The 144,179-nt window shown below is 34.5% G+C and overlaps 1 protein-coding gene and 1 long non-coding RNA gene across 3 annotated transcripts; one reads left to right on the top strand and one right to left on the bottom strand.

Moving 5' to 3' along the window:
* Positions 1 to 17,161: 17,161 nt before the first annotated feature.
* Positions 17,162 to 71,290, top strand: LOC149574963 (uncharacterized). Its single transcript, XR_016360114.1, has 3 exons — positions 17,162 to 17,317; positions 17,498 to 17,559; positions 70,633 to 71,290. It is a non-coding gene; the product is annotated as an uncharacterized LOC149574963 (long non-coding RNA).
* Positions 17,988 to 115,112, bottom strand: LOC149574964 (RNA demethylase ALKBH10B-like). 2 transcript variants are annotated; one of them, XM_089814812.1, is made up of 7 exons: positions 113,971 to 115,112; positions 112,907 to 113,031; positions 112,644 to 112,761; positions 68,959 to 69,078; positions 20,543 to 20,655; positions 20,110 to 20,267; positions 17,988 to 19,276 (listed from the first exon to the last, which is right to left on the bottom strand). In XM_089814812.1, the coding sequence occupies exons 1-7, from the start codon at positions 114,632 to 114,634 to the stop codon at positions 18,556 to 18,558; spliced, it is 2,019 nt and encodes a 672-aa protein (XP_089670938.1). In that variant the 5' UTR covers positions 114,635 to 115,112; the 3' UTR covers positions 17,988 to 18,555. The 2 variants fall into 2 exon arrangements, with proteins under 2 accessions (XP_089670938.1, XP_089670937.1); XM_089814811.1 differs by having other exon boundaries at positions 112,907 to 113,052; positions 113,971 to 115,111.
* Positions 115,113 to 144,179: the final 29,067 nt, after the last annotated feature.

Genomic DNA, 144,179 nt, shown 5'->3' on the forward strand with positions numbered 1-144,179 from the left:
AAATATATGAATCTACTCTTAATTTTGGAATGTAAACAAGTATGTGAATGCAATAGCCTTGACTCAACTTCAAAACCCTAGGAAGGAAAATCCAAGTAAATCAAAATCTTCATGAATGAATGTGGTTTAAATCCACCTTCGAAATGAATATAGGTCTTGAAGAGATGGATGTAGAAGAGGTAACAAAGGATTGTGAATGTATAAAGGGGGATATTGAGTGTTGAAAATGCTAGATCTTGCATAAACTCCTTCAATGGCTTCAATGCATGAATCCTCAATCTTTAATGGAGAGATTGCTTGATGCCTTGAACGTTTGACGAATGCTTGAGATATTGAGTGCACACTTGATCTTGTGAGTACATGATATGCAAAATGTAAAAATGGATGGGTTTATTAAAGGCTCCAAATTAACTTTCTCCTATAGGTCAACCCAACTAGAATTTAATACCCCAAAATAATCTAGAAATAGGACTTGGGAAGTGGACCCAAAATAGGGCCTAGGAAGGGGCACACTACATCCTTGACAGGCCAATTAGGGATACACTATGTCCCTACTAAATAGGGCCTAGAATCCTCAGGATTCCTTCAGGGTCTTGAAATAGATCCCAAAAATGAGGTACAAAAATTGAGATGTATATGTTATAATGCAGAAAATAGATTTTGAGTGATTGGATGAAAGAAAGGGAGGACCTACATGGTTAGATCCTTCCTCGAGCTTTACACCATACAAATCAGAGCTTTAGAGAGGATCAATTAGGTCCTGCCCTAACTCTTCCTAGGAGAAAAGAGGAGAAAGGGGATCATAAATACAAATGAATGATGAAATCACATTAAATGGGTCTCGAACCATCATTAAATTCAAGTGCTTCCAATTTAAAATGATACAGATGTCAACAAGGATGAATTTCCTAAGAAAATAGATGAATAACGTGGTGATTCCTCTTTCAATAAGTGGTGACATAAATAACCCATCAAACTATTAGATTATTATGATTAACCCCCTCCCAAAAAAGCTCTTTGGTAGTATGGGTGAATGCAAGATTAGCAAATAGGTTGAAACAAAACCTGTAAAAGAGCTAAAGAGAAAGCTAGTTTTAGAACAAAGCTTTCCACTATTGATCTTGATTTTGAACTTAGATTCTTGGTTGAAAAAATATGGAACACATAGGTGAGGATGCCTTTTGCTACGTTGTTGACTTTAAATAGGCTTTTGACATAGTCCCATGAGACAAGCTTTGGAATAAAATGGAAGAACTTAAAATTCCTATTGAACTCAAGGTTTTAGTACATACGCTATATGAGAAGGCATGGCTAAAATCAAAACTATGGATGAGATGTCAAAGCGCTTTAGCAGAAATATATATAACAAACAAGGATGATCCCTTTCTCCTACCCAGTTTGGGTTACATTTTGATAAGCTAGAAGAATCATTAAACAAGATTAATGGTAATGGGATCAAAATGATAAGTATGTGATTAGGCTGCTCCTATATGTAGATGATCTCATTTTAATTGCTAAAATGGTTGATGGTCTAAGGAAACACTTGAAGCCATTTGACTTTTTTTGTCATGAGGTTGAATGTAAATGAACACTAGTAAAACCAAAGTGATGACCTTCTCTTTTTGCAAAGAAATAGGAGGACAAAAAATAATTTTATTTTCAAATAAAATTCTCTTGAGATTGTGATGAGTACAAGTATCTTGTGATTGATGTCCACAAAAAACACAATTTGGAAACATGCAAAGAAAATTTAATTTGGGAGGATGCAAATAGATGTAGAAATGAAAATTTATGGGATTGGAAAATTAAGAAGGTGTTCTTTGGTTTATTGGTTACCTGATGATCCTTTATAAATGTGAGATTTGGGGCAACAACTATCACATAAAAAATGGAGGCAAGTAAACATAATCCAAAATGATTTAATCTTGAGCTGCCTAAAAATTAAAATAATAGCTCCCTATGAAATCATATTGATAGAAATATGCATATTGCCTTTAGAGGCCTCAAAAAATAGTTTGGTTAATAATCTATCTAAAGAAAATCCAAGATATGGAAAAATATCACTGGCCTAAATTGATCATAGAGGAAAGACTTTATAGAAGAAAGAATGCATTGATAAAACAAAATGTCAAATGGATGAAAAAATGGAATGTTAATATGTTAGGAATACAATTTTTTTGTTGGAATTTGGATATGTTGGTTATGTGTTGTATCAATGGCATATTTTTCAATTGATGACAACATATGTTTGTAATTTCATGACAAACACAGATTTTGTACATTGCATGGGATTATTAGAATAACAAAGTTGGCAGAAAATAGGTTAAGTTACGTGAGCTTAGGATTATATTCACATATTAGTGTAGGTGTCATATCTATGTTTTCTAATGTTTATGATAAGTAGTGGTTGAGTTAAAATTCATTTGGTGAAGACTAGTAGCAGACCCATTTGCAAGAAATATTGATAGAGGCAAGTAATGATAAATTGGCTATATCTTATGAACAAGATGGAATTAACTTTAGAAATATTGGATCATGGTTTAAGACATGTTCACAATATCAAGTGGTAGAGATCATTCCAAGAAAGGTCCCTAAAGTAGTGAAATGTGTAATATGTTTTACTATCAGTTGATTGTGTTGGTATAACATGTTGATCCTTATTGAAAATTATGTTAATTGTATTGTAACTTGTGGAAAAATTATTGTAATAATTGTAATGATTCTTAAGAAGGTATGTATCTCTCAGGGAGTTCCTATGTACTTAACTATAGATTGGGGAATCTTTAACATGCCAACCTAATTAACTAATTAACAAGGGTATAAAGGAAAGATGTTTTCCTTGGATAGGATAGTGATGATCCATGTATTGTGTGTATAGTGATATAATGAAAGATTGAAGAATATATAATCAAGTGGAGAATATATTGGTTTTGGTAAATGGTGTTGAGGTTCAAACAAATTTTATTGGCAATGTAGTTGAATTATTGGTCAATTCAATATATTGGACTTGTTATCTTGAAGAATTACTCGTCACAGTAGCTGAAGAAATTTAGACAGTGGGTCTATTTGTCTTCCTATTAACCTTTAACATGGTTAGAATCTTCTAACAAGGGTTCAAGGTCTCCTATTAGTAATATTTCCTTTAACAGGGATTGTTGGACTGACTATACTATAATATCCATGACATACAGGAAGGAGAGTCCAAAATTTGATATAGCGAACTATGACAACTGGAAGGATAAGACATGAACTCAAATCTCCATGGGATTGACTATTGGTTAATAAAAAAGATACAAGTTATTATACAGGAAGAAAATGATATACTTACATGTACAAATGAGAAGGAATTGTTTCTTTATGAAATTATTTCTAGAAAAGAATTGATCATTGCAATTCCAGAATCAAATTTTTTTGAGGTAAAAGGTCTTGATTTCGCTCATGAAATTTGGACTAGATTAGAAGTATTATATGAAGGAGATAAAAATACAAAGAATGCAAGATTCTATAATTGGAAATCTAAGATAGAAAGTGTTAAAATGAAAGAAGGTGAATCTATTAGGTCATATGTTCAAAGGATCACTGATATTTTTATAGGTATAAAAAGTTGTAGAGGAATAATATCAAAAGATGAGGTATGTTACAAGATTTTGAGATCTTTGACTCCTTTTTATGATACTAAGGTAAACACAATAGGAAAAGTTATCTCTTTTATACAAGAATTTAATAGAGAAACTTTGATTGGAAAATTGCAAGCATTTGAATCGAGTAGACTAAGAGATAATTTGCCTAGAGTTTTAAACTACTTTCAGAGCTAGTATGCATAATGATAAAATGATACTAACAAAAATTCAAGCACTAGTGGAGACTATGCTTCAAATTGGGCACAACTTCAAAAAAAAAAAAAGAAGGAAAATTGATGATTTTATTTCATTGATTGTGAAGAGAGAACCCAAAGGTAATGTAATGAACCCAAATTGGGGGTCCATCATTTATCTACGACTTCCCTTTTGATATAAATTCTTTTGCCATATTTTTCTCCGGATGGCTTTGATAATTTCTATCTGATTCCGTATGATACCCTTTCAAAGTTAATATTCCACATATATACATTTTAATAGTAAAAGACACATCTTTTCATAATAATAATTATATTATATTAATAATATATTTATATTAATAAGCTTTAGTTAATATATTATATTAATAATTATATTGTAATATATATTAATTTAATAATATATCAACTATACATTATTATAATTCATTATTAATATAGTATTGTTATATTGAAATATATCTTAGTAATCATAATATCATTATATTATATTATTATTATTTCATTGATTATATTATAATACGTTATACATAATATGACACTATTGTATGATTATAATATAATATTGAATTTATAAGTCTAATATGATTATAAAGTAGTATAGGATTATAATAGTATTACTTATAATATTATTATAATACTTTTACTAATATAGTATTGCTATATTAAAGCGTGTCTTTATCATTATTTATTATTTCATTCATATTACTATTATAATACAACATAATATAATTATTATAATATTAATTATAGCATAATATTATTATTTTAATATTACTTTATATAAAATATTTATTATTATTATTTAAATTACTTGCCAAAATGGGGACATCACAGTCCTCCCCTCTCGAATTTGCTTGTCCTCAAGCAAAATCAATCATAGATACAAACATATTTGCATATAAAGCCTAACATATTTATAAAATATACATTTTAATAAATGAAAACACGAAGCAAACATAGTGTAGACAGATGAAGACACGAAGCATACACAATGTAGACACATCATACATAATCTTGATTAGATCCTAATTTTAACAATGCACAATGACTATACTTCTTCATTAGGTTTATGAACCCTGCAACCACAAAATAAGCATTAGTACATGTATATAAATATATATAAGCTTCAAAAGAAATTTGAATAATAATAAGTTAATCCAAACCAATTCCATACTAAGTCCAAGAGCGAAACTTTGGCCCCCTTGGCCTTGGTGGCAGGTGTTAGGCATCCACACGAGGTGGTCTACTTAGTGGATTGCTTGTTTGGCTAGAAAGATTCTTGTGAAAAGGAGCCATTACTATCTTTCCCTTAACTAGCACTACAATAGGGTGTTCTCTCCCAATTACAGACTCGATAGGAAAGTGGTAGGGTTCCCTTTTTTTTTTTTTTTTAACATAATCCTTTCGAATGAATCTTTCTCTCTCCTTATTATGATCATCATAAGATGGTAGATTTACGGTGCAGAGGGCGCATGAAACAAGCTCCAAGTGGTTCCGACAAGTGCTCAAAATTACTCCGCCTTTCCTTCCACCAACTCCCTACCTTAGGATATCATAATGTGGATGAGAAGATGAGTATTAAATTTAATTTACTTAGTTTATTTGAAAGATTTCTTCTTATAGTACACAACCAAATTTCTCTCTCCTTATTACGATCATCTTGATGGTAGAATGACAGTGCAGAGGGCGCGTGAAACAAGGTCCAAGCGTATTCGACAAGTGCTCGAAATTACTCCGCCTTTCCCCCCCACCAACTCCCTATCTAAGATTACATAATTTGGACAAGAGATAGACTCTTTGTACTATAATTGAAATGTATTCTAATTACTATGTTTTCCTTGCAAAGAAATAGAACATAGTTGTAATGTGAATATGTATTTATACTCAATTATATTCTCAGTATATTTCATAACAATATTATAAATTATCATAATATTTGAAATCATTTATTTCACTCTTGAGTGACCACATTGGTCTCCATGAATATAGTATCATTCATGTAATAACCCTTTCTTTAGAACATATATGTAATGTTTGAAATTTTCATTACACCTATGATAAATTTATAATATCTATTGCTATATATATAAATGAAAAAAAAAATAAAAATGATGAAACATGCCTTTTATGTTGTTCTTCAACATACCTTTTACACACTCTCATCAATGATGAGATATGTTTATACACCATTCATATGGCTCTGTGTTGTGGTGTTGTGGTAAAATACTTGTCTTTGTCCAATGTAAATCATATTTTCCCTTTATAATCCATGTTTGCTAATTTTTATTACTTATGTTCCTCCTCTTTTAGTATTAATATATTTTCAATTAGGAGTGGTGAGCTCGACACACCATATGCTTGCTCTATTCTAAAAATTTACGAGAAAAAGCCAAGAGTATTCAATCTGAAAATCTCTCTTTTCAAAATACAAATCGAATGTTGAATATCATAATAGCGAGAAAAGTGACTGCAGACTCTTCTAACGAATCAAGAAACAACCAATCTTGCTATGGTGAACCTTCGAGTTGCCAATACAGTTGCTGAAAATGACTCCCCAAGCTTTTCAGCTCATTAATCACACACCTTGTGAAAAACACCTTGGTATGGCCACCTTCAGGGCAGACAAAGCTTCATTGGCAACACCCAAACGAGATTCCAACATCTTGTGAATAAATGTGCCATCTTACAAAATTTTGAAGGGCTCTCAAAATGCAAAGCACGCCTTGTAAAACCTCACAGTTTTTCGGTTTTGCTTCTACTTCTTCACTTTCATCATTAAAATTATAACTAGGTCACAAACAAAGGGTCCCTTGAAAAACAATCTCATGTCCTCAAAACAAATGCAACTTTTCTGATTGGAATCGTAGCTTCAAGCTTGAGAAGTCTTCTTAGGTTTACCAATTATTATCATTACACGCCTTTAGTCGTACAACTAAGGAATCCAGTGCTTTACCAGCATACATTTACTTGAGGTAATGTCTCAAATATCAATGCTTAGTTTTCATGCTATAACAGTAATACCTCCATGTTGCCTTATTGAAGGAGCTTTGGGTACCAAATGTGTGTAACTAGGAAATTTGTTTGATAAGTAGATTTCATTTCTCAATCAAATGTGTTCACTTTTCACTGAAAGTGACATAATACATTGATCATAATATTCACAACCTAAGCTATGATCCCTTCGGAAGAACTTGCACCATCCTCGACTCTAAGATGAACTTCGATATGGGGATATATATATGATACAAAGACTTGACACACATTTCAAAGTACTGTTGTCAATAAGCAATAGAGTCAAATTGTACTAATGGCTCTGAATTATTCCCGAGAATGTCTTGCATTGCGCTTGAATGTTAAATACCACCATTCAAAATTTTGTATAAGATCCAGGTATATAATCTATCTAGATATTTAAATTATAAGTGGATATCTTCAGGGGCATTGATGCAAATATTTCATCATCCCGGTATAGTCTTCCGCGCAACTCAATAATTTTGGAACCAAGTGAACAATGTATGCCCATATTCATCCATTTTGTTTCTGAAGTTTCTTAATAAATTCTAATTAGATCTCTTCAATCTGTTGAAATTCTGATTATTTACAAAAAAAATTGTTTGTATATTCTTCCTATATTCGATTGGTTTAAAGATCATCTTTTCTCAATGCATCACCACATACACCTAAATATTGATTTCTTGCAAATTTTTGTTTATCTTCATAAGATGGCAAGATCGAATGCTCTGATACCATTTGTAATGAACTCAAATTGGGGGTCCATCATTATCTATGACTTCCCTTTTGATATAAATTCTTTTGCCATATTTTTCTCCGAATGGCTTTGATAATTTCTATCTGATTTCTTATGATACCCTTTCAAAGTTACTATTCCACATATATACATTTTAATAGTAAAAGACACATCTTTTCATAATAATAATTATATTATATTAATAAGCTTTAGTTAATATATTATATTAATAATTATATTGTAATATATATTAATTTAATAATATATCAACTATACATTATTATAATTCATTATTAATATAGTATTGTTACATTGAAATATATCTTAGTAATCATAATATCATTATATTATATTATTATTATTTCATTGATTATATTGTAATACGTTATACATAATATGACACTATTGTATGATTATAATATAATATTGAATTTATAAGTGTAATATGATTATAAATTATTATAGGATTATAATAGTATTACTTATAATATTATTATGATACTTTTACTAATATAGTATTGCTATATTAAAGCGTGTCTTTATCATTATTTATTATTTCATTCATATTACTATTATAATACGACATAATATAATATTATAATATTACTTATAGCATAATATTATTATTTTAATATTATTTATTAATATTACTCTATATAAAATATTTATTATTATTATTTAAATTACTTGCCAAAATGAGGACATCACAAGTAAGAAGGCTTTTTGTTGTTGGCATTGTAATGGATTTGGTCCCTTTTCTTTTAGATATCCAAAGAAAGAACATAAAGTCAAACCTAGGAAGCCTTACAAGTCAAAGATTCTGAAGGATTGTTTGTATGCAAGTGAGGATGAAACTGAACTTAAGGAAATAAAATTCTTAGGCAATGATGATGAAGATGAGATATCATTTGTTACTATTAAGGGAGAAAGTCTTAGAGAAGAGAAAGAACTTGTATCACATGTTGGGAAAAATAAATCTGATTTGATAATAGACAATGGATGTTCACATCATATGATTGGTGATAGAGATAAATTTATTGTGTTTATTAGTTATCATGGTGGTATAGTTAGAGTTGGTAACAATGCTCCTTATCTTATTAAGGGAAAGAGATCTATTACACTTGATGGTAAAACTAACACATGTTGAGTGTTTAACAACTTGTTGAAAAGGATATCATTTGCAATTCACTAAAATAACATGTACAATCAAGAATAGGCATGGAATTATAATTGGTACAAGTACAAGAAACAAAGGTAATGTGTTTTAGTTGAATTCTACTGAGGTAAGTTGTATAGTTACAACAGTGGATGATAGTTGGTTATATTATAGGATATTTTGTCATATAAAATTTGATAACATTGTGAAGTTGAGTAACTTCAATGGTGCAAGTGATCTTCCAAAGATTGTGAAACCCTCTAACATGATGTGCGAGGAATGTGTGATGGTTAAACAATAGAAGATTTCATTTCCTAGTTGTACTATCTGAAAATAGATGCACTTGCATTTTAAGACCGTTGAGCTCCCTCTCCATGAATTCCCTCTTTGGACCATGGGTATGCCTATGCTCAACCTCCTTTTCTCTTGTTTTCTTCCATCTTTCCACCCTGTCTCTCTAGTATATATCCCTTTTTTCTGTGGCACCCGAGACATGATCTCTAGGACTAGGTCAACCCAAGTTGACCTATTCTGGACTAGGTCGACCTAGGTTGACTTAGTCCTCCCAGGTCTACCTAGTCATGTACTAGGCTAACCTAGGTTGACCTAGTCCCTGAAATTTTTGGAGCTTGAGGCCCAAAAGGCCTCGGGGGTTAAATTAGTTTTTTATCGTTATCTAGTCAATCAATATTGTTTACTCACTTGAAAACTCATACATAAGGAGACTTGGAGGCTTCATTTTCATATCCCATCTTAATCACACAGTCAAGTAATTCAAGCTCTTGCTCTCTAGTGAAGATTTCAACCTTTTTCATTCAAGGAGTTAAATTATTCAAGTCCTTCAAGGATTCAAGAAAGGATATTTTTGTTGAAGGGTCCTTAGTGAGAATTTTCTCTTCAAGATATAGCTTATTATTCACCATCAAGGGAGGAGATCTACATTGTAGCATTCACCTTCTTCATTGATGCACTTCTATATCCATGGCATCATGATGGAATCACAGTAGATCCGTTGCAAAGAGTGGAAATAACCTACATTACTAATTCAAGATCTACAATATATTTACATATAAAATCCTTACAAACAAGGGTTTCAAGCAAGGGGAATCCTAACATTTATCTTATTTTAGAACTCCGTTTACATTTATATTTCTCAATTACAGTTATTTCCTTAACCTAGGGCTTGACCAAGGAAAGTCCTCATCAAACCCCAACCACAAAATATTTCCTTTCAGTGTTGATTTGCAGGGTGGCAGCAAAAAGAATTTTAAATCTGGAATCTACAGTTCATGAGCTTTTTGGAGTCATCTGTTGTAGATCATCAGACTAAGTCAACTTGGTTGTAAGATGTCTTCCCAAGTTGACCTAGTCTTTTAGTTTCATATTCTGGGGAGATTTATGGGTTTTTTTCATTTCATTGTTTCATTTTGAGATCCACTTATGGATATTCAAATACAGTTCAGATCTATGAGTTTTGGAGCAAAAATACATTTTCCTATATGCATTTCAAGGTTAGTTCTTTATATTTTATTTTATTTCATATCTTTACCCTAGACTTACATCTTAATTGGGCTAATTATACTCACATAACATCTAGATTTACATTATTAGTACAATATCACATTGGCATTATCCTATCAAGGGCCTAAGAGAGTAAATTTCCTTATATTGCATCCCTCTTTATAATTCAGATTTAGTATTAGCACCCTTCATCTTTGGGTCCTAGCTAATTTAATTTGGGTTAGAGGTGTAATCATATTTGGAAATTCCCATCTTTCCCTTACATATACATATTTGAATGGCTCGGTGCCTCATAAAGTGAAGGCCTACATCCTATTGGAGTCCTTCCATTTTACCCCTAAACACTAGTGAAACATTTACTACTTCTTAAAAGTCGGAGACTGTTCATACATATTTGTGTGGACCTTTCAAATACTAGAACTTTCTATGGTGAAAGTTACTCTATTCTTTTCATTGATGATTATACAAGAATGATGTGGATTTCTTTTTTGAAGAGAGAAATCAAAATATTTTGGCAAGTTTGATATATTCAAGGATAAATATTAAAATGAATATGGTATGAAAAAAATGATTAAGGGCTGATAAAGGAGAAGAATTTGTGTCAAATCAGTTTAATACCTCTTGTTAAGACAATGGAATTCATAAACAAGTTTCATCTCCTAAGACTCCTTAGCAAATTGGAATTGTAGAATGAAGGAATAGAATGGTAAGTGAGATAGCTGGAGCTATGATGCTAGAAGACCAGGTAGCACATGTCTATTAGAGAGAAGTGGTTACCACTATAGTATACACTATGAACAAAGTTGAAATCAGGCAAGGAATGAGTAAGATACCTTATGAGTTATGGTTTGGTCATACACCTATTGTGAAAAACATCAAAAGTTTTGGGAGTAAGTATTACATTAAGAGAGAAGATGATATACAAAAATTTGACACTAGGAGTGATGAATGTATATTTATTGGTTATTCTATGAAGAGAAAAGCATATAAGTGTTATAACCAAAGACTAAAGAAGAGTGTTAAGAGTGCAAATGTAAGAGTTGATGAAAGATTTTAGGTGTAAGAAAGGATAATTGATTATGATTTAAATGATAATTCTAATCAGGCTAGTACAAGTCAAAGACCAATGATAAATAAGAATATAGATCATGAACAATTCTTTGAATTGGATAATGAAATACAGGTACATATTGAAGAAAAGTCTAGAGAAGCAAAAATAGCACCAAGATATGTTGCAAGGAATAATCTTGAAGATCATATCATTGGCAGTGCACATAGAGGAGTAATGACAAGGTGCAAGGTAAGAGAAGAAATTTGCTTGATTTCATAAGTTGAACCTAAAACTACTGATGAGGCATATAAAGATAGATTTTGGGTAAATGCAATGAAAGAAGAACTTGATTAGATAGAGAAGAATAAGACATGAGAATTGGTTCATAGACCTAAAGTTAAAAATGTCATTGGTATAAAATGGGTATTCAAGAACAAGATGAAGTTGTGGGAAACAAAGCAAGGTCAGTATACAAAGGATATTCACAACAAGAAGACATATAGATTTTGACAAAACTTTTTCTCCTGTTGCAAGATTGAAAGTTCTAAGGATTTTTCCAGCTTATGCAGTGAACAAAAACTTCAAGGTATATTAGATGGATGTCAAGTCAACATTTTTGAATGCTAAACTTGAGGAAGAGATATATATTAAGCAACCTGATGGTTTCATCTCATTGAATAGAGATAAAGACTTGGTATATAAACTTAAGAAAATACTTTATGGTCCAAAGAAATCACCTAGAGCTTTGTATGCAAGGTTAGAAAAATATTTACTACGCTTTGGATTCAAGAAAGGTAATGCAGAATGTAATTTATACTTGAGAACTAATTCAGATGGTTTGTTCATCATTGTTGTATTTGTTGATCGTATTATATTTGGAGGTAATGATGAAGTGAGAAGTTTTTTGATGGAATAAATAATGAATTTGAGATGTCCATGATTGGTGAAATAAAGTATTTTCTAGGATTGAAAATAACATAGAACAAAGTTGGTATTTCCATATCTCTAGCTAAGTATCTAAAGGATCTATTATCAAGATTTGGTATGGAAAATTATAAACTTGTTGGAACACCTATGGTGATTGATTGCAAATTTTCAAGTAAAGATGAGTCACTTAGTATTATACAAACTAGATATAGATCTATGATTAGAGGATTGCAATACTTGAGACATACAAGGCTATTCATAGAAAATGCAGTTGGGATATTTGCAAGATTTCAAGAAGATCCTAAAGAGACACATCTAGCAGTAGTAAAGAGAATATTTAGATATTTGAAGGGAACAACACATTTTGGCTTATGGAAGGGTAGATCTAATGATTTCATATTATGTGCACATATTGATGTTGATTGGGCAAGTAATGTTGATGATAGAAAGAGCACAAGTGGTGGTGCATTCTTTCTTGGTGGTAGATTGGTTTCTTGGATAGGTAAGAAACAATATTGTATTTCACAATCGACAAAAAAATCATGTATGATGTAGGAGCAGACAATTGTAATAAGATAATGAGGATGAAATAAATGTTGAAGGGCATTGGTATTGAATTTTCAGTACATACAATTATACATTGTGATACAAGTACTGTGAGTATGTCAAAGAGTCATATTTTACACTCAAAGACTAAATACATTGCTATTAAATATCATTTTTTGAGAGAAAAAGTTGTTGAGAAAGAGATCATATTAGACTATATGAGTACTAAGGAACAAATTGTAGATATATTTACTAAACCATTAGCTAAGGACACCTTTGAGTATCTCATAGGTATTCTTGGGATAATGTCCCCACCTGATATAGAGTAAATGATGCAGCATTGCATTAGTCCAATACAATTAGAGCACTATTCTTACACTTGGACATGATGTTTGGTATTGCTTCTTTAGGGGAATGCTCACATTGGGTAGAACTAATCAAGAGTTCTTATGATTGACTTCTAACATAACAATGTTTGTTGGCACTTGGTATATTATATTCATTTTTTGGTTGCAGATTGTTGATACAATGTAGATACTTTAATGAGGATGTTCATCAAAGGGGGAGTACTACATATTGATATTTTCCATAATGAAACCTTTTCCATTGATGTCAAAGGGAGATAAGTTTAGTGAAAAACTAAAGGATATATCTTTTGATGTCAAAGGAGAGTTTTCAAAGGTTTGACAAGTTGTATTTGTTGAGGATATTCAAAAAATTGTACTCAAAGATCGATTGATGGGGAGATTGTTAGGAATACAGATTTGGTTAGCACTTGGATATATTGATTATGTGTTATATTGACAACATGTTTGTCATTGATGACAACATATGTTTGTAAGTTCATGGCATACATAGATTTTGTACATCACAATGGATTATTGGAATAGAAAGGTTGACACACAATAGGTTAAGTCTTGTGAGCTTAGGATCGTGTTCACAAATGAGTATAGATGTTACATCTATATTTGCTAATATTTATGATGAGTATTGGTTGAGTCATAATTCATTTGGTGAAGACTAGTAGCAGGTCAATGTGCATGAAATAATAATAGATAGTTATTGGTAAATTGGCTATATCTTATGAGAAAGATGGAATCAAGGATAGTGAGTTTGGATCATGGTTTACATGTTTGTGTTGCTCTGTTCGTGATAGCAAGTGGTAAAGATCATTCTGAAAAGGACATTGAAGTGAAACATGTGATATGTTTTACTGGCAATTGATTGTGTTAGTGTAATGTGTTGATCCTTATTGAAGATTGTGTTAATTATATTCTAATGTGTGTAAACCTTATTGTAATGATTCTTAAGAAGGTATATATGCCTTGAGAGGTCTTATATTATTAATTATACATTGGGGAAGCTTTAGCAGGCCAAGATAATTAACTAATTAAGAAAGGTATAAAGGAAAGATGTTTTCCTTGGTTGGATAGGATAGTGATAATCCATGTATTGTGATATAATGTGAGCATGAAGGCTAGACAATCATAGCAGAACAAAGATTGGGTTTGGTACATGGTGTTGAGCTTCAAAAGAATTGTATTGGAAATTGAGTTACAATATTGGTCTTGTATGTTGAATTTGTTGTCCTGAAGAATTTATCTTCATAGTTGTTGAAGCAATTTGGATAGTGGGTTTGGTTGTCTTCATATTAACCTTTAACAAGGTTAGAACCTTCTAACAAGGGTTCACAGTCTCCTAACAAGGATATGTCCTTTGATAGGGACTACTGTATTGATTGTATTGCAATTGTATCCTAACAAAGTTATGCCCCTTCACAAGGAATTCACATGTTAGTACACTATCTTGTGGGTGTCATCCCCATCTGGGTTTTCCCTTTGATCAAGGGTTTCCCCAGTCAACAACAAAACATTGTGTCACTATGCATGGTTTATCTATTATTATGTTTCATTGCTTTGGTTATTGAAGTTGGATTTAAGTTTAATTTGGTCACAATATCCTCCCCCCGCACTCCCCCTACCCTATTGTGTGTGGACTTTACTTTCTACATAATATGCATGAATGTCTGCATAACAATGATGGAATAAAAAAGTTTGTAAGGGAAAATTTCAAGATTCTCATATGGGCAAAACAAAATGGGTTTAAAAGAGATTATTATTTAAAAGACTTTAACCCTATGGGAGATCATGAGAAGGAATACATAGGAGAAAAATCAAATGGAGAGTTCAAATGCTCATTGTGCAAATTAGGACATGTTCTCATCATTTATGGTGTGAAACAGGTAGATGGATGATACCTAAGGAAGAATGGGAGGAGATAATATGTTTATTTTGCAATATGGGAGTGGTAGAGACAAAGTGACATTTATCATGGAATAACCAACATACAATAAAATTTGATCTAGATATGAGGATATTCTAGGAGATGACAATTTAGGTACTCTTTTTGAAGAAACACAACTATATAGGACAACAAACCTAGTGATCAAAATTCATTGTCGAAGAGCTAACTTGAAGAAGCAATTTTAAAAGGCCTAAGGTTTTGGCACCCTATATTTGGGTATTTGTTATTTTTTAGGGGGTCCCATAGGTTACTTTTGCCTTGTAGACGTCATTCATTTAGTGGTGAAGGCTAAGAAGGTACATGGACAATAGTGCAAAGTAAAAGGAAGAAATACAAGGCAATTTTCAACATGCAAATATCTAAATAATTTCTTTGGGGATTGAAGTATTTTGGTTCACAACTTATAGAGTCATTGAGAGTTAGTATGGGGGTATATTGTTTAGTGATACAAGAGGTGATACTATATTAGTTTATTTGTTGTATTATTAGAGCTTGTTAATGGGTTCTAATGGTTATTAACCACAAGTTTCTTGATGTAATTGGTGTGGACCTTTTGATGCTACTTATTGATAAAAAATAGTCAACTCATCTGTGATATTTATATCCTACTAAAAATATACTAGAGATATAGATAAGAATTTTTTTTTTTAAATCACATTAGTAATGAAAATTGGACTCAAATTATCAACTAAATGCACTATCATTTATTTGATTAGTCTCTATAGGTAGTAACAAATCCTAATACAAATATAAGATTCTTAGTTATTGAAAGCAATTTATGCTGCCAAAATCTCCTTATGCTCCTATATTCTAGGTTTTTAACTTTTTTTTGTTCAATCCTTCTATTTGAAGTTATTTAAACCTCATTCTACTCTTGACTTTGTGCTAACTTTCCTTGGGTTGCTTCCTCACTCCAAGTTACTTCTTCTTGGTTAAGTCTCTTGTTTTGTACTATCCAATCCATTGACAATCATTAACATCCTTAATAATAGGCTCAAGTTTTCTATCTATAAGACAATAAAAGTTGATTTTTTTAATTATTAAGAACACTCTTGTAAATGGATATTTCCTTTCAATAAATCAAAAGATCACAAATTGTGTTAAGTGGTCAACATAACAAGAATTTATCTTTCCAACTCAACTTGTTTAGTATTAGTAGTTGATTTTTTTGGGAACCAGACATAAAACCAAAGGTGGTCAATGCTACAACTGAAGTTGTTTTTTGCATAGTTGCACGAATCTCGTACCCATACCCCTAGGACATGTACTGGGTACTACTACATATACCTAGGTATCAGATACTCAGTGGAGAATATCATAGTTAAGGACCTTGATTAAGATTTTTTATTTTTGTTTCAGTATTTTGTTTGCATTTCAACTTGTCATTTATCAAACTTAATTCAATATGTAGTCAATTTGAAACTTTGATTCAATATTGATTAACAATTAACAATTAATGTTATCTTTGTTCGAGCCAAAAGTTTATGGTTTGCAATATGTCGTCGTTATATGATTTATGATCTTCTTATTCATGTTTGAAGTTTACCTTCTCTATTATGCATCTAAACATTTAGCATATATTATTATTATAAACATATTGCAAATTTGAAATTGAAAACAACACATTACATCTGCAAACTTTATCATTATTCCTATTTTAAAAATTCATTGTTTTAACTCATATTTTCAAATTTTCTTCAAAACATTAAATTACTAATTTATGAAAAATTAACATACCCAAGTACCCCGTCCCTTAATTTGAAAAATAGTCGTACCTTAGTGTACTTCCATCCCCATGTAACCTTGTTTTTTCAATCTTAACAAATTAGAGTTACTACTAAAAAGTAGTTTTGCACTATAACAGATTATGATGTTCTCCATAATTCAACTACATAATTTTTAAGAGTCAAATTTATTAATCTATATTTCATGAATAGTAATTTACCCAAATCCATCACAAAGCTGATTGCATCAAAATGAAGTCATTTAATCTTCTAAGTCAGCCTAGGAAGGTCATTTGATCTTGTGAAAGTCAAATAATAAAACCGGGTTCAAATGTCACAAAATAGTTCTCAATAAGGACGAAGCTAAAAATTATTAAGATTAATAAGACCGCTGAAACCTGTACAACACCAAGTGAAGCAAGCTAAGGGGGAAATGGTTTTTAATAGAAAGAATTGAGAAATACTGGGAATGAAAATATCACTGGAACTTGTGCTATACCAGGTAGGGCGACCTAAAAGATGGGAAAATTCTGTGTTATAGCAGTCCACAATCTAGCACTATAATGAATATTATGCATGCCCCCCTCACAATGAGCAGAAGCATCAAAATTGAATGTCATCACATGATAAAAAAACAATGTCTATCTGTGCTCTTACGTATTGCATAATTTTGTGTTTACAGCTAAAATTATTCAGTATCCATGAGGAAAGGCAGTTTTTGTTTCTAGCAGGGCTATTCTCCAGGTAAATTCTGCAAACTCCTTTTACGGAAAGAGTTTTGAGTAACATGGGTCAAACGTTCTCTATATGATTGATTTTGTATACCTGAACTTGCCTCAAAATTTCATGCTTCAGTGTCTATTATAAAAAGAATTTCAACTGGATGACTTTCATAGAACTTTCTAAGCAGTAGAAACATTAATATGGCTTCATATGCGATAAGCAAGAATATCGTAAAAGTGAACAACTTTTAAAAGTGCAGCAATCTCGTAGTAGATTAACATGTAATTGTATTTATCGAATTTAAAACCATCTCCTGATTCTAGACAAGGACAATAATGCAACTATGATAATTAGGAATGTCCAAATTAAGAGTTTCAGCTAGTAAAATGCTAGTTATTGACTTAAGAAAGAACTGTATGATGAGCATCTAGATTTCTACCTGCAAGAAATTGGTACATCCAAAGTTTCCAATTGCAATTGATTATGTTCGCTTAGTTTTGTGGGTAAAAATAATTGCATGAAAGGAAAGAGTAAACAAATGATCATTGTTGTTTTCGGCAAATTTTGCCTTGGACAGTTCCAAGTAAGAATTATAAAGAATTGAGGATACAAGCAGGACTTTCACTGCCTCAAATGTCTATTGTCTTCATTTTACTATAGGTTTATCTTTTTCCTGAAGATGAATCCAACTTCTCTTTACCAAAAAGCCATCTCACAAAGAGGAATTTAGCAATTCATCTTCTAAATGAGGAAAAAGATCTCAATAAATACAACTCGACTCAGAAATTAATTAGAATGAGTCTCTCGTGGGACCTGACTGCCATCTTGCTGCTTCTCCCTGGAGGACCATTCGTATTTACTCTGTTTGCAGTTATCCTTGGCAGACTAGATGTCCTATTCGACTGGTCACTCTTAAGAATCGTGATTCCTTTATAATTCATTTTTGGAGCTTTCTAACAAATGTTGTTCCTCAAAGCACTCTTCGGAACTGTTGGATCAAATTTACAGGACCTATTGTTACAATGCACTCGATTTCTCTGTGTCACCATCAAAATTGTCAAATGCTAGGTGGTTTGGCTTGGTTGGGCTTGATGGTCTCAAAGTAGAAGATGAAGCAATTTGAGGCTCTGTAGAAGTAGCACCATTAAAGGAAGGTTCAGTTCTAAGTAGCCCAGAGGAAAGACCAAGTACTTGCTGTTGCTTGGGCAAGGTTACACATTGGCAAGGATCACTTCCTGAACCATTGCCTGGAAAAAATACTCCTGTTCCGGAAGTAGCCATCCTTGGTGGATGCCTAGGAACTGCCATCCAGGCGGTAGGAACAACGGCCATAGACGCGTAACCACCAACTGGTCCAGGTGGGCCTGCAAACAAAGGCTGAATTCTTGGAGCTGGAAGGCTTGGATTAACTGGAGATACATGGATGGAAGGCACAGGCAGCACTCCAGATGTCTGGATGGAAGGCATGTTAAAATTCTTCGGAGCAGTTTGATTCACGCCTCTTCCTTCCCTGGGCACTGTGTCAAGTGCACTTGTACGTGATCGTTGATCCACTGGCTGTGGGGAATTTGATTTAGATTGGGGTAATGAGATTGGTATGCTCATGGGTTGGGTGGAAAGAGTAGCAGCCTTCTTCGGTTGTACTTTAACAAAAGTAATAGTTGCCCTCGGCAGTGGAGAAGAACAGATTGCATACCTTGCTACATTTGCACCATTTCCTTGCATAACCATTAGTGACCTGCTCCAAAGGTAAAATCAATCAAATTAGTCGCCAGCACTCTTTAATGCATAAGCTAATCAGCACAATTTTAATGCATCAGTTGCAGACAAAGAAGTAGATCACGTAGCATAGATTTGCCATAAAAGGACAACATTGTTGCCATACAAAAACTATTTTTTTGCAAGTTCTAACTAATAAAACCATAGAGCATACTCTTATGTGGTACAAATATCATTTACCAATCACACCCAGCAAATTTTGAAATTCAGAAAAGCAAAAGCTACCAGTTGAAATGATCTCTCCAGTAGAAACGAATCAGAAAATCATTCCATCCAATTGTATGGGTAAGGAACCAAACAAGTGACTCAAGTATTGCTGTATTTGCCCCATAAAACTAATGGGATCACATTGATACATCCTGTTAATTATATATTAAAGAAAGAGGGAAAAGAAAGCAAATACACATGGGCATTGTGATCCCAGCCTAGGTGACTACTGAAAATATGCAAGCGTTTAAATCTCGCACAGGATGCATGCAAGCCTCCAGTATTTGTGAAAAGTCCTTAACTCAATTCTTCTACATCACTATTTAGTATTTTACAATTATCCATATAAACTTGCATAGAATAATTTAATCTTATTGCAAAAGAAATCAATTTGCATTGGTTATATTTCATGTTTATTGTCATAAGCAGTTATCAGTAAAGTAGCAAGTTGCGACTCCTCTCAAACAAAAGTTTTTATTCTGCAAACCTGGGTATACGTGAACTCAGAGTGGGATGCTACCCAATGACAATCCACATGTCATAAAATGAGTATAGTTATTGAAACAAGAGGCTACAAGTACTAACCCTGCATGCAGAGAAACTTTGAGAGGTCCTTTATAATCACCAGGATGGTTTGTTGCTATTGAACGTCCAAACACCATGCCACATTCTGTTAGCAATGTCAACATATAAAATGGGCGCTCATAATAAGATGGGCAGATGTGCGGCTGCGAGTGATCACCCTGCACATAAATTTATCCCAATATAAAGAGTCAAGCAATTTTACATCCAGAAAATGAGTGAGCACAAATCAGAATCAATAATAAAGTATGTTGAGTGTTATTTTGAAAACCTTAAATCTTAGAAATTAATGAGCTTAATTGCCCGGGTGACAACTGAGCAATTAATCTTAAATATGTGAATCACCATCATTTAGCAATTTTTAATTATGATCATCCTTTTTGTGTAATCTAGTAATCACAATAAGCGAGCACTCCATGAAAATAGAAATATTTACCTCATTAAAGAAATTGATAATGCAAGAATCTGGCCTTCTCTCACGAATAAATTGCCATTGAAATAAAAGATTCATAACATCCTCCATAACTGTTGGAATGGGCTCCACCAAGTCTGCAAATATTACAATCATTATCAGGTACCCCTTTTTCACTCAAAGAGAGACTTGAAATCTTCTATAAAGGAATAGAAGCACAAACAAAATGTATCAGACATTTATGATATATATTTTATTGTGCCTTATGTTTTTGAATAAAAAGCAGCAAGAGGGTTCTGGCCCATGCAACAATAGAGAACAAGACCAAAGGGCTAATACTAGACACCATTGCCATATGTTAGAAATTGGAAATGTTTTATTTATTGCTAAAACCATCTGGATCATGAGAAGGTACATAATGCAAAGTAATATTTAAAACTTCTACAGAAATTGAACGCAAATTATTGAAAGAATGGAAGATTTGTTTTTCCAGTCGAGCACATTTTGAGTCATCCACAGAGATTCTCAGTTCCAGAGGAGGTTGAGTCAACTTGCCAAATCCTAATCTGGTTATTTCAATAGCATTCAGAGTCAACTTGCCAAATGCTTAGCACCATATTGGTATTACAAAATCCCTAGCTCACGGTATCTAGATGCTGTCTCTCATGTTGACAAAGATATTTCGGACTTTTTTTACTGTATTTTTAAAATTAAGCATGTAAACCAAAATATCAATTACTTTTTAAGAAATAAATAAAAATATAGGACAAAAACTTAAGCATACTTAAATTTAAAAGGCATTTCCTAAAGCAGAGAACATAATATAAAACTCCATGTACATAACTGGTATACATGAAAATATAGCATACAACTTCAGGTGGGGCATAAAATGTCCTGGGTACAGTTGATTGGTTTAATGCTATCAATACATATTACAGCCTGATAAACTAATAGTATGGAAGTACTTAGTATCTAGAATCTAAAGAAAAAAATAAAATTGGACTTGCTATATCAGATTCAGAATTACATCCTTCGAACAAAAAGTTCAAAAGAAACTTGAGATAAACCAAGCGAATAATTTGGATAACAAGCGCAAGATTACACTTTTTTAAGTTTTTAAGGCTGATCCCTACTAACGGGATAAGTTCTAAGTGGTTAAGATAAGGGAATGTGAAGAGGAAAGTACCAGTGTAATAAAATATAATATTTTTTAACAAGCATGCAAAAATAATCCTACGCAGCAGACATATTTTACCGGTCATGATGACAAACTCGCATGGCCTATATGGAGGTCTAGCAAATGGAAGAAACAAGAATGTCAAAGCTTGGTTCATTGTACTATGAATGCAAGGAGCTCTCACAGGAACCTATGCGATACTAACTGATGGGAGATTACATAATAATGATAGAATACATGAAAAGAATCCTCGGATATTGGAACCTAAACTTGCTTCAGCATACAATGGACACATAGACAATATCAAGGTAAATCTTTTGTTGGAGATGGCATGTTGGTTTTAGAATTGAATTTTCTTCTCAACAAAATAAATTCAAAGTTATTATTTTCTTCATTTTGATTTAGGGTAAAAGAGGGAATTGAAAGTGTCTCAAAACCCTCTACATAAACCTTAAAAGATGAAGCACGACAGCCCAAAACTCAAATGGCAGACCACAACAAGGATCTAATAGTCTGAGGCTAAACATGATTATCATCACCCATAGAATCTCCCAATAAAGACTAAAAAATAACTAGAGCCATGAATGTTGCCACCGGGCCTTACCACCAAATCATTAACCATAGGTTCCTCACTGATAGCATTCCCTTTTTAGATTTCCGACCTTAAATCATAAGAATTCTTTGGACTTCATGCTAATCTCTCAACTAAAGGCATCTTCCTTTTATCCTTGCAATTGGTGAGTCACCTGTGAGTGTAAAGCACCAACCGTATCTACATTAATGAAAATTCTGCACCCAATGAGCCTTCTCCAAACCCCTCCCAACAAAATTGAGAGATGGAACACAATTGTTTCTAGGGACATCCAAAGAAGGGTAACCATCAGCAACACCACTCACCATAGGCTCCAAAGGCTGAGCAAGGTGATTCATCTTTTCTTTTTTCATCCAGAATCATGGCATCCTCCTAAAGTTTGGGCAACCAGTTGCAGAATGGCTGACCTTGTGGCATTTTGGGCACATAATCAAGGAATTTCATAGACGGTCTTGAGCATCCTTTAAGTTGTAGCAGACAAGAGTACTGAACCTATCTTAGCATTTACACAGAATCTAGCTAACAGAAGTTGTTTCTTGGATTTGGTCACTGCATTGATAAAGATGAGCTAACCAATAGAACTAGCAATACCCTCCAATGTTCTTAGCGATTAAATAATAGAATAGTGCTTGGCCCTTCTAGGGTTTGGTTAAGTTTTTTCTCTTTCACTGCCCCTAGCTTTTTTCCCTTCTTTGGACCCCATTGCCTTCTTTTTCATCACATTGCACTCCTACAGACATTTGGTTGCACCCAGATCTGATGAAGAGAAATATTCCATGCTGGATAAGATTTCTTCCAAAGCAGTTGCTTTAAAAAAACTAACTTATGACAGGGTGAATCTCTACATTGTCGAGTGTTCAGAATCTTCAGATGAAGTTCCAACAGTCGATATTTCCCATGAACATATTTCAGATCTTTTGGAGCTTGTGGTACTTTACAGTGCCTGACGATCTCCTAAATAATTGTAACATTGGATTGACAAGGAATGGAAATCTAATTTTCAAGATAATATTGATGTGGCAATGTGCAGGACAGGTTTCTTTGTGGTGAATTCTACATACAGTGATAATGAAGATTAAATCCTAAGAAGTGGTCTCTAGTTTCTGGGTCCTTGAGGACTCTCTGTCAACCATTATAATGCAAATATGATCCCCTTGAAGAGGCTTCTTCTAGAGTTCATGTCTAGGTAGGACTTACTCTTCTACATGTTGGAGTAAGTTAATATTTACTCGTGCTTAAGTTTACATAGGCAGTTTCATGTTGGTTATTACCTGCTCATCATCCTTCTCTTTATTAGAAAGGTTCTATGCGTATATATCTATCTGAATTCATTTTCCTTTTGACGATTTATTTGTCTTTGGTGAAGGTTGATAGTTGTGTGCGCTCTAAAGAGTTTGAAAACTCCTACATGGTATCAGAGCCTCCATCCAACAACTCCTATGTTTGAAATTTTTTTCATCAGTCAATTTGAGATAATTATTTTTAACTGTAGGTGCTGATCCTTCATTGGCATCGACCCTATCATATTTTGTTGTTTAATAAGGCTTCAAAATTAATGTACAAACATTTTGAATCTTGATGATATCGGCTATTAGAAGCTCAACTTGTAGTGGTAATGCATTGGCATTGTATCTGCATTTTGACAGCTTGTAAGGAGATTTGATCATGGTTGTAGACATTTGTCAGTTTTTATCCCAAACAGGAGTGCTATTGGGAGAGTCCATAATTCGCGCTAGGTTGGCAGTCCATCAATTGACTGCCTTCAGATTTTTACAAATTGGCATTTTATTGGGTTGACAAACAATGACTTCCCATCACCATTGTTTTTTGGTGTTTTTTTGCAAGGTTCATCATTATTTTCTCATAGGCAAGTTTTGGCTTTATATATTAGAAAGTAAAGTCCACCAATACAACTGAGAGGGGGGGTGGGGGTGTGAATCAGTTGTATGCTTAATCAAACTTAACTTATCAAATCCAACTTCAATAATCAATAATGTGAACAATGCCAAGAGATAAAACATACATAATGACACAATGATTTATTAACTAGGGAAACCCTTGATTAGAGAGAAAACCCTGGTGTGGATGGTACCCACAAAATGATGTACTAATATGACAGTTCCTTGTAAGAGGATATGGCCCTATTAGGAGACAATTACATACAATTAGTACATGTGAATCCCTATTAGGAGACTTTGAATCCCCGTCAAAAGATTCTAGTCCTGTTAGGAGCAATAAGGAAGACAATTGAACAACAAATCTCTAGAATAACATATCCCAAATAGTGAACTGACCAATACAACAACCTTTTTTCAATACAGTTCATTTGAAGTTCTTAAATCAATCTCAACATCATCTGCAGCTCTACTATGATCAAATTCGCATCTCTAGCATCCGAACATCAATTACACAATGCACACAACCACATAACCACACTTACAACCAAGGAAACAACCTTTCCTTTATACCTTGTCCTAATAACTAATTGAGTTGGTCTATGAGGGATTTCCCAATGTACAATGAGTAATATAGACCTTAATAAGATATTACAATTAGGTTCCACACGCTACAACACACTTTACATCTTCCAAAATAAATCTCATTACTAGAGTCGGTTGCCAATGAACATATCACACGTTACACTTCAGCAACCTTCACAGAATGATCTCCAACATCTGCTATCACGAACATAGCATCACAAACATAGCATCACGAATATGTCTTCAACCATGAACTAAGCTTGCTTACCTTCATTCCATCTACTTAATAGATACAACTTAATTTCCAACAAAATATTTTGTGCACACTGGCCTGCAACCACTCTTCACTAAATCAACTACAACTAATGAAATCATCCAAACAAACTTGCGCAAAAACATATTTAGCATTTGAACACATTCATGAACATGAATCTAAGCCTGCATAGCTTAACTTGCTATACCCAAACCTCATTGATTAAGTTTGCTTCTGCAATGTACTACAACTTTGTCTATCGCATACCAGAATACATATATGTTGACATCAATGACAAACCAAGTCATGAATGTAACACATAAGGAATCAATCTAAGTGCCAACCACTCAACAATCTCCTCCTTTGGCATACACTCATCAATATGCTAACAATCTCCCCCTTTGACATTGATGGAAACATATGATGAAAAACCATCAACCCAAGACAAGAACTGTATGAATGCTTCCCATTGACGTCAATCTTCTGAATATTCTCTCCCGTATACTATTACTCTCCCTTCATACATACATGTCCACTCTGTCCCATTCATCTAAGAGTTTTTTATGTGTTACTCTCCTCCATTGACATCAATGACAAAGTTGTCATTGTGCCAATCTAAGAATCTAAAGTGCTCTCATTATTTATCTACTCAAACCAATCTGTAAATACCAAGTGCCAACAGGCATTGTTGGACTAAATACCATAGTTGGAAAATTCACTCGGCAACAACTCACCAAGGCCCAAAAAGTTCATTTTGGAAAAACTCGGCCATTTTTTCAAAAAAACTTAGGAAAAACTCGAGAACCTAAAAAACCACTTAAATTTAATTAAAAATACATTTTTTTGCAAAATTCAATGAGAAGATGTCTCTAATGAGTTAATTAAAGATTACACAAAATAAACAATCAGAGTTTAGATATATAAATGCATAGTGGGTACAAAATTCCATTCTCATGCGGAATGCTGATGGTAGGAAGCAAATTAGTAGATAGTTTGTGTCAAACTAGAAGTAAATACATCACTACAATTACATCTTCCTTTTCCCAGCTCTACTAGCATACTACAATTCTCTATTTTATATAAATATATATAGGCTTATTGCCTTTTGTTTTTAACAATTTTTTTTAAAAAGCTTTAAAAATTACAATATTTTTTTTAAAAAGAGTTTATCTAAAAAACATGCCAAGTTTTTTTGCAAAACATTGGCAATTATTCACTAAAAAATCGACGATTTTTTAGGCAGTCGAGTCGTGATTTTTTTCGGCAAAAACTTGGCAATTAGTAGGAACTCGTCGAATACTCGGAAATTATGCCAACTATGCTAAATACATTACATAAGAGTTCTTAAATAACTCTGCACAAAACAACTACTACTCCCCCATCATCAAGCATCCAATCCAAAATGAATAGTGCTCTGATTATACAGGATTGATGCAATCCTTGCATCAATTACTCTGAAATAGGTTGGGGCATTACCCCAAGCATACTTCTAAGGAACTCAAAAGCAGCCTTAGCCATAGGTTTAATAAATATATCTGCTATCTGTTCCTTTGTACGGACATACTCCAATCATATTTCCTTTTCAACAACTCTCTTTCTCAGAAATTGATACATTATAGCAATGCGTTTAGTCTTTGAATGTAAAACTGAATTCTTTGACATGCTTACTATATTGATGTTGTCACAATGAATGATAATAGGTTCTAGAAACCCAATACCTATGTCCTTCAACATATGCTTCATTTGTATGATCTGATTACAATTGAGATCTAGTAGATTTCCACAATCCATGCTAATGTTTTCAAATTTCTGGATTTGATTGTGTATAGTTTTTTTACATCAACGTTTCGGATCATACTACATGATCCATCATCAGGATGCTAGAGAGAAAAGATCCATCATCATATTACAACTGTTTTCTGCTGCTACATGCTCTTCTTTTGCTGTAGATTGTGAAATGTAATCCTATTTTTTGCTTAGCCAAGAAACCAATCTTCCTCCCAAGAAGAATACACAACTGGTACTCTTCTTGTAACCCACATTACTTGCCCAATTTGCATTAGTGTATGCACATAGAGTGAAATCATGTGATTTGTCATACCATCATCCATAATCTAATGCACCCTTCAAATATCTAAGTATTCTCTTTACTGCCACTAAGTGTGTTTCTTTAGGGTCTACTTGAAATCTTGCAACAATTCCAAATGCATTTCTTATATCTGGTATTGTATGAGTTAGATATTGCAATCCTCCTATAATTGATATGTACCTTGTTTGCATTGCACTAGGAGACTTGTCCTTGACAATTTGCAACCTATAACCATAGGTGTATCAACTGGTTTATAGTTCTCCAATCCAAATCTTGTCAATAGATCCTAAAGATACTTGGTCTATGATATAAAAATTCCATCCTTACTCTAATTTATTTGCAATCCCAAGAAATATTTCATTTCACCAATCATACTCATATGAAATTCATTCTTCATTTCTTTAGAGAATTTCTCACTAGCCTCATCACTACGTCCAAAAATGATATCATCTACAAATACTACAATAATTAACAAACCATCTGAATTCTTCCTTAAATACATGTTACTGTTTGCATTATCTTCCTTGAATCCCAAGCTTATCAAACGCTTGTCCGATCTTGCATACCATGCTCTAGGAGCCTGTTTTAGTCCATATAATGTCTTCTTTAGTTTAAAAACCATGTTTGTTTCTTTAGTAAGGGGAAAACTATTATGTTGTTCAATGTAGATCTCTTCCTCAAGTTCACCATTCAAAAACGCTGACTTAACATCCATTTGATATACCTTGAAGTTTTTGTTAGATATGTAAGACAAAAACATTCTTATTGCTTCGAGTCTTGCAAAAGGGAAAAATGTCTCTTCAAAGTAAATTTCTTCCTATTGTGAGCATCCTTTACATACCAACCTTGTTTTGTTTCTTACCACTTCTCCTTGTTCATTCATTTTATTCCTAAATACCCATTTTGTGCCAACAACACTCTTATCTATAGGTATGCGGACCAGTTCCCAAGTCTTATTCTTTTCAATCTAATCAAGTTCTTCTCTCATAGCCTTCATGCAACATTCAACTCTGCATGTCTCATCTACTGTCTTAGGTTCAACTTGTGAAATCAAACATATCTCTTCATTTACCTTGTTCCTTGCCATTACTCCTCTGTGCTTTCAATGATATGTTCCACAGGATGATTTCTTGCAACATATTTAGTTGTCCTCTGTTTTGATGTCCTTTGCACTTGTTTGTCACTAGATTCCTCAATTTGTACCTACAAATCATTGTTAGTTTCATAGAATAGTTTGTGTTCTGTATTCTAATTGTTAGGACTTTGACTAGTGCTAGCTTCGTTATCAAAATCATAATCAAGTATTATGTTTGCTATTTTGAATTTCTCATCAACTCTTACATTTGCACTCTTAACTCTTGCTCGTAATCTCTTACTATAACATTCGTATACCTTGCTTTTCAATGAATAACTAAGGAATAAACCTTCATCACTTTTAGGATCAAAATTTCCTATATCATCCTCTCTCTTGATATAATATTTGCTTCTAAAGATGATGCAACACCCATTAGGTTGGAGGGTTTGAAAACAAACTATCCAACCAAGCTGCTAAACAATCTCAATGGAAGCACAACACAACACAAGATCTAACAAAAATTCAATCTTTATTCCTTCAATAACCAAGTATATGCAATATGTCGAGCTGTAAGGCCTTCCCGGTTACAACCAATACACCAACAATTGCAACAATAGTTTCAACAAAATCTCACAAGATCCAAACGCTCCTAGTTAGCCCAATTCTGTAACACCACAGAAACCTATTAGAAACCTCAAGAAGAACCTAAACTTGTGCTTGCAAACCACCAAGCAACCTTCTTGTTTCCTAAGCCCACACTCAACTACTAGCTCTACCAACTACTAACGTCGCAGCTCTTCCCCTAACTAGCTTCTTTCTGCAAATCTCTCCACCCTACAATGCTACCCAAACCCTCCTTTTTATACATCACGGCCATAAGTCAACATTTACAAATAGAACCCTCTAGAACTCACGAAAAACACATTATGCCTCAAGTTGGCTTGCAACAACTATTAAATGGACATAGGAGAAAGGACCAAGACCAAAAATAGGTCCTCATGCATCACTACAATCAATCCACATCACAAGCAATGCATCAAATTAAATGCACAAGTCGGACACCCAAAATGACCAAGAATGCACCCATCTATGAACATAGCAACCGTACACACCCATATGCACCAAACGTTATCAAGCATAAACATCTACTGAGTAGAGGTTCATCCACCGAGCACATTCGGTAAAGAAACACCTTCTATTAGTCATTGAGTCCGTTGGCGAAGGCACATCCTCCAATTGAGAACCACCACTAGATGACTGAGAAGCACCAACTCCCATCATCGAGAGCCAAAACTATTCTCAAACATACTGAATTGCTAACTACCCTAGGATGCTCCTGTATCAAACAACACAAGTGCAAAAAAATGTTCTCAGTACCTAGAGGAAAATCTTTTGGGATTCAACACACAAACCCTAAACATGTCCTCCGAGTCCTCAACCGATACACTCTTGCCTCAATTCCACTTCTGCAAACCCTTTCCTAGAACCGAAAACTAGTTGTCATGCCTTCTCACATCATTCCTTGGTGAACTACTGGTCTATTTTCCATGCTGATGTCTAACCCTCTGAAAATCCTTTAACTCAACAAAGCTATCGAAGCTCAGATTCCTCCTACTAAGCTTTGCCTCCTGCAAAGGAATTAGGGAAAACTTCCTACCACCCTTCTCAACTATAAATATGTTCTTTACACAATCATGTAGAGCCTTACAATCATACTGCCAAGGTCTTCCAAATAAAATGTGACAACTAGTCATGTCCACAATATCACACAACACGTGATCCTATACTGTCCAATCTGAAAATCAACAAGAAACTACTTCCTTACCTCTAAAGCATGTTCATCTTGCAACCAACTGATCTTATAAGGATAAGGATGTCGCACCCTCCTCAAACCAAGTTTTTGAACCATCTCCTCAACAACGAGGTTATCAATACTACCACTACCCACAATTACATTCCAACATCTACCTTCAATCCTACATCAGGTTCTAAACAAATTCCTTCTCTGACAAGGTTCCAACATGTACTTACTGAGCAATACTCGTTGAACCAACAAGTTCTCCAACTCCGGTTCATTCTCCAAAGTTTCATTCACCACAACATTCCTTCTATCACTGACCTTCCTATCTACATGGGGACATTCAAATGACCTATGTTTTTCTTTACCACATCTACAACAAATACCTTTAAATCCACCTCTACTTGTTCTCCTCCTCGGTTCAATAGGTTTCGGTCCATCCTCAACTATCAACTTGTCTTTTACCAACTGCTCTTGCTTCTCCTTCCCTCGGGAGTTAACTTGATGTCTCCTCTTCAACTTATCTTCCACCTTCAGGGCATTACTGATAAGTATCTTCAACCGAATCAATCTACAATAGACCAATCTCATCCCAAATACTGAATCTCAGACCATGAATATACCGAGCTACCTTTTCCTTAGAAAGTTCTCTATGTCCAAACCAAATAGTCAGCTTGTAGAACTCCTCGGTATAGTCTTTCATAATCATCTCCTTCTGCTTCAAGTTTTGTAACTTCTTGAATAACTCAAGTTCATAGTCGGCAGGAATGAACTTAGCCTTCAATTTCACCACCATCAACCTCTACAGAGTGATCTTCATCTTACCTTCTTCTCTATCTCGCTACAATTCTTTCCACCATTAAGCAACATGTCCTTTTAACTTAGTTTGTGCTAACCTCACTCTAAGAGGATCTCAAATATCTTCCAACTCAAAGTAATCTTCTAACTCACTCATCCAATCAATTAGGTCCTCAAGATTCTAAGTACCTGAGAAATTAGAAACCTCCATTCGATGCCTTCTACTCAACCAAGCTATAGATCTCTCTAACCGATCAGCCCTATCTTCCACATATCTATCCAACTAATCAACTTTGTCTTCTCCACTAGATCCAACAGCCTCAAAATCTTCAACAACTTCTTTATAGCCATCTTTTGTCCCAAGTTTCCTCGAAAGACCAATTATAGACCTCATGATCTCTGTGACCATCTCATTCTTCATTGCTGCCATCTCAAATTTGATATCTGATCTAACCTTCTTAGCTATCTTCGTCTCTACCGCATCATAGAGATCTATGATTTTCCTAGGGTCCAATCTTCTCGGAGCCATCTTCCAAGATCTTCGAAAAAACCCTCTATAACAAATCCCAATCGGCCACATTGTGACAAACCACCAAGTTGTCTGCAAGTCATATAACAACCTACTACCCTTGCATGAACAACCAAGAAGAGTTTCACAAGTCCAAGAACATGGATTTGCAATATGAACTGCACAGTATCTCCAAATTCTCCCAACTAGATCAACGTTTTCTCTGATACCACTTGACGCAACACCCATTAGGTTGGAGGGATTGAAAACAGACTATCTAGCCAAGTTGCTAAACAATCTCAGTGGAAGCACAACACAACACAAGATCTAACAACTCAATCTTTTATTCCTTCAATAACTGAGTACATGCAACATGTCGAGTTGTAAGGCCTTCCTGGTTACAGCCAATACACCAACATTAACAACAGTTTTAGCAAGATCTCGCAAGATCCAAACACTCCTAGCTAGCCCAGTTCTGTAACATCACAACAATTTGGTAGAAACCCCAAGAAGAATCTAAACTTGTGCTCGCAAGCCACCAAGCAACCTTTGTTTTTCCTAAGCCCACACTCAGCTACTAGTTCTTCCAACTACTAACTTCACAACTCTTCCCCAAATCTCTTTGCCCTACAATGCTACCCAAACCCTCCTGTTTATACATCACGACCATAAGTCGGCCTTTACAAATAGAACCCTCTAGAACTCACAAAAAAACACATTATGGCTTAAGTTGACTTACAACAACTATTAAATGCACATAGGAGAAAGGATCAAGACCAGAAATAGGTCCTCATGTATTCCAATGATCAATCCATGTCACGAGCAATGCATCAAATTAAATGCACAGTTCAACCAACCTATACTACCAAAAATGCACCCGTCGGTGAACACACCAACCGAGCTCATCAACAAAGCAATCGATCACACCCATATCCAGCAAGCACTATTGAGCACAAACATCAACCGAATAGGAAACATCTACCAAGTACGAGCTCATTCAACGAGCGCATTTAGTAAAGAAACACCTTCAACTAGTCACTACGTCCATAAGTGAAGCCACATCCTTGAACCAAGAACCACCACCAAATAACCTTGCAACACCCACTCCTATCACTAAGAGTCAAAACCATACTCAAATATACAGGATTGCAAACTACACCAGGATGATCCTGTATCAAAAGACTCTAAAGTATTTCACAGTAGGTGTATGTCCAAACCAAAGATCATAGGGTCTCTTACCAGTACCTTGTCTGATATGTACTCTATCCATAGTATATACTACTAACATAACTGCTTCTCTCCAATAGATATGTGCCACATTTCCTTCAATTACCATCGCTCTAGTTGCTTCACTTATTGACATGTTCCTTCTTTCTGCTATCCTATTCTATTGTGGTGTCTTAGGAGCTGAAAGTTGTCTCTTGATTCCATTATCCTCATAAAAATGTTAACTTGATTTGATGTAAATTCTCCTCCTCTACCAAATCTTAAACATTTAATTCTCAATCCCAATTCATTCTCAACTTTAGCTTTGAAAATCTTAAACTTCTCAAATGCTTCAAATTTCTCTAAAAAATTGCTACCCACGTCATTCCTGTAAAGTCATCAATGAAAAAAATGAAATACCTTTCACCATAGAATGTTCTAGTTCTTGTAGGACCACATAGATCTGTATGTACTATGAACAATCTCCAATTTCCCTGATGTAGTGAATAACTTTCTTGGAGATGAATTCTTCTTCTACTTGGCCATCACAAATTCCTTGCAAATCATGTTAGAAGGTTTTATAATCTTTGGTAAGCCTCTTACTACATTACTATTATTGATCTTCACAATGTTATCAAGATTTATATGACAAAATCTCTTGTACCACAACCAACTGTCATCAATGTTAGCAACCAAAAAATTTATCCTGGTAGCATTCAATTGAAATGCATTACCTCTGGTTCTTATAACTATACCAATCAGTTTGCCATTTTTATCTTTGATAACACGTCTTCTCAGTGAATTGGAAAAGATATCCCTTGTCTACAAGTTGTCCAACATTGAAAAGGTTTTGTTTCAATCCATCAACAAAATAGACATCCTCAGTGTTAGTTTTACCATCAAGTGTAATAGGTCATTTTCCTTTAATAGGACATGGAGCATATTTCCAACTCTGACTACTCCGCCATCATAGATTTTGAAATCAATTAACTTTTCTCTATCATCTGTCATATGATGTGAGCATCCACTATTTATTATCCAATTGGACTTCTTCTTTCCTAGATGAGACACAGGGGCTTTCTCTTCTTCTACATGACTTTCTTCCTTTAGAACAAAAAATCCTATTTCATCTTCATCATCACTGTCTAGAAATTTTATTTCTTTGAAATCAAATTCATCATCTTCATCAAAAAAGAAGCAATCTTTTATAATCTTTGACTTGTAAGGCTTTTTAGGTTTCACCTTTCTTTCTCTCTTAGGACATTGATATGAAAAATGACCAAATTCTTTACAGCACCAACAAGCAAGATCTTTCTTACCTCCAGGTTCCCTCTTTGCAATTAGTGAAAGAGCTTCATCAATCTTTTTATCTTCATCACTTACATTTGTTCTTTCTCTAGCAAAATCACCACTAGTGCTTGCCCTTTTGTTTAGTACTCTTCTATCATTTTGCACACTAGCTCTAAAAGAAATCTCAGATCTAAGTAAACTCAATTTTAGTCTTGATTCATATACTTGCAACTTTCCAATTAGTGTTTCTCTATTGAAATTTGGGTTGACTGGTATAATCTCTTCAATAGCTAATATTTTGTTCTCATAAGCGCAAGTTACAGATTTCAAAATTTTGTACAATATACCTCAGTTTCAGTTATAGTTTCTCCACAACTCTTAATGTCTACAACAATCTCAGTGATCCTTTTTGTAAATGCTCTAACTAATTCTTCTTCCTACATTCTTGCATTTTCAAGAATAGCTTTCCAATTCCACAATCTAAAGTTCTTTGCATGTTCATCTCCTTCATAAAGTGCTTCTAACCTTGTCCAAATATCATGAGGAAGATGTAGACCTTTTACCTCAACAAATTTTGATTCTGGAAATGCAGTGATCAATGCTTCTCTAGCATACATATTGTACATGAATAATTCCCTTTCCTCGGGTGAGCAAGAAGATAGATCTTTCTCTTCCTTTACTGTCTTTTTCTCCTTTGTAATGATCCAGTAGTCAATTCACATGCATAGCAAATGAGTCTTTACTTTTTCCTTCCAACTGTCATAGTTCTCTCCATCAAACCTTGGTGTTACATCCCAATTTTGGAGCCATTTGAAATGTTCATATAGCCATTGAGATTTCATGTGAAGTCAGTTGACAGGTAAAATTAGTTACAATCATGTGAAATGGTAAGATGGTTAATCATTATAATTTCATATAAAGTTGGCATGCTAGTTAACTGTATGATGATATTGTAATGCTATTTTGAAAACTTGGTTATTCATCATGAATTCATGGGAAGTGAAAAGGCAGTTAGCCGTTATGATAGTTTATGATTAATAACTTGTTATTGTAATTGTTATTATATTCAGGAATTTGATATAATTGTGGAGAAATTCCTTGCTGGAGTGCATTCGGGGGTGGAAGTATTGTCAGAAAAGAATTGGGCATAGGGGCACCACCATCATTGGGCAAATAGGTACGAGCCTTGAACCACCATGGCTAAGGGTAAATGACTAGGCAAGCAAGAGTGTATGTTGGACAATACCATGAGCTACTTGGTCAATTTTTATAACAAGAGAAATATTTAAAATGTAATATCATAGGAAGAACTATTACCTCTCTCTTATTTTGAGACCATGGAAGTGATCAACATTATAAACTTCACACACACACACACACACACACACACGATGCCACCATGATACTCTGATGATATCTATGAATTGTACTTATATGTATAACTATATATGTGTGTGTGTATCTAGAGAGAATAAAATGATAGAAATAAATTATACATACTCTCAAAATTATACACGTGTATAGATATATGTATATATAGATACAATTAAAGGTAGAATTAAATAGCCTGATAACATAATATGTGTATATATATATATATATATATATATATATATATATATATATATATATATATATATATATATATATATATTTGTTTTGAACCATGGAATAATATAATCTTTATGTTTAATTATAACTCCATATCGATGAGCACTGGCTACCTTCATATTGGCATCCATCTTTTAATTTTGAAATTATGAAGTTATTCTTGTAACTGATGTCTTCCTTTATAACTGAGCACGAGAGGCCATATATTCCCCCGCAGCTGTAGGAGGAATGAAAACACCACTCACCTTGAAGATATGCGATAGCACAATCACCTTGGTAATGACCATTATCTCTGAAACAAGAGTTTAGTAATTTCCTTTCTATCTTTTTCTTTATCAGTGTCTTGGACTGAGTGTTGAGCTACACGGGTGAAGGTGTCCCTCAAGGAACTATTTCCGCAAGCAGATTGATATTGTCTATATGTCATGGATCACTCACGTTCATTTCTTTTTCCACACCATGTTTCTTTTCAATGCAAATAAGTATCTATCACTATCGGGTAGAGGATAGTCATGTTGTAGTCTACAACACAAATAAACCGCAACCATGATTCAGCATAGTAATGACTCCGATAAGTACCAAGCTCTGTTGCTTTGATTATATCCAGTTCTCGGCTCTTTGCATACTGATTTCATAGCCATAGGGACTAAACATAGTCCTCTTAAACATGTTCATTGATGTATTATGCATGAAATATTCTATGTATAAAAACTGATTCCATTTTTATGATATTCTGACTTGCTCACTGGTATTTTTTATATACTAGTTGTGGTAAGAATCAGTAAGGTATTCAAGGAAATTATATGTTAAAGATCTCATTATTAACAATAGTCTCCTAGGATTCACCCAAGGCTAGTGAAGCCGTTTGAATGGGTGAAGAGAGGATCTTGCAAGGGAAAAACAAACTATGATCAGATTCTCAACTGCATGAACATCTTAAAAAGAAATTGTTAAAGTCCAAGTCTGCTCATGATTGTCCAAGTATACTCATATGTCAAGTTGAGAGGTGGAATTAAGTACTAGGATGCTTAGCGGCTGGACAACGTGTTCCATGTTTATTCAGGGCAAGGAGGGCCTCTCTCGGATGAGATTATGTGGGGATATTTTAAGGGTCTACGGTTGGGAGGTTAAGCCCCTGACAATGTTTCTCATCTCCACAAGATGCCAGGACCTGCACTAGACAAAGATAAATTATGCATTCAAACATTTGTTGGTAACAAGTATTTTACTTTTATGATGTTTTTACAAGTAGAAGATATGATGGATTGATTTATATCATTGATTTAGTTATTCCCTTCAATGAAATCAGCTTTCCTCGTCAATGGAAATGGTAACCAGTTAGATCAGTTGATCTTCCATTTGAACATGAAATGTATCTGTATGAATGAGATAGGATTATCTTATGGTTGTTACTTCTGTCTTTCATTTATGTGAATAATGATTATGAACATATCTTCTAACTATATGTTATTGCCATAGTTAGCAACAAAAGGAAAATAGATGATATAATGGTATTTGATGCCCTAAATGGTATGATACAGTGGTATTTGATGCCCTAAATAGTATTTGTCATTATGATATAGTGGTATAACTATTTGTGCTCTAAGTGGTATATGTGGATTAACCTAGGTTTTGCAAATGTTGCCCTAGGTGGACTCTGGTTTTAGAATTTAGGGTATATAAAACTCAAATTCTTTATTTAGATTTAATGATGATGCTATCAATTGTTAGTTATTCTGTTTAATTGTTTGCAACCATTAATCTCATTCATATGAACATAATTGTTATAAGTGTCTTCTCATGGATATGGACTAGTAACTGTATTATTATGATATGCTAGTTGTTAGTTAAGACCCAGAAAAATTGGATGTTACATATGGTATCAGAGCTCTGGGTTCGACACTAAATCCTAGACCAAACACTGTTTCAGAGGAACTAATAATGTAATGTTGGATGAGATTTATTTTGCATAACTAAATATTTTACAATGTAACCTGAGAAAATCACATTGAGGAATATCCAGAATAGCCGAGAAGTGCTGAGATGATGGTGTGATCCATATGAAATGGACAGATGGATAAATTTGCAAAATCACAAAGATGAATTTGAACTAAGAAAAATAACATGATTGGCAAGTTGAGCGATGGTGATCGGGTATAAAAACTCATATAAATCCTTGGCCAAGGTTGATTAGAGGCATGCTTGCCTAATTTGATCACAAGATGTTAGTGGTGCCAGTTAATCATACTGAGCGGACATTCTAAACACCAATATGCTCGAATAACAGGACTAGAATGGTACACGTGTCTTATTCCAAGAGGGAGGGCCATTCTCAGTAGAGAATGAGAAGATTAAACTAGGTCCAAATGTTGAGGCTTGCACAATACAAACCAATTTCTATAACCCTTGATGCGGTGTTATCTAAACCTTGATGGTGACTAGATATTTCTTTTCAGTTATATGTTTTCAGCATTATACTTAATGCAATTACATTCTTGTTCATATGAAATGGTAGTAATATTTTGTTATCCATTTTTGGACTTGAACTGAAGGAAAAATAAAATTATGAACCATGATTTTGAGAATTCTTCTAACTTGAATATGATAATCCTTTTTAATGTTGATTAAATAACAAGAAGGCCATTTTGTGCTACAATATAGAGTAAGCACACTTGCATAACTAAAACTATCAATGCTCATATATAGATGTAACTTTTGTTTGACTTGAGTTTTTCCTTGAAACTTTACAGTGACAAGATTGGCATGAAAGCCTAGGTCACACAAATGGGAAAGATTAATTTCCAAATATTTACAAGTGACTGGTGAGCACGCACTGATGAGCTACTCGATAAGAACCCTATGTAAATTTGTTTCAAATGCCTATGCTCAATTTATGACCCAAGGATGGGTTGAGCTAAGAAATTTCAGCATGAAAGGTGGAGTTTCATGGAAATGTAAGAGTTTAGTGGAGAGACCAGACTCAGGGTCTAAGCCACAATCAGAATATGGTGGACAGAACATACAAGCACCAAGGCCACATCCCTGTGTCAGGAATTGCATGCGGGCATGTAGTCCAAGTACTAGGAGATTGGGATACAAATAGTGTGTTACTATGTCTATGCTAACCTCTATGAATTGGAGTGGATGTATGGTGATCTTTCATAGTATAACATGTTTTAACCTTTTGACACATTGTTATACATACACATGCAATATTGATATTATATGGTAATATCACGACATACTAAGCTATTTTATATTGTTTTAGAGATGAAGTATATTCTATCATGAAATGATCATTCTAATGGAATGTTATTGTGATAAGATGGGCATGAAGGTCAAGGTTACATAAATGGAAACATGGATCCACTAACCATTTCAGGTGTTCTGTGAGCTTCCGAGGATGAATTGCTCATTTAATGAGTACCATATGCCAGATGGTATGTATGAGTGATTTAAATTATGTGATCGAGCTATGATCTAGAACATGTTAGTTACAAAATTACAAATTTTGAATGCTTATCTTACTCTCAATTATTGAACACTAAAAATTCTCTTATACGAGATATCAATATGAGAATTGACCTAAAGATATTGTGTCTACATGAGTATGACAGGAATATGAAATAGAATATCCTAAAACACAACCAACTCAAGCGATGCTAATATGACAAGTACAGTAAAGTAAACTCAGGTGAGTGTATGTTTCATTTTTTCTTTTATGATATCATGCAATCATTTCTATGGAAGCATTGAGGTAAAGGAATAATAGACCATGATTTTTGATCATGACTTAGATTTTGATTCAATTTTGAAATGAAATGATTTCATGGTGCTATATAAACATCTTGTATTTGGAATATTCTTTTAGTATTTAAAATTGTAGAGATCATTGAGGGCAATGAAACACAAGGGAGAGGGTATGTTACATTTCAATTTTAAATGCTCCTTTATAGTGTTTGTTAAAATTTCAAAAAAATCATCAAGGACGATGAGTCGCAAAGGGGAGGGTATGTTACATCCAAATTTTGGAGTCATTTGAAATATTCATATAGCTGTTGAAGTTTCATGTGAAGTCAATTGACAGCTAAAATTAGTTACAATCATATGAAATGATATGATGGTTAATTGTTATAATTTCATATAAAGTTGGCATGCTAGTTAACCATTATAATGATATTTTAATGATATTTTGGAAAGTTGGTTATTCATAATGAATCCAGGGGAAGTGAAAAGGCGGTTAGTCATTATGATAGTTTATGATTAATAACTTGTTATAGTAACTATTATCATATTGAGGAATATGATATAATTGTGGAGAAATTCTTTGTTGGAGCACGTCAGGGGGTGGAAGCATTGTCAAAAAAGAATTGGGCACAGGGGCACCACCATCATTAGAAAAATAGGTACAAGTCTTGAACCACCATGGCTAAGGGTAAACAACTAGGCAAGCAAGAGTGTACGTTGGACAATGCCATGAGCTACTTGGTCAATTTTTATAACAAGAGAAAAATTAAACATTTAATATGATAGGAACAACTATTACCTCTCTCTTATTTTGAGACCATGGAAGTGATCAACATTATAAACTTCACACACACACACACATGATGCCACCATGATACTCTGATGATATCTATGAATTGTACTTATATGTATGTGTATATATATATATATATATATGCGTGCATATCTAGAGAGAATATAATGATAGAAATAAATTATACGTACTCTCAAAATTACACACGTATAGATATATGTATATATAGGTACAATTATAGGTAAAATTAAATAGCATGATGACATAATATGTATATATATATATATATATGCATTTGTTTTGAGCCATGGAATAATATAATCTTTATGTTTAATTATAACTCCATATCGATGAGTAGTGGCTACCTCCGTATCGGCATTCATCTTTTAATTTTGAAATTATGAAGCTATTCTTGTAACTGATGTCTTCCTTTTTAGCTGAGCATGAGAGGCCATATATTCCCCCGCGGCTGTAGGAGGAATGCAAACACCACTCACCTTGAAGATATGTGATAGCACAATCACCTTGGTAATGAAGGCGTACCTCAAGGAACTATTTCTGCAAGCAGATTGATATTAATTGCAACAGATTTCCACAATCCATGATGTTCTGTATTCGAGATTGATATTGTCTTCAGGTCATGGATTATTCACGTTCATTTCTTTTTCCACACCATGTTTCTTTTCAATGCAAATAAGTATCTATCACTATCGGGTAGAGGATAGTCATGTTGTAGTCTATAACACAAATAAACTGCAACCATGGTTCAGCATAATAATGACCCTGATAAGTACCAGGCTCTATTGCTTTGATTATATCCAGTCCTCGGCTCTCTCCATACCGATTTCATAGCCATAGGGACAGAACATAGTCCTCTTAAATAGGTTCATTGATGTATTATGCATGAAATATTCTATGTATAAAAACTGATTCCATTTTTATGATATTTTGACTTACTCACTGGTATTTTTTGTATACCAGCTGTGGTAAGAATCAATAAGAAATTCAAGGAAACCATATGTTAAAGATCTCATTATTAACAATAATCTCCTGGGATGCACTCAAGGCTAGTGAAGTTGTGTGAATGGGTGAAGAGGAGAGGATCTTGCAAGGGAAAAACAAACTATGATCAGATTCTCAATTGCATGAACATCCTAAAAAGAAAGTGTTAAAATCCAAGTCAGCTCATGATTGTCTAAGTATACTCAGATGTCAAGTCGAGAGGTGGAATTAAGTACCAAGATGCTCAGTGGTTGAACAACGTGTTCCATGTTTATTTTGGGTAGGGAGGGCCTTTCTCGGATGAGATTATGTGGGGATATTTTAAGGGTCCACGGTTGGGAGGTTAAGCCCCTGACAATGTTTCTCGTCTCCACAAGATGCTAGGACATGCACTAGACAAAGATAAGTTATGCATACAAACACTTGTTGGTAACAAGTATTTTTCTTTTATGATGTTTTTACAAGTAGAAGATATGATGGATTGATTTATATCATTGATTTAGTTATTCCCTTCAATGAATCAGCTTTCCTCGTCAATGTAAATGGTAACCAGTTAGATCAGTTGATCTTCCATTTGAACATGAAATGTATCTGTATGCACGAGATAGGCTTATCTTATGGTTGTTACTTTTGTCTTTCATTTATGTGAATAATTATTATGAACATATTTTCTAACTATATGTTATTTTAATAGTTAGCAATAGAACTAAAATGGATGATATAGTGGTATTTGATGCCCTAATGGGTATTTGTCATTATGATATAGTGGTATAACTATTTGTGCCCTAAGTGGTATATGTGGATTAACCTAAGTTTTGCAGATTTTGTCTTAGGTGGATTTCAGTTTCGAAATTTAGGGTAAGTAAAACTCAAAATCTTTATTTAGATTTAATGATGATGCTATCAATTGTTAGTTATGAAATTTCTATTTAACTGATTGCAACCATTAATCTCATTCACATAAACATAGCTATTATAACTGCCTTCTCATGGATATGGACTAGTAACTGTATAAATATGATATGCTAGTTGTTAGTTAAGACTTGGAAAAATTGGACGTTACAGTCGGACTTTCTTTCCTAAATGCTATGGATCTGCTTAAAATGTTAAACTTTATGATCAAGGACCTGACACTTTTATACCAATTATTAGAAAGTAAAGTCCACCAATACAACTAAGAGGGGGAGAGGGGGGGTGGGGTGAATCAATTTATGCTTAGTCAAACTTAAACTTAACTTATCAAATCCAAATTCAATAATGAATACTATGAACAATTTCAGGAGATAGAACATACATAATGACACAATGATTTGTTAACTAGGGAAACCCTTGATTAGAGGGAAAACCCTGGTGGGGATGGTACCCACAAAATGATGTACTAATATAAGTTCCTTGTAAAAGGATATGACCCTATTAAGAGCCAATTACATACAATTAGTACATATGAGTTCTTGTTAGGAGACTTTGAATCCCTGTCAAAAGATTCTATCCCTATTAGGAGCAATAAGGAAGACAATGAACTCATTGTCCAAATTGCTTCAGAACTGTTACACTAAACAGATCTCTAGTATAACATATCCCAAATAATGAACTAACCAATAAAATAACTGTTTTTCCAATACAATTCCTTTGAAGTTCTCAAATCAATCTCAACATCATTTGCTGCTCTGCTCTGATCGAATCGGCATCCTCAACATTTCAACATCAATTAACAATGCACACAACCACATAACCACACTTACAACCAAGGAAACAACCTTTCATTTATACCTTGTCCTAGTACCTAATTGAGTCGCCCTGTGAGGGCTTTCCGGATGTACAATGAGTAATATAGGACTTCAATAAGATATTACAATTAGGTTCCACATGCTACAACATACTTTACAACCCCATCACAAGAGTCAGTTGCCAGTGAACATATCACACATTACACTTCACTAACCTCCACAAAATGATCTCTAGCATCAGCTGTCAGAAACATAGCATTGTGGACATGTCTTCAACCACGATCTAAGCTTACTTACCTTCATTCCATCACTTAATAGATACAACTAAATTACTAGTAAATTGTTTTTTTGCACACTGGCCTACAACTAGTCTTCACTAAATCAACTGCAACTGATGAAATCCTCCAAACAAACTTGCGAGTACATAGATCTAGCATGTAAACACATCCATGAACATGAATATACGCCCGCATAGCTTAACTCACTATACCCAAATCTCAATGATCAAATATGCTTCTAGGATGTACTGCAACTCTATCTATCACATACCAAAATACATAAATGTTGAGATCAATGACAAACCAAGTCATGAAAGCAACATGTAAGAAATCAATCCAAGTGCCAACCACTCAACAATCTCCTCCTTTGGTATACACTAATTAATATGCTAACATTATATTCTTGCCCATATTCTCCACTAATCTAATCGATATTTTTGGTTGCACAACACACATATTGGGCTTTGGTTGTCACATAATTTGTTATTACAAAAGTACTTTTATAGACAACATATCCTCCAGTCAACTTTATGTTTTACTCATCCTATGTGATTTCATTGATAATTCATTGGATGACACTTAATATCGGTGCATGCCAACGACTTGTTTAATGGGTTCTACCATTCTATTATGGTTCCTCTTTATTTAAATTAATTAGTATATACAAGGATTCAATGGGTTTCATGCTTCAGTGTAGGGCACATAAGAGAAGCCAATGGGCTCAGCCACCTTGGTTATTGGAGTTTATATGGACAAGTTGTCCCACATTTGTGCCAGTGAAGAGATTTTTGGCTTTACAACCCTCTCTATATACTCATTTTGTTGTGATTTAAGACTCACGTGGTGTATTCATCTCCTCACGTGTTTTGTATTGTCCCTTGTCACCTTGTGGATCCACTAAATAACTCCAATAGTTGGACATATTTTTTGTTGTAATTACTGGGGATTGACTATTAATGCAGCTTGAGGGCTTTGGCCACTAAGTTTCCTAACTAACGTGGCATGAACTTTATACTTAGATTGGAAATTGGAGGTGGAGCTCATTGGCACATGTAATGTCAAATCTTCTATCCTCATCTAGGCCCCACCAAATGGGAATTGAGTTCTTCTAGCCTTATAGGCTATTATTTTTAATATTTTGAAGACTTTCTACAGTCTAAATGGTTTTTTTTATGTTCTAAAGAGGGAAAATCATAGGAAGTCAAGAAAATTTATTATCACTTATTTGAGTGAGCTTCAATTATTGCCTTATTTATACAATGAAGTTCCTATTCTTGACACACCTTGGGAGCATAATATTTGGAAAAAATAGAGGGTTAAAACCTTTAGGGTCATTTTTGAGAATGTTGATCATGAAACTTCAACATTCCTTGATGCTCCTGTTTTCATTTTGATGCGTCTCTTCATTCTTCATAGCAGATAATCCATGTTTGTCATCCTTTGGAGGTTGTAGATGTTTCAGAGATTCTTGATTATTAGTTAGGTAGTTGATCTACCGTTACTAGAGACATATCATTCTCAATCGACAAGTTTATCATTGACTTCTTGATTGGGATTCCTATTTACTATACATTGGTTCTTTGTTTGTGGAATCTCACGCTTCATATTTGGGAGACACATTTGAGGGTTTAACTCTCCTCTTTATAATTGTGATACAACAATTGTCACTTCATCTTTTTCTTTGGAGATTGTTCAAGATTATTTTCCAGTGGTTCCTTGCTTTTCATCTTTTGTTACAATTAGGTATGTACCCGACAGGTTCATGGAATCATCTTCCAAGGACTTGGGGACACATGTGCATATTCAAAGACGCCATCTTCCTATATTTGGAGTTTGCTTCCTAGCAATTCCTATCCAAAATGGAAAGCATTCCTACATGTGTACTTGGCTCATCATCTTTCTCTAGGAAGAAATGTTGTTTGTAGGCATTGAACTATGTTTTTCCTTCATAAAGTTGCTGTTTTTGGAGGACATTATTCATTATGGGGGGCTGTGGGGAATATGTTATCTCCTTTCTTTCTTCATATAGGGGGATATTTGATTGTTTACACATGATGTATGTAGTCTTTCAAGGGTGTGATTGATTCCTCCATCCATACATCGTGTTCGTTTCTCTCTTTTGGAGAGGAGTTTGCTTCCATGCGGTTTTTTCCCTTTCTCTTCTTTGTGACAGATTTCTATTTTCATTGCATTTGCATTATACATGGGTACCTAAAATGGTTTAGTTCTTGAGAGCCGTCTTGAACCTAGCTCATTTTGCACAATAATCTTCTCCTTAAGTTGCACTTAAGGGGGATTGTTGGAGTAAATTAATATTTACTCATGCTTAAGTTTACTTAGGTAGTTTATTCAGTTTTGGTAGTTTCATTGTCAGTTATTACCGATTAATCATCCTTGTCTTTATAATCAAGGTTTTGTATGATATCCATCTGAATTCATTCATCTTTTGATGATTTATTTGTCTCTGGTTAAGGGTGATGGTTGTGTGCATTGAAGATTGATCACTCCTACACTACCTTTGCACCTTTAGCATTTAGAAAATCTAAAAGTAATAGATAACACCAAAGGGTCTTTTAAGACATGGGTTGAACCAACAAATAAAAATTATTCAGCACCAATTTTATACATTGCAATGGATCTGTTATAACTTAAAACATTCTTCTAGAGGCTGGCAACTGAAATGAAAAGAAATGGTTTACATTTGAAAGCTTAACTACAAACAGATTTTGTTCAAATGCAAACTCTAACATTAGTGTGGGAATTTCACACACAACCATCCAAAGAGGTGGCAACTGCCAATAAAGAGGCAGAAACTATTCTTACGGAAAGGGGAAAAGGAGAGCTATACTCTAAAGAAGAAAAAAAATTAGATCCATGAAGAGGAAATAGAACAAGGAGACAATACTTACTACCAGCTCCCCAATAACTACCCAAATGTCAAAAGGAAGAATGAAACCTCAGATTGGAGCTGAAGAATAGAAAACATAGAAAGAGGTAAGCAAGCAACCTTGAATTCCTCCATCAAAATAAAATCAATGACCAAAACAACGTGGCAATGAAGCTCTTCTCTTGGAATATAGGAGGCTTAGTAGAATGCGAAAAAAATGTGTTAATTTTTAATCTTCTGAAAAGCCCGATATCTTGTTAATCCAACAAACTAAATTAGATATTAAGGAGGATTTCATTAGGTTTTAGTGGTCCATCTGTATAACTGGTTTTTTGCCAATGTGTTCAATTTTTCTGATTAATATTTTTGGTACAGTTGCCATTGTCAACAAACCTTAAAAGATAATTTAATTGTATTGGGTTCTTTCAAATTTGGCATTGTTGAAGTTTGAAAGTTTGAGTTTTCTTGATGGTCTTTAACGGTCGAATTGTGTTTGGACTAGTTTTAGGCTCTTTCCATGATTTGTTAAAATATGGATATGTGCGGATTTTATGAGAAGATATTAAGTGGAATGATGGATTTGATATATGGAATTTTGACTGTGGATCAAACCAGGTTTGTCCTTATATGGATTGCTTAATTGGATTTTTTTTGTGAATGGTGTAAATGGGATAAATAGTAATATAGGATCATAGTAGACCCAGAACCTTTGACATGTTGTCTTTTAAGCCCACCTTGTATGATAGGTCTTGTTGGAAACATGCCCATACTTGTAGCATACGGTCTTACTATGTAGTTTAAGTGTCTTAGTCCGCACATTTAGCAATTGTTCATTCCTCACACATGTACCGATTTGGTCTTAAAAATTGATTATCTTTCTTTCTTTCCAACCATGGAGTGATTGGTCTTGCTAGTAGGGCATGCCCGCCCATGTATTGATAGGACTGGTAAGAATGAAGGTATTGTGGTGGCCTTTCTAGTTTTCCTTCTTGTATCGCATTGGTTTTGAGTGATTAAGACATTGACGTTTCAGTAATTGTTGATTATAAATGATATCTTCCCTATGGTTGTGTCTTTGACCTTACCCTTTCTTGATTGATGCATGAGTTCTATCTCATCACATCCCTTATGTTTTAGTCATGCATGTCTTGGTTGGATTGAGTGAGATTGTGGTTATGCTTGTGCATGTGAGATTGCATTGTTGCTTGGGTCATTTGATTCCCTTTGCGAGCACAGTGGGGTAGGCCTTGTTGGAATCACCGTTGCCGTTACACCAAAAGCTCGAGCTGTCAATAAACGTCACAATAGCTAGAGACAAGGATCCACAGGAGGCAGTGAAGCACATGTCACAAATCCATTAGTCTATCATGAATGGTACCTTCACCTAGAGGGGACAGAGGCACCAACCTCCCAACAATCCCCCCTCAGCATGACCCGAGGGATTTGAACCCGTAACCCAATGCTCTTATACCATTTGTTGGAATCACCATTGTCGTTACACTAAAAGCTCAAGCTGTCAATGAATGTCACAATAGCTAGAGACAAGGATCCACAGGAGGCGGTTAAGCACATGTCACAAATCCATCGGTCTATGTTGAATGGTACCTTCACCTAGAGGGGATGGAGGCACCAACCTCCCAACAGGCCTAAGGGTGCCACATGGTTGGGTGACTTGTCAAGCCATTGTTCGGGACCGTAGAACAAGTCTTCGAGTAGTCCAAGATTAGTTTTCACCTCCTTCATGAAACTATGGCTCCTTGTGGATATATTCTCACACTTATATGCTCTTGTATGTATTTTTATTGTGTAAATGTTTACTATGTGATGTTATTGTTATTATATTGAGTGAATATTGCCTCGATGTGTGTATTTGGTGCTACCCGGTGTGAAGCCAGCCTTGTATTCGAGCTGTACATTAATACTGGCAAATCTTCACGGCTGTTGATTTGAGAGAACTCCTTTTAGAATAACTTTTAATTCATTTTGTGTAATCTGGCGACATTGTAGTGCATATGTAGAACAAAAAGTAGCACATGCGCTCTCTGTAATGGCACATTTGTTAGTTCTTTTAGCACATATGCAACAAAGTCAAGTGAATATGTTAACCAGATTAATGCATCTATTCATGTTTCAATGCATGCACTTTAGTGCATCTATGATACTGAGCACTTCTCGATGTCTGTTCAAAAGGCAATTTTATTTTTGGATACCACCTAGGAATTATGCTCGAGGCTTCAAAATGAATACCAATTCGAATTGCAGCATAATAGTCGAGATGGATCTTGCATGTTAATGACGTAGGTGGAACTGAAATGTATGATTGTAATTGAGGGCTTGGGAAGCTTTGGTTAGTTGTTTTATTCCTCCTCTTGCGATGCCTAATGCATGTTGTATGTGTTGTGTTATACCTTTTTTTAACCAAAAAATATGTTAGCTTATGATTGATCCTTGTGTCCAAGGATTCCCAAGCAGGGCATTACACAAAGGGCACTAGATCTGAATTATAGAGGTTTATGACAATTGGCCCTAGCTAAGCACCATGTTGGAGAGGGAAATTCAATCATTCTAGATATTTGACCAATGTTACTAGATGCTAATTACTTTAGTTCAATGATCCATTATAGGTGACTACCATATTGGAGTGAAGCGTCATTATTTCTAAGAGGATATCAATGAGATTTTAAGTATTTTGCATGTGTTTCCAGACCTATTCTAATCTGCAATCCACATCTATAGCCATATAAGTTAGGGCGGCATGATTTAGAAGGTGGTTCTAGCAACATTGATTGTTGTTTCATACTTGTCACCAGCAAATCTACATGTTTCCATCCTACTGCAATCCATTGGAATAGTTAAGCTGACAATTCCTAGCACTGCCATTGGGTGGATACATTTGGCAATATTTGCTGTTCCAACCAAATCTTTAGCAAATATGCATAATTTCCAGCTGATTACAGCCTTGTCTAGCATTGTACAGCTCACCATACATCTCCAAACAACAACCATACCAGTCACCAACCTCTATGTGTTGTTGACAAAGTTTGTTGGGTCCAATCTAAATCTGACTTGCATATTTTCAGCAGGGTACAATATTCCATTGATGCAAAAATATCTAATAAATTCTGATTTGTACTTTCCAGCATCTTCGTTTATCATTTTTGGTGGTCATGTTGTTCAAATAAATCTTATTGCAAGATTATTTGGCTACCCTGATTCAGAATTAGCTTCATCTAACATTCTAAGGTTTTCATGACATAAATCAGCAAAGTTTGATGGTGTTTATTGCAATTGTGAATTGATATCAGTAAATTAAAGGTCTTGAAAAGTGTGATCAGAATTTGTAATTTCTGTTTGGATTCATTTCATTTCAAAATATCAGAAAATAAATAAAATACAAAAGGGTACATTACAGATTCTGTATAAACTGATTAGTTAACATGGAAAACGAATATTTCCTCTTCCATTCTCTATGCTTATGGCAGCAAATCAATATCTTCAATTTCTTTTTCGTAAAATAAAATCTCTCCTTGGTTAATGACCTTTAGAAGACATATATTGACATCAAATTATGGCTACATCTTTTAGTGAATATGCATTTATTTGAAGAGATGCTCCATTTTACTATCTTTACAATAATAAATTATTCAATGGAAGATATCTATTAAGAGGTTTGTTTTTTCCGAGTAAAGATTTTAAAAGTGACAGATTCTTATTACCTCATTAAATAACGTCTATGTTATAAATTATATCATTCCATTAAAGGACACATTCTTAATTGTAGAAGAAATTTATAATTTGTGGTTTTCATTGATATAAACTTGAAAGCAATAAAATGTTTTTAAAATTCAGTAATACTATGTTTTGAAGAATACTTTTACAAATATTTATATTTTTTATGTTTGGATAAATTTAAAAAGTAATTGTCAAGTCCAACGTAATGTGAATCGCCGCGATTCAGGTGATTTGGCGATTAGACTAAGCCCAGGCGATTTTTGGTGAGTTAGTGAATCGGCTCACTGATTTTTTGGGCAAATATCGCATGAATCACCAAAATCATGATTCATGCAAAAATTGCTAGAAATCGCCTGTTGTGAGATTTTCACACCACCGCCTCAAAAATTTGGGGACCCCCTTTTTTGATTGCCTTAGCAATATTTCGGTCTAGAGGTTTCAAATTTGAAGATTTCACGCCTTGGACACCTTCAAGGCCAGTGGGGAGAGGGTTAGATTTATTTCCACCTGGTTTCAACTTGATTTTCCAAAGCCACCAATTTCATCCTTAGGCTGAACAAATTTTAAAGAACAACTCTTGGCAGGATAAAGTTGTGAATTTTGTACTTAGACGTTTTCCTTTGAAAATCCAGATATAATTGTGTAAATTTGAATAATCTTTCAAAAGAGAAAAAATTTGTTAGACTTAAGTTTTGGAAAATCTCAAATTTTTTCTTTGGTGAAAATTTTAATTTTGGTGAAATAAACTTGCAAAAATCGATTTTTGGCTCTAGAAGAAACTTTATTTTATTTTTGTCAAAAAAAATTTTATTGGCATAGCAAAATCGATTTGGGTAAAAATTGTAAAAAATTGGCTTTAATATATTAAAATTGCCTTAAAAACTTTTTGCCTTCAATGAAATTGGTAATTTAATATTGAAAAATGGCTTTTGGTTAGCCAAAATCCAATTTTAATGACGTATTAATTACTAAATCCTCATTAAATGGAAATATTTAACTTCTCCAAGACACCATTTAATTTCCTTTTGCAATTTAGAACTAACTGGCAATTTTATAAGGCAATTTTCATTTTGGCAAAATTAATATTTAGCTAAGTATTTAATTGTGGGCCATAATTTTGCATTAATTATTTGCTTTTCTTTCTCCCAGGGTCCAAGTCGGCTGACTTGGAGAGAGTAAGAAAGTTGGGTATAAGAGGAGGCCTCTCTCCCATTTCTTCCTCACTTCTCACTTCTCCTTCTCAAAGCATTGGTGATTTTGCAAGAGCAGATCTGCACTCTTCTTGCTTGGCGAATTTTGTGGAGGGCGAAATTTGTGGGAGCTGAATTTTGTGGGAGTCGAAATTTGTGAGAGCCGAAATTTGTGGAGGGCGAAATTTGTGGGAGCCGAAATTTGTGAGAGATAAAATTTTGATTTTTGCAAGAGGCTGCAATTTTTGCCCTAGGTTGGGGATAATTTTATTTAGAGTTGAATTGCATGATAAATTTCTGATTTGCAAGGAATTTGAAGTTCTTAAGGTCAAGTCCTAATTTCGAAAAGTCGTTGTAAGATTATTGGTTAAGGCGAATTTTCATCATCTAGAGTTGCAAGGGGTCCTTAAGCTGACATCCTTCTTTCGTTCTAGTCTTAAGATTGCTTCCTTTGGTTCTACTTGCCTTCTGGTCCACCACTCTACCATCTCATAATAGGACAATGAGTATGGAGGATGTTAGTACAAGTAAGAATCCCAAGCGGACAACACTAAGAAAGACAAAGAGGATACGATGCTCAAAACACCCTTCTTCTCGAAAATGAAGAGAATAACCAACACCAATATCGGTATAGTGGACATGATACAGACGAAGGACAGACTAAGGGAAGGACAATCCCCCTTGGCAAAGAGGATGTCAACGAGATAGATTTTGGATCAAAGTTGGATGAGTTAAGAAAGGTTGCTATCAAGAAAAAGCATTTGGGCACCCTTTCCTCTCTCAGTGCTTTTATTGGATTTGTGAAGGAATATGAGAAGGATCATGAAAAGGTACTACAAGCAGCAAGTAGTGTGGTGAAGTCAGCGGAACTTGGGGCGAAGCACACACCTTGTCCTCCTATAGAAGAAGTTAATGAAGGGCTAGCTAAGTTCATTGCCTTAGCTAAAAAAATAAAGAAAAGGGAAGATTTATATTAGAAGATCATTTGATGTAAGCCCAAGTGGCAATTTCCCTTTCTTCTAGAATAGGACAAGTGTCTATTTCTGATTGGCCACCATTTTGGTGCCTTCTCATTGGTTGCCACTTTTTGCATTTTTTTCATTGGTCCATTGATGAGGTGGCAGCTTCTCATTAACCGATGGGGTGGCAACCCTAATTAGGGTTTTGTAGGATCCAATCTAGATCGTTGATCTTGTTTTGATCTCCACCGTCCGTTGTATTTTTGGCCCTTATATAAGACCATTTGCTCTCATTTGTTAAGTGTTGGAAAAATTGTTGTGAAGATAATACCAAAATTGCTCTCTTTTTCATTGCTGCTATTTGCATGTTGATTAAGAACATTGGGTATTATTGCATGTTTTCTACTTCCACTTAGTTAGATTTCCTTTCAAGTTGTTAAAGTTGGTTTCATTTCAAGTTGCTAAGTAGGAGTGAAGTAGATGGATAGTTGTATGGTAGCATTGGTAAATGTTTGATAGGGGTAAATATTAGACCACTAGCATCCTAGCAACTGGTTGGGAAGCTTTGTGTGTTAAACTAGTTTATTATTACTTTGAATCATTGCACCTGTGGAAGTGAGGCTGCTGGTCAGCTCTCATTAGGTTCGATCCCCGTCCATTTGCTAACCTTCCATTCATAGGAGTAGGAGTAGAATAGTGAGTAGCTGGGTAGTCGAAGCTTAGAGAGGGAAGTTAGAAGGAGTAGGTCAAGCATTAGAACACATCCATTCACCTTCCACCACCATCACTTTCCCATCAACATCATCATCGGTAGACACACCCTCCATTATCACTACTATCAACATTATCTACCACCCGCACATTTCACAAACCGAGCCACCATCACCTTCATCCCACCAAAGTCCAAGTCATCCTTGAATGAATAGCGTAAGGCCGCCTATGTGATTACCAACAAATCACATCGATAAAACTGAACGAGTATCCACAAAAGTAAGGAACATTGGAGTTATTTTCATATCCCATGAGCAATAACTTTTCAAGAGAGGAATTGTATGTTTGATACTCCGTATCAAATGTTCAATTGCTAATATGTTATGTAAGTGATACAAAACTCGCATCAACATCGCCATGAATCGGTGCATGAAATCGGCCACGGCTAGCATGAATTTACAACTTAAAAACATTAAAATTAAAACACTTTTTCTATGTTTTATTGTGCCTTTCCTTTTTCTTATAACCCTAAAGGGCCTTCTAATTGTTTAATATGAGAAGAAGAGAGGAAAATTGAGAGAGAAGAAGAGAAAAGAGAAACCATAGGGTTGCAAACAACAAGAAAGAAGAGCATCAAGGAGATCAAGAATTAGTTTGGGGAGGCCATAAGATTGCATTGGGAGCTTTAAGCAGTCAATAGCAACACTCCTCAACTCATTTGCAAGAGGTAGGTGTTGATTGTTTTTTGTACGTTAGTTTATTTTTCATTCTTTTGTCAATCTTTTTAAGTTTTCATTTATAAATCTTGAATATCTTTTAGTTTCTACATGTTTTTTACTAAATTGCAAGATGCAATCACCCTACAAATGGTTTTTATAACAAATTGCAAACATCTATTTGATTTTACATTGTACAATTTGCTCAAAAATAATGTAGGGTTCGCGTTTTTTTTAAGTTTAAGTTTGTAATGGATTTTTCTTATTGCAATAGCCTTAGCTTTCATTTTCCATAATGCTTAAAAAGGATGAGGCTTGGATCTATACTGAAGAATTTTCTGGAAGAACAAAATATCAAACAAAATGTTTCTTTTGTAAAAAAATAAACTCAGGTGGCATCTATAGATTCAAATATCATATTGCAGGCATACCTGGACATGATATTACCCCGTGCACTAAACAAACTGCTGAGGCAAAAAGAAAATGTTATATGGCATTAGAAGCTTTGGAATAAGAGAAGTTAAATAAGAAAAGACAACTTGAACAGTTAGGTGCTATTGGCTCCCATGCACTCACCTGCATCCGCATCCGCATCCATAGGTTGCGTTGGAGAGGGTTCTTCTAGGCCTCCCTTTCGTCTTAGTGCTAGTGCTAGTGCTAGTGCTATTGCTAGTCTAGTGCTAGTCATTCTTATACTGAGCCTTGGCCTATTATATTTCAAACTAGAGTGTAGAAATTCAGATTGGATGGTTACTTTGTACCACGCACTACTCCTGGCTCACAACCCTTGCTTGAGAGCATAGGTAGTTTGAACAAAGAGATTCATGATGCTGCCAGAAAACAAATTTGTAAGTTTTGGTACTTTTGCAACATTCCATTTATTGCAGTGAAGTAATTATTTCTTTTTTATTTGCTCTTTTTTTAAATTATTTAATATTTATACTTGTGTAATCGTAGATTCATATTTGATAGTACTTAATGATTTGTTATCTAAAGACTAAATTTCTAATTATAATCTATTTGTGACAGGACTCTTTATTGACAAAGCATGATAGATGCCTTTACTATTTTTGGTCCGAGCTTTAAACCCCCTACTTATGCTGAGTTGAGTGGCTATCTCTTAGAGGAAATGGTAGAGGACATGAAGTTTGAGCTAGCCGACCACCGAAAGGAATGGACTATAAAGGGTTGCACCATCATGACTGATGGTTGGACAGATAGGAGGGGAAGAACACTCCTCAATTTTCTTGTTTCCCGTGGAGGTGATTGATCATTCTACTTTCCTACATTCTAATTTTAATTTTAATTTGTTGATTGTTAATTTGTTGATGCTCTATGAATCATAATCATGATAATTAAATGTTTTGCTCTAGTTCAATTTTGTAGGATCCACCGTGTTCATCAAATCTATTGATGCTTCTTCTCAAGTCAAAAACACCACATACTTGTGTGAGGATATTGAGGAAGTCATAGCAGAGGTGGGGGAAGAACATGTGATGTAGGTGGTGACGGATAATGCAACAAGTTATATTGCTGCAGGTAAACATTTAAGTTTAATAGTTTAAGTTTTTAATTTTAACTTATCAAATTTTGAACTTTTCTAATTCCAAGTTTCTTAACATGTGTAAATACTAAAATTCTAATTAATTTTAAAATTACTATAGGCAAACTATTAATGAAGAGGCACTCCACTATAGTGTGGACTCCTTGTGTCGCACATTGCCTTGACCTCATGTTGGAGGACATTGATAAGATTGAGTGGGTTAAATCATGCGTCGAAAAAGCAAAAAGTATATGCAAGTTTATATACAACCATGCATTTGTCCTCGCCACAATGAGGAAATACACGAAAGATAGGGAACTAGCTCATTCGGGCATCACGAGGTTTGCCTCGAATTTCATCACACTGAAGTCCTTGTTGACATCAAGGGAAGAGTTGAGGTGCATGATTGTTGGGGAAAAGTTTGTTTCTTCTTCCTATGCTAAGACCACCGCGGGTATAGATGTGGGGAATATCCTCTTTGATGAGGATGGTTTTTGGGCACCTACTCAAGAAATAATCAAGGTAAATTTTTTACAATTTAACATTTAGTATTGTTATTTATTATTTCATAATTTTAATTATTTAATGATTTAGCTTTATTATTTAGTTTTGAGTCTTGACTCAATTTATAGTTTTACATTATATGCAGATCAGTGAGCCCCTTGTATCTCTCGTACGACTACTGATGGGGAGAAGCTCTTTATAGGCTACATATACGAGGGCATGGATAGGGCCAAGGAGGCCATTAGAGCCCAATATGCAGGAGTGCCGGAGAAGTATGGCCCCATTTGGGACATTATTGATAGGAAATGGCACAATTAGCTCCATAGGCCCATCCATGCAACTGCCTATTACTTTAATCCAGCATATCGTTTCCTTCCTAACTTCAAGGCGGATGAAGAAGTTCTTACCGGCCTATACACAGTCATGCAAAGGTTGAGTCTTGATGGTAGTGTTGCAACTGCAACCATTGAGCTGGACAAATTCAATAATAAGGAGGGGCCACTTTTCTCTAGTAGGATGGCCATAGAGGTTCACACATCATTACAACCAGGTAAAAAACAATATATTCTTAAAGTTAACTCATAATTGTTACGACTTATGCATTTTAGATTTTGATTTTGTAATTTATCCTTAAAATTGTGCTTGCAAATGAAACTAATTGTTTTTCTTTTCCCTCATTTTAGATAGATGGTGGCAAATGTTTGTGCAATCAACCCCAAATCTTTAGAAGATTGCCATCTGTATTTTGAGTCAGCCTAGCAATGCTTCTGGATGTGAGCGCAGTGGGTCCATGTTCGAGCATATCCGCTCGAAGAGGCAAAACAGGTTGTCTATGCAGAGGTTGAATGATGTTGTATTTATTCATTACAACCTCCGCCTTAGGACCAAACAGATTTTGGCCATTGACTCCTCTTCGATCATTCTAGAGGAGATTGATCCAGAGTCAGAGTGGCTCACTGAGGCCACAGATGTAGCCGTCTTCACTAAGGAAGACCATGAGTGGGTTGACCAAGTAGATATAGAGGTAGAGGCTATGGCCATGGTAGAGGAGGAGGCTAGAGTACGTTCAGGCATTGGCAGACGAATACGTGGACGCATAGAGCACGCCACAGATACAGGCCCTAGTGATGTTCGTGCACCCATCACACATGCGTGGGCTATGGCTCAGCGGTCCTCTAGGACCTACCTTAGACGCCTTTGTAGAAGGCATTCAGAGGCTGAGTCTGACCCTGAGGCTGCAACTGATCTTGAGGATTATGATGAGCCTGAGGCTTGAGCGAGAGCCTTGTTTTTAAATTTTGTTTACACTTTGAATTTACAGATAGACATGTGTTTCATGATTCTTCATCATGGATCTTCATCTTACATACATTTTGATTTGATGTCATTTTGACTTGGTTTTATGATTATCATTATGGATCTTCATCTTACACACATTTATGATTTGACAACATTTATAATTCTATAATCTATATATCTATGTCATGGTTCATTATGATCCTATGATTTTTATTTACTTAAGCTACAATTTACATTTTACGTATGTGATGAATTTATCAATTAGGTTTCTTGTTTATGTATGTTAACTTCTATTTGATGATGTTATAGTGTTTTTAGTTATATTCAGTAAAAGGTGCATAAAACAAGTTTTAAATTGTTAAAATCTTTAAATTTCAAGGGTTTTTTTCACATTGTCAGTTCATAGCAGCAATTCAAACGATTCATAGGCGATTCACGATTCGAGTAAGCCTTTTCGATTCCAATCCAATTTCGATTTTTGGTTCTTTGGTTTGTATACACATGACAACAGTATGCTTCAACAAGCAATGATTGAATAAACCATCACCAATCACCAATATTTATAGTGTCTCATGGAATTGAAGAGACATACATTTGGATGGAAAACATAATAAAATGAAATCAGCATAATAAAAAGTTGTTGGGCTCCACATACCTTAATGTAAGTAGATTTCCACAATCCATGATATATGTAAATGCTTGTTTGGGTGTGATTGTGCTGTAATTTCTTACCATCAATGTTTCAAATCATACTCAATGATCCATCATCAGGATGAAAGAATGCCTCTTTACAAATGATGGATCATTGGGTATGATCTGAAATGTTGATGGTAAAATGTTGCAACACAATCACACCCAGCCAAGCATTTACATACTTCACATACCTAACAATTATTACATAGTGGAGGGGAAGTTGGAAATTAAATTGGTACTAATTGGAGTGACCTCTTACATCAGGCCTTTATATTCCAACTAAAACTACTTGTTAAAAAATTTCTATACCTTCCTAGTGTAGTTTAACCCAATAAAGATGATTTCTATTTTCTTTATTTTATTGGCAAAGAACACATTAGTTCATGTTTAAATTCCTTCTTAGAGGTTGTCCAAATCATAGTTGACAAACTTAGACTCAACCAAAGAACCAAAAATCAGAATCGGATCAGAATCGGCAAGGCTTACTCGAATCGTGAATTGCCTAAATCTCGGCAAAGTGAAAAAAAACCCTTGAAATTTAAAGATTTTAACGATTTAAAACTTGTTTCATGCACCCTTTCCTGAATATAACTAAAAAACACTATAACATTATCAAATAAACATATGTATAAACAAGAAACCTAATTGATAAATCCATCACATACGTGAAACGTAAATTGTAGCTTAAGTAAATAAAAATCATAGGATCATAATGAGTCATGACATAGATATATAGATTATATAATTATAAATGTTGTCAAATCATAAATGTGTGTAAGACAAAGATCTATAATGATAATCATAAAACCAAATCAAAATGACATCAAATCATAATGTACGTAAGATGAAGATCCATGATGAAGAATCATGAAACACATGTCTATCTGTAAATTCAAAGTGTAAACAAAATGAAAAAACAAGGCTCTAGCTCAAGCCTCAAGCTCATCATCATCCTCAAGATCAGCTACAGCCTCAGGGTTAGACTCAGTCTTTGAATGCCTTCTACAAAGGCGTCTAAGGTAGGTCCTAGAGGACCGCTAAGCCATAGTCCCCACATGTGTGATGGGTGCACGAACATCACTAGAACCTATTTCTGTGGCATGCTCTGTGTGTGGATGTGTGTGTTTGCCAATGCCTGAACATGCACTAGCTTCCTTCTCTGCCATGGCCACAGCCTCTGCCTCTATAGACCTAGTCAACCCACTTATGGTCTTCCTCAGTGAAGACGGCTACATCTGTGGCCTTAGTGAGCCATGCCTCTTCGAGTGGATATGCTCGAACATGGACCAACTGCTCTTACATCCAGAAGCACTACTAGGCTGACTCAAAATACAAATGGCAATCTTTTGAAGATTTGGGGTTGATTGCACAAACATTTGCCACCATCTATCTGAAATGAGGGAAAAGAAAAATGATTACTCTCATTTACAAGCACAACTTTAAGGCTAAATTACAAAATCAAAAACTAAAATGCATAAGTCATAACAATTATGAGTTAACTTTAAGAATATATTGTTTTTACCTGGTTGTAATGATGTGTGAGCCTCTATGGCCATCCTACTAGAGAAAAGTGGCCCCTCATTATTGAATTTGTCCAGCTCAATGGTTGCACTTGCGGCACTACCATCAGAACTCAACCTCTGCATGATTGTGTCTAGGCCGGTAAGAACCTCCTCATCCGCCCAGAAGTTAGGAAGGAAACAATATGCTGGATTAAGGTAATAGGCAGCTGCATGGATGGGCCTATGGAGCTAATTTTTCCATCTCCTATCAATAATGTCCCAAATGGGGCCATACTTTTTCGGCACTCTTGCATACTGGGCTCTTATGGCCTCCTTGGCCCTATCTATGTCCTCGTATATGTAGCCTATAGAGGGCTTCTCCCCATCAGTAGTTTGTATGAGAGATACAAGGGGCTCACTGATGTGCATATAATGTAAAACTATAAATTGAGTCAAGACTCAAAACTAAATTATAAAGCTAAATCATTAAATAATTAAAATTATGAAATAATAAATAACAATATTAAATGTTAAATTGTAAAAAATTTACCTTGATTATTTCTTGAGTAGGTGCTCAAAAACCATCCCCATCAAAGAGGATATTCCCCACATCTATAACCGCAGTTGTCTTAGCATAGGAAAAAGAAACAAACTCCTCCCCAACAATCATGCGCCTCAACTCTTCCCTCGATGTCATCAAGGACTTCAATGTGATGAAATTCAAGGTAAACCTCGTGATGCTCGGACGAGCTAGCTCCCTATCTTTCATGTATTTCCTCATTGTGGCGAGGACAAATGCATGGTTGTATATAAACTTGCATATACTTTTTGCCCTTTCGACACATGATTTTACCCACTCAATCTTACCAATGTCCTCCAACATGACGTCAAGGCAATGTGCGGCACAAGGAGTCCAAAATATAGTGGGGTGCCTCTCCATCAATAGATTGCCTGTAGCAATTTTAAAATTAATTAGAATTTTAGTATTTACACATGTTAAGAAACTTGGAATTATAAAAGTTCAAACTTTGATAAGTTAAAAGTTAAAAACTTAAACTATTAAACTTAAAAGTTTACCTGCAGCAACATAACTTGCTACATTATCCGTTACCACCTGCATCACATGTTCTTCCCCCACCTCTGCTATGACTTTCTCAATAACCTCACACAAGTATGTGACATTTTTGACTTGAGAGGAAGCATCAATAGATTTGATAAACAAGGTGGATCCTACAAAATTGAAATAGAACGAAACATTTAATTATCATGATTATGATTCATGGACCATCAACGAATTAACAATCAACAAATCAAAATTTAAATTAGCATGTAGCAAAGTAGAATGATCAATCACCTCCACAGGAAACAAGAAAATTGAGGAGTGTTCTTCCCCTCCTATCTGTCCAATCATCAATCATGATGGTGCAACCCTTTATGGTCCATTCCTTTCAGTGGTCGGCTAGCTCAAACTTCATGTCCTCTACCATTTCATCTAAGAGGTAGCCACTCAACTCAGCCTTAGTAGGGGCTATAAAGCTCGGACCACAAATAGTTATGGCATCTATCATACTTTGCCAATAAGGAGTCCTGTCACAAATAGATTATGATTAGAAATTTAGTGTTTAGATAACAAATCATTATGTAATATCAAATATGAATCTACAATTATACAAGTAGAAATATTAAATAATTAAAAAAAAGAGCAAATAAAAAAGAAATAATTACCTTGCTATAATAAATGGAATGTTGCAAAAGTACCAAAACTTGCAAATTTGTTTTCTGACAGCATCATGAATCTCCTTGTTCAAACTACCCATGCTCTCAAGCGAGGGTTGTGAACCAAGAGTAGTGTGTGGCACAAAGTAACTATCCAATCTAGACTTCCGCACTCTAGGCTGAAATATAATAGGCCCAGGCTCAGTATAAGAACAACTAGCACTAGGACAAGCACTAGGACTAGCACTAGCACTAGCACTAGGATGAAAGGGAGGCCAAGAAGAATCCTCTCCAATGCAACCTACGGATGCAAATGCAGATGCAAGTGAGCACATGGGAGCCAATAGCACCTAACTATTCAAGTTGTCTTTTCTTATTTAACTTCTCTTGTTCCAAAGCCTCTAATGCCATATAACATTTTCTTTTTCCCTTAGTGGTTTGTTTAGTGCATGGCGTAATATCATGTCCAAGTATGCCTGCAATATGATATTTGAATCTATAGATGCCACTCGAGTTTATTTCTTTACAAAAGAAGCATTTTGTTTGATATTTTGTTCTTCAAGGAAATTCTTCAGTATAGATCCAAGCCTCATCCTTTTTAGGCATTATGGAAAATGAAAGCTAAGGCTGTTGCAATAAGAAAAATCCATTACAAACTTAAACTAAAAAAAAAATTGCAAACACTACATTATTTTTTAGCAAATTGTACAATGTAAAATCAAATAGATGTTTGCAATTTGTTATAAAAACCAATTGTAGGGTTTGCAAGATTGCACCATGCATTTTAGTAAAAAAAATGTAGAAACTAAAAGACATTCAAGATTTATAAATGAAAACTTAAAAAAATTGACAAAAGAATGAAAAATAAATTAACATACAAAAAACAATCAACAGTTACCTCTTGCAAATGAGTTGAGGAGTGTTGCTATTGGCTCCTGAATGCTCCCAATGCAATCTTATGGCCTCCCTAAACTAATTCTTGATCTGCTTGATGCTCTTCTTTCTTGCTGTTTACAACCCTATAGTTTCTCTTTTCTCTTCTTCTCTCTCACTTTTCCTCTATTCTTCTCATACGAAACAATTAGAAGGCCCTTTAGGGTTATAAGAAAGAGGAAAGACACAATAAAACATAAAAAAAGTGTTTTAATTTTTATGCTTATAAGTTGCAAATTCATGCTAGCCACAATCGATTTCACGCGCCAATTCATGGCGATTTTGGGCGATTTTTGCATGAATCACAATTTTGGTGATTCATGCGATTTTTGCCCCAAAAATCGGTGAGCCGATTCTTCGACTCACCAAAAATTGCCTAGCCTTGGATCGCCAAATCACTTGAATCGTTGCGATTCATGTTACTCTAATAGAAACACAAGAACAATAATAAAAGATTTCCCCTGTTGAGAGTGGACGTAGATAAATTAGTGAACCACTGGAAAATCATTGTGTCATTTTAAGCTTGTGTATTTTGTTTCTTTTATTCTTGTTGATCTATATTTAGTCATTTGCACTTTCAGTTTATCTTCATAATTGGTATTAGATAAAAGTAGAGTTGCAGGGCACAATTTCTATGGTTGAAATTCCAAAGTCATGGAAGAATTGAAGGTGCAGAAATTCTCTAGATAGACTTTCAGTTTATGGATAGTATAGATGCAATCATTTCCCATAAAGCAACATCTTGCACTTGCACTTGGGGGAAAAATAAAGAAGCCCTCTTCAATGAAAGATGAAGATTGGGAGACATTTGATACTAAGGCAATGACAAGCATTTTTCTTTTGCACTCCAAAAACATTCTCTTCAATATTGCAAATGAAAATTCAATGAAAGTGGTATGGGAAGCTTAAAGCCATGCATGAAATGGCATCAACTGCAAACAAAGTTTTCACCATGAAGAAACTCTATAAGCTCAAGATGAAGGAAGGAACCACTATGTTATGCCACATCAACCAATTGAATGCTTTAATAAGCCAAGCCAATTCGATTGGTATGACTCGAGATGATGAGAACAAGGTTGTTCTCTTGTTATGCTCCTTACCAAATAGTTGGGATTGTGTGGTGACAATGGTAAGCACTTTGGTTTCCAATAAGAATAAGTTGGTTAATGATGATATGGTTAGTACTCTTCTTAGCGAGGACATGAGAAGAAAGAATTAAGAATCCTCATTAGATGAAGCTTTAATAGTGGCAAACACCAAGAATACAGGAAGAAGCCACAATAGAGGCAAAAATAATCATAGGAGATCCAAATCAGCAAGGATATCTCAAGAGGGAGAAATGGTGATTGTTGATTTTGTGAGAAAGTCGGTTATGTCAAGAAGGATTGTAGTAACTACAAGAGAGCACAAGAAAGAGTGTGGGACACAAAAGAAAACATAACTTATAACAAGGATGATGGTATCGTGATACCATCAACAAGCAATACTACTTCAGACTTTTGGGTCTTGGATTCCAGCGCTTCATTCCATGCCTCCCCATGTACAGAATACTTCACAAACTATCAAGAAGGTAAGTTTGGAGAGGTATATTTAGGAGACAATAAAGCATGTGCAATTATTGGTAAAGGTGATATTTTGTTGTTGTTAAAAGGAGGCGGCAAATGGTTGTCGAAAGATGTGTGTTATGTTCTAAAGTTAAAAAGAAATCTGATTTTGCTAAGTTAGTTCTATGCACAAGGTTTTCTTACTATAACTGACACATAGAAAGTAACCAAAGGCTCCATGATAGTTGTAAGGGAGACAAAATTGGTAGTTTATATATTGTAGAAAATATTGGTGAAGTGGGAGAAGCCATGACAGTTGTGGACAACAACTCCAAGCTATGGCATCAAAAGCTCGGGCATATGAGCAAGAAAGGCCTTGATGTTATGCACAAGACGGAACAGATACGGAGGCTCAAATCTATTGGTTTGCAATTTTGTCAACATTGCCTTTATGCTTCTTGAAGTCCGGACATGAAAAGAAGAGCATAGCATTAGCACTTGTTTACCGCATAGATTAATTGATTAATGCACACAGACAATTTACAAGAACAGCAACAGCAGTACTTCGTTTATCATTCGCATATGCCAAGAGATTACATACAGAGCATTAGATGATTTACAATGATCCCAGACGGGGTATAAATACTTCCTGCTGAACCTTCCCGAAGGGGTCCGTCGACTACATAACAATCCTAATCTACCCGTTGGCTACAAAATCTTTACCGACAACATGAACCCATCGGCTACATAGTTTCTACTGACGACATCATCCCCCTAAAAGAAAAGTCGTCTCCTGGTGACTTCAAAACTAACAATCTTAATTTCCTGGCGTAGACTCGAACTGTTTCATTTTTCCCTTGTTTTGTGTTGTATATCTCTGCTACGATCTCATTGTTGTCGCAGAGCAGTTGAAATTCGGCGGTAAACTCCTTCTTAAGGTTGTCCCAAGTGGTTAATTTTTGGGGATCTGCATCGGCGAACCAATTGATTATGACACCCCTTAGGGTTGCCAAAAATTGTCCGACCCATTCGTTTGTATCTATTATGCCATTCACCCTCCAAATCGTTTCACGTTTTACAGTGTTGAATTAGATCAGCCGTACCATCACCATCAAACTTCGATAGCTTTTCCTTTGGTGCCACCATTACTATTGGATTTTGTGCACAAGCGTTGTTCAGTCCTGCAACAGTGGCACTGTTCACTCCCACACCGGCACTTTGTACTCCCACACTGGCGTTTTGCACTCCCACACTAGCAATCTACACTCCCACACCGACGCTCTCTCCAACAGTTGTGTTCTCTGGTGAAGAAGGGTCTTCTCGTTCTAGAAGTGTATCGCAGATGAAAAGTTCACTCCACGCTCATGCTCCCTCGGCACTTTGAGCCGTGCGAGTTAATTCCCTTCCGTCTAGATTCTCTTCCCTCAGCAAATACATGTTCAAAAATTCCTCCCTTGCTTCTTCCACCAATTCCACCCACTGTCGAGTCTCCAACAATTCCTCAGCGCTTCAGTGTCCATTGGCAATCTTTTGAAACCTCCGTCTATGTTCAGCTCGCTGCGCGAAAATTAAATTTCCTTGAGTTGCACGGATTTCGTCTATGTCCTTCAGCTTTTTCTTATTTTTGCTTAACTAATTCGGCATTAGTTTTCATTCCAACCTTTGTTCCAAGTCCATCAGGCAACGGCGCCAAATGTTTACCGCATAGATTAATTGATTAATGCACACAGACAATGAACAAGAACAACAACAGCAGTACTTTGTTTATCATTTGCATATGCCAAGAGATTACATACAAAGCATCAGATGATTTACAATGATCCCAGACGGGGTATAAATACTTCTCGCCAAACCTTCCCTAATCTAACAATCCTAATCTACCCGTCGGTTACAAAATCTTTACCGACAACATGAACCCGTCGGCTACACAGTTTCTACCGACGACAACACTGATCTATTATGATGTACTGATGTATATGGTCCCATTGAGGTAACCTCCATTGGAGGAGTAAATTATTTTGTTACATTTATTGATGATTGCACAAGAAAAGTGTGAATATATATGCTTCATAGGAAGTTGGAAGTATTTAGTAAGTTTAAAATTTTCAAAGTATTAGTTGCAAATCAAATTGGTCATGAGATCAAATGCTTGCAAATCGACAACAATGGTGAATATTGCTCTTTAGAATTTGATTCCTGTTGCATTGATAATGGTATCCACAAAATTATAATTGTTCCTTTCACTCCTCAAGAAAATGGAGCAGCTGAAGGATGAATAGATCAATACTTGAGAGAGCTCGATGTATGCTCTCTAATTCTAATTTGGGCAAAAAAGTTTGGGTTGAGGCTTACAATACAGAGGTATATCTTATCAACCAGAGTCCCTAATCACGGATGGATTTTTGTATTCTAGAAGTAGAATGGCCAAGTAATAGGGTTTCTTGCTCTCACATCTGGATATTTGGATGTAAAGTGTACTCACATATTCCAAAAGAGAAGAGGACAAAGCTTGATCCTAAATTGCAGGAAGGTATCTTTATGGGCTATGGAGAAGATCAATTTGGTTTCAAAATTTGGGATCCAGTGGCAAAGAAAATTATAAGAAGAGATGTTGTCTTCAATGAAAAGACTTTTCCAACATTAAATACAGAGATAAAATTAGAAGGTGAATGTGCCCATCTCTATTTTTGCCAATAATAACTCATATGGACAGAGAAATGGTAGAAATTTGTAGGCAACAAATGTTTTTTCACCTACTTCAGTATTAGTCTCGACCCTCCTGTCTTCTTCATCTACTAGAATTGTGGAATCATGATACAAAACATATGAATGATGATCAAATTGATTTTGATACACTGTGCTCTATTTTTTAATTCTTCTCAAGGGATAACCAACATCCAATATTACACGAAGTAGCAAGTGTAAATCATTAAAATATTACCAACGACATAGTTACTGGCATACATGGTAGAGAAATGAATCATACTACATCTGGTGATCCACTTCAATTATTTGTGCAAGATCAAGAAGTACACAATGGCAATGTTGGAATTCCTCGTAAAATAATGTTGCCATCAATTTCTCAACGCCCTTTGCTATTCGGTTATATGCGGACCACATCTAACAAACATGGTGGCCTTTCAAGTCACAATACCATTAATTCGCCTTACGGAAAATCTTGCCCACATCAACCAGAAATCCAGCACAATTCATATAGCGTTGGTCAAGACTTGTTTGAAGTGTATCCATGCACAACATAAACATGCATACTTCGTCTCTTTTTGTAAACTCGTAACATACTTCACTGTGGGTGAGGTAGACTCCATGCAAGAATCTCATTCACGGGTCATTAACATCATCTCTTTTCCATGCCAACCTATCATCGTCAACCCACCATTCGCAAGGCATGACTCTTCTACCACACTGGCACCCCATGTCAACCAAACATTCAATGTTGAACACCAGCGCACAGTCTGTCATGATACACCAAACTGACCTAAGATGAATGAGATCGGCCTTCATGATATAAAGAAGCCAGTGGAACCAGTCTACAAGGGAATTTGATTGAAAGAGGTAAGGCTCATGGAGCCTGTCACTTGAATAACTCATTGGATACTAGGTCTCATGATGCCTTTGTTTTTTGCATTCAACAAAAGGCACACACATCTTCAAAATGCAGCAATCATGAATTGCAGAGAAACAATTCCCAAAAGGGAGAAATGCTTAGGGAATGAGGTCTACAGGGCAAAGAAGACTTCTCACCAAATTTTTAGATAATGAATTACTATATTATGAAGAAGTAGAGCCTAAGTTATTACTATCTGATCAAGTTGAACCAGCAAATTTTTAAGATGTTTTAAAGCATCTAATTCTCAAAAATGGGAGGAAGCTATGCAAGAAGAAATGGAATCCTTGATGCCAAATAACAATTGGGATTTAGTTTCATTACCACCAAATTAGAGAGCGTTGAAAAATTGATGGATTTTGGAGGTTTAAAAAGATACAAAGTGAGGCTGGTTGTAAAAGGCTTCGATCAACAAAAGGGAATTCATTTTGATAAAATCTTCTCACTTGTAATCAAAATGACTACCATTCATGTCATTCTTGGCCTACTAGTTGTTCATAATCTTGAATTTGAACAGTTGGATGTTAAACCACCTTCCTTCATGGTGATTTAAATGAAGAGATTTATATGATGTGGCCCAAGGGATTTGTAAGACATAGACAGGAACACTTATATTGCCGATTGAAGAGGAGCTTATATGGGATAAAGAAAGCCTCGAGGCAATGGTGCCTCAAGTTTAAAAGCTTCGTGACTGAAAATATTTTTGTCCGTTGTGAATCTAATCTGTGTGTGTATTACAAGAAGTTACCCAATGGTACTTTTTTCCTTCTTTATGTTGATGATATGTTAGTTATCGGCTCTTCCGTGAAGTTGATTTGTGAATTAAAACAAAAATTGTCACAAAGGTTTGCACTAAAGGACTTAGGGGTAACAAGACGGATACTTGGTATGACCCTTATTTGGGATAGGCGGAAGAAAGAGATCACGCTATCTCAAGAACATTATGTTCTCCAGGTTTTGGAAATATTTGGCATGGCGGATGCCAAACTGGTCAGCACATCTCTTGTTGATCACTTTCATCTATCTTCAGCCATGTGTTCCAAGAACAAATACAAACGGAAGGCATTCCTTATTCTTCAGCAGTAGGTAGCCTTATGTACGTTATGGTGCATACTGGTCTGGATATTGACCATGCAGAAGGAGTAATGAGCAGATTTATGAGTTGTCCAAGTAAAGAACATTGAGATACAATCAACTAGATCTTGAGATATCTAAAAGATACTTCTGATTTTGTGTTGTGTTTTGGCGGCAAGGATGCATCATTAAAAGGATTTATTGATTTTGGTATGGCTAAAAACTTAGACGATAGAAGATCTGCTACTAGTTATGCATTTACATTTGTTGGAGCAGTGATTAGTTAGCATCAAGGTTGCAACAGGTAGTCTCACTTTCTTCTACCGAGGCTGAATACATTTCTCTCACCGAAGGGACAAAAGAGATGATTTGGTTGCAACATTTGTTTGATGATTTTGATTGTCCTCAACAAGGTTTCGTTTGCATGACAACAAAAGAGCTATTGACTTAGCAAAGAGCATTGTTTTTCATAGCCAGACTAAACACATTGAAGTGTGGATCCACTTCATTCAAAGCGAACTTGAGGAGGGAAAACTTCAAGTAGTGAAAATTGACACCAAAGAGAATCCAACTGATGCACTTACAAAGGTTTTTCCATGGAAAATGTTCAAGTTTTTCCGAGCGTCTCTCAGCATTGCAAAGAAATAAAACTAGGGGCAAAGTAGGGGAGTCTCTGACATTGCAGCAGTTGGACTTCAAGTGGGAGTTTGTTTGGTGTGTGAAGCCCAACAATCTTTTCTTACACTTATTTCATATTATTATGTTTCCTCTCCAAATGAATGTCTCTTCAATTCTATGAGACACTCTATAAATGTTGGTGATTGGAGATGGTTTATTCATTCATTGCTTGCTGAAGCATGCTGCTGTAATGTGTATACAAACACAAAAACAATAATAAAAAATTTCCATTGCTGAGAGTGGACATAACCGAATTGGTGAACCACTGCAAAATCATGCATTTTGTGCTTGTGTGTTTTGTTTCTTTTATTATTTCTATTCTGTATTTTTCATTTGCACTTTCAGATCATCTTCACAATAGTGCCAAAATAATGAAGAGTTATGACTTTCAGGTGTCAATGAACTTCCATTCATTCATGGTGAAATCCCTGTACTGAAAGTTTTTGCCAATTTCGCTACCAAGTTTTTTTCTCAAATGTTATCATACTTCTAAAATGAAGATATTGTTTTGCATATGCATTGTTTCAATGATCGCAGACTCTAGGAATGATTGTCTCTATAATATTTGTTTTAGTTTTCAGAGCTATTTACCTTAACAATTTTCAGAAATTAAGAAGCAGCAGTATTCAGTGAAACAATTAAAAACTGGCGTATGCCCAAGCCTTTTATACAAATAGAAACTAGACTCTGATCCAGGAGAGGTAACTAACCTTTCAAATTTCCAGTTGCGATTTCCCCTTCCAAATGTGCATTCAAGATAGGAACACCAAACTGAATCATTTCTCGTCCGTTGCCTTTCATGGGTCTTTTGGAAACCACAAACGTCTGACCTGTCATTGTCAACCTTGTTCAATTATCTACCCATATATGCAAACAAATGAATGCGCATGCACGAGCCTATGCCTTCGCATCATGTAATGTGCAGTACAATAACACAATTCAAATAATAATAATAATAATAGATATAAGAATAACAACTAAAGCAACTTACAAAGCGTTTTCTCATTGCATCAATTTTCACTCGCCAAAAAAAATAATAACATCTAAAGGAGAAAAAATGGACATATCAAAAATAAAATGCAAACAAATAAGAACGTGAAAAGAAAAATTGAGGCACATGGCAAGAGAAAAGAAAGAGACTCGATAATTTTCCCAAACTAAATTTGCCATCCTTACAAATTCCTATCAGGAATAAATTGAACAAAAAATAATTTTGAAAAACTTGCTAAGTTCCGACATAAAAGCATGATCATAGGACCAAACAGCTTATGCCAACAAATATGTTTAATATAGCATGTTTTCTCATATTGCTTCAAATTGCACTTATCCATCCTTTTTTGCGATTTTCAGTTATCGAAGGAGGGAAGTTTACGTTACTCACAAAGCTTTTAACTGTCCCAATGCGCTTGAAGATAGTATCCATACAAATCAAGGTATATCTACGTAAGACATTCCAAAAATCCCACAAAATATCCCATCACTCAGTCATAGAAGGTCAAAAGTAGACAAAGGAAGGACAAATGTATCTAGACAACAAGGACAGACATTAATTAGTACTGAAAGCGAAATGTAGCCATTGGAATTTACATTTGAAAAACTTAGAAGTGACCAACATGACTTCTTGAAGTGATCACTTTGGAAAAATGTGAGTGGCCATAATTTCAAATATACAGAATTATACAGGAACATATTTAATAGAAGACTTGAAATGTGCAATAGCGAAAGGCTTAAAAAAAAAGTGAGGCATGCTACAACAAGGAGTACATAAATTAAATCCATACAAAATATGAACTTGGAAGAACTTGCAAACTCTCTTTCGAGAAGATAATTCTTTACTATTTAACTGATTTAAATAATAATAAAAATCTTTGAACAATATTCATCTTTATTACTCTAATGTCAGGGAAATCATGATGTTCTCAACAAATATTTATCAATCCAAGCTCTTCGTCATCTTTAAACATGCTCTCACTTTGGCCATTAAGATACACTTACTTTTGTTGCTCATTTTGTTTTTCTAGTGGTGGAGAACTTGAACTCTTGAGAGAGGCCACAAATTCAAATCCAACAGAAAGGTAGGATATATATGCATAAACAAATAGATATTTTGTGCACTACAACCAACAAAAATTCTGAAGCCAGATGTGATATAATAAAAATGGGAACTTCAATCCTTGGATTAAAGAAAGCTTCTAACCCAAAATGTAGTAAATAGGTGCGAATAGCCCAAGGTTTAGAAGCGTAATACTCTACATGCTCTAGTTATTAACGTCGTTAAGCATTGTTGAATTCATACTAAATTATGTCTATTTTATGATTTCGCAAGCTTTATCCTTGTCATCTACTGAGTTGTTCTTGTTATCTACTATTTCGTATCTTTGCAGGGGCGGCAATAGAGTTTTCAAACACCTTACAGATGGCGAACGGCGGGGTTCAAACGATGAAGAATTAGCGGGAATTCAAATACGCCAGACAAATTTTTGCAACACGTTCAAAGGCAGGTAAGAGTGCATCAAATACTGGAAACCAGTCTTATATAAGTTAGCTAATATGCCACAGGGTATGATTGAGGACCAGGATGGAAAGCTTGCGCCAGTACGTATTTTGAACGAAAACTTCAATTTACTATAAGTATTTTAATCAATAGTTTGAGATTTTTTTATAATATACAGAGATTTGTCTCTAGAGTTCATTTGGTTGTGGGAGTCGGACAGCAATTGGTATTACAAATTTTCCCCCAAATTAGTATTAGAATTAGAATTAATTTAGATTTGTATTCTCGTTTACCTCAAATATTAAAATTCATCTTCCATCTAAAAAAGGTGGAATTGAAATGTAAGTGTATTTTGAAGTCGATCTTACTATCTCATCTCTTTTATTTCATTTTTGTCAAATATTTGGTGATTCCATTCTATGAGAATGGAGGAACCCTGATTCACAAATCCACTCTGGAACGTTTTCTGCTTCTGTTGCAGAACACTGAATTTGAGAATAAGGTTGGTTTTCTATAATTTAAGTCCGTTGAAAAGTTGTTTTTTTTTAGTCTCATCTATAATGGATTATGTAAATTTCATGTCTGCCTGACAATGTTTTTACTACAACCATTGTAAATTTAAGTCCATTGAAAAGTTGTTTTTTTTAAAGTCTCATCTATAATGGATTATGTAAATTTCATGTCTGCCTGACAATGGTTTTACTACAACATTTTTTCAGCTTTTTGCTTGTTTGATTTAGTCTGAAACATCTTGTTTTTTATGTGGCTCTGTTTGATGATACATATAAAGTTTTGCGTCATGATATTTTCCATCTTTGGGCTCTCCCGCACTTCTAAGTGTTTTTGGTCTCCTCGTTTCAGCTTTTAGATGATCAGAGTTGAAGCCTAAATTGAGCTATTAAATTTGCTTTTTATGTACTGATTGCAATGCTTCTGGTGTTTGTATCCATGTTTCAGGTTATGAAGGGGAAGTAAGGGTAATTTAAAATATTTGATACAAACAGAATTCACAAAATTACTTTCAGTAGCATGCATGTCTGTGTGATTGGTTTTAAATAGTTCGATTATAACGAGATTTGGCCCTTCTTGTCTGTTGTATTCTACTTTTTTCGCAGCATGTAGAAAACTCATTAGAGGACTACTGGATTCTTGGAGTAGTGTAATGCTTATTTAATTGATGTTCCAATTTCAAAAATATGGAATCAAACGGAGGAAATGTAGCTTCTCCTTACGAAAACTAATCTAGGTGAATCGAACGATCTCTTGAGTTTTGAAATTTAAACATATTTTTAATATCTGAAAAAGTTAGTTCTCTATTTTAATATTATTATTATTTTCTGAGATATTATTATTATTATTTAGATATGGATTTTGATCAAAATTATGAGGATGAAATAATTCTATATGAGATCATAAATGATTGATTAATTTTATATGGATTATAAATAATTGTTTAAATTTGATTGGAAAATTGGCATTTATAAGAAAAAAATTTAAATTTTCTAATTTGATTTTTTTTATCATAACAACACCACCACCCTTTAACCAAATACAATATGGTAAGAACCATGAGAAATTCTTTACAATGGAACCAGCCCTAATCAAATTGATATTTACTTTCAACTAAAGAACTTTATCAAATTAAAATTGACTTGAACCTTGTACTACTTTATTTATTAATTATTTAAACTTTGTATTTTAATAATTTAGATAGTAAAAATAAGCTAAAACTTTTTCTTTGTTAAATTAGAATTAAAGTTTGATCTATTATTTATTATTTTTATGTATTTCAATCACTTTAATTAAGTGTTGTGCATAAGTTTTAATTAAAATATGAAAATAAGAGATTTAAGGTTTCAACTAGAGATTTAAAAATATTTTGAAAGGATTTTTTAATAAAAATATAGAAACTTATGATACACTACCTATTGCTATTACATACTTTCATATGATTGAATTATAAATATAGAAAATTTGTATGAGCTTGTTGAAAGATCAAACAATTTACATCTATAAGAAAGATCATTGAATTAGATATTAAAAGGTTGGCATCATAGTGTGGAATTTGTTGCCTACTAATCTCCAATTTAAGGTCAAGGCAACGCAATATTATCATAAGTAGAAATTAAATTGTGTTTTTAAACATTATTATTAAATTATAAGTATTTTAAAAAAATCAAAATTAAAAATTAAAGTTGAAACAAAATTAACAGTATGCTCTTATAGAAAAATTTAAGACCTAAGTCCAATTTAAAAAGGTATATCAAAATGATGCACCTCTTCATTTGGCATTCATCCTAGTTATCCTTTGCATCCAACTTTTATATTTGGATAGTTGTTTAATCCAAGGCATCAAAAGTGAAAACCCTTGGTTAATTCAGGGTATGAGAGGATGAAAATATTCTCAGATTATATATCTAGGATTGAGGATGAAAGCCATTGTTTCCCATTTTGAGTGATTTCATCTAGGGATCTCAAGTTTGTTTTGATCAAGTAAAAACAAGTTTTGAAAGGACCCAAAACCTTGTACAAAGAGAAAAGGAAGATATAGCATTGAAAGATATTAAAACAGCTGTAAAACACCACCCAACAAACTAGAGGAACTCACCATAGTTCCCAACCCTACAAAAACCAACCTAGCTAAAGACAACAAAGGAACAACAAGATTATTTTTACCCAATCTTATGAGAACGTAAAGACATATCAAACAAAGGTTTGGAGGATTTGACTTTTTTTCCTTTAACTGATGTCCATCCATCTTCCACCTTTTCAACAACCATCTGCCAATCCAGAGAAAAACTTGAAGGTCCCACTAAAGGGCAAACAAGATCAGTAACCACAGAAGGGAAAGGGGTAGCACCACAACTAACCCCCAAAGCCCTCCCAGGAGAAACATGGGCATTACTACCCACAACAATAGGAGATAAGGCAGTTGAACCAGCGCCAACAACTATGTTTTGGACATGGACAACAACAATAGAAGGGGCGGCCTTAACATGTTGAACCAAAGCCGCCTTATAGACAACATCTGTAGCATCCGAGACAACAACAGTATCAACTGCCAAAGAATGATCAATTTGAGGTGAGCAATCTGCCACACCCGCTTCCTTGGAAACTTTTCGAACCGTATAATGATGGTCTGAAACACCCAACCACCAAGAAGGTGATTTCTTCGATCTAACCTTGTCAAAGAAACACCGTGCAACAAGATGGCTAGTCTTATGACATTTCCTGCATCTAAATGGAATACCCTCATAATCAAGATTCTGGTCCAAGAACCATTTGAAGAAGCCAAAGTACAATCTGTTCAGGGATCTCAAGTTTGTTGATTTGTTAAGGACTTGAAGATAATTTTTGATTCACAACAATGCTACCAGAGTGTTTGTTGCTCATTATTGGAGATTTCAAGCAAGATTACAATAAGAAGTGATTAGTGCAAACAAATTTGGCAATTGACATGGAGGGTACTATTAAATTGATTTGAAGATAATTTTCAATTCACAACAATGCTACTAGAGTGTTTTTTGCTCATTATTGGAGATTTCAAGCAAGATTACAATAAGAAGTGATTAGTGCAAACAAATTTGGCAATTGACACGGAGGGTACTATTAAATTGATTTTTCAAAATTTATTGTTGTCATTCATTATCATTTCAAAGTGATTCCTTAACGCTCGAACCATGAGAACAAACACCTGCAACTAACAGTTGGGTCGCTTAGCAACTAAAATGCATAAGCACCCTTTGAATTTTGATATGAAGGTACAACTCCATTCTTTTGATGAATACGAATTATAGGACTAGTTTTAACCTAAAAGCAATAAAGGAACATGAACAACGAACATATATTCACGAGTAAGAAACAGATGCGAAATAGAACAATTTAACACAATAGATAAATGACACAATGTCCATTTATTGAGACCTTAAACTTTTAAGAAAAATATAAGAAAGGTGTATCATTCTTTCCAAATGCAAAACCAAAATAACTCAAAGATTAATATTGATCAAGAGAAAAGTATCCAAAATCAAAATTTTGGCATACTGAATATACAACAATCATACAAATCATTGTTTGGAAATCAAATATCTCTCCTCCTACTACATTACAAACACAGAAACAAAAGCCCCCTCAGCTCGTCCCACAAAGTCTCACGTAGCTGGACTGGAGACCGGAACATAATAAAATCTCCCTTACTGTGGCACAAAGTCTACAATCAGGAAAACTAGTTTTGGTTTATCAGTTATAATAATTGATTCTTTGAAGTCATCTTGTTTCTTACACATTAAAATCTCTCCCCTAACGGTAAGATTTACTAAATAACTGGCTCCATAGAATTTAACTCACGAGTTGGATATACTTTATATGGGGACTGGGATATATCTCAACCCATAAGTAATGGCATAAGTTCTAATATCTCATACCTTTATTTACTAGAAAACACATTATTGGAGAGACTTTTTACCCAGTCTTCCCTAGTTCTTCATTGTGGGTTTGTTGATTTCCATTCTAGTAAACTTCGATTCTCCTTTGCAATTTTCTATGAGTGCAGTGCAATAAATCAAAACTCTCTCCTTCGGAGATTATGGTGTACCGATGACATTGTCGTTGTTATGGCAACAAAGATTCATGAGAGTCTTGAATTAGCTATTTTTGTGTCAGGCCTAAGCATATTTCCACAGGATTAGAACTTCTATACAACAAAGAATGGAGAAATAGGATAGGAATCCCATCTTTTGTGTCAAATTGGGGCAGACTGTATAATTGCGCAGTAGCAGGTTGACCTCTGACTAGGGGCCGACTTTGGTGAATCGGGTGCCACTAAGGAGAGTTTGATTTCTAATGATTGTTCCCAATATATATACTACCTTGACATAGTTTGGTGTATTCTATATTCATCCCAAAAAAAATCTATATCAGCATTTATAATCACAAGACCGTCAAACGCATACAGAACCTTTCACAATTGCCATTTCAATATCATCCTTATTCAAGCATACTGTCGAACAATTTGATTGCATTTTTTGAATGTCTTGCCACATTTGTCACCTCTTCTTTTGATTGGAGAGTCTAGAGATACATATATACGATGGATTGGGATTCAAACCATTTACGACCGCCTCTTCACAAAGTCTCAATTCATAATGACATCATTAGCTGTGTGCATGGTTCTTTTTAGAACACCAAATTGTCATTTCCAAGGCATTCTATCAAACATTTTGAATGTGTTAGTTTTAGGTAGCTTGGAGAGTTGTTCGTCTATATGTGATTAATTGGCAAATAATTGTTAGAGTTACGACAAATATTTGTTAATTAATTGACTCCTTCTAGAAGCAACTAGTAACCTATTGATTAGGTTATTTTAATTGAGAAGCAAATAGAAACTTCTTGGTTAGGTTGTTATTAAGAAGCAACTAAAAACTTCTTGGTTAGGTTGTCTTGATCAAGAAGCAAATAGAAACCTCTTGGTTAGATAGTATAAAAGGGGGTCAACTAAGGCATTTGGAGAATAGAACAGAACAGAGGAACACAAGGAGTTGTAGAAGCATTTGCAGTGTTAGCAACTGAGTTTGCAGTGATAGCAAACAGTCATGTAGTGTTAACAAGAGCGCAATGATAGCGTTGGGGATAACAATGGGAATATCAGCAGGAGAAATTAGGAGGTTGTTTGAATTCTGGCAATGAGAGGCAAGGAATTTTGTATCTCTTGATTTGATGAAGTTAATATATATTCCATCTACAGAACTAGCTTTCCCTTAGGGGTTTTCCCAGGGATGATTTGTCCAAAAATATTGTGTTCTTTGTGTTGTGAATTTCTTTCCGTATTTTATTGGTGAAGTTGCAATCGTGTTATTTTTCGATATTAGCTATGATTTTGTTTTCAACAGTTTAATAATTGTTTATGATAGGAGATTAATAATCAGTGACTGCAATATTGTTAATTTTCACATGGTATCAAAGTGGTGTTAAGGGAAGAAAAGTTTTGCCCTAGTAAATAAATTAAGGGTTGATCTCTTCAGAATTATTATTGCTTTAATCCCTTGAGATGGCTTCAGCAGGTTTGAGAGATCAAGACAAATTGGATGATGTCTTGAATTTTGGTGTCTGGAAGGCCATAATTTCTTTATTATTGGAAGAGAATGGTATCAAGGATTATGTTACTAGTGTTGTACCTTTACAACGGATGTGACACAATTTGCAGCATATAAGAAGGATGATGCCAAGGCAGGGAGGATTATCCTTGATGGTGTCAAGGATCATATTGGTCCACATATTTTAGAGCTAGATACAACGAAGAAGATGTGGGATGCCATTTTGAATATGTACTAGAATGATCCTTGAAAACAAGGATGAAAACCAAGCAAGATAAAAAAAAAAAATTTAAACAAGTGTAAGTGCACATGATAACAACCTACACAGATCATAAAGATCACAACAGAAGTCTAACAAACATCCAACACCAATGGATCTCCAAAGGTCACCACTGACTAAAACATAACCATAAAAACATAAGAGATCAACCAAGCTGAAAGACAAAAGCGGATTCCTGAAAATTGGCTAAGGCTGAAATCCTGAAACTTTGAAATTTGGGTAAGTCTGAATTTCTGAAGCCCTGAAATTTCCTAGAATCTTTATCTTAGCCCGTAGAGGTTTGGAACCTATCTCAAATGAATTGTGGCATATAATAAAATATATCTTAAGTATAAGAAATTATACTTAAACGATATATTTGAAACCCCAAGAGTCTGACTACAGAAACACACACAACTGGAATCAAAATGCGACAACATAGGGTTGAAAAACACTGAAGAGGGTATCCAAATCAACTCTCAAAAAGTTCGGACCAAACCAAACAATGCCCATTACCGATCTGCACAGGTTTTTACAAAAACCAGGCGATACTTTAATACAGCACAGGAAAGTATCGTGCGACATTTATAAAGGAGGGTGACATTTTCAAGGACTGGGTGATACTTCTCCCAAAGGTGTGCGATACTTTAAGGGTCTTGTACGACATATCTTCCAAGGAGGTGTGATACTTTCTAGTATCGTGCGATATTTGTCCAAGAGGCATGCGATAGAATCAAGGGATGCATGATACAGTTTCAATGGGCGTGCGATACATTTTTGTGTCACACCATGCTGATAAAAGGTCGCCCATAGAAACACAAGAACACTTAAGGAAAACACAAAAGAGAAAAAAAGAGTAAAACTGAGTTCAGAACCTCCACATTGGGGAGTACCGGATCCACATTTCGAGGCAAGAACACTCGAACCAAATAAGGAAATACGGAAAGAACAACATCTAACCGTCTAACAAATAAGAGTAAAATTACAGAAAGAACATCGCAGTGAATTAAAAAACATCGCAATGTACAAAACAACCAAACTAAGCATGTGGTTCCTCCCAACCGTCAATGGCATCATAAGGCCATTGTGGGCCCTAGCCATCCCTCGCACGTAACATCCCCAGCCACCGATCAAATTGTCAGCACTATTGTGATAGGCACGTCACTACCAAACATGCTAATAACCAAAAGCATAAGAAAATCTAACATGCTAGTAGTATAATAGAAGATAAACCTGCAAGTAGATAACGTCACCTATCACATGCTAATCATCATAATAAGGAATGCATCAAAACTAAGATCATCTAAACATGATAAACAACATCCCAATGAAAGCATAAATCACAAGAAGCATACTCCGTAAATGGAAGTACCAAGTGAACACATCCAGCAATGGTCGCACTAGGATGTAAGACCGCCTCTGTACACCAATCACTAGTAGTGGTGAGGGTAGCTACGCCTCCCAACCACGTGGTACCCGTAGGTCCACACCCGCCATGCTGATAGATAATGATCCAACCACAAACACCCATGAAGCAAACATCCATGGCTAACACACACGCTAAGCAATATGATGACTGAATCCAAGACATAGACAATGCATAACTACAGGTCCTGGTCAAACATCTCAAAGGCTACTAAGTAGGGGCTGACATCATGCAGAGTCGCTTGGCATCCAAAAGCCCAAGCTCAAATCATGTGTGGCAATACTCTCAAGGTACTCCCTTGGAACCATCACATGAATGCAAAACTTTTCATTATCTTAAGTTTTATTACCACCCAATGTTTTATTTAGTTATCACTTATATAAAGCTCCCTCTACCAACCCATGGCGCCATGATCATTGGGTTGCGAGATGGAAGCCCCCTCCATATGCTACCCTACCCTACCCATGCTCATCCAACGATAAGTGCTTGTAGGCATTCAAATTCCCAACCCAACCCCAATGATCACAACTTTTGGAAGAACCATGGAAGATTGGGCCCTGTAGGTCACCCAATAGATGTACTCGTGTGTGGCGCACCACCATCATGAAGATCAACACAAGAACTAGATGAGAACCCAAACAGAAAGTCAATCAACTAAAAAATAAAATCGGGGTGACGGATGCTACACGCATCCCAATGCAAAAAAAAGATGCAAAAGTGGTTTGACGGATATCCAAATAGATCATCCAGGTCCATGAACCACATTGTGCCGAGAAAACCCGAGAAAACAGGGCGGAGCACAAAACGAGGTAAAAATCTCCAAATTTTGAAAAAATTCCAAAATTAAAACCCATTTGGCCTTTAGGTGCAAAAATCTTGAAAATCCAAAAATAAATAAAATCGGATATTGTATGCAAAAACGGCCAGCATAACAGCTCAAAAACCCAAACCCTCATTTCAAAAATAGGGAAAACGTTCATACCCGACCAACCAAACAAAACCAACAAATAGAAACGGAGGGGAACACTAGTTCTCAACCTCCTAACATGCTGCTACAAGAAACATAAGCTGAAACAGAGCGAAAGCAACAAAATGAGAAAGCCCTACCTGATAGAAAAAGGGGCCGAAACAGTAACTCACCCAATAAAATAAATAACCTACCAAATCTGCTGAAAACGACAAAAAAGTATAAACTCCCTGAGCCGAATCCAACGATACCAACCTAGCACAGATCCCACACTCACAACTCCTAGAACGAACAAAACAAGAATCCTTCAGAAGAGGATTTCCAAATTTGCTCTCAAATTCTCTTTCTAAGATGTGAGAAGTGTATAATAAAATCACTTTTCCAATACTTATTCACTTTTCAAGTGAATAGTCAGTCGATTATGGCAAATAGCCAACTGGAGTAGCTAAACTCCGAATCGACCCAAATGAAAACAAGTTATTATCTATAACGGAAATTCACCTAAGGCAAAGCTGCCAGAAATTAAATTCGAAAAGATTTAAAACCTAAAAACCCAAAATCATAGAAAATCACTTAACACTTTTGCGACAAAGCGAACCTCTAAATGCACAGACACGCTGACTGGTCTAATCACATAATGCAGATGAGTTTGGATTTACTAATCACCAAAAGGTTTTAAATTTAAACAACTAAAATAAGGATACATCGACCATATGGGGACGACATTGGTAAAATATGAATAGCTGAATCACTAACTCCATAGGCCATTGCCAGGGATATAATTCCTGCATACTAAAATACACGATCAAGTGCAATTGCATATAATATAGTAGTTGAAGCAATTAAAACATTAATTAATTAATTAATCTATTTACATCACTCACGTTCGAAAAAAGCGAACAAAACCAAGAATGAAGTAAATAACCATGGTATAGAATCCATCTCATAACATAATCAACAAATATGTCCAATAAACCATATAACCAGATATCATCATAGATCTACTATCATCTCAAAATAGCATCAACATGCAAATATGATAAACTGAACAACATAACAGTAAAGCATCTATGGTATTGAATCAAAGTATAACATCTGACCCTTAGGTCATCTTAAAGTACATAAACAATAAGAGTGACAAGTATCTCTCGAATCAAAATAAACAAGGTACAAACTGCAAACACGAGAGGCACTACAGGATGGGCCATATTCATCATGGAGCACTCAAATTGCTTTGTGAGATGGTGACAAGTGTTCCAGAGGTGAGCATAGAGCATGATGATGTATATAAAGAATGCGTGTTGGGGAAGTTTGTGAAAGCATCTTTTGCAAGGAGTGACACCAAATTTGAAGGTTTTCTTGATCTAGTACATTTAGATGTTTGTGGACCAAAGTCAACAAAGTCTCTCAGAGGATATGAGTACTATGTTACTTTTATCGATGATTTCTCCAAGAAGACTTGGATATACTTCTTGAAGACCAAGGATGAGGTTTTCATTCGCTTCCAAGAGTTCAAGGCTCTTGTGGAGAACTTGACAGGAAGGAAGATAAGAGTTCTTCAGTCAAACAATGGAGGTGAGTACAAAGGAAACAACTTCCAAGAGTTCTATACTAGGGAAGAAATCAAGAGAGAGTGGATTGTTTCTTACAATCCACAATAGAATGGAGTTGCTGAGAGAAATAACCGTTCTATATCGGAGGAGGCAAGAGCTATGCTACATGACCAGGATATGCCCCACTACTTATGGGCAGAAGCATGTAGTACAACAATCTACATTTAGAACAGGGTTCCACACAAAGCATTAGGGAAGATGACACCAGAGGAAGCTTTCATAGGAAAGAAGCTAGATGTTGGTCACTTTAGAATATTTGGGAGTTTGGCATATTGTCATATTCCAGGTGATACACATACCAAGTTAGATAAGACTGCAGAGAGGGAGTACTTTGTTGGGTATAGTGAAACGTCAAAGGCATATAGGATTTTTATCCCTGGGATGAGAAGAATTATTGTCAAACATGATATTAAGTTCATGTAGGACAAGGCATTGAGAAGGTCCAGAGATTTTCCAACAAATGATCAAAGTGAGCAACCAACAAAAGCTCCAAGGCTTATTCAAGGGCAGCAAAGCACAAGTATAATTACCAATACAAATGTAGGCTCAGACAGTGCAGTTTCACAGAGTATGGAACAACAGGTGCAACAAGAAATGCATCTAGAAGACTTAGAGGTTGATATTTCATCCTCTAAAGTTGGTAGCAGGAACCATGAGGTTCAAGAGACATAAAGGGATACTTAGGAGTTTGTGGGAGCTCCTAGGAAGAGTACTAGACAATGGAGACAACCAACCAAGCTCAATGACTATGTGAAACTAGTTAGCCAGTTGGTAGATAGTGAACTTTCCAACTATTAGGAGGCTACAGAGCATCAGGTATGTCGAGATGCTATGGTTGAGCAGTATAACTCAATAGTGCAGAATGATGTGTGGGAGGTAGTGCCTAGACCAACAGATAGAGCAGTAGTTGGGTCACGTTGGATCTATAAGATAAAGCACAGTGCATATGGTAGCATCAAGAAATACAAGGCAAGGTTCGTGGCCAAGGGGTTCTCTCAGAAGGAGGGAATAGATTACGAGGAGACATTTGCTCCAGTGGCCAGGTATACTTCTATATGAGTTGTGATCTCATTTGTAGCACAGACGGGATGACAGATCCATCAGATGGATGTCAAGACAACATTCCTTAATGGTGAGTTAAAGGAGGAGGTATACATAGAGCAACCAAAAGGCTTTGTAGCACACAACAAAGAGACCCATGTATGCAGATTGAAGAGCATTGTACAGACTCGAGTAGTCTCCCAAAGTGTGGTATGAGTGCATTGACACATACTTGTAGGAAATGGGCTTTGTGAAGAGTGAAGTGGATGCTAACCTCTACTACTTGGTGGTTGGTGGTGAGATTCGCATTCTTGTTCTTTATGTGGACAACTTGTTTCTTACAGGTTCACTAGGGCTCATAGAAAAGACTGCAAGAGGGACCTTGCAGAAGAGTTTGAGATGAAGGACTTAGGACTTATGCACTACTTTCTAGGCATGGAGGTGTGGCAGATAGATGGAGAGATTTTCCTTGGTCAAGGGAAATATTGCATTGAAATCTTGAAGAGATTCAAGATGGAGGATTGCAAAGCCATGTCTACACCCATGATCACCAATTGGAAGAAAGTAGATACATCTAAGGAGAAGGATGTAGATCCCACCTTATATAGACATTTGTTTGGTTCACTTATGTACTTGGTCAATAGCAGGCCAAATATTGCATTTTCAGTGAACTCACTTAGTTCATGGTTGAACCAAAGACAGTGCATTGGATAGCGGCCAAGCATGTATTGCGTTACTTACATGGTACAGTTGAGTATGGGATAAGATATGTTCAAGGTGAAAGTATCAGGTTGATGGGCTATATAGATGGAGATTAGGCAGGAAGTATAACGAACAAAAGGAGCAATTCAAGGTGTTGTCTCAGTTTGAGATCAAGGGTTGTGTCTTGGTTCAACAGGAAGCAAAAATCTGTGGCTTTGAGTTCAATAGAAGTATAACACATAGTAGCTAGCATGGCGACATGTGAAGCTATATGGCTTTAGAAGTTGTTAGTAGCCTTGTTTGGTCAGAAGGTTGAGACTACTATGATAGACTGCAATAATCAGAGTTGCATCAAGTTGTTTGAGAATCCAATGTTTCATGATAGGTCTAAACATATAGACATCAGATATCACTTAATCATAGACTGTGTACAATGGGGGGTTGTTCGGCTACAGTACATACCTACAAAGGAGCAGGTAGCAAACATTCTGACTAAGGCATTGGGGAAGGCAAAATTCATCTTCTTTAGAGATAAGTTGGGTGTCATGCAAAACAACTTCCTCTCTAAGAGGGAGTGTTAGTTTTAGGTAGCTTGGACAGTTGTTCATCCATATGTGATTAACTGGCAAATAATTGTTAGAGTTATGACAAATATTTGTTAATTAATTGACTCCTTCTAGAAGCAACTAGTAACCTATTGATTAGGTTGTTTTAATTGAGAAGCAACTAGAAACTTCTTGGCTAGGTTGTCTTGATCAAGAAATAACTAGAAACCTCTTGGTTAGATAGTATAAAAGGGGGTCAAGGGAGGCATTTGGAGAATAGAACAGAACAGAGGAACACAAGGAGTTGTAGAAGCATTTGCAGCATTAGCAAATGAGTTTGCAGTGATAGCAAATAGTCTTGTAGTGTTAGCAAGGGCGCAATGATAGCATTGGGGATAGCAGTGGAGAATATCAACAGAAGAAATTAAGAGGTTGTCTGAATTATGCCGGTGAGAGGCAAGGAATTTTGTATCTCTTGATTTGCCAAAGTTAATATATTTTCCATCTACAAAACTGGTTTTCCCTTAGAGGTTCTTCCAGGGATGATTTGTCCAAAAATATTGTGTTCTTTATGTTGTGAATTTCTTTCTGTATTTTATTGGTGAAGTTCCAGTTGTGTTATTTTTTGATATTAGCTGCAGGGTAAACTTTAAGAAAGCCACCTCCAAAAAAAGATATAAAATATTGGCAAATATTTCATTATTTTGAAAAAACAAAATTATTTATATTGGCGAAACTCTCAATTTTTTATTCTAAATATGATTATTTTTGGTGATTATTTTTGAATCATAATTTTTTTTTTTTTAAATATTGACGAATCTCAATAATAATAGGAAGTTCATTAATCACCATGGAATATTACAAATCAAAATTGAACATTTTTTTACCTTGTGGAATGTTATGAGAATCGTTACATATACTTTAAATCAATAGTGAATAATAAATATTGGTGATATATCCCTAAATTAACTAATAATTATGATAATTATTGGTCAGTTCAATTTAATTTCTCCAATAATATATTATATTTAGTTTACTCAAATCTATTCATGTAACGAATATTGTGGCGAATATTTGAGTTTAAATTTTTCAATAAAATAAATTATTGAGCGATTTTAAATATTCTAGAATTGAATTTTATAAAACTATGGCGATTTAGGTTGTATCAAATCTTAAATTATTAGCCAAAATACTAGCCAAAAAATTCTAAAATTAGCCAATTTACGAATATTAGCCACTAAATTATACCCTAATTAGCTGTGAATTTGTTTTCAGCAGTTTAATAATCGTTTACGATAGGAGATTAATAATTAGTGGCTGCAATAGTGTTAATGTTCACAGAATGCACTCTCATATGCGGGTTTGATTTGCAAAAATCGCTTCACCATTAACCCATAATAGCTTTGTTTTTGCCAGTCCTTATGGTTATGAAGAAATCTCATTTCTTCATACACCATGTCACTACCCAATTGTAAGTTTCCATTATGGTGGCTTCAAACTATTGGACTGGATCATATCAGGAAGTGAGCTTTTCTCATATGTGAATCCATATGCTTCAAATGCCGACAAGCCATTGTGAGAACATCATCACCATTGTTTTGGGTATCGCAAATTTTCCTAGGTTGACACTCCGTGAGAGGATGATGGATATGTGAAATGTAACTTGGATCGCGTAACTTTGAGCTGCATTTTAGTCTTTGACATTGTATATGTTATCAAAGATCTTCAGATGTCTGGGACTGATGTGGCTCACATTGATAGGGGGGTTGATCACCATTATTTTATAATAGCTAATGCACATGAGACTCAATAATAATAGGGCTGACTATGTGTAGATTGAAGGCATATGATTCAGTTCATCAGAAGTGCTCTGTGTTGGAGATCATGTTCCAAAAGTAGCCAATAATAATTGTTGCACATGTGGGAAACCTTGTTGAGTTGTTGGCAACACAAGTTTAGTTGAGGTGTGAGTCAAAGAGTTTTACTTTCAATCAAGTTCTTATTGTAGATGTGTTGAGTTAGGTGTCCATACATTTCAGTTAGCTATCAAGTTTATGTGTGGGTGTTGTCAATCATGAAGTAGTTTGTTGTCATTCTAATTAGCAATCATTTAGGGATGTTGTTGGGTCAAGCTACTCTATAAATTTGCATCTATTATTCAATAAAATTAAGCTAGAAGTTATTTGTTTCTCTATTTTGTTTCAGTTGTTCTATTTTTCCAATATGGTATCAGAGCTATCTTCCTATTAAGTTATGTCTGTTAGAGAAGAAATTGTTAAGAAGATGAGGCTAGGAGAAGAGCCACTGGATGATTATGATTTCATTGAAGAATTTGTTTGATTTTGAAGAGATCAATGCTTTGAAAAATAAGACATAGTAGAGGCTAGATGGATGCTCAAATAGTTTGAGGTGCTATAGGATTGAAGAAGCTATACTTTTACAAGGGTTATGAGGCATTCCATGTGGAGATGGTGTGTCCAATAATTCAGGGAGATCTGAAAGTTTGGAAGCTTGGCATTGTACCTTTGCAAAGGTTATGCGATATGTCATGTGGAGATGGTGTGTCCAATGGTGTTTGAAAGATGGATGATAGCTGCATAAATATGAAAAAGTCTTACTCCTCTATGACATATTTTCAAAGTATAATTTCTACATAATGTTTCCTTTAGTTGTCACATTAAGTGGGGATGTTGGAGTTAATGTTCCAACAATAGTCAATAATAATTGTTGCACATGTGGCAAGCCTTGTTGAGTTGCTAGCAACACAAGTTTAGTTCAGGTGTGAGTCAAAGAGTTTTAGTTTAAATAAGTTTTTATTGTAGACGTGTTGAGTTAGGTGTCCATAAGTTTCAGTTAGCTATCAAATTTATGTTTGTGTTGTCAATCATGAAGTTGTTTGTTGTCATTCTAATTAGTAGTCATTTACGAATGTTGTTGGGTCAAGCTATTGTATAAATTTCTATCTATTATTCAATAAAATTAAGCTAGAAGTTCTTTCTTTCTCTGTTTTGTTTCTGCTATTCTATTTTTCCAATACTTCATCTCATTGAATTCTTGTCTATATTTTAAAAAAACGGATTGTGACTCCATTACCTTTTGCATCATTCATTTCTGCATACTTCTCACATTTTATTTATTGGTCATCCATGACTTCAAATGAAATGTCCACATCCACAATGTTCAATATTGTATCATAGAAGAGTCAAAGATTCTCCACTCTTGAGCTCCAATGATTGAACTCGATAATGCATTTTGTAGATCTTTCAATGCTTCATAATACTCAACTCCATTTTTAGTTAATCTAAGCTCTTTTTCTTTATTTTACTAGAGAATTACTCCAGTCTTATGCCAAGCTTATATTCAAACAAGATGGACCGCAGATAAAATATTTGGGATGGAGGATTTACCTATCTTTACACCATTTAGATGAATTTTAAGGGCAGTTTCAATGTGTGTGTGTGTGTGTGTGTGTGTGTGTGTGTGTGTGTGTGTGTGTGTGTGTGTCTATATATATATATATATATATATATATATATATATATAAGATCTGATGTAAAGATATTTGAACTAGTAGGAACTTCATAACTTTGACCCGAACTTTGAAGTATGCACTTTTGAAATTTGAATTGTTGGATTTGTGTTTTTTTGAACTGATAAAGCATATTTTGAAAGATTTGGCCTTTTGTACTGATAAAGATTATGGAATCATTAGACTCCCCGACTTGGCATGTCGAGCCTCAAAACTTTGAATCATTTGGACTGGAAATATTGGACAACACACTACTTTGAACTCATTGAACCTAGGTTATCCCATGCACCTATTTGAACTAGTAGAAATAGGTTATCCAACATTTTACCCTTGAACTAAGCAACATATCTAGGGGGGATTTTCATCATCATATATTATTAATTTTTTAATTGTTCACAAGCACATTAGTCATTATTTGCATAGTCTTTATTACAAATCAGAGGAATAACAATACATGTGGGCCAAGTCACATCATCCATTCTGCATTTGGACACCATAATAGACATTTGTCTTCATTCTATATTGTACACCAACACCAAGAAGGGTTTGATTAGACTTGAAGGAGGTATACCAACATTTTTTGTTATTGTGCAAAAAAGTTTTACACCATTTTACTACTCACAACTATCTTAAAATCCTTTCTACAAGCTACAATCATTCATACCAAGTATTATAGAATTTCAAAACCAAACAAAATTCCTCAAGAATTTCTATGTATTTCTAGGAATAATTAGTTTATGCATTGCGGTCATTCTTTTAACTTAGTGGGAAAATACAATGATATCTCTGAAAGTTACCAAATATGATTGTGTGATATGGAATGATGTTAGATGATCATTTAATTCAAAATTGAGTGTTTGGAGTAATCTAGGATTTATACTAGATATAATGTCTCGTATCAACAATTGAGAGCTTGTTAAAGTGTTTCCACTCAATTATGTTCAATTTTTTAAAAAAAATTGTTCGAGCTTGGCTTGGTTTTCAAAAGTTAAGAAAAATATAAAAACTCATAAAGTTGCATAAAATGTTGCACGATTTTAGTTGGGGAAATTACAAGCCAAAACCTTAATATTTCGATCACGTGGAGATTGACACACAACCTTAATATTGGATCTATGAGATTAAGAAAGAGAAAACCATCGAACTAAATATATTTAAAAAATCATTGAACTAGTTTTGTTAAAAATATCAAATTTGAGTATTTTTCCATTTAATAATAAAATTGCATGTCGGTGAGTCCAAGTAAGGTCAATAATAAGGTTTGGTACAAGCTTCCTAGTATGAGATCTATTTGGCATTTATATGTTTGAACTATGCAAAACCTTCTCTTTACTAGTTTGTATAAATGTGTCCTTTATCTTCAAAATCTAGAATGGACAAGGGAAGATGGTGGCCTTATTACCCAATTTCAAGTGGTTAATTCTCTAGATTTTTTTTGTAGGTGTTTATGTATCTTGTGGACATTTGCATCATCACGTGCACAAGATAAGGAAAACACCAATACCAAACATGCCCCTTAGGGATAACATTGGCACAAAACACACCCCTTGCTAAAATCTAAACTACCTAATACACTGCTTGTGTAACACGCCTATTTTTTCTAATTTTTATAACTTATTTTCACAATTTGGTCATATTTGACCTAGATTTTTTTCTACCGATTTTAAATGTTTAGAACAATGGATAATCTTGAATAATGAAATGTTAACTTGATTGCACAAGATGGAAGCCTAGATGACATCTAATATCTCTAAATGTAGTTTATTCTCATTTGAACATTGTGGTCCTAGTTTGGTAGGTGGTTAATGAGTGTGCCTAGTTCAAACTCAATTAGTATAATCTTTTTGTTCTTTTCCTCTTAACAATTAGGAGATCACTGTCCCCTAAAATGTGTTTGGCCAAATAATTAATTTAACTCTTCTTACTATATGAATGTCCTAGTACATTGTTGCTTATCCATATTAAGAATATGCGATTTATAGGTCGATTATTCATTATACATCACCTTTCATCACTAGAGAAAGAATGCTCTCCATTCCAAAGTCCCATGGTTATTTGTAAATTTATTTTCTATTAATAATATAGTTTAACATCATTCTTATGTGAGTGATTTGTAGACCACTCTTTAGGAAGTCAATCTTAGCATGGTTCAGATACACTATGGAGTCGTGTAACATGGTCTTGTGATATTTAGAGGTTAATGTGTCTATTGGTATGTGCCTTTTGTTATGTTATACATATTCTATATATTTTTTACTGTTTGTACTATTGTGTTGTAACATTTTTTAGGTCTTGATTATGTGTATATATTGTATTTTGATGTCCTTTGTGATGTTGTTATGTGTTGTGAACTCTAAATATAATGATTGATGTATATTGCATATGATTATGATTGTACATATATAATAATTATGATGCTTACATTTATTACTTCATGAATAAGTTATCTATTCATTTACTTCAAGATAAAGTTATGAATGGAGAGGTTAAGGTTCCTATAACATGTAGATTTCAAAATGACTTCCCTATACACAATAAGGATTTGGAGGCAACTATTTGTAGATGGGCAAGTGTTACACTTAGGCAACGGATATCTATTTTCAAGTCATTCATTTGGGTCCAATTATCATCTTTCATCATTGATATCACTTGCACAATTCATTTTTTATTCTGCATTTCAACCATTCTCATTAATTAAGTATAATTTTGAACTATATTTAGTCAATTGCACTAAGGTTTCTATATAATTAGAATGATCTATGAGGTACAAAAAGAATATAGCTAGTTGAAAGAAATCAAGTTTTAAATGTTCAAATGTGACTTTCAGTGTTAAAAATGTTTTAAAAATGAATTAGCATTTTTTAGAATTAAAAGCTAATTAAATTAATAATATGTTTTTTAAATAGAATTTTATAGAACGTTTTTGAAAAATATTATAAATAAGAGATTTGAGAAGTTATTTGGAATAAATAGAGTTTTGTGAAAACTTACTGGAAAAGATTATAAATCAAGAATTTGAGCATTCATTTGATATAACACTATTTATTACTTTATTTTGTTTCTTTAATTGAGAAACTATCGTGGAAGAACTTTCCTAAATGGCAATTTGGCAAACTTGCTTAGATTTTGTAGTAGAATTTAAAGTTTGAGGCTTGGTGATTTGTGATTTTTTCATCAAATAGTTTTCCAATTTCATAAAATTTGATAATTGGACAAATCAAACATAAATATCCATGAGTGCCCCAAACACTAATGAGGAGACAAATCTCCAAGAGTGCCCAAACACTAATGAGCAAATATAAAAGTGGTTGATAGAAAAATTCAAGAATGCCACACAAACAAAATAAATAGGTAGAGAAAAAAGCAAAGCTTAATGATAAATACTATTTAAGATCTATAATTAAAGGAAATGTCAAAATTCTAATTGCTCAACTAGGACCAACTCTCATCATTTTAGATGATAGATGAACAATAGTCAAAGAGGTGTGAGAAGAAAGAACATATAATTTTTGCAGCAATAAGATGGTGGAAACATGATATTTTATCAAAAAATGTGCAACATATGAAAAATATCTACAACCAATACAAAGACAACTTAAAGGTAAACAATCTGATTTTTCTTTTGAAGAAGCAAGATTTAAAACTACTACTTTCTTACTTGAAATCCACACTAAAGAGGTTAAAATAAAGAAGATTCAACATTCAATTTAATTTGAGAGAGGTATTTAAATTCCTCTTTGATCTCATAGAGAGTCATTAAAATTCCCTGCTTCCATTTATTCATTTATTCTATTGGAACGTATGGTTCAGTTTGAATGTTTGTGTTTGTGATAACCTTGGCATAAGGAATTTTAGTTGGAAGTTGGTATTGTGGACCGTTATGAGTTTGAAAATTTCAAATGACTTGAGATATATCAATACTCGTTACATTCATTATTACGAAGTAGTCATGTTAATTGATTTCCCACTCTCTTGTTGGCGCATAGTTTATTTCCTTTGCGTGGGCATGAAGTAAGGGCAAGTTGATGTCGTAAGCAGAATGACCTAAAGCAAACGTCCCATGAATGGCCAAATAGGGCACTAAAATTGGAGAATTAAGCTTGCTTTCGGTAACTTCATTTGGACCGGTTCCTACGAGGTAAGATGTGAGAGTGTTGGTGTTGTTGGACGTGTCAGTGAAGCCTCTTTACAGCCTCAAAGCTTCCTGTTTCCTGGCACGGGTTCGCTTGAGAGAAGTTCGTGTCATTTGCAAAGGAAAGCGCTGGAGGTTTCTGGCCGCCATTCACTTATTCAGAGTCTTTGCTGCATTAAAGGACACGTGAGTAGCGGGAGTAGCTTGGAAAGATTGTTCCGCATATATCACTAAGTTTTGCTAGAACCTCTAGGAGTTGGGTGTTTGGACTATAAGCCGTGGACCTTAACTAGAGGCATATTAGATTCTGCCATGTTTATTTTGTATGCAACATGTCTATCTTGAACTGATATCTGCAATACTGATCCCTAATAACGGTCATCATTGACTATCTTTTGCAAATAAGGTCAGCCCTGCATTTCTGTTTTAATCTGCAATAATATTGAGAATAAAATTGTTTCAATTTAAAAGCAAATTTGTTGGTTCAGATATTATTAGTACCCCCTGATTTTTTGAGAAGGATTCTGGCTAAGTCCCTATTAAACATTTATCAGTTCCCTTACAAAACTGAAAACTTCATTCACTTCTGCATGCAAGCTGTTTGATAAAAGTACTCTCAATGGAAAGAGTTAAAAACTGGCAAAATCGGGGCTGCTTATTACACCAAAGCAGTCAACTGTAGATCACGGCATTACTTTGAGGCATTTTATTTGAAAAGATAGGAATAGAAAAGGGGGAGCTGACTATTGTTATTGAAATATCCTTTTTCACAGCTCCCGTAAAACTATGCAAAACATTTTTCTAAAGAAATTGTTCCACAGCAACAAAGGTAGAATTTATAATTCCCAAATTCATAAATAAGTCATGCAGCGATGAACAATTTGTTAACTAATGAAATCTCTGTGAAATCTAAGAAATTAGTTATACAGTCTGCATTTGCAAACAGTCAATGCTAAATTACAACTTACCAGTTCCATCGAATTTATTGTTATCAAAAATAGAGTCTCAGACTTACGGCAGACCTCAGAATGGCTGCTTTTGGCAAAGTTATTGGTTTGGGTTTGGCGAAGGGTGTGGTTATGAGAACCCGGTAAGTGGGTAAGTGAATTTTTTTCAGGGGTTTCGGGTATGTATGGGCATGTATGCATACATAAAAAATTCTAAAATTAAATCATTTCATAATATGATATTTGATTATTGATCAATGGCAAATGTCTAAGATAAATATTAAATGTCAGCTAATAGTGGAAAAGTAAGATAAATATTAAATGTCAACTAATAGTGGAAAAGTATTTGAATAAGCCATATCAATGAAATCATATATGCCTATGTTCACAAATCTAATGAAATCATTCATTACCATTACTGAATTGCAAAATGTAGTTCATGAATTATGGTTCAATGTTCATCAATCATCAAAGGGATTATTAAAAAAACATTATCAATTGAATTTTGTATAGCTGCAAGATCAAGATGATCATCATCATTGAATTCAAAGAGGTTCCATTTGCACTAGATGCAAAATGAGAAGCAAAAATCAAATGAATGTATTTGAAGGCCACATTTTGGGTCGTCTTAGGGTTAAACAATGTTATTTTATTTGTTTTGGGTGTGATGTTCCCATCCTCTTCAAAGTTAAAACAACGATAAAATAATGGTGTGTGTCCTACAGGAGAGTGTCGTACAGATCTGTGTAGCGTATGTATCAGAGAATGGTGGCTCAGGAAGTCCGTACGGGAGGCCTAGCTAGGCCGTACGGCTGAAAGTGAGCATGCCATACGGTGGAATTGGCTTGGCTGTACGGTGGGAAAGGAGTAGGCCGTACGGTAGAAATGGACAGCCACACAATGGAAATGGATGCAGTACGGTGGGGGAAAGTGGAGAAGAAGTACGATGGGTTGAGAGGGCCCCATGGCAGGCCATACGTTGGACTAATGGACGTCAGGAAGAGTGTAGGTGGAAGGTGAAGGCCATATGGCTACGGAAGTAGCAATGCAGACAAGGACAAAAAGTGGTACAGATGGATTTCTGCACCCTACATTGAGAACACTCCTATTCATTCACAATAACAAAGAATTTTAATGTAATCCAAATACCAAATAATAAAGATCGAATACAGATAATTTCCTCAATATATATATCGAAAGATGGTGCTCTGATTTGCCAAATCCGAGCGAAGTGTTTACAGGCAACAGAATAGGGTGAGGGTTGAATCCTACCGAAACCGAACAAGCCAAATAGGGAAGGCCTTTCACTTCCGAAATGGCAAACAACAGAGAACTCCAACAAGAATTCGCAGTATATAGAAGATAATCCAAAGCATACATAAAGACTACCTCTAAGTCGTGCTTAAATACCCATCAGGGAAAAACTTTCTGAAGGTGTACAAAGATAGCCGATGGCAACACAAACTACGGAAACAAAATAAAAATGGGTCCAAGATACATAAAATCAATTGGCCCATTACAATAGTTTGATAAGTGATTTATTATATAACGAGAACATTACATTGGGCCCACTTTTCCTTTCAAGGGCTTGTTAGTGCCCACTTTTTGTTTTGAGAGCTTGTTAGTGCATATGCACACAGGTGCACAACCTAGTGCACCCACAATGTTGGGTGCGCACCTTGTGCATACACAGTAGGTACCCACAAACATACGCGTACTAGATGCGTACCCAAACTCAATACAAGGCCTACAGGTATGAACCTGGTAACATAGTTTTTGGCATGCAAACCCTTATTCAAGCTGCGATTAAGAATTACCTAGTTATCTAGTCATTTCTATTACAATAATAGATGGTTTTTTTATTATTATTTATTATTAATGGTTCTATTTTAATCTCCTTTAAATATTAGAATATTTCTAATATTTGGTTTCCTATATGTAGAATAGAATGTTTCTATTCTTTACGATTGTTTCCTAAGGAACATTGTTCATTCTTTTGTATCTATTGATCTCTTGATCATTGTTAATATCAAGAAAATATTTACCAACTACTTCGTAATATGATATCAAAGCCAATTCTGTGATTTTTTTCGACAAATAATATAATTTCTTGTTCGATATTTTTAGATAATAATTTTTGGAATTATTTTCTGTGATATATGCTTCAAGCTAGAGTTTGTCTGCAATGCATGACCACTATTTTGCAACTGCCGTTTGTATCCCTGATGCGTCATGCACCAAGTTGGATGCCAAGAGTCAGAAACTCATGCTTGTTGGATACAACCTTCCGCTTGATCAACACTGAGACATCTTATCTCCTGTACAGTCATGATGTAGTCTTTGATGAGCAACGAGGACCATTCATGCATGTTTCTCTTGTTCCTGATCCAACCAACCAATCTATGAAGGTTCGTGACATTGGAGTTCGGCTTCCATTAAGTCCACCTGATGAGAGGGCTCCAACAACTCTTGCAACTCTAGTTATACTAGTGATTCCTATACAAACACCTCTAGCTTCTCCTGCAGGATCACCTAGCTACGCAAATGCTTGTCCTAAATTTGATCCTGATTCTTCTGATGAGGAACCTAATCATAGAATATCTCTTGATACTAATGTTAGTCTTTCTCTTCTCCAGCCTAGGTGGTGGGCTAAGACACTTGCTGATCTTAGAGATGATGAGCTCATTGATGGGAAAACTGCTCAGAAAAAGAGCAAACCTATAGAGTCAACTTTTCTCTCATGGCCAACATTCATAGTGTGTTTGAACTTCAAACATATTACAAGGCTAAAGTAATTCTAGAGTGGGAACAAGCCATGACATTTGAACATGAGAGCATATTGAAGAATAACACCAAGGTCCTTTCAAATCTTCCAACAGGGAAGAAACCGACCAAATGTACTTTCCAAAAATAGAAAGGGTCCATATCAATCAACACCAACTTACCACAAATAGTAAGTACATAAAACGAGCCCAAATGAAGTCCGATTTGAGCCAAACGAAGGCCAACTTTTAGCTTACTAAGATGTGGAGAAGATAAGACCTTCCCAAGCCAAGCCATTGCCACAGAAGACCCTCTATCCACAATAATTAACCTACGAGGGTCACAATAATAGGCTAATCCCTGAAACTCAAATGCCAACAAAATTGGCGACATTACAGTCCTCCCTCCCCGAGATTGTTTGTCCTCAAGCAACCGGCAACACAGTGAACTCCAACCTCCACTTGGATCCCAAATGAAGAAGTACATGGCGTCCTCGTCAATACTGAACCAACTATATGCCAATATCATCAGGACCATTAACATGTCCTACAACATAGCACCCAAAACTTGTGTTGATGATGTAGAAGTCAGAATGTCACTAGAAAGCAACTCCTTAGAAGATCTATGCAAACTCTTCTTCCTTGTATCCACCCACATAATATATATTGGACTGGAATCCTGATCATCACTAACATGCATTGAAAAAGATGTAGCTACAAGCGCACCATATGCACTCATGCCAAATGTATCGACAATAGGTGTAACCACATCAAAATATATGGACACAGGAACAACATTAATTGCCGCAATAGAAAATTGAACCAAATCTGCAATTGATGAAAACTCACAATCATTAACATGTGCGCCATCATCAAAACACACATCAACAATTGCATGCATATCGCTAAATTCCTCCATAGATGGCTCAATCAATGCAGAAGTAGCCGCCAATGCTGATATAACTATATCATCGCATGCTCCTACTCCCACTATCATTGCATCACCATCAAATGCATAATCCTAGGGACTCATGCCAACAATTGCACCATCTGACTGTTTTACAATACCTTGTATCTCAGGTTCTCCATCCCTAGGCAGAGAAGTATGTCCTATGCGAGTATAATATCTATTTGGAATCAATCTCCTGTCACCATCCATGTCACTGTACCAATCACAAAAATAATCTAATAATCTCAAAGGTAAGCACTGACTAAAATAACTGAGCCCAATTCCTGCGGGCAGGTAGGAAACCACTATGATACCACTGTAAAAACCCCTATCAGGCTACCAATTCAAATCTTGATGAACAGATTATTGTTTCAAAGTTTTCTAATTTTTTGATCATATATCTACTCTTTTGATACTTGGAAATATATAACTATTGAGACCATAAATTGCAAAAGTATAAACCTTTTCAAAACAATGCTTGTAATTTATTAAATTTGAAAAGACTTATATGTGTTATAGTAAGGGTAAATTACAATTAAATATTTTAGAACCTGTAGCTCGATTTCACCACCCAAGAATGCATGCTAAAAACCATTTCTCCCAGTCCAATAACATATACCGGATCCTTCTTCCAATTGACTGCCAGTAACTACGTCTGGTATTACTCCAATGCAGGCTACACGAGCAATGTATAAGCTCGATTTTTGCAAGTAGTTGAGCCACCAATCTCCAGTTACCTTTCACGCCTAGAGTCCCAATAAACTCCAACAACAAGGACACTAGATGCAGCTCTAGAATAGCATAGTGACAACCATCCTCCTTGCAGTAGTATAAACAATTAACAACAGCCCCTGAATTGGATTGTTGTGGTAATGGTTGTCCCTCTTTGTATCTGTTTCCAGCTGAGACGGGGTTGCACAATCACCTCCAACAGTAATGGTGACGCCATCAACAGAGCTTTAACCCGCTGTCGTATGTAATTAATAGTCCCACACCCACCCACGGCTATGGACTATTGAAACCTGTGACCAGCCAATGAACTGCAGGCTTCAGGCAAAATGCATTAGTTTATTCCTACTATCACAGCTCAACGCAGAGGTGTAAAGGCCGATGGCTTTCACAATGATGTCATCTTCACACTTCAAAAAACATCCCTTACTTTAGCTACGTCTAAGATTCGCAGCTTCTAGATATCAGTACTTCCAGCGACATAAATGTAGACTTACAACAGTAAATCACAAGCCTACACTTTCAAGATCTCTAGAACAAGTCTAAACAAAAAGGAGAGTCTCCACACTTATAGAATTAGTAACAACTTCTCCAAGCCATAGGAATACAGTAAGGAGACTTGGCAAATTGTTTATAACAACACAATTTGCAATGAAATTTCCAAAACAATCTCCCAAACACAAGAAACACAAATAGGAGATTTAGATAGTGAAATCAATATACATCAACAATGACTTTAAACATTAGAAACTTTAGAGACCCTTATACTTCAGCAAGGGCTCACAATTCAGACTCAGGAAAAGCCACAAAGCCACAAAATCAAATAAATATTCAAGCATGCCTTTCCCAATGAAATGAGCTTGTATTTATAACCTTCAGATTCCCTTTTGTTGCCAAAATGTAACTTCACTCAAGAAGCTTCACCACACAACATTAATTAGAAGCTTCCATTAGATTCTCTCACTTGACTTGGCTTAACTAATTAATAAATGGCAGTTTCTAATGATAACTCAACTCTCAACTTAAGTGAAATTATAACTTTATAATAAGCCATTTAATAATTAATAATAATTTGGCCATTAAAAATATAATAACTCCCAAAATACTCACCATTTAAATATGTTGTCTAAAATAGGATTCATACCTATTATTTCTCCATGTGACCAAATGCACTTCCCAAAAATAGAAGGGATTCATATCGATCAACACCAACTTACCACAAATAGTAAGTACACAAAACGAGCCCAAATGAAGTCCGATCTAAGCCAAACGAAGACCAACTTGTAGCTTACTGAGATGTGGAGAAGATAAGACCCTCCCAAGCCAAGCCATTGCCACAGAAGACCCTCTATCCACAATAATTAGCCTACGAGGGTCACAATAATAGGCTAATCCTTGAAACTCTGATGCCAACAAAATTGGGGACATTGCAACATCTCACATTTTATGACACCTCTTAAGGTTGATCATTGGATGGCAGCAAAGCGTGTGCTTCATTATGTAAAGGGTACTACTGATTATGGACATCTTTACTCTCAGAGTTATAATCATAAATTCAATGGGTTCACAGATTTAGATTGAGCAAGTTTTATTGTTGATAAAAAGTCAACTTCTGGATATGTGTTTAGTTTGGGTGTCAGTGCTGCCACATGGACTAGAAAGAAGCAACAGGCAATTTCTCTCTCCTCTATAGAGGCTGAATGCATAAGGACAGTCAAGGCAAGTTGTGAAGTTGTTTGGCTTCATCAGATGCTTGGGAATATGCAAATGTCAAAAGCAGGCCCGCAAACTTTGTTTGTTGATAACCAAGGTGTTATCAAGTTAGCTCAAAATCCAGTCTTCCATAAATGAACCAAGCATGTGGATGTTCATTGTCACTACATACAACAATTGGTTGAAGATGGGACAATTGACTTGCAGTGGATTCCTACAACGGATCAGACTATAGATATTCTCACCAAGCCTCTTGGTCCAGATAAGTTTGTCCAATTCAGAGAATAGCTTGGTGTTGTGGATAGATTAACCATTAAGGGAGGCTATTATGATAATAGATGGTTTCTATTATTATTTATTATTTAATGGTTATCTATTGTAATCTCCTATAAATATTAGAATGTTTCTAATATTTAGTTTCCTATATCTAGAATAGTATGTTTCTATTCTTTATGATTGTTTCCTAAGGAAACATTGTTCATTCTTTTGCATATATTGATCTCTTGATCATTGTTAATATCAAGCAAATATTTACCAATTACTTCAGAATAATTCTTGTGTTTATTGGTATGGTCTTCATACTTCATCCATATAGGGCACTCACGACTTATGCTGTCATCCTAGACCCATGCATGCTTCCTAGGCAAAGAGTACATGAAGCTTACAAAGTGAGCTCTCTTGGTTTCTATTGTTAAAATATTTTTATCATTTTGTGTCTCTTAGTTATATGGCATTTCTAGTTTGCAAGTATATTAGTTGCTTCTTTACATATTGATCTTCCTAGCTCATCAGAGTGCTAGTTATATGAGTTAGCATTGGGCCATTTGTTCCTTGATATCCCATTATCTCAAAGGTAGCAAATCCCCCCTACTTTACAGTTAGAAGATGATTTCTATCCCATAGAGCAGTTCCACAAGAAGTTGGGTAAGCAAGTCAACACCAACAAGATGACGATCATAATCTTCTCTAATAGAAAGATGAAAAAATAGCTCAAGTTCTATTTTGAATGGAATATTTTTGAGAAAGAAACATAAGGAGTATCTTCAAATTGGCTTCAACAACAAGCTTTGTCAGCATACTTGTAGAAGGAAGAGATCTTTGGGAGGTTGGAGAACACTTTATGCATTACAAAATAGAAGAAAGGAGGCATCGTTATGGGATTGGATAACTATGCAAACTCTATTTGACCTTTTAGTTACTTGTGCAGTGCATTACAAATGAGAATTATGGGGTAAGAATACTTCAGAGTTAAAATCAAAGAAAATATAGAGGATACATAAATGCATGATCACAAGCAAATTGAAACTCAAACCTTCAATTTCTACTGACATTCTTCTAGCTGAAATAAGTGCCTTAACTATTGAGGCCTTTACTATAGTGCATGTCGTATGTTATCTAAAATGATTGACCTGATTGGATTAAAAAGAAGGTGTAGGACTAAAAAGAAAGAATAGATTATCCACAATGCACAATTTGTTGGAATAAAGGACTCTACTTCTCAAAGTATCTGCAGTTGAGATTTTTGTTAGTTCCTATTGTGGGATAGTATGGGAGTGCTTTCATCTTGTCCAATGTGATGGAACTCCCAGCATCAAGTATCAGTGGATGGGTGATAGTTGACCTCCTATGACAAGTGTTTTGTTCATGTTTGAAGGGGGTTCATGGGGTTCATCTTTTGGGTGTGATTGTTAGTAATGTTTTGTTCTTTCTTTTACTTGTTGCACTTGGGTAGTTGATACACGATTTTATTTTGCTTTCTAGTTTTGATTCTTTTTCTTTATTTTAGGGTTGGGCCTCATAAAAGATGATAAATTGACTCAAAAAAAATCAATGTGGCCTTTTTTACAAGTGTGGTTATCATTCCACCAAAAGATTGACCTATTAATGCCCGATACAACCACTAGACCTATAGAAGACACAAGAGGCGGTTAAGCCATGTCACGGACCCTACGAGGGATGCTGGCCCACTGCCAACAATCCCCCTCCCAGCATCACTCGTCACGACTTGTGTGGATTTGAACTTGTGACCAAGCTCTGATAACACTTGTTACAAGTGTGGTTATCATTGCACCAAAAGATTGACCTATTAATACCCAATACAACCACTAGACTTATAGAAGACACAGGAGGCGGTTAAGCCAAGTCACAAACCCCACAAGAGATGTGAACCCACTGCCAACAACCTTAACCCAAGCCCGCAAACCAAAATCCAATATATCACTCAAATTGTCCTCTAAGCTACCTTTAATAAAGAAACCTTGCCCATATGGATAAAAGACTAAACCATTTGATAATGAAGGTTTTGAAATCCCACAAATCCCAGAGTGAAGATCCACCAAACTTGACAAAAAGGGTAACCTTTGACATCAACGATAGAGAAGGAGCTTAATATAATTTAAGTCAAGTTGTACCTGTCCTTACCAATAATCCCATCATATCTTCCAGAATTAAATACTTTTCTTTTGCTAGGCAGCCATCAACAACTGCTTTCTGCCCACCCAAGGTCAAGTCCTCTAAATCTGAAATTAGCTTTCAACAAAACATGATATCTTCTTACCACCAATCACCCATTCTCCTTCAAATGCTTTGATAGTACATAGCCATCTCAAACGCCCTGACCTTTCCACACCATGCTTCATGAACTCACAACTTCATTAACAAATGGATGGGAAATATAAAATCCTATAAGTAAGAGGCAACATCATAGCTTTGATAAGAAATACCCAAATTATTCAGCCATAACATCAATGTTTTGAGCATAATAATAATTAAGAACAAAGCATTAGCAAAGGTTTATATCTTAAGGGCTTGGAGGCGGATACTTAGGTTGGAAAGAGTTAGAAATAGGTTTGGTTAAGTCCTTTCTTAGTTTATAATCTTAGTAGTTTGTCATGGGTTTCTCCAAGAAATAGTTCAAATCACATATTTACAATTTTGAAGATTTTGTACGTTTCGTGGCGGTATCATAACCTAGGATCAAAACGAATTCAACCTTTTTGTCCAAGAATGCAGGGATGGGTTTGACAAATATAATAACATAGCTTTTTGTACAAAGTAAAACAGCTAGAGCGATATGGAATTGGATCCAAGTAGAGTATGGCAAGACTTTTAGGGGCTTCTTTGAACAGAGGGGATAACTCTAGTAGGTATGTGGACAACCAAGGAATAAAGGAAATAAATATGGCAATTTTCTGTTACAATCTTATTCCTTTGAAATAACAATAAACAGACCAGCAATATTGAAGGACATGGCATGGATATCGTTCCCAACCTTATCAATGTACAAGCCTATATTTGGGCCATATCAAATACATTTGTATACGACACCACATTCTCTAATCCCAGCCTATATTCGAGCCATATGCAACACATTTGCCCACAACACCGCATTCTCTATTCCCATATGCAATTTGTGTTTAATGAGAAAACGTCTAAAATCTTCAAAACAAATAAAACATAAAAAAGTTGTTCGCATCATACATACATGCATGTTTACACACATACCTGTACCTATACGTGCAAATCTTAACATGATATAACAATAAGAATGCTATAAACTAAAATGTTAAATAAATGAATACTTTTAATGTTTTATACCCTAAGGCATATATCAAGATTGTCAATCTTGGTTTGGGCTTCGGTTCGATTCATGAGTTCAGACAATTTTTTTGGCAGGTTTGGGTTCATTTGTACAAAATCATTTTAAATAAAAATATATATACACAGCCAACAAGTTTTAAGTTCAAAATTCACCACTTTGCTAATACTCAAATAACATGGCAAAATTACACCAAAATATTAATGTTGTCGTTCAAAATGATAATGTCAAGTGTCAATAATCCGCCATCCGTGATCATATATCATGTGGGTCAACAAAAATATCATTATTCTCCATATGATGTGGTAAATTAAAAGAACCACAAATAGTGCCACTGGCACTAGCAATGGCAGCATTACTAACATTCATAGTCTCATGATCACTAGGTGACCCATAGTCATCATCAACTCCAATTGCAGAAAGGTGGGAAACTAAAGCATCTAACTTATCATGCTTTGGCTCAATATATACCACTCCTTTGTTTCCCCTTGTGTATAAGAATGTTCTTTGCGTGTGTGAGAGGCTACAAGTTTGAATGCACAAACACCAAGTCCTTTCCCTTTTAAAAGTATATTCTATTATGCTTTATTGAGTGGATGAAGAACAATGTACACCAATTCCTCTCACATGAAGATGAACTAGCAATCTATCATGACTTTGAAATTAGTGAGTTAAAGAGTTATATATAAAATAAAATAAAAATAAAATAGTAACTTAAGAGCAAGATAGAAGATTTTTTTATAGAGATGTAATGTCATAAATTGCACCCTTTGCAATTCCACATCACAAAATGCCTTTGTTTTAGCTGAATCGAAGAGGTCACCGAAACCTCCACCTCATCTACTTGTGATCCTTTCTGTCCAAATCCCTAACCATGTGGACTATTTTATTTCCAAATACTTGTATTCCAAAAAGATGTCTGGCACACGGCTCATTTGTCCCACAAATATCAAGTCTAAAGGTGGCTGTTGAGATGTTATGCCTGCTGATTCTGGTAGTGTAACACCTTTTGCAACTCACCAACATCAGGATGCCTTCAGGCTTCCTTTACCTTGCTTCTTGGCTTCATTTTTTTGGGCTTCATCAAGCTCTTCTCATAGTCCAGATGTCTCTTGAAGCTTCTACTTTTGCTACTAGTTTCTTTGTGTCTCGTCCATCAATCTTCAATTCATTTGTTTCATTCTCACCACTATTCAAGCTTCACACAACCGAGGGATCCAGGCTTGTCTTCACTCAAGCAAGTTCCATTTTTGGGTATTGGAAGGGAGTTCCTTCCATCTCACTTGTCATCAATTTATCCACCTTTAATACAGCATATCATTTGTGTTAGTTCTTTTATTATTAATTTGTTATCATTTTATCAATATATCTATCTTGGCTGTCCGTGGAGGCAGAAACACAGAATGGGGGTCTGATTGTGGTAGAACTCTAAATCACAACCATAGCATTTCGTCTATATTTGTATTTTGTGCAAGTTTGGAGAAGATTGGAATAGCATTGGTTGGAGTCCCCATTCACTAGACCTATTATGAGGCTTTCTTTTCCTATTTGTTATTTCACCTTAGTTAATTCTCCCGTTTGTTTCTATTTTTCACTACATTAAGTATATTGCAACTGTATACGGTCATTCTCATGTTATCTATTATGCCTTTGTGTCTATAATATACATTGTATGGGATGATTGTGTGTCGTACTGTCATCCTCAACATGTGTGTGCCTCCTAGATAGAGAATGTACAAAGCTTACTAGGAAGCCCTAGTGACTTGCTTTTTTGGTATCTATAGTTAAAACATTTTTATTTATGCAATCAGATTTCCACAATCCATGATTTATAATGCTAAGTTTCTGGATTAGACTATGTAGAGATTTTTCATCAACGTTTCGAATCACACGACATGATCCATCATCAGGATGAGAAAGCAAGAGGTGTCAAACAATTTTATTTGTCAGTTTCAAGTTCCACACACTTTTACATATTAGTGAGCGAACTTAGAGGTCCGAAGCCTCGAAGGTTTTCTAGGAGTGGAGAGGGGATGATTGAGTCCTTAAGAGGTTCAGCCACCCCTTGCAGTCTTGTTTTCCTACTCTCATTATGGTGAACCCGACGTAAACAAGTTTTGTTTCTGCATCATCCTCTCCTCTATCAAGTGATTGTCCTTATCTGAAGATGGTCACTATTACACCAATCTTGCCTCTAAGACAAAGAACCAAGAGTATAGACATATCATTGTTACCTTTTTACTCACCATATTATGGGCAGCCCTCTTCTCTTTACATCCGTGCTAAGATAAATGGTAATATTGTCAGAGGTGTTATGGTTGATCCCTTATGCAGAGTCAATGTAATCATGGAGGAGATCCTCTTTGTAAAGTGGTTGCATCAAGCAACATATAATGAGTGTTGGGCTACCATTTGCATGCACAGTCTTTCAATTCCATCTATGGGGTGCACTGCCATGACAATCCTTGTGGGACCCAAGGCTATCTCTACCATTTTCGTTGTTATCTCCTACTCCAACTTTTCCATGTGAAACTAGGCATTTCGCAACTAGTTTCTATTGGTGTGGTCCCCCTAGGTTGTTCATAAGTGTCTGAAACTATCCCACAAGGACACCAAACACACTATCCATGATACTAGGTACCAATTATTGGTGCTACATGGGAGCTCTTCCCTTGATCACTTTTGGCCCATGTCATGGGACCCTTGCTTCCTCAATGCAGATTTGTTATATAAAGCATATTACAAGTATAAGACAAAGGAATTAACTTTCAAGTTAGTTCAAAATGTGGTTCCTTTGGCTCCTCCTACATATGCTCTTGCACCTTCCCCACTACGACACAATGTGTTGTGTTCTTTTGCCCCCTCTTCATCAGGAATTAAGGACACATATGTTCCCTAGGATAGATCTACTATCTACCAAGGACCACACAATCTCCATAGTGTCTTCTATTCTGCATTTGCACCTAGCATAGACAAGGGAAAGGCACAAATGTTGCCAAAATCCAAGACTCGCTCTCCTTATGAGTTCCCTAGAATAGATCTACTGTCTACCAAGGACCACACGATCTCCACAGTGTTTTCTAATTTGCATTTGCATCTAGCACAGACAAGAGAAAGGCACCAATGTTGCCAAAATCTAAGGCTCACTCTCCTTATGAGTTCCCTAGCCTTGCAAACATCCTATATTAATGGGGCAAGGGTAAGTGTTTGTTGTGTGCTCACTCTTCTCCTTTGGCAATTGTTCCTTAGCCTCTAAGGTGGGGTCTCATGGAGGGGGCTTCCTAAAACATTTTAGTAGGTATTGTGGAGATATTTTTGGAATATTTTTAACTTGGTGGTCCCATGAATTTCTCATGTAGATCAGCTTAAAATTTCAAGCACCAAAATTTAAGGAAGTTGGGGGTCTTGTAGATTTTTTTTCTAATACTTTAAATAAAGAAAAATATGTATTCATAATAGATTTTTGTACAGACAATAAATAGGCAAACTTCATTTCCCCATGAAATTTTATTTTGGCAAGAGTTTGAAGTTCTAGAAATAATTTTCCTAGGCTAGTAGCGTGAATTCTAGTGCCACCATTTGTTTCTCCTCAAATATGCAGCCCTGCCCTAAACTATACAAGCTCCTATTTTGCAAATTATTTTCTTCTACATGACCTCTTGCAATCTAACAAACAAACAATATGAGATACTTGAGATAAGGCATTAGATAAAATGAGATATTTTAGATAAACATGATAAATGCAAATATGATATCCTCCCCTTAGAGTGAAATGTAGTTTAGATAAGGCATTAAATAAATGAGATATTTGAGATAAGGCATTATTTTGTAGCTAATTGTACGAAAGAGCAAATTATTTTGTATAAAGAAAACTATACAAAAGAGCAAATGACCTCTTGAGATAAGGCATTATTTTGTAGTTTGCCTTATCTCAAGTATCTCATTTTGTTTTTTGTTTGTTTGCCTCATGTAGAAGTATTTTATTTTGTTTGTTGCCGAAAAACACCCTCCCATGCTTATGCGAGGTCATTTGCAAGCATTTTAGTCGATTCCAAGTGGATTTGAAGGGGAAAACACATCAAATCAAGTTGATGTTTTTATACCTACTTTACTACATTCACTCTGTCCTCAACATTCCACCATCCCCTTGTCCCCGATAGGTGGTGGAACATTGTTTTATCATTTTTCTGTTGCAACTTGTAGAAGCTTAATAATGACATTTTCTAAGTACTCGAAATTACCTCCCATGTTTATGCGAGGTCATTTGCAAGCATTTTAGTCGATTCCAAGTGGATTTGAAGGGGAAATCACATCAAATCAAGTTGACGCTTTTATACCTACTTTACTAAATTTACTCTTGTCCTTGATGTTCCACCATCCCCTTGTCCCCGACAAGTGGTGGAACATTGTTTTATCATTTTTTTGTTGCATCTAGGTTTGTAGAAGCTCAATAATAACATTTTCTAAGTACTCTAAATTGCTTTAAAGCATAATGAACAAGATTTAACACCATTTCTTCCAGGATGGAGGTTGAGCCATAACTAGTCATGTCAAGCGAGGAGGGACAACCACAATGGACTTCTAGGACAAGACCCTCTACCTCTCTAATTTTTCTAGGACTTGGAAGAGGAATATGTAAACTATTTTGGTGTTGCATTTACTTATAGTTTTATAGAGACAATTTGCTATTTTAATTTTGCTTCAGACCATCAAGCTACCAACCATCAACTTTTCACATGAGGATGTCATTGTGTGCCCAATTTGCATTTAAATATATCTAAACTCAGCTTGTTTCTTTCATTTACTCATTTACTAACTCATTATATTCGTCTCCTCGTTGAATTTTGCAAAAAAAAAAAGCATTTCTAATTGAGTTTAATCTAGTTTTTAAGTTGGCAAGCTTTCATTGAGTTTTTGTGTAGGTTTTTTTGGGCCTTGGCAAATGGTTTTTCAAGTCTGAGTTTTTCAACTACTGTTGACTATAATTCTCGGGTCTCAATACTAAGGCAAGAATATGCAATGGAGTAGTCATTTTATTTCATCTCTCTACCGTGTCTTGTTGTAGTTCGTTGAAGAATGTTTCTTTGGGATCTTGCTCTTTTTCATTTATGATAACTTTCATCTTCTAAATCATTGGATCGATATACCTCACCCAAACAAGGCTTGCCAATATAACAAATCATGCTTCAAATAGGCTCAAAGAAACTCTAGAGGTACTTAGCATGATCCCACCAAATGTCATCTAGTATTAATTTTCGTGATGTTTGCTAGTGCTAGATTGCTTCCACATGCTCCAATCAGGGCTGATTACCATGTTACATAATGCCTCACTAAACTTCAGAAGTTATCTCAACACACTTGTGTTTGAGCCAAAACAGGTTTCACCTACCTACTTCAAAATCAAAATTAAATTTAAGCTACAAAGATTACAGTAGCCTCCGCCTTTGTTGGAACTAAGTGAGATGTGAGAAGATGCTGAATCCCTTATTTACTACTAGCAGGGGAACAAGCTATGTAACTACTGATTGGTGATGCTGCTCCCTTTGCTTCTGGAAATAAATCTGCCACGGTGAAGGGAATGTTGGGAATGCTGTATCTACCCCCACCTTCGTCTTTGCCGCTGGTGAGACTACTCACTTTGCAACTGGGTGGGTAAACCACTCTTTATCATGTAGATTATTTGATCGGTGTCACCCCATAGAATTGTAGGGCACATGATTGATCACCCTTTCTAAAGTAAAATATTTTTATTATTTTACTTACCTTTTGCAGCTCCAATTTTGAGAATTGTCCAAATATGCCTTGTGACATATGGTAGTTGGTGATGAGCATTTGGACCTCATTGGCATCAGCATGCACCTATCTGATCCATTAAATTATATTACCATTTTTTTATAGCAATAGGTTGAGTAAGTGGACAGCACAAGGTGTTAACAAAAGTGTGAATGATGGTCTTCAACCACTAAGCCAACAGCTCTACAGCTTTTGACATTGTTTGTTACAACTTGAACAATATTGTGAGGGCCAACTTCCTCAATGGCTTGGCAAAGAATGTTAGCAATAAATGGATTTTCCTTCAACTGCCCTTCACAAACATTGCTTTAAAAACATTGCCCCTTTAGGGCCTTTATGGAACATTGAAATAACAATGATCAATAGGTGATTTCTTGCATCTTTCCATCCATCATATATGATAGACACCCCTGTTTCAACCTATGAAATTTTGATGGGCTTCAAGGAGTCCTCTACATGTTTCACTCTTTGTCCAATAAGGTAGTAATTAGCTCATAACTTGGGCCCCAAAACCTCTTTGGAGCCTCACTAATTGTCAATCCATTAACATAGATATATCTACTTATGTCTTGCTCGACAATCTCTCTACCCTCATTGTGAAATGTCGCTTCTAGTGATCCCTTTGCTCTTGTATGTGTCATAGGTTGTTGTTCATGTACAAACAAGAATAGGTGGCCCTATGTAGGTTCAAGATTGGAAGGTGATAGAGAGGCCTTCAAGTTCAATCCTTTCTTAGTCTTTAGCAAAGGACGAGCAGTAGGACTTGGAGGCTGTAGCTACTTTACTTGCTGCTTTGTTTTCTTTTGTTACTCTTCAATAGAAGTCAATACTTGTTCCTCTACAAGAAGGCCTTTACCTTTTGGCTAGGCTAGAAAAAAAATTATGCCTTGTTGAGGGATAAAGCACAAATGTGTTTTCAGCCGATTATATAGCTGTTATATTGTGTTTTCCAATTAGAACAAATCCAAATGAAACCTCCTCCACCTAGTAGTTGTTGTACCATTTTCACATATTTCCAAAGAGAAGAGTATAGGTTTGTTTTAAAATGGGGTAGGCTTCCAAAGCTATGTTGATGCGAGTTTTGTATCACTTACATAACATATTAGTAATTGAATATTTGATACGGAGTATCAAACATGCAATTCCTCTCTTGAAAAGTTATTGCTCATGGGATATGAGAATAACTCCAATGTTCCTTGTAGTACCCTTACTGTCTTCATGGAAAAGGCGTCACAGAATATCTTGTAATCCTTGTTGTTGTGCAAATGGAGTTGTGGATAGCATTCATGCACCAAATATTGCCCTGGCCCCTTGCCAACTTTGCCTAAAGCCTTAAGTCCTGAACTCTTGTACAATCTAGCAATTAGGTAAAATAGATAGGATCCCATGTAGAATTGCCTTTGGTTTTGGACGGTTCTAAGTTGCAACTCTAGGTTCTCGCTTTGTGAGACTTCCATGTTGCCTTCATGTCCACATGATAAACCAACAATTGTCCATCCTTTTGCAATGAAAACTAACAACACCCTTTTCTTGCTTGAAGATGAGGTCTAGGTTGATATCACTCCATCGAAAATGGCAACTAAGCTCAAGTAACCCAGACCAATGAGACTCATATTTGTATTGCCTTAACCAATATGAATGCCCCACTTTATTCCCTTACATAGGATCTAGATTCCTACAAAGTAAACAAATCAACCAAAAGAAGCTAAGTTGCTAATTGAGGTTCAGGGATGGATTCAAGTTCAAGTTCGGGTTCTTGGGTTCGGGCAAAAAATAAATTCCCATTTGGGTCTATGTGTTGCTTGATCATTGATCATTGTCAAATGTCAACGATAAACATTAAATACTTGCTCATAAATCTATCTTCGTGATTGTCAAGAAAATCATACTTTGAATTACTAAATTGAAAAATGAAATTGCAAAACATAGACTAGTTCATCAAATAATAAAGTTTGAAACATAATGATAAAAGACAAGAGTTTAGTAGTTGATCAATGATCATAGTATCATATGTACTTGAAGGGTCGAATGGTCCTCAAAAAATGAGGGATCAATGGCTTCATCCCCGACTGCAACTATATCTAGATCCTCATCACTGGAACCCAAAGCGGTTCCACCAGTCCAGATGCTGCTATATCATCCTCCTCCTCAACATGAGAGATTAAATGAGTGAAATGTTTTTTATTAGATTCCTTTTAGGGTTACATAAAAAATAATATATTAAAAAAATCTCTTTAAAGTTGTTTTATTTCACATTTTGAACCCTACTGCCCCGGGTCCTCCTGGGTTCGCTGTGGGTTTGCTCAGCTTCTCTCCAGCACGGACTGAAGCAAACCCATAGTCCGAAATAAGGACCCTGCCCAGACCCGCAGCGAACCCAGACACGAATCTGGACCCGCGCGAACCCAAACCCGAATCCATGCAGCAGGGGATGAACCCAATAATGCAGAAAAGAAGTGCACCTATCTATCGATAAATAACATTCAAGGAATCAAAGACAACTATCCATCAGTTGTATAGTTGAGCAAACAAGATAAGATAATTTATTTATGTCCAACAAGAGACCGCGAAGGTCTAAGGGAGTGGAAAGAGTACAACATGCCCGTAGCAAGCAGTGGGAGCGGCAAACAGTGTCTGCGAAAAGAACAAATCAGAGAGAAAAACAAGAAGAAAACAAGAAAAAGCCTAAAGACTTCTTACAGATGAGAAGTAGTCTAGAACTGAAGGGTACGGTTTGGGGTGAGGAAGTGCCCTGGTCTATCTCTGGTAGCCATTGGCAATAGGGCGATGCTGTCAAGTGGGACCTTTGCAAGGTCTCACAGATCTGGTGTGACCCAAAGGAGGGCTGAGCAACCATTTGATCCTCCTGGCAAGGGGCGCAGAGGCGAAGAAGGTGATGAGCTGATCCGGAGTCTGTTTTGACAGGAACAAAAGCTGCAAAGTGTGATCCTAAAGTGTATCTGATGATCCTAAGGCAATGTTAACATAGTCTACTCAACCAGATAGGAAATCAAGCACTTGTTGAGCAATGCAAGGGCCAGAGGGAACTCTCTATTGCTACTCAAAATAACCCGCATTAAGTAGCTTCCAAGAGAGCTTTAGAGTTTAATGCAAAGAATTTCTAATTGCCTCAGTACAGTGTTCTTATAAATCACTGGAAAGCAGTCCCAGTGATCATGTGGAAGGTGGAGCCATGAGTTGGGATTGGAATGGTAGGGACAAAGAAGCAGACTTTCACTAAACTGTGTGATTGTGCTCTCACCTGTCCCCTCTTCTGAATGGACACTTTCTCTGATTTTCTATACATATTCACTCGTGTATAATGGCTAGTACCTCTATGTTTGATTATCTTTGGTGTCTCATTTATTAAATTATTTCTTATGCATGTTGTCTCTCCTTTCCAGCCAAAGGACATCATTACAGCTCCCAACATTTTAATCTATGAGATCTATTTTTTTTCTTACTATAACCTTTATCGGTAACTTTTTTTCTTTTGACAGAAAATACTAAGGGGGTCTGATAGTAGTTCAGATTGCAAACCCTACTTAACTAGGGGAAGGCATCATTCCCTACTGCAGAGCATCTGAAGAATGACTTTTTCCCTTGATGATGGATAACTGGGTGTGATCCAAAATGTCGAGAAGAAAAACATACACAGCTTGCTCCAAAAAATATCTGTTCAAAAATATTAAGTATCATTTACAATCCAAATAATCATCAATTTCAGTTAGATCTGACCACTTTAAATATAGGTTGGAATACAGAAACTATCATTAGTACCTCCGCATTGGATATGTAACATTGAAGAGGTATGCAAACAACAGAAGGGTATTATACTAAGCTCAAGCCTTCCAAGACTGAACAAATAGTCATAAAACTTTACATCATACAATAGAAATGGTACTTTTTTGCTTGGATGATAAATGGGTCTTGTGGTAGCATGTTTTGTGGTAAATAAATAAAATTAAACTGAGTCAGCTCCCCTGTGATAAGGACTCTTCTGTGGCAAGCCCCTCCATGTTATATGTTTTCTTGGTAGAAAGGTGGAAAAAAGGATGATTTGGTTTGGCTTTGCACACTAAATCTTTTTTAATACACTGTTCGTTTTTAATCTCCATCGAACATAAAATTGTACTCAGTGGCCATGGGCCTTACTTTAATTTTTTAAATATTAATATAATGGATATATCTCACCCTCTCCAAAAAACTATTAGGGGAAAAAAATAGCAGCAACAGCGTAGGTACCTGCAACGAAATAATACTGAAATCTATTCATAGCTAGGAAAATAGATACAATCAAATAGGAAAACAGGTTCTTTTAATTGTGATATTGCCATTAGGATTTAACTCTCTACTTTTTGAGCCAAACTCATTGACCAATGTTTCATGAGTAGTGATTCGAATGAATCCATCTTTCATGAGAATAAATGGAACACTTTTTTTTTTTTAAATTTATTGACAATGCTAGGTTTGAACTAATGACCTCAACAAAGGAAGCCATGGAACACTTAGTACTCATTGGATCTAGGATTATTTAACTTAGGTAAATTGCTTAAATGTGCTTTTCAAATAATTTTAATTCCTGTGATCATGAACTTCAGATAAAAGATGGTGAAGAATCATGAACTTCAGATAAAAGATGGTGAAGAAAAAAGAAAGCTCATAGGAAGAGTCAAAGTGAAGGCATATTAAGGAGGTATGCAAGATAAAGGTTGAAAGCTAAAACTAGGAAATATCGTTTATTTAGCACAGATTTAGAATAGGCGATTAGTTGTCTCAGAAACATCATCACGTTTTTTCCTCTCCAAAGCAACAGGATTCATGTCATGCTCATATGACAGCAAGTGTTTATATCAAGGGAAGCATAGTTCCATTAAATACTGAACGCAACTTTTCCTACTCCCTCAAATGAAGACAGGATATTAAGCATAATGTTTCTCCCTTATTGTCACCTGTGAAATTTGAAATATTTACCTTTTCAACACTGTTTAATTTTGAAGTCAGGCGAAAGATAACAATATGTTCATGAGAGAAACATTTAATATCGCAATGAAAGTTGTATTGATCATCATAAATGGAAGCCTGAGGGAATGATGGAACTTGCCTCGAAGCTTCTTCTTTCGTCCTGCAAACTTAAGTTCCTGTATGAAAGAAGTAAGGCACGAAATCTCTGAATTATCGAAGATGTTTTCGTATAACTCTAAGCCTTCAACGACGTTGATCTGTTCCAATCACAAAAAGTTGTCAGCATAGAACAAGAATCATTAACACCATGCTTGTCAGAAGCCTGTAGTTAAGAGAGAATTATTTTCGTAGTAATTTGAAATATTCATTCAAATGGCACTGGTGTTCTGATCCATCTCTTACCATCTTTCCATCAACCAGTTCATTGCCAACAAAACTTTTAGAGACTGTAATTAGGGAACGCCGTTGATCTTCTTCTTGTTTTGAACTGAACCGAAAATCACAGTTTTTAATCTTAGTACGATGACCTGATAGATTCGCAATTTCAGCTGCATCAGAACACTTATAAAATTTAGAAAAAGCATTCTTCTTGACCATAATAAAACAACTATTAGGAAGAAACAAAGATAATGCACAGCATATTCATTCACTGATCGCTCTCTTTAAAGCATTTTGACGAGTCCGATCCTGTTTAATAATAATTTCCGTTTGTTAAGAGCTTCAAACACTACTATTTCCGTCTCTGTTATTCCTTGCTTATTTTCAGAATTATTTTCTTTCCAGTTATAGCTCCAAGGGTCTGAAATGCAGTAAGAATGGTTGTAGGAATCTTAGTTTCTGTTTTGACTCCAGACCGTTTCCCTTAATTTTTTCACACCCGAGATATTTTGAAATCTTCATTTTTGACTGCACTACGTCCATGAAAATCATATATATTTAGAAGGAAAGCATGTTTCTGTTTTTTTAAAGTGAAAATGCTTGTATTTTTCTGTATTGTTTTCAAAGGAGATTCTTATAGCTTATCTAGATTGTCATTTTTTCAGTTGTTGGTACAAATTCTGAATGTACAGAATTGCCTGTTTAGAACTAATTACCAAGGACCGACTGACGTGTTCCTACCGCAAAAATGCTACCTAGCATGCAATTATAATTTGACCAAGACATACGGGAAGATCAAAGACTCGTGTGCATTGCCCAGATCAAAGCTCCGAACATAAAATTGTTACAGGAGCATTTAAGCACTGAAATGTAGATTGCAAAATTCCGCGAGTTTAGTTAAAAGCATGTAAATCTGGACACGAGATAGAAATTTTCAAACGACTGGCTACAAAGTATTTGGTGCAAACAAATATCTTCTTGTTTTTAGTATTTAGTTACCTATCAGGGTGACGGATTTTCAGTGGTACAAGTCAATACAATTTATTTCTTTGTTTCTTAAGTTCCAGTTAAAGCCTGGTTGACCTTACCATGGTGCTTCTCTCCGCCATTTGATCCACTGCTTTCCGACTTGGCGTGCATTTGGCTTTGAATGTTCTCCTCCTGTTCTTTAGCCTTGACAGAGGCGCTCATTTTCTCAGATCCTGGCAACTTGTGAATTCCTTCACAAGAGTGCAACGCAGAGCTTGATCCTGCCACACTTTCTCGCCACTGCCTTTCAGACTTCGCATTCGTATTTTCAGCTGCATTTTCTCCATGAGACATTCTGCTTAGAAATCCTCCATTCTGAGCCAATGAAGCCTTGTGCCCTCCCTTCTTTGCAGATTCAGCTTTCAATTTCACAATTTTTACTTTACTCTGATCATGATCCGCATTGACTTGCTGTTTCCTCCAACTAACCTGCTGCAACGAATGTAAGACCTCAGCAACAGAGAAATACTGCTGCATATGCAAAAGAGCCGCCCAATTGCAGCGCCTCTGCTGGATAGAACAGAGCACATGCTCATATTCCGCTGAGTCGCCCACGATCCGCAAGTGCTGACACAAAGCATCGATAATTGCATTGGCCGCAGCAAATTCGCCTCTTAGCCACGATATAAAACTGTCCCGCTCGTCAAAAACCCAACCCCTGCCTTGACTCTCATTGTTTTGCATTTGCATTCTACTATCACCAATGCCATTTGCAGCAGCCATTCTCACTCACTCAAACACACAGAAAGCTTTACTTCATCCTACATTTGCTCCTCCGCATCTAGATCCGCCCTACAGGCCTCATTAATAATTGCTTCCAACGATTTAATTTCAGGCCGAATGAGAAAATTTCATTGAATTTAACAGTTCATCACTGAAATTTAGAGACGAGAAAAATCATTTCGCAGCTTTAAATGGAAGTGCACCGATCTGTGTAAGGGCAGGCAATCAATCTGTACGGACGCCGACCATTGCCAATAGTTTTCAAGGTTTCAGAAAACTGGCATATGCTGCTTCTCTCAGCATTGTCCGGGCTCCTGTTTCTGTACAGCGTGTTAATTTCTATTTATTTTTAATTGTGTTATCTTTGGCCGGGCTTTGTGGTAGACTGTCTGAGTGCGCCAAATTTAGTTAGGAGATGATGCAGAAGAGACTACTTTTGGCAGTTTTACTAAATTCAGAAATTGTGATGTCTTTAGACTGTAGATATTTGAAGAGGTCTACCATCAAGGCATTTTAGCTTTTTCTGTTTATGTAATTAACATATTGGGAAGATTATCATATTAAAGAGGAGATTCTATTTTTTTGGAATGTTCTAAATTAAATTTATATATTTGTTTTAGTCATGGATATTAGAGTGTGAGGGTTGAAATCTCTCTTCTAATGAATTTGGGGATGTCTCTTTAGTCAATGTCACAAGCATATATTTGGTGGTAATTCTATTTTAAAAAATTGAGTCAATGTGTCTATCATTGGTTGTACAATATGATGTCTTAGATGTTTATCATTAAGAAATATAAGCATGTTTTTATTACATAATTTAAAATTTAGGAAGATTGTTTGATATGAAAAAGAAGAATCTAATCTTTTGCAAGTTTTTATATCAAATTCACACTTGTTTTAGTTATTGATATTAGAGTATGAACTTTGGGTTGATATCTTCAACATGAAAGTCAAAGACTATGGGTTGTTAATTATACTAAGTCATGTAAGACATAGTTCTAGAAGATTGTCAACATATTATAATTTTTTTTCCAATAAGAGATGTATTTGTTAATTTATATATTATTTTAAAAATAAATTATGTTTTAATATATAGATAATTGCATGAAAATTTTGTTTAACAAGTAATGTTGCTCGTGAAAATGTGTTAATTTCTATTTATTTTTAATTGTGTTATCTTTGGCCGGGCTTTGTGGTAGACTGTCTGAGTGCGCCAAATTTAGTTAGGAGATGATGCAGAAGAGACTACTTTTGGCAGTTTTACTAAATTCAGAAATTGTGATGTCTTTAGACTGTAGATATTTGAAGAGGTCTACCATCAAGGCATTTTAGCTTTTTCTGTTTATGTAATTAACATATTGGGAAGATTATCATATTAAAGAGGAGATTCTATTTTTTTGGAATGTTCTAAATTAAATTTATATATTTGTTTTAGTCATGGATATTAGAGTGTGAGGGTTGAAATCTCTCTTCTAATGAATTTGGGGATGTCTCTTTAGTCAATGTCACAAGCATATATTTGGTGGTAATTCTATTTTAAAAAATTGAGTCAATGTGTCTATCATTGGTTGTACAATATGATGTCTTAGATGTTTATCATTAAGAAATATAAGCATGTTTTTATTACATAATTTAAAATTTAGGAAGATTGTTTGATATGAAAAAGAAGAATCTAATCTTTTGCAAGTTTTTATATCAAATTCACACTTGTTTTAGTTATTGATATTAGAGTATGAACTTTGGGTTGATATCTTCAACATGAAAGTCAAAGACTATGGGTTGTTAATTATACTAAGTCATGTAAGACATAGTTCTAGAAGATTGTCAACATATTATAATTTTTTTTCCAATAAGAGATGTATTTGTTAATTTATATATTATTTTAAAAATAAATTATGTTTTAATATATAGATAATTGCATGAAAATTTTGTTTAACAAGTAATGTTGCTCGTGAAATTTAGGCATTGGATAGGGTGTGTTTATTTTGATCATGAGAATATGCAAATAGTGACTTCCAATTCTAAGGCTAGGGGTAATTTCCACAAAGGTAATTAATAAGACAAGTGATCAAACAATGGTATGAATGGACCAATGTGTGGGAATAAGGAATAGTCCCTTCACTTTGGACTTAAGTACACCTAAGAGGATTGTTAGGAAGAAAAATAGAGAAAGCCACTAAGCCCAAGTCATTTCTGAGTGTATAGTTTTATACAATGGACTCAACTTATAGAGGGAACAAGAAATTGCTATGGACAATATTTTGTTTAGTCATTAAACACAAAATATTATCATAGTACACATTGCATGCATATTCATGGAATCTCTATATTGTCAATATCAAATGAGTGTGTTCATGCATCCTCATATATGTTATTTGGAACTCTTCTCTCTACCCTAGATGGTGTCATTCTAATATCAGGGTTCATGAGCCACTTGTGGTAGAGAGCATCAATATTTACCCAACCGAATTTGTTATGTTCCACTTTCTTGTCAATAGCATCTCCTTTTAAAAAATATTGTGTTGTCCTAAAGTCAACACATATGCAAGGAGAATATCCTTTAAAGTTTCCTTTGGAAATGGCAAAGTAGTCATTGCATTGCGATTTTGTTAATTGTGGTTATGGAGTTTGTACTTGTTTTTGCACTAGTTGTTGCCTTGCCTTTGGAAGTGTGCTTGGGATTTGAATCTTTTGTGCCAATTGTTGCTAACCTAAATATGTTACTAAGTTTATTGAACATTTTTTTCCTTCAAAATTTCATACAACATTAATAACAATAGTGTGGAGGCAATAGAATTGAAAACACATTACCTGCACATGAATGCAATAAAATATCAATTACATTTCTCAAGGGATCCTTAATGTCGAATTACATACATGTTAATTTTATTTTGTACATTATTATTAGGTACAATTTCCACAACCATATATGATCATTGAATACATCATAATATAGGTGAATACATAAGTACAACTAAACCATAAGGTGTACTCAATGAAATAACATCCATGGCGCAAGTCACATGGTTATAATAATAATCCAAGAATAAATAGAATATAATATCCCTTAAGGACCTCAAATGGTACAAAGGTACATTAAAATAAAGTACAACAACTAAGAATAAGTGGAATTCTTTAAGCATGATGAACAATAAAGGTACAACTGCTATATAATCATTCAAGACTAATACAAGTCTATCATAATCTCAATAGTAATAGAATCCCCACCACTCAACCATGTGAAACCAAAGGTCCACTCTCACTATGCTAAGGAGATAACATCTAGTCTCACTCAAAAAACAAACCATAAAGTTAATAACACAAATCCTAGGCAAGTGCTTTCTATCTCAAGTGGTGAGACACGTACAACAAAGGTGATCGTAGAGGCAACCAACACATGTATCAAACCTAAGATGCATATGGGGAATTGTCATAACATGAGTCAACTCTAAGGTTATCCTAGCAGTCTCTTTGGACCTTGATGCCCTAGTGACTATGCGGCATCAATTACCTTTACATGTATCAAACCTAAGATGCATATGGGGAATTGTCATAACATGAGTCAACTCTAAGGTTATCCTAGTAGTCTCTTTGGACCTTGATGCCCTAGTGACTATGTGGCATCAATTACCTTTCATACAGACAATAATACTAACTATGTAAGACCTTTATCAAACATCTTCTCCCACTCCCATCCTATCCTATACTAGTACTCAAAGGCATGGACAATTATCATAATTATCTTATTAATGTTTTATCCTAATTTCAAAGCCTATTAAGTTATTACTTCTTAAATCAACTTATAATGAATTACCTTGGTAGCCACTTTGGGCCCTAATCCCCATTGCAAGCTAGACACCTAGATAACATAGCCTTACGATTCAATCAAAAGAAAATCAAAGATAAGGAGAAAATAATTCTACAAAAACTTCTCATGAAACATAATCATGAAAGTTACCAAAGTAAGTAATGGAGCTTAGCAAAGAATATCACATTCTATATAAGAATCCTCTATTCATCTTAGTATAAATATTTCCAAAAATCATCAATCTCATAATGGATATATCACAAACATAATAAAAATCAAAAAATCTCATAACACAATACCAATGTAAATCAAGCATCAACGACATCCATCTCCAACATGGAATAACATAATCCATAGATATGTGTACTTCATAAGATAATCATCCAGGATATAGAACAAACATAGTAGATAACACTCAATGGTCCCAAGTAAATTAGACTTAGCAAAATAATGATTGTCACCCTTTTTGGTTAAATGATATAATGATCAAGACAAGTGACACTACTCATAGTTACACTAAAAAATGGTAATAGCTTTTCTTAGAAAATAAAACCCAAAAGCCTTTGGATTCATATTTCATGAAAGCCGACTAATTTTCCCCCAACAACATCAATATAGAAAACAATGAAGTATACAAAACATTCCAATCACATTCAAATCATAGTAATTATAGCCACCAGCTATGAAGTATTGATTTAAATCTTATTTCAAGTTAACTATAATCCAAGAATGAGTTTTCGATTTATTAAATTAATTATATCCTAAATAGAATCAAACTAAAAGATGATCTTATCATATGTTACCTCAAATTGTGATTAATAAAAAATATTTTACAATATAAATGACATTAAAACTAATACCAATTCCATTTTTTGAACATTAATTTTTTTTATTGTTTTTTTAACATCAATTTAATGTTCATTTAAGTTCAATATTAATATTTAATTTTCTATTAATTCATAGTGCAATTATAAATAATTATAATTATAATTATAATGATTTATAATTCCACCATAATATCAAATAACTATAATTAGATGATTATTTACTAAAGTTCACTAACTCCTGTTAAAATATAACTAAATCATAAGTAAATATTTACTAACTTACATTAATAAGCATATAATTAAATTTTATGCAACTAATTGTTAAACTACACCTAATTCTATAGATAAAAACATAAATATTAAAACCCATTTATAAGAAAAAAATGAATTGGGATCAAGGTAGGAAGATTGTTAGTATTGTGAACTACACAACATGTAGTAAGGATGGATCAAAGACAAGTGCTAGATCCTACAAGTCAATGGGGTGTTGAGCCAATGGTGATGATTCTGAGGCTAGGGACCAACTAGGTGGTGACAAGTTCAGAAATCATGTGGGAGCCTCGATCTGCAAGGAAAGCTCATAAGGGTATATGTTTTGAAATGTTGGGGCTATCTTGTATGTGGGATTCTCTCTTTGGTGTCAAGTTGAATGTGAAATGTATCTTCCCCCTAGTCAAAGAAATTTTTCATCCTTCTACGAGAAAGTTTACAACAACGAATCTTGACTCTATTACACATCATAGTATAGCTCTTATGGTGCTCACCCTGATCAAGAAATTTATGGCCCCTTCACCTAACATTGATTTCAAGTCAAGGTTTTTGCTAGCAAGAAATAGAATCTTAAAGGACAAGTTGAGTATCGGTTATAAAAAAAAGTTTCTTCACCTTCTCCTTTTCATGTGAGGAAGATATGGATAAAGTTTTATGTGGAGGCCCATGGGTGTTCACTTGGTGAGTTGTTGTCAAGTGATCTTATGACAAGAACCATAATTAGACTCACCTATGTTAGGATTTTTGTGGGAGTTGCGCAAGATGTGAATATGCCCTCTATGATTGAGATTAAATCCAAACTTGGAAATTGGATCCAACATGTGGAATATGAAAGTGTTCCTTTTTTTACTGTAAGAAGGTGGGGCATTGGGCCAAGAGATGCTCATTGATGACTAAGAAAGAGAAGGTGGGACAATGGGCCAAGAAAAGGTTTCTTTGCCTTCTCCTTTTCACCCTGATCAAAAAATTTATGGTGCTCACCTGATGAGAAAATTAGGCATAGTTTTAGGGTAAACAATGATGGTTCGTACTAATTTTCTAAAGGAATGATATGAACCCTTGGATTATGTCATGTAAATTCCAAAAGGGTATTGAAATCTATGTTTTATTTTCCAAGTGTTTTGGGAAAGGTTTTAGAAAAGTGGAAAAACCAGTTAGGAAGGGTTATTAGGAAATAAGGCCTAGTTGGAACCTGGGTAAGGGGTTTGATGTCATGTTGGGTGAATGGGAGTTCATAAACTACTGGAACATGTTTAATGAGATGTATGTTTTTGTGTCTTGGAAAGACTTGGGGTTTTGTAGTGTTTGCCCCTAGTTTGCATTTTGTTATCATTGCTGAACTCTTTTAGGCTAGTTTTATGCTTGATGATTAATAGCATTGTTTTGAGATTACTAGATATCATTTCAGATTCAGTTGATTTATGATGAGATTACTTGGTACTCTATATTTCATGTATACATGATGATTATTCAATGATTTTAGTTATTGATGATTATTAGTTAGATGGATTATTATGTGTCTTCTTATAGATACTTACCCCATATTGCATGTGTATGGTGCACATGTATATATTTTTTATGTATGGCGTTTCTGATGTGGTTAAGGGAGGGAGTCGTAGTCACCTGCTAGTCGAGATCTACATGATGCACCACTTCCTACCATTGCCTATTTAGCTTAGCATATATTGTGTTTGTACATGTGTGGATTTTATGTAGATTGCAGGTACTAGGTATCGACTTCCCTGAATTGCCAGGATGAGTGTACCCTATCGCATTATCTCAATGGTAAGAGAGGGGAGATAAACTCTTAAGTCCAAATCCTAAACATTTAAGCCATTTGTCCTAGAAAATTAGGACAAGTATCTGAGTTGATTACCTTCTGAATGTGTCAAATGATGTTAATTCGTGATTATAACCCTTTAGTTTGATTTTGTATGTGTTTTTCTATGATGAGTTTTCATATTTTGTTTTATGAGTCTTTGGTGAATTTTCTATTAATTAAGTCTAATTAAAAGATTAAATTAATAATTTAATTTAATGAGAAATTATTATGATATTTTAATATTTAATAATATTTAATTAATTGAGAAACTAATTAAATAAAAAGAATTAAATTTAAGGGTAAAAGTTACAAGTTTAATTTTAGAACATGATAATATTTATTTAATTTAATAATAATATATTTAGAGTTCATTTTTAAATAAATGCTAAATACTATTATTATTTAAGTTTATAAATATTTTAACAATTAAACGTTTAAAAAATCAATTAAACCATGAAAAGATATTAATTTATTAAGAGTTTTAAATTGCATAAGGATGCATGTGATTAAAATATAGCAAGCTAATTAAGAAGTGAAAAACATATTAATTTATTAAAAGTTTCAAAATTGCATAATGCGTGCATGACATTAAAATTAATAAATTAATTAAAAAGAGAAGTCAAGTGAAAATTAAATAAAGTTATTTTATAATTCAATAAACATGCATAGAAAAGATAAAGAAAAGTTAATAGGAGTTAAAGTCTGGTGAGCAAGGAGTCCTCTCGGGTGAACACACAATTAGTGCCCTGATTTTAGGAGAGAACTCCTTATCACCAATTGAGGGTTCATTTTTGAAGGATGACAAATTTTGGAAGAAGAATTTTGGGAAGAGAGAGAAGGTTTTGAGAGGAGAAATTTCTCTCACAAATCTTTTTGGCATAGCAATTTAGCATCAGAGTCCAAGTAGATTCTTGTGATTTATTCGCACAATTGATTATGTTATTTCTTTTCCTGTCTTCTTCGTGTCTGTGAAATGGTTATTTGAATAATTCTTTGTGATGAGTGTTTCAATGTTGTGGATTTCTGGTATGCATGTTAATTCTTCTGTATATGTAGAGATTGTATTATCTAGAATCTTCGTCCAGTAATTTCGCAAATTGGATATTTAACCAAGGAGGGTTTTGAAATGTAAAAAGAAAAATTTAAAGTGAAAATCCGACTTGGGTGTATTTTCTCTATTAATTCTTCTGTATACGTAGAGATTGTATTATCTAGAATCCTCGTCTAGTAATTTCACAAATTGGATATTTAACCAAGGAGGGTTTTGAAATGTAAAAAGAAAAATTTAAAGTGAAAATCCGACTTGGTCGTATTTTCCTTATTAGATAAATGCTGGAATTGTTATTAAAATAATAATAATTTATATATTATAAGGGAGAAGGGAGTTTGTTTTCTTTAAATTTTTATATATAAAACTTTATAAAAACAAAGTAATTAAAAATGAATTTAAAAATATATATAATAATTTTTTTATAAAATAATGTAATGTTGGCAAGGGTGGGGAAACCCCACACCCCCCTTCCTTACCTTCTATCCTTCGCTGGTACTTGTAGCAGACACTGCTGCGGCAGTAGTAGGTACTACTGCTGACACGATAGTACTCTGTTGTGGCAGTAGCAAAGCTGTTGTGATTCTTGCGTGAGCGGTAGGCCAACGGGCCTTAATAAACATTGTCATAAGTTTAAAATTATTATTTTTTAAATATAATTAAATTAAATTTAGTTTATTTTAATTTATTAATTATTAATAATTTTTAATTAATAATTTTATTATTAATTATTTAATTAATTAATGATTAACAAATATTATTTACTAAAGAATTTTATTCATAGTTTTATTATTAATTATTAAATTAACTGATGATTAGTAAATATTGTTTATTAAGAAATTTGTTAATAGATTTTGATTATTAATTTAGTAATGTAAATGATTATTGGAATTAATTTGAATTAATAATAAATATCAATTAATAATGTTAATTATATTTATTAGTTAATAATTTGATTATTAATGGAATTAGGAGTATTGTATTTAATAATCAATAATTATTAATTTAATAATTTAAGAAATGATTATTATTACTTTTAAGCCATCTTATGATTTGTAATTGTAAATACGAGAATGGGTTAAATAGTAAGGGTTAAAATGTTAATATTATGTACTCAAAAACTTATACTAAAACAAAATGGAAACCTTACTTTTAAACTCAACTGCGTGTTTTCATATCAAACCAAACTATTAGACTACTCTGCTTCTGTGTGTTGTCTGTGTCTGGGGTTTTCGAGTTTGACCTAGCTTTGACCAGTCTTAGGATGTTATCAAAGGCTCAGGGGTTATGTGTTTGTGATGTCATGCTAATGTTGTGGTATGGAGGTAAAGGAAGGATAACTCATTAATTATTATTTAGTGATGATTTGAGACTAACAATTGTAGGCAAGTATACTACAAAGGAATAGATGAAGGCATGTTTACACATTTAAGAAGCCTTAAGGGTACGGAAGTAAGGTTATCCTATAACAAAGGATCATACTCATGGTTAAAACCTTAAATGTATGAAGGGTGATACTAAATAATTTGAGACTCTAGTATGAAGAAAAGTGGCTTGAAATGCTAGTATGAAGGAAATGATCAAGATGGATCCTAATATTTTGGTTGTTGAAAATTGTTGATAAAAGCCTCTGATATGCTTGAATATGTGGTGGATCAACATGATCCTAGAGATTTGGTTGGGATTCAAGGGTGCTTTGCATCAAAAACCCTATAATGAATTGAATATTTGATGACTATAAGGAGTGAAATTAACCCTTGTAACTCTCCCATTGATCACCTCATAACCTTAATTTTTGAAAAGCATGATTCATTCATCTATGATTAATTGGTTTTATCTACCATTCATTCAATAGTAATTTGTAAGATAATCTTTATTGGTGCATATCAAATAATCTTAATTGGTAAGGTAACATTTATCTACATGACACATGAACTAGATACATAAATACTTAAGACATAAACTAGATATATATTTGTAAGGAATGAAACAAAATACATATGTCCAATACTATCATACATCAACTATATGCTCAATAATGTCAAAAGTCAACCAAGTCCAATAATTTCATACATCAAATATTAGAATAAACTCATAACTTAATTATTAAATCATTTTGACTTGATCGTTAAGTTATCTTTTGTTCTCTCTTAAGATAACACTTTATGAATTAGTGACATTTAATAATTATATTGATTATTAAATGTCTTCCTTTTTAGGGTTTATTATTTTAGGCTACCAAATCTCCTATATAGGATTGGTCATTGTATACTTTATTCATTTGTTTGATCCGATAATATAATCTTTCATATTTTTAGAGCCCAAACCCTTGCATTGTTAGTCCATTCTTCCTGGTAACAAGTTATCTTTGCATGCAGGTGATCTTGGCTTCATGAAGTTGGATTGACAACTTCTACATGGTATTAAAGCATTGACCTATTGCATCTTTTCTTGGTTTAAAAGAATTTTGAATTAATGGATGTTTTCTTGAACATATCACAATTTTGATTGAATTTTTATGAAATAGAAAGTCAATTTTTTTTTTGGTGCACTTTGAGCCCAAAATGACCTCACCATTGGATTTGTAGTGCCCAAAATCCCTATTTCCATATAAAATTTGTCAAGTTTATACAACCTTGACTTCGAAGGCAATTTGTTTTGCCCCCTTATGACATGGGCACACAACCTTGATGTGATGCTATTTATTTTTTTCTAAAAAAAATAATTCATTTTTTTTCAAAAACAAATCACTATTCAAAAATATCATTTTCAAAAAGTGCATAACAAAAAAAAGTTAAAAAAGTGCATGCAAAGCACTTTTTTGAAAAGTGCAAGTACTTCCTTGAAGTATGTAGTAGGTAAATTTGTGTCAGCAGTAGGTAGGGAAAGGGAGGTATGCCTATGTCAACACTTGCATTAGTGCCAAGTTAACACATGTTAACACTTTTTCCACATCAACAAAAAGCCATGTCAATCATAAAGTCAATGCCAACTCACATTAGTAAATTTGGTACTATTTTTCGATGAGGGTTGGTCGATTTTTCGATTGCCAATGGTCAAAACATTTTGTCATTATAATTTCATCAAAAATTTTATGAAAGTTAGGGCTGTCTATTTATTGACGAAAAACCCCATAAAAAATGAGCCTAATCTCTATCAAAAGGCGACATAAAACCATAACTAGTAGATGTTGAAACTTAGACGATTAGGAGTGGTTATTGACAAACTTTCCATGCCATTGACAACAAGCCTCATCAAAATATTGACAAAATGTCCTATGAGATTTCGATGATGTTGCCATGTCATCAATGACAACTAGTGTTGATAGATCGACAAATAGTCATTGAAACTTCAACAATATCCTTGTTTTGTAAAAGAAAAATTCATAAAAACCCTCCACATCATGAGATCATGTTCTCTTCCCCAACTTATAAAGGTGTGATACCAAGTCAACTTTCCCCATATGCTCGACTTACACATTGAACTGGTTGGCAATTTCAGAACACTACAAAGACACATTGAATATTATTGTTATGATATCTTATTGGATGGCAACATTTTAAAACAGATTTTAGCTATGCTAAGACCAAACTAAGAATGTGGAGCATCTGGTCTCTATCGTGACCAAATATAAAATGTTTTTTAGAGCTTAATAGCATCATAAGCATCATGTTGGGGTTTATTGCAATTCCTCAAAATCTTGAAAATAAACCATACTCCTAAGTATTAGCTCTGATCAAGCCTACATTTGACAGAAGATTGACTAGTTTAATAAGATTGTGGATTTTTCTGATTTCAAAAAGATAGGACAAATAGGTGATAACAATGTCAATCAAAGACAAATGTAAGGTGCCTAATCCAAAGTAAGTGAATATAAATGTTGTTTGAGAAATCAAGACAATATGTATGATCAGTAAGGGTCCATTTGGTTTGTGGAAGATGACAGCACTTTGATGGTGCAAATTATTATCTTACACTGCATTATCTGGTATACGCTCATTATGGTTCTTTTGGAATACAAAAGTGCTAAAATGTAGTTAGCTAAGAAGTTTCCTCTAGCTGATAATTCTATGACTTCTTTCAAAGTTGAAATAGATGTTATGTCCTTGGATGATATAGAGTTTCAATAGATTGGTGCTGAGTTAGTTCAAGATACAAATGTCTATGTTAATTTGAAGAAAACATTTTCATCACTAGTGTTTACATATTAATGTTGAAGATGTTTTTGAATATGTAAAGAATGGTACCCCCGTGATCCTAGTACTACAATACCTATTTCTAGGGTTTTTGATGTCTCTACACTACTCTCCTAGGCATTTCCAAGTATACTCACTCTAACATTGCCTAATTAATAACCTCAATTCTATAAAACTTTTGAATCACTAAGCTCACAATTTAATTTGTAGACCATTTTCCCTTAGATAGTAGACTCAATAAAGACAAGAAGATTTTGAATTCAATATTTAGGTGCCTGATCATATCAATAAAAATGTTGTTCCCACACTTCTAATTTGTTTAAGGTATGATAGATCTAATATCCATCTATTATAGATAACTTTTATAATGCTATTTGTTGAGCACTATTGTTGTGGATTTTGTTCATATTGTCACTTTTTTATGTTATCACCACTATATAGTAATATAACCACATTGTTGTAGTCAGTCAAATTTCTTAAATCTGACAAAACCTCCTACACCTAAAACAATTGCCAAAGGAAGAATGGATACGTTGGCAAGAAATATCCCCATGGGGATCTACTAGTTATGTACTAACTATGTATAAAAATAACTATGAAAACCTAAGACTTTCCAACAAAATTCTTTATCTTGTACAATGATGGTAGAAAGTGACTATTATTAGTCATAGGTAAAGGGATTAAATAGTGACAACAAATGAAAGAGGGATTTTCCACATGGCTAATGGAATATATTTCCATGAAGGCTTGTGAGGAATGGAGAAAGGTGAGTTTGCAGTCTATCCAAGGCAATGTAAATATGTGGAAGTCAGTGAGAGGGTTAAAACCATTGAAGGTATAGAGGTTGACAAATATTGTCCAAGCAGGATAATAATAAGGTAATTTTACTTGAGAAGCTATATTTGATGACTTGGATGCATATAAAGGGTATGGACAGATCCATAAAATAATGTCAAGAGTGTCCCAATGCATTTTAGGTGAGGAGACACAAAGATAGATAGTTTAAGTGACTATCTTACAAGTATAATTGGTGATTGTCATGTTGGCATCATTAGGAGTGTGAGAATCCTATTTGTTTGGTGATCCAAGGTAAGACAATTGTTGGTCTATGGAGAGTAAATGTCCTTATTGATTTAAAAGTTGGGGAATACACTTTCTAGTTTGATAGGTGAGTGTTCCACATGTTTAGTTAACTCTCATAAGTTTGACAAAGTTAAGGATGCTATTGGGGGTTTAGTACCATATATTAGTTCAAGGATATGTCACAAGTAACATCCTTAGGCCTAAAGAGAGTCAAGGACTAAAGGGTCAAGGGTTGATCCAAGGACTGAATAAATCAAAATATATAATGTGGGTTGGTTGGGAGAGAGGGAAAGTTGCATTTTATTGTCTACATGCTGATAGTGATGGTAGTTGTCAATGAGCATTCAGGATGGAAAATAGTGTGTTTGAACAACCCAAGGGTGTGAACATAGGGAATGAGAAGATGTCTCATGATTAGAGTGTGACAAAAATATGTGATTGAGATCTGAAGTTGGACCTAGCAATATGATCAACAATTGATGGACAGATCAAAGTTTGAGTGTTTGATGTTTAAGGAGTTGAGTTTTGAATAGTGACATTGGTAAGGGTAGATGATGTGAGAAGTTGTATCTTACAAATAGTTGAGAACTTATCCTTATTTAAACATTGTGTGTAACACCCATTTATACTCTTCACCAATTTACCACCATTGAAAAGACTTTATTCTCTGTATTCTACTAGCTTTTTGAAGAACCTAACAAGACAATTAGTTTGAAGTGAAAAGATTTCACAAACCAAATGGAACCTAAAGGAATGACCTATGAAAAATGTTCCTTCTAATTTGAAAAATAACTCTCCCTAAGATATGCAAGCTATGTTTTTGTATTTTTTCTAGGCTAAAATGATGACTATGAAAATAAAATAAAGGTTCTAAATGCAAGATACCAATTACCTCTATATGCTAACCACTAGAGAGGTACAAGTTCTGTTGGGTGATGCGACACGCTCCCCTGCCCACAGGTGGTTAATTATGTGGTGTTCCATGTTCACTAACAGTCATGGCTTTTGGTGCAACGGCAAATGGGCTGACCAGGCCAAAACCAAGCTCTGATACCAATTGTTGGGCCCATTTGCCGTTGCACCAAAAGCCATGACTGTTAGTGAACATGGAACACCACATAATTAACCACCTGTGGGCAGGGGAGCGCGTCGCATCACCCAACAAGTTCTAAAAAGAGAATAGTTGGGACATGGTTTAGAAATATAGAAATTATTTACAAAATAAATAAATTGACAAGCAAGAGAAGTACAGGTACATAGCATCCCTCATTCAACATGAAACATGTAAAAAAACAACATTATGTAGGGACCTTAAAAAAAAATATTGTCATTGATACTTTCCTTCTAGATTCAAATCATAAATAGATTTAGTTCTTACCTAGAATCACCCTCAAATGATGGAGAGATGCTTTCTTTACCCTACAACCTCAATTTCTCATTCAATTCTCCTTCTTGGTAGCCTTCAACCAAATACAATGAAATCCTGATCAATTAGCATTACAAAAGATGTTGAATATTTTAAATATATGTTCTAGTTTTGTTGCATTGATGAGTGTGCTATATGCATGTCGGGATCTATAGTGTTATACCAACAACTTTAAGAAGACTAAGATCAACATGTTACCAATGTGGTTGCAATTATTATAGATCAATTTTAGTGAATGAAGGCATGACACATTTCAACAAAGGAAACAAAACATTACTTTTAATAGCATCAAAATGTAGAATGTACCAATAGTCAAAATAAGGAACTTGATGATAGAACTGCAATATAAATAGTGAAGAATCATTGTCTGTAGCCACTAAAGCATCCATATGTCTTTGTCTTCTCTCCCTCCCATCCAAAATAAGATTCAACCACTCTAAATTGAGAATACACTTGCAACAACATTATGTATGTATGGATAGTAGGTGGAGCTGAAAAAATGCACCACATTTACATTAATAACTTGTATAAAAAATGCAAACATGTTGCATTTTTAAGTTCCACCTAATGTCATATGCATATCAATTGAGATTGCATATTAAACTAGGGCCTCCTTCTGTATTTCTTGAAATTAAGAGATTGACACAATTAACATCTATTACTATCTCCATTAATTTGGTCCACTCAAGCATAATATTTTAATTTTTCTTTGAAACATAAATAGTAAAGGATATCCAACATATTAATTGCCAATTTCTCTTGAATATGTTCACTAATAGGATCAACTCACAGATAGAAAACAAAGTGTGTTGTGATGCAGATGCAATGAAGAGTTTAAGTGTTGCTTCAATTACTTTCGATACCTACGAAATAGAAATAGAAGACAAACAAATTATTAGTATACAAAGAATATTTTGAGAGTATTACCAAGTGTGTAATGTGTTCATATGTTCTTGTTTCATTCTTAAAATATATACAAGGGAGTTTTCCCTCATAAATGCAAAGGATTATCACAATATGAAGTGGTTTATCCTATAGTTGTATTTATTTTTTCACACTTCCATTGGGCACATTGTGAAGAGTTTCAAAGTGACAAGTTTATTTACCAATAGATAATATTTATCATAGAAGAGATGATTGTGATTCATTATGGAAATGTAGCGATAATAACTAATAGTGTAGACATTGTTGGAATTCTTTAGAACAATTGGGGGGGGGGGGGGAGTGGGGAGAGGGGGGCGGTGAATTATGAAACATAACAGATTCAACAACACACTTGACACAATGATTTCCATGGGAACTCAATTTGGGAAAAATCATCGGTAACATGCTACTCTTTCTCACTCTTCTAAAGTGATGCCTTGTGAAAGGCCAACCTTGTTAAATGTTACAATACACACTGTTAAATGTGACCCTATTAAAAGATTTCAATCACCCTATTAGGAGTGAGTCTTGTTAGAGGACTGTAGACCATTCACTTGGAATGTCACCCAATTAAAGGATTTACAAATGATTGTTAAGTCAACCTTAATCCAAATGATTTACCCTAGACTAATACAATTATTAGAGAGTGACAGTAAGGCTTGATCTGATAACAACTTACAACTCCATTTGCAAATTACAAATCTCTATTTTAGTCCTCCATTTTTCTTGGCTTTCACATATTTAAGCTTTGATAGCTTGTTCACCCTTCAAGCATCCATACCCTTAAGCCTTATTGCTTAACTTGTCAATGTAGACTCTTCACTTAGGTCACTTGATGAAGCAATACCCTAGACTCCTTGTCTTCCTTAGGTTCCTGCACATGAAAACTCTTGCTTCTGACCAACCATCCCTATAAATATAGAACTAAGATATTTTTTTGTTCATTCTCCTTCGTCTAATTTACGGTGATGACAGATTAGGTAGGATTCAATTAATCTACCCCCCATCCCATTTCATTTCTAGAAACTTCTCCTCCAATTCTCTTTGAATTTGCCTCAAAATGGTTTACCATGAATTTTGTGCCACTAACTCATCAATCTTATCTTTCACTTGGTTCACATAATTCAAGAAAATAAACTTGTTAGCTGAGATCCATTGAATTCATGATCTTTCTAATAATGTTGACACTTGGCGTTAACTTGCTTCTGGTGCTCGACACATACTATGTTGCTAAAAATCCTCTAAAAAATCACTCAGAATGAACTAAAGTTTAACTTTACTTGGCATCAAATTTTTTTCTCGATATACACTAAAATAGACTTTTACTCAACTCCAACTGATTTTTTGCTCGGCTTGCACTAACTTTTCTCGACACCTACTATCCATTTAGTTGAGCTTGGCAAACAAATATTGTTTAACTTATTCTTCTAAACTTGCTTAGTGTAACCAAACTTTGCAACCTTAAGTAAATTATCAATGCACTATGATATCACTGTCTTAGCTAATTCTTGTACTTCTTCTTCATATCATAACTCAACCTTTCCTCTAGGTGTTATTTTTACATCATTTGATCAAATCCTCTTCATCAATCAAATAAGTGATACTACTTAAATCATATAAGAAATTGTCTTACTAGCTAAATAATAGGTTTGACTTTAGTGACAAAACAATGATTGAAACACATTTATCATACTTGTGTCAATCTGTTTTCAATAATCTCCCTCTTTCAACAGACATGTGATGAAACTGTAGTGGCAATTGATATGGAGTCTATAATAAAAAACATCATAGACACATCTACATCATCATGGAATAAATGATAGTCGTTAGTGACTATGGTGAAGTTTCCCTGCCACTCGATGAGGGGACCATATATTGACGTTTAGTTTTGATAGGTTTGGTTTAGTATGTCAATCATGTGTTTTCAACCCTGACCCAAAATCATCTTTCTTTGATATGAGACTGCTTATGTTTGCAACAAATCCTGTGGGAAATTTATTTTTTATGGCTTCAAATATGGCATCAGTTTGTTGTTGCATTAATAACCAAGGAATGATACTCATATTAATCCAGTTTCCATTTCTATTTGATTCGAGGAAAAACTTTAATTCATGATTGGACTCATCAATGTCATTATAAATTTTGACCAATTTTTTTGTGTCATGTCTTCCATCCAATATTTTTCATAGTGTCTCTATTACATTCTTCCAATATGCATAGCATCAAAATAAATGCACAATTGGGAGGTGTTCATAGTATGACAACCTACTAAATTATCTATCTTTTAAGTCCTTTTGGAAGTTTCTCATCAATGCCTTGATGACCTTCATGAACATCAATTACATCATTACTAAACAAAAGACAATATCCAAATTTTAATTTCATACATAAAGCTACATCAGATGGAATGACATTACCTCGACGCTTCATTCTATTGTATTCCAACTTCCATATGTGAGTTGTCATTCTTCACGGCTTTGATGTTGTCTCTTCTTTGCCATTGAAAACATATTTTAATGTAATTTGATACTTATGATTTTTGTGGAGAAAGTGTCTATTCTCATTGAACACCTGATTTCCTAAACTTTTTGAATGACGAGATTTCATCTTTGGACATGCAAATTTTTCCTTTGTTTGAAGACCTACAAGATCATGTATAATTCGATGACATTTGTACTAGAAGATTCATATTTATAATAATCACGCACAACTTAAACATATAATGAAAATGCATTAGCACTATAACATACCAAAAATATGTGTTAACAATTTTACATACCACAAAAATGTGTTAGTCTAGGGGCATCATGTATTGTCCATACAAGCATTACACATAATTGAAATTGTCTTTCACCAATTGATCTAGAGATGTCATACTTAGTGACCTCATTCCATAACTCCAACAACTCATCAATCAATGGCTCAATATATACATTCATATCTTTGACTTGGTACTTACCTAGTCAAATGAACATAAACAAAATATAATTATTATGGTCATTTTGATACTATGTTTATAAATTTATTTAGATGACTAATGAATATAAAAAACACCTAGTGCAATTATTTCCAACATTATGTGCTCCCTTTTTATAGACATCCAAAGAGAAATGTTATTGTTAATAACAAAAATAGGCTAGACCGAGTAAACAAGTCTCATTTCTCCAAATGGATTTACATTGTCTTCTACCAATGAAAGCTTCATATTATGAGGTTCTTCTTTAAATATTGGTCACCTATCTCTTATGTCCTTACATGCAGAACCATCCGCAGACATTCACATAATATCATCTTGACTTCTATTGTGTGCATGATAATCCATAAATTGTGCCAAGCTAGTGCACCTGAAGAATAGTTGCAAATGTGGAATAATGAGAATGTATGGAAGAACCTTGCAAGGCACATTTTTGGTTATTTGATTTGATCTACTAATCTAACAATCAGAGCACTATGCTGCAAATTCATGTTGTTTATGATATATAATATGATCATTGGGACATGCGTGTATTGTTTGATACTCCATTTCAATATCTTTCATAATGGCCGATAATTCTCGACAAGAGTGAGGTAGAATGTTTGATGGTGATAACAAACACTCACTTATCAACCTATGGAAAAAAATTGTTGATATAAAGAACATTAATGGTACACTAACATAGAAGATGACAAAAATGACACTATAACTTAGCATACATGAGTTTGCTACATTGGATATGTGAGGCCTCACCCAGACCCATCATATCATAGCTATTTATTTGCATTTTAGATACTTTATATTTTGAGACCTTGTTATATGTTAGATTATTTTGGATTGATATTTAGACTATATGATACTATGAGACACTTTATTCTATGGTGATTATTTATGATGTTAGAACTTATTGATGATGCTTGATGATTATATACATTCATGCACTTGGTTGGTGATTTTATTAATGGGTAGGAAAGTACATTTTAATACAAATAACAGATGGATTATATATGTGAAAATCAAGACATGTTGTAAAATAGTCATATTGTGTTTAGTTTGATTATGTTAGTATTATATATGCACAATAGCTTAGAAATAGAAATGTGTTATTTGAAATTTAAATGGTACATATTTTATATAAGACTAAGTTATGAATATAGATTTGATGTAGGATTTATATATGCATATGATATATTTATCTTGGACTACTGATATGTGGTTTGAGTGGGCAGGAAATAACCATGGTAAAATGGAGAACCAAGACTATACCTTTGTATTAATTGTGAATCCCAAGGTTAGATCTAATGAAGAGATCTTAACCTCATTGTTAAGTATTTTACTTTGTGAATTTAATGTGAATGAGTGTTTTAGATTAGATTCTTTTTGTGAAAATTGATTTACCACTCGTAATGTTAAATGTATATTTTATAGTGTCACTTGGCACTTGTGTTGTTATTTGTTTAAGTGGCAAGTTAGGTTGAGATATTGGCAAAAGACACCCAACATTATTCCTAACCAGTTAGAAATGTTTAAGTTTTTATCCCCTTGGATAAAAATATCTTGAAGGCTTTTATTAGATTAAATTCGGATTTTAAGTTTAAGGTGACTTTAGAGGGCTTTATTAGAGTCCTAGGATGTTCTTTTGGTAAAATTAAGGTACCCACATGTTAGTACTATATGTTAGGGCTTTAATTTTGACTTTACTTTAGTTTAAATCACTTTTCTAACCCTTTTAAAATCCAATTTTTCAAGTATTACGAAAATAGGAAGAAATCTTACCCAACTTCTCACCTTATCTTCAGTGAGTTGGAGTTCCAATCAACTAGGGAAACTTAGGTGGAGTTGAAGTGTTTTTTTCTCTTTCATCATGAAGAAAATGAAGGAGTTTAGTTTTTTATTAAAGATTAATTCAAAAATAGAGTTTTCACTCACCCACTCTCTAGTTTTAGAGATTTTCTATTTTTTGGAGATTTGATCAAAGAAGGATAGAGGGCTCTTCGTAAATCGGTTCATTTGGCATACCTTGGAGAAAGGTTGGAGCTTTTGCCATGTTTTAGGAATTATGTATTGTATTGTTTTACTGAATAAAAAGTTATGTAAATTTGGCTACAAATGCATATGTGTATTATTCATGTTGTATTGGTGGGTCTGAATGAATCTTTTTATTTTTTTTCCCTTTCTCTTTGATGTATTATTCATGTTGTATTGGTGGGTTTGAATGAATTTTTTTTTTTTCCCTTTCTCTTTGATTTTGAGAGTATGATGTTATGGGTGTGGAAGGATGTCATTCACCCTTGGGAGGGAAGAAGTGGCCTTTAGGTGAAGGGGTTAGTTGGCCTTTCCTTTGAGTGCAGAGTCTCTTCCTTGGAAGGAAGAGGAATACATGTAGTATGGGCTACATGTGCCAGTACAATATTGCTATGCACTTTGGAGGTGATAAGGGGAGAAGTTTTGTGAGAGTTGGTAATTATTTTGTATGCCTTGTGAAGGCAGATTTGGTTTTATGTATTTGGCTTCTTAGGGTTTTAGGCACACTTTCACCCATTATATCGGTTGCTAAGGTAACTTGTTGTGTAAGCTCAAAAAGAGTGTTAAATGTTGTATCGCATAGTTATTATTTTATGTGGTTGTGCTTGATTGTTACCTTGTTGGTCTTGGTTCTCCAAGCTCGGTAGGTGGTCTCATAGAGACCTAGGTTGGGAGGTGAACTCTCCATGATTTTCAATGTCCTTTTCTTTTGAATTGAGACCACAATCTAGCAATTGTCACCTTATTTTGTTTTGGTTTCATATTGTTAGGCGTGGACTTTCTTCACAGGCAAATATTTGGGCTATAAAATTATATCAAATATAAACATACAAGCATTAGTAGTATCTTGTATATAATAAAAAATAATAAAATAATAAAATACTAGTATCTCTTTAGTAAGGGTGGCATCTAAACAAATCAAATGAATTATACAATATAATAATACTAATAAGAAAATATTTCATTAAAAAAAAATATCGCTATAGAGACATAGATCACAAGGGCACAATAAGAGACAAAATATATATTCATTGTTGAATCCTAATTGAATGAGGTTTTCTTTTTTATGGTGTATGATGGTCCACAATTCTAGATGAGTATTAATGAAGTTGGTTTCATATGTTTACAACAATGCACTACACTTACCATTTCAAAGAATGAGTTATATCTTATCTTAAAGAAGTGATGTTTAGTCTACAAGTCTATTGCATCTTTCCCCAAGGTTGCACACGTTAGTGTAAAAGTCAAGTTAGGATCAATGAGATTCCTTGCTCTAGAGCCTAAAATTATGTAGATAGTGTTCATATAGTGAGAGAGTTTTCACTATGGTTTTTCCCACATTGAATATTTTTCATTAAAAAATCTTGTTATTCTTGTGTGCTAAATGTTATATTTATTTTATTTACTTTTGTACATATAATGAATGGTTAATAAATTTATAGGTTTCATTATATGTTGATTTATTTCCCCAAAGCATTTATAGTTGTTCAAATATTGGGGTGTAGGGGTACCCCTCAAAGCTCTTAAAGCCAAAGACTTTTTGAAGGTTCCCAACATGGAAGAAGGCACGAAGACACCAATTAAAGTTAATTGGCATGTTTTAGATCCAATAATGACATATTGCATGGTTAATAATGCAAGAACGATAAAATGTCCTAAGGGGCCTGAAAAGGAACCTAGGACCAAATAATGTAATGGATGGCCAATAGTGTCATATGCGGTTAATTAAATTAGGAAAAGGTTAATATGATTTTTATAAATAATAAGGGATAATTTGAGATCTACATTTAAAATTTTAAGGTTTAAAGTGATTAGAAAGTTGTAAAACATAAAATTAAAAATTAAAATTTTTAAATCCTAACGGCTAGTAGCAATTTGGAAGGAAAACTAGTTTAGAGACTTAAATGAGTTTCTAATCACACCCAACTGAATGGAATTGGTTGTGGAAGTTGTAAATCACCCTATATAGCCCAGGAAAGGCATAGGGATAACATATGTATTGTTGTATCAACAATTTTTATGGATTGGTTAAGGAAATGTATCGAAAAACTCCATTTTGCTAGCATTTTGTTCATGGTTGTTTGATCTCTTCCAATTAATTTCATTAGATAAGGTCTTGGAAGCATAATTGATGTTTTTGGATCAACTTTTGATGTATTGAAGTTTAGATCATTCAATTTTCTTAAAAGTTGATGTTTTCTTCAAGGGTTTTATAGTTTCATTTGACTAGTTTTGAGTTTTTGATGGAAATGGAGATCATCTCATGGATCTAATAATTGATTCCTATGAGATGATAATACTTAAACATGTAAATTATTATATCTAAAGACTAATGTGCAGATTGGGACGAAATACTAATAGGTGATCATCAGAAGTGTTTGGAAATGAATGGTTTTCATAGCTATGGAGTAGCAGCTAGAGATCTATCTATTGAAGGGGTATATTTTATGATTGTAATAATTTTATAATGTCCAAAGGATGGTGTTAAAAATCATAGAATTTTGAGATTGTATTTGGAGAGGTGACATTGAATAAGCCCTAGTTTAGGCAAGGATTTGGAGGGTGATTTTGGGATTTTGGGTCTCGACAACCAATAAGCTCAAATTGAGGCTATGTTTACTTGATTGGGATTGAATTATAATATTTTACAAAATATCATGGTTTGGGTATAGGTATTGTGAGTACTTCCTTTGTAAAAGTGGGTGTTTTGGGGCTTAAAATATGGCCTATAGTGTAACAACAAGGACTCCATCCAAAACAACCATACCTTAATTCTTTATATATTATATTACATCCAAATGGGTATCAAAATATGCAATTTATTTCTAGTGTATTGGAAAAGTTTGGAGAAAATGGAGGTGGAACAACAATGAAGGGCTAATTGTGAATAACTAGTCCTAATAGGTCACATTTTGGGTTTGGGAAACAAATCAACATTTTGGGTTTTTTAATTTATAAAAATGTAGCACCACTTCAGATTATAGGAAGAATCTTGGGGGATTTTAAATTAGAATAAAATGATCACATGATTTGTGCAAAATAGATTTACTAAGAAAGAAAGGAAGATAGAATTGCAATGTTGGAGAGGAAGAAAGGAACTAGGTCTTCTCTCTATGTTAGCATAAGGACGTCTTAATGGTGAATTATTTATTTGGGCTTCTAAAAATACAATCTATACATGAATATGTGGAAGCTTAAAGCATGGCGAGCTGTGAAAGTTCACCTTTCTTCCATGCAGAAGGAAGCATGAAGGTAAGGGATAGAATTGCAATGTTAGAGAGGAAGAAAGGAATGGGGAGTAAATGGAAATCCATAAAATAAGTAAGGCTTAGTGTAGATTAGAAAAGGTATTCTGAAAGTCATATTGTGTATCCTATAAAGAAGATCATTGAGGTTTCTTACTTCCTATGCTTTTGAGACATCTTAATATACCAATCATTATTTTCCTATTTTGGTGAATATAAAAAATGATCATTAAAAAAATGTGAATTGAGGGAAATAAAACTACCATTCTTGAATAGTTTGAGAAGGTATTTAAATGAAGTATTTGTGTTCAATCTATTTGCACTCCATTTCCATAGTTACTCAAATAAAACGAATTTCCACTCTCTATTGATCAGAGTGCATAGCTACATCTATAGTAAGTAAGACTTCAATATATGAATCTAATATTATTTTTCTTCAATGCATCAATATTTAATTTTTTTGAAACATTAGAGTAAATAAATATTAGTTCGCAAAACATGTGCTACTATTAATTACATAACTATTTTCTGAAGTGAATTACACATAACATCTTTATATATTTATATATTGTGAATGATATTTCACATTCAATTCGTCACCTCCAAACCATCAAAATTTTTGGCTAGATGTTTTAAACATACTTTTGAATGTTAGAAATAAACTTAAGTACATTGTTGGTATTTCATGTTATGATAGCAATAATGTGGATGGAGAAATCCTAATTATAACTAGTATTTTCAAAAGTAAGAGAAATGAAAGAAAATTTATTGTGGGAATCAAGCTATTGAGGAAAACAATTATAGGTACCTAAATGGAAATTTATTGAAAAATATGCCTCATTTATTACCTAATTGAAGAGGGAAATTGTCAAGCTAGGTAGCAGAGGCTTAAAATATAGTACAAATGTTCTCTTTGTCAAGAGAAATCTTGAAAATGTTGGTGCATGGAATAAAATAATTTCATGTGTCTAAAGGAAGCTTTTGAGTATGGCCTTATAGATGTAGTGATTGATAAAGTGCTTTTTGTACTCATTATCCCTTTAGTACTACAATTTTTTTTAGTAAGGGTTAATGGTGTCAATTTTGGATATTTGTGGCATCAAGGGATGAAGGATTTTTACAAGTGCAAGTTAACTTCTTTCTCTAAGTTGATGCTCTTATGATAATCTTTTTTGAAATTTTTGGTTTGTGTTTTTATTTTTCCTTCTGTGTTGATGCTGATAAATTTGATGGATACATGTGTTATGAAGGTAATATTTTGGAGAAGGGTTTGGGGTTTTGTGAAGAGATCAAATATAGATTGTTTCTCAAAGAGCTAATGAAATTGTGATTAAGAATTATCACCCTTATCTAGATTGAGATACCACTTAGAGGAGCTTTATCTAGAATAATTTATTGTTTGTGACTCAATGTTTTTGGACTACAAGCTCAAGGGTTTAACTCAAAGCTCCATCTTATAAGGATTATGAGGCAATTCAGGGGAGTTCAACTTGATTTTAGATTTGGATTTTTAATGAACTATTTTCTCAAAAATATGTACCTTTTCCCTTTTTTTTGCTCAAGAGGTGAACCCCTTGATTGATACTAGAAAGAATGTCCTTTAAATGAAAACAAATGTAATGAAGTGAATCAAAATATATTTTTTGAAAATAAATTTATTCCATGAAACTCCCAATTGAAGAGGTAACCAACTTATAATAATTATCATGTAACAGATTGATTCCATTATATAATTTAAAAAATAATTCAATGAAAGTATACCGTTAGTATACAACTGTAGCACCACTTCAATATGCATGGTCACTCTTGGATCACTTCTTCTACTAGCTAACACACTAAAGTTTATACTACACTTCACACTTAACTTATGTGGCAATACCTATTGGGAATAACAATATATTATTTAGTGGAGTTTCATGTTTCAAATGCAATAATTTTGGACACATTTCTAGAGATATAGATCACAAGTAAATCAGAATGGACCAACGTATGGAATTTCATTTTTTACACATTACTAGTGTAATAATCTAGGGCAAAAACTAGATATTGCAGATTTCATGGATTTGTGAGCAATAGAATAATTCCTAATGTTAGAAGGAATAAATATAATTCAAGAAGGAATTATAGTATTAATTTGATAAACTATGAGAACATTAATAAGAATTTTGTAAATGAAACTAATGGCGGAAAGGAGAAGGCATAGAAAAAAGAGAGAGAAGAATATTGCATCAAATAAGGGAATATCAGTGACAAGTATTGTACACCTATTCTAAGAAAAGTCACAAGTCTTTAGATTTGGTTCTTTGATACTTCACTTGTTTTTCCATATAACTTACAAGTTTCCCAATATGTATCATCATGCATGGAGAGAAGACATTCCTACTATTGAATTAATCACAAAACACTACAGAATGCAAGATAGAAAGATAATTGATACTAATTTATTTAAAATATTCCAAGGTTTTTATACAAAGATGAAACACCGAGTAAGGATAGTGAAGAACATTATTTAGAAGTATGTAGAAACCATGTGTTGTATGGTTGAGAGAGATAGAACTTGGATGGAAATAGTTGAACCAAGGGTTTAATGGATGCCTCCCATGGGTTATGAAGTTGACCCCTTCATTATTGTACAATATGTTGATGCAATTCTTGCATAAAAAAATACCCTAATGTAGAGAGATGTGAAACTTGTGAGGAAAATTATAGTAAGGTTGAAAAGATCCTACTAGAGGCTCTTTGTTATGAAGTTGACCCCTTCATTATTGAACAACTCTACTACTAAACCACATGACAACAATTTTCAATGCCTCCTCTATAATCCACCTTTATTAGGGCCCAATATCTACCAAGATGATTTTCTTGTGAGTTGCACATTCTATGAAAATGATTACACAACTCCTTAGATTATGTACATGTTGTAACCAAGGCACCGAACATGGGATTTATCGATTTGAAGATATACTGATAGGTGAGATGGAAATGAATTCTCCTCCAATAACACGAATATATTCATGTTGGCTCAAAAATCAACTAAAGGGATGTGAGCCATAAAAATAGACACTATTTCATCTGAATGCAAGAAATTATTCAATCAAAATTTACTAACTTTTTGTTTCCCTTCCATTTTCCAAAATGACATGGGCATTGATATATTACCTAAGTGACATCACATTTTCCCTTGCACGAAGACAACATGATGCAAAAACCCTCCTGCGCACTTGCAATCCGACAGATACAAAATGAACTATTTTTGTTCTTTATATCCCAACAACGTTGAGATTTTGATAATAAACTTTAGTGTCATCAAAATTTCGACGAAAACCTTGAATTTTGTCAAAATTTTGACAAAAAAACTTAAGTTGGGTCGAAAGTTTGACCTTGTTGGCATCATATTAAAAAAATGTGGATTTGACAAGCCAAATTGGTTTGTCATCAAAAAATTTGGTAAAAAATGGAGAACTAATGTAATAGTGTCATCTTAGGCCCACATATATTTCACTTATTGAGGGGGGCTAAAAAGCTGATATGGTTACAATGATTATTTGGAGAGCTGAGATTTCAACAATCCAACATTACTCTATTTTCTGATAGTGGGAGTGCCATTCATTTGACTAAAAATTCAGCTTTCCACAGTCACACAAAGCATATAGAATTTAGAAGATAGTAAAATTGAAAACTAAAAACTCTGTATCTTTTATTTAAGCTCAACTCTGGGAAATTTGATGGGTATCATTAAATTTGCAAGTGAATTCATAAAGAAAATGGGACAAGCTTGCTTGAAACAAGACATAGAAGTGAATCAAAGTCTTGAATCTGCCATGCCAAATAGACTGCCATCATACAGTATGGAAGTAATGAATGTGTGCGGTAGAGGCTTCTCCATTGCACAAATTCATCATGTTTATAGGAAACAAAGATACTGCATAGCATATTCATTCACCTCTTTAAAACATTTTGACGGGTTTGATCTTGGTTAATAATAAATTTCTGTTTGTGAAGAGCTTCAAACACTATTATTTCCGTCTATCTTATTCCTTGATCATTTTCAGAATTACTTTCTTTCCAGTTATAGCTCTGAAATGCAGTAAGAAGGGTTGAAGGAATCCTATTTTCTGTTTTGATATTTGAAATCTTGATTTATGGCTACACTACGCTCATGGAAATCATATATATTTATAAGGATAGCATTTTTCTCTTTGTAAATTTTGTTTTAAGTTAAAATGCTTGTATTTTAATGTATTGTTTTCAAAGGAGATTCTTGTAGCTTATCTAAATTGTCATTTTTCAGTTGTTGGTACAAATTTTGAATGTATACAGTTGCATTAGAAAGGCGCCTGCTATGTTCGAGACAGATCATATCTTTCATATACAAATACTAAAATTTTTAACAAAATTCAATTTTTTTTTGTCTGGAGTGCATTGAAAATACTACCTAACATACAATTATAATCCGATCTTATTAATAATTGCTTTCATTCAGATCGAATGAGAAAGTTTCATTGAATTTAAGGCTAATCTCTAGACAAAATGCACTAAAGACAAACGACTACAAACTACGCAAATCATAAAGATCAAATATTGAAATTTTGTCAATGGGCCCTTGGTCTACTAGTGAAGTTGAATGGCTCACAAAGAGCCCACCAGGGATCAAGTCTTGTGGAGTGCAAGGTCTGAAGACATTGTAAGGGATGAGGCTGGGATCATGCCCCAGGCGAATTTGGCAGCGTGGATGCTCTTTAGTCCTTGGCTCTTAGCCGAAGAGGTTTCAAGCATGTGTGGGCCTCTATTGGGTACCTAAAACTTGTTTGTGAATGACCTCCATAAAAAAAAGAAAAAAATGTTGAAATTTAAAGAAAAATCTATGATGTTTTCAATTTTTGAAAATTGATGAACTATATAGTTTGTAAGAAGGAGAAGGATAGCCACATCCGAATTTAACAGTTTAACAGTTCATCACTGAAATTTAGAGGCGAGCAAAACCATTTCGCAGCTTTCAAGGTTTTCAAGGTTTCGGAAAACTTAGAATATGCTGCTTCTCTAAGCATTGTCCGGGCTCCTATTTCTGTACAGCGTGTTAATTTCTATTTATTTTTAATTGTGTTTTCTTTGGCCGGGCTTTGTGGTAGACTGTCGAGTGAGTCAAATTTAGTTAGGAGATGATGCAGAAGAGACTATTTTTGGTAGTTTTACTAAATTCAGAAATTGTGATGTCTTAGAATGTAGATATTTGAAGAGGTCTACCATCAAGGCATTTTAGCCTTTTCTCTTTATGTAATTAAAATATTGGAAGATTATCACATTAAAGAGGAGATTCTATATTTTTGGAATGTTCTAAATTAAATTTGTATCTTTGTTTTAGTCATGGATAACTTATATATTTGTTTTAGTCATGGTTATTAGAGTGTAAGTTTTAGGTTAAAATCTTTCTTTTAACAAATTTGGGGATGTCTATTTAGTCAATGTCATGAGTATATATTTAGTGGTAATCTTATTTTAAAAATTTGAGTCGATGTGTCTATCATTGGTTGTATAATATGATGTCTTAGATGTTTTTAGATGTTTTTCGTTAAGTAATACAAGCATGTTTCTTTTATAAATTTAAAATTTAGGAAGATTGTATCATATGAAAAAGAAGATTCTAGTCATTTGCAAGTCTTTATATCAAATTTGCATTTGTTTTAGTGATTGATATGGTATGAACTTTGCGTTGGCATCTCCAACCTCAAAGTCAAGGACTAGGGGATGTTAATTCATCTAAGTCATGTAAATAAGTTCTAGAAGATTGTTAACATGCTGTCATTTTTTTTCCAATAAGAGATGTATTTGTTTAATTTATATATTATTTTTAAAATAAATTATGTTTTAATATGGATAATTGTCATGAAAATTTTTTT

The sequence above is a fragment of the Cupressus sempervirens genome, chromosome 2 (genome assembly GCF_028749045.1).
Source record: "Cupressus sempervirens isolate cs-2001-9-10 chromosome 2, ASM2874904v1, whole genome shotgun sequence".
Lineage (NCBI taxonomy): Eukaryota > Viridiplantae > Streptophyta > Pinopsida > Cupressales > Cupressaceae > Cupressus > Cupressus sempervirens.

Excerpts from the sequence above, each read along its gene's own strand:
- LOC149574964 (XM_089814811.1), bottom strand. The coding sequence starts at position 114,634 with ATGGCTGCTGCAAATGGCATTGGTGATAGTAGAATGCAAATGCAAAAC. Across the intron at positions 113,053-113,970 it reads TGGCGGAGAGAAGCACCATG|CTGAAATTGCGAATCTATCA; the intron begins GTAAGGTCAACC and ends GTTCTGATGCAG. Across the intron at positions 112,762-112,906 it reads AACTGGTTGATGGAAAGATG|ATCAACGTCGTTGAAGGCTT; the intron begins GTAAGAGATGGA and ends TGATTGGAACAG.